Below are 142,049 nucleotides of genomic sequence, written 5' to 3'. Positions count from 1 at the left end.
CTTAAAACTAGGTGATTTTCCCGTGCTCATGCACGGATATAAATATTTATAAAATAAATATAAAATAATAATTAATTTATATATAATTTAATTTTAAATTAACTTATAATAGTATGCATAATTTTTATTAATAATATTAAATTATTTTAATTAGACATATGATTTTAGATATATTATATCTAGTCTATTTTTAAGAGTCGATTTAGTTATCATTTAAGTATATTGGATTGCATTTATTTCTCTGAATTCAACTATAATATTTTTGTTCTAAATATATTAAAATTTTGATTAATTTTCTTATTTTCATTTATGTTGGTTGTCGTCTTCCTTAATTTTAATATAACTTATTATTTTAGATATAAGGTTGATCAGTCTGTAAGTATATTGAGTTAAATATATTCTTTTCAAATTCAAAATTAAATATAATTATTTTATTTTTATGGTTTACGTGGTCGGACTAATAAAATTAAGTATCCAGGCTCCGTTTATTAAAAATTCAGTTGATAATTAATATATAATATGTTATATATAATTAAGTTAAATCAAATTAATTTTATTTATCGTTTAAAATGCATGTATGATCATAATATTTATCAAATTATATGTTCATTTAAAAAAAATATATATTAAAAAATAAAAGATGATCAATAGGAAGTTACAAATATAAGTAACTAATATATTTTGGGAATCTCATGAACACATATCAATATTTACAATATATTAAAATATTTAATAAATTCTAAATAATTTTATGTCTTAGATTTATTGAAAGGTAAACTAAAATTTATTTTAACTAATCTAAAAATAAGAGTTCATATTTAATTTGATATTTTGATTATAGTTATATTAAACTCAGCAAACATAAAAACATTAAAAAATAAAGTTTAATATTAGGAAAACATAATTGTAACAATGAAAATATAATATATCTACCTCGTTAAAGTATATAGTGTTATGTTATTTAAAATGTTTTGTAATTATTTGATTAAAAATAGTCTATTGTTAAAATGATAATTTTTAATATCTCTTAAAAATAAGCAGTAAAAATTTGTGATTGTATTTGAGAAATCATATTATATAAGTAAAATATAATTTATAGATATTATTTCTGTAGATATTATAGTCAACTAAATATATGAAAGATAAATAAAACATTTCAATAATACTAATTATAAACTATGTTTAGTCAATTAAACATATATCATTTTATGCTACTTAATTATTTTATGTAATCATCTATGAAATTAGATATATTATCAAAATATTTCTATTGCTTTGAATATATATATATATATATATTGTATTGTTTAAAACTATGTTTTAAAATAAATAATATTTCTTTTTCTAATATCAAGATTATCTTTCTGAAATTTGTTTTTATGAAATCACATGATATACATATATATTTTTTTCATCTAAGAAACAATAAATATAAAGCAAGTATTTTAGTACTTCAAAAGTATACTTTATGTTATTTGAAAATAATTTTAAAATAGAATATTACTATCTTTTGAAATTTCCTTTTTTAACTAAATCATATTATATATACATATATTTTCGTTTTTAAATTCAATTTTTAAAGTTTATAATTGTTTCCTTTTTTAATATATATGTTATGTGGAAAATTTTAAAAAGGAAATTAAATAAAAAATAACAGTATTTAAATGTAATATTTTTAATTCATTAATGGTATCAATGTAATCAACTATCGTGAGAGTTAACGTGAGCGCGACATCGATTTTTAAGGTTTATAAATATTTCCTTTTTAATATATATGTTATATGGAAATTTTTAAAAAGGAAATTAAATTATAAATAATAGTATTTAAATGTAATATTTTTAATTTATTAAGGGTATCAATGTAATCAACCATCATGAGAGCTAACGTGAACGCGACACATAAAAAACTGACTTTTCAAATAATATTATAGAGATCAAACCAACTCAAAATCAAATAGAAAGAATCTAAAATTGTACCAATATATATCAATACTCTTTGAACATAGATATCTATATTGGTCCAAAACTCACATTTATGAAAAAAAGTCATATCCAATAATTCCCAAACCTGACCTAAAACTTTTTAGCAAAAAAGAAAAGAAAAGAAACCTGACGTAAAATTCGAATGTCCATACCAACGCATGGGATACTAAGTCAACACGACATGTCCCAATTGGTCGAACATTTAATTTTGAAGAAATGCATGATCTCGATGTTGCAGTCCTTGTCAGCTGTATAGAGAATGTATTTTTTTTTTTGAATAAACAGATATTATTCCTTCGGGTTCATATTAAATATCAATGTAGAAATTTTTTTTCGTTGCAAAATAAATATTGTTTTAACATTTCAATGTATAATTTATTAACTTTATTCTCTAGTTTTATTTTTTTATTGGTTGAAGTGTATGGATAATGATATTTTTATATAGAAAATATTCAAAATTAAAAGGTTTTTTAATCTGTATGCAGAAGTCTAAAATGACATTTAAAATGAAATCGATAAAATACTTATTAAAGATAGAAAAAAGTTTATCTAAAATACGGAAACAAAAATATAGTTCATTTTATTATTTTGCTACATACTGTAGCACTTTATTTATACAATTTAGGGATTTTTATTTACAAATAAAAATAATCAACGTACATAAATATTGTTATAGCATTTAGGAAAAAACATATTTAGGTTCTGGTAGTCCATTTAAGCGCATGTCCCAGTGGTTCATTAGAATTTCTTCTGAAATAAATCCCATCACGTCTGGCACTCCATTCACGGTACTGACCACATTTATTCGACTCCGTGCCTGCTCGGAATGCTTCGAGTTCATGAAACTGTCTTATTCGAGGACGAGTATTACCTGGAACGGGCGGAAGCTGGTAAAAGATTGTACAATAATACGTTGTTCTTTCTTTAGCCGAGACGAATCGGAAAATATGAATCTTGCCGGGTTCTATATCTATTTGTGGATGATTAATGGATGGGTTGTAAGATTGACACTTGACATGAAAAATAGTACTATTACCGAGTTCGTTCCTGAATACTACACGACTTTCTGCGCAAGCTTCACTCAATCCAAAACATATAGCAATAACAAACAGAAACACTATGAAATTATTCATTTTTTTGTGAGATATAATTTTTTTTTTTTTTGTAACAGGCTTACAAGAGATATAATTTTTGAAGTAATGAAATCATCTATCTGTTGTATTTATAACTTTTTGTGTGGAAAATGTTTGCCTTTATTTTTAGATAGTCTATTAATGGCGGTAGCTAAATTTGAAAACAACATATGAACCAAGTAAAATAATTGGTCACTATAGATTTTACTCAGGTTAATGTCGAATTATGGTTACCCAAAAACAATAAAACTACATAAATTAACTGTTATAAATTATATTTTACTCATATTTTTGATATATTTTGGTACATATTGTAGCATATTATTAATCTATTTATATATCAATCAATCAATCTAACAATATTAAAATGGCTTAATACTTAGACATGCCACATCAGATTAAAAAAATCAAGGAATAAGAATGATTCATATCACCATATCAACACCGTTTTCGAGGGAAATTGGACCTTTTCTGTAGAACTAAAATTTGTGTATAGCTGAGATAAAATCCAACACCACGACTAAAGCAGAGCATCTTCGAACTCCGCCTCTTGCACTTCTTCTTCACCGATCTGTTACGGCCACACTCACTTCAACCCCTGTTGATTCTTCTCCTGTATAACTCTAACCAGAAAAACAAGTAAGCATATCAAGCATGGCAACCAAAGCGGCTTAATTAATCCACTAGAAAAGTTCCAATGGACCAGTTCTTCAACGACGTCTCCCTTGGCTTGGTGGATAAACTTCAGCGTGCTTTTACTTTCACTTGCTTAGTCTTTTCACATAAGTCTACAGCAGTTGGAGAGATTCAAGGCGATGCTTCTGTGGAAAGATTACAATAGATGTAGTGATCTATTGTCAGCTTAACGTATGCATTCTTTAAACTCTACTTTGATTCCATTTCACTTTCCATATTTTGTTTGACAAGGGAAAAATATTGACGGTCAGTTCCGCGAGAGTTTGATTTAACGAGACTGGGATAATTTAGCTTATCAATGTGTTGAAAATCTTTTACTTTTTGATTGGTTATTGTTGCTAGATGTTAAGGAGGGTCTAGATAGTTCTAGACCGACTTAGGTTGTTAGAGAGAATATACGGTAGAGATAAGTATAGAGAAGATTGAGTTAGATTACGATAAGCTCTAAGTATGTTTGGAGTTATCTTCTCTAGTCTGTTGTATATGTACATGATGTAAAGGTTCAACGTAAATGATAAGTTATCTTTCTAGTTTCTCTCGGTTTGTCACTAGATCATGTCAGAACTGGTTTAGATTTAAATTTTTTGATGTGTGCTGCTAGCTCTGCTATGTTCCTTTTCAGGTTATTTTTACCAAATTCTGAAGTTTTCCTCCATTGTTTGAGAATATACTCAGGAGCTGACCCTTGCAAGTGATTTTCTTTAATTTATTGGCTCTATTTATATATTATGTGTTGTCAAGTTAATATATATATTTTTGATTTGCTTATCAATTACATGTAATTTTTCTCTTGCTCTATTTATATATTACTCTCTCCGTTTCATATTAAGTGTCGTTGTAGAGATTTTTTTTCGTTACAAAATAAGTGTCGTTTTAGCATTTCAATGCAAAATATATTATTTTATTCTGCATTTTATTTTTCTATTGGTTAAGATATATGGGTAATGATGTTTTTGTATGGAAAACATGCAAAATTTAATAATTTCTTAATCCGTGTGCATAACTCTAAAATGACACTTATTCAGAAACAGAGGGAGTATGTGTTATTAAATTCAACGTAGTGGGAGAACTTCAAGTTAATTCTGAAACTTAATGAGATGGTCCCAGTGATGAAGAAGGCGTTAAATATCATTATGGTTTCTGTAGTGAAAAAGAAAGGAATATATTAGAGACGATGAAGACGGTCAAAGAAGAAGGAAGTCCAATGGGATGATAAAAACCTTAGTTTACTATAATAATATATTTGATCTGCCAGACCCAATTGAACAAATAACTGAATTTTAGTACAACTTATGACACATGTCCAAAAAATCCCAAAAAGCAAAGAAATAAATAAGTATACTTTATATATAAAGATAATCATTTAACAACCTCACATTTTGTTACATTTTGCTACATATTTGAGCACACATTATTAATACATCTTAGGGATTAGTTATTTACAAATACAAATAATCAACTTACATAAATATTCTTTTTTTAAGTTATAAAAAAAAAAACTTATAAACTCTTGAAGATGAGGATGGAACAGTATCATGGTCACAGTTGCTCTTAAAGATGAGGATGGGACAGTATCTATGATCACTGTTATATACTCTTGGCTCCCATCCAAGTGTCCAAAGTGTGGACAATTAGGACACAAAGCTACAAGATGTCTTGGACTTCCTCCGGTTCCAGTATCCAAGGACCTTAACACTAAGATGTCTTGGACTTCCTCCGGTTCACTCTGACCCATATCCATTAACTGAAGCATTAAAATCTTCGGTTGATATCTCAATTGACTCGCAAGGCTGCATTTTTTTCGCTACAAGAAAAATAAGTTTTGATAGCAGACCAGAATAACATTTTTTTATTTTCTGCTATGATTGATATATCCGTTAGTTTTAGATAGCGTCTGTATATTTGGAAACGCTATGATATAATAGTATATTTAAAAACGCTATGATAACGTATTTTTAATAGCACATTATTAAAAACGCTATCTTTGACTTTTTAAATCTCTAAACCCTAAACAAAGTTTTAAACCTTAAACTCTAAACATAACTTCAAAATCTAACTATTTTAATATCAAATCTTTAATTTAACCTCAAATATTAAATATAAACTCAAAACTATTTCATTTTCAATAATTAATTTTTAATCTCAATACCCTAAACCTTCAACCCTCAAACCCACTTTAATATATTTTAAACTCTAATAAAATAATACACTGATAAACTTTATAATATTTTAATTTTAAACTACAAATCTTATATATCAAATCTTAAATCAATACCTCAAACTTTTATTCTAATATCCAAACTTAGAAACTAATCTCAAACTAATCATATACTCTAAACTCTAACTAAAAATCTTAAAGTTCTAAAACATAAATCTATAAATTTAATATTCTGAATTATACAATTTTGATGTTATCTCAAAATAATTATTTGTTTACGAAAATATATTATAAGTATTTTATATATTAAAACACAAAATAGAATAGAAAACAATAGTATCAGAAAAAGAATAGCTTTAAAAATCTGATTGGTGAACATAAAGGGTCAATCACATACAAAGAAGCAGATAGCTAATATTGACCACTGGTTAACTTTTTCAAGGGTCAAGATTCATCCTGCTTTTTCTTCTATCTCTCTCGTCTCTTTTTTTTTCAGAATTACAAGTCTCATCTTCTCTGTGATTCATCCTGCTTCTTCCTCTCTATCTCTCTCAAGCCATCAGCTCATATGCCCTTATATGAGAAAAATAAATCCACTATATCCTTCACTAGTCTTCATACCCTTCATCATTTAATGAAAACATAGAAACCCGATTTTATCCCTAGCTATTTTCGAATTACTTTTTCGAATTATTTTCAAATTTTCAAATTTTAATTATCGACGTACAACTGGTCCAACTATGTTATACTGAATCTTACTAGTTATACTGAGTTTTACTAGTAATACCTATGTTGTTGTACTGAGTTATACTAGTAATAACTATGTAGTTATACTGATTTCTAGTAGTAATATTCACCCGGTTGTTATACTAGTAATACTTCTGTAGTTTTACTAGTCATACTTACGTAGTTATACTGAGTAATGCAAGTATTACTTATACTAGTATTAGTTGTACTCATTTATACTAGTATTACTTATACAATTTTACTGAGTTATACTAGTATTACCTATGTAGTTGTACTCACTTATACTAGTATTAGTATTGCTTATGCAATTGTACTTAGTTATACTAGTATTACTTACGAAACAGAAAACACACAACCAAATACAAAATTATAGATCCATAACTTAAATCCAGAATAACCAGAAAATGAAGAAAAACGAGAAGAACCCCAAAATAAAAAAAAACCCAGATATCTTCATTCAACATTATTTCTGTTTATTAAAAACCCTAGATAAAAAAACCCAGAAAAAATAAAGTCCTAACTCAAAAATCGAGAACAAGCAAAAATTGTAAACTCAAAATCATAGATCTGATTTCAGGTAGAACAATCTCAAGCAGAGCCGCCATCTTCGTTTCTGTTATCTTCTCACCATTGTTTTAGGTTAACTTGCGGTTGTTTGGTTACATTAGTATACGCCACCACAGATTTCTCTGCAAAAAGAAAGAAGAAGAAGAATCGCAGAGAACAAAGAAAAATTCTGGTTAAAAAAGAAGAGATAGATGGTTTTGCAGAGAAGGAAGAAAAGTAACGGGAGAAGAAGAATAAAAAAATGAAATTTGAGAAAATGAAAACCATCGATAGTAGTTATCTATTAGACCATCTCCAATGTATTTTGCTATTTTTTCTTCTATAATACAGGAACTCCATAATAGAGATGTAATTTGCTCCAATGTATTTCCCTAAAATAGAGATCTCCAAAATATAGAGCAATGATATTTTTTCCTCTATATAGCAACATCTATTTTAGAGGAAGAAATAAAGTAGGGTTGGAGTAGTTTTGGTTCTAAATGCTATTATAGAGGCAAATATAGAGAAGAGTTGGAGATGCTCTTAGAATTAAGGATAATTACGTAACTTGAGTATTTTATAAAATAAAAATATATTAAAAAAAAAACATAACAGAGAGATTAGCTTTAAAAAATTGATCCAAGGGCACTGGAGACGTTTTCTCCTCTCTATCTCTCTCTTCTTTCTCTCTCTTCTCTCTCTCGTCTCCTTTTCTCTACCTGGAGCCATCACGCTCATCAGTCATCACCATCACCACCTTCTTTGTGACTCTTTCGACGAGTCTGAACATAGTCGCCGTCGTCACCGATTTCCAGCTTGCAGCGTCTCGCCCCGCCGTCACCGTCTCGAGCCGTCGACACCGTCATGGAAAAGAAACGATTGGATCTCTCAAGTTCTGTGGAGAAGACGACCCGGAACACGATGAGCAAGGTGAAGACGACGAACACAGATGATGACGACGAAGACTAGGGTGGCTCTGGATGCGACGACAAGTGCGCCTCCTCTCTGCACCCCTCTCAGATCCCATGGACAAAGGAGAAGAAGAACCATGGCTGGATGGTCAGAAGATGAAGAAGACAAGAAGACGTAGAAGGTGGATGTGCGGCTGCTGGGGATAGATTTAGATAGTAATTAGGTTTAATCTTTGTTTAGGTTTTTGGTTTATTTGGTTTAATACTTTTAATTTGTAAATCATATTTTTAATTGTAAACCAGTTTAATTATAAATCATTTTATTTAATAAAAAATTAAATATATAAATGAGTTTAAATTTTAATTATGTTTTTTTAATAAAAATAATAACGAAAATTATATGCTATTAAAGAATATATAATTGCAGATTGAAAAGCGTTATTGTAGCGGAACAAAAGATAGTAACGCAAAAAACCGCTATCTAAAGTACTTGACCTATTATCATGGACGATGATTCAGCACTTCATAAACCGCTATCGTATTGATAGATAGCGTTTTTCGCCCGTTAATAAAAGTCATTTTTCTTGTTGTGTTTAGACCAAGAAATCAATGACCTGATGCCATCAAACATGTCAACCAAAGCTCTTGTAAACAACGTTGGGGTCAATGTAGAGAGCCCCATGAGACATTCTGCTTTAGTGGAAACTGAGACTATCCCACTTGTAACTTCACATAACTCCACATGTACTAGCGCTCCTATATCTGAAGCACTACATCTTCCGGAAACTGCTCGTTTGAGCCCCATTGCTGGTTTAAACGAAACCTTCACTACGTCAACAATTGTTTCATCAACTCCTTCTACTCCTTTACACTTCACTGCTGCTGCTGGTACACCCTCTATCCCTGCCTCTGTAGTGGATTTGAGTTGTGAACCTATTCTAGGTGGTCTTCGGAACAATAGCAAGCAGTAAAGTGATGTAAAGGGTTCAAACAGGTTTGCAAAACTAGCATTGATGGAAGAGGAATTAGCATCAGATGATGTTTCCTCCCCTTCTCATACTCTGCTCCCAATAAATGACATCACCACACCTTTTGTTTTTAACTCATCAGTACCCTCATCACCATATTCATTATCAGATGCTCTTGTTTCTCAAGTGGCAAAGGATGAATTTGGTTCTAGTTTTGTGGCTTCGACCTCCAATAGTTCTGACATGGCGCAAAGATCTCGTGTAGGTCGTTGCTTAAAACCATCTCAGAAACTAAAGGATATGGAGTGTTTCACAATTGATAAGAAGGGAAGGCGTGGCCGAGGTAGTGCTGCCGCTGGTCGTCTAACTCACTAGGATTTAAATTCCATCAAGTTCTTCACTTCACTTATGTTCTGTTTTTAAACTTTGTGCTCATTTGTCTACCATCTTGGTTATCTTCTCATTTTGAATTCTATACATGTGCCATTTTCTTGTAAAATTTCTAGTATTTAATAGTAAGCCCTTTTTCAAAAAAAAAAAAAAAAACTTTTTAAAAATTTTAGTGTATTCCATGCATAGTCTTTTCTACGTTCATATGGGTCTTTAATATTTCTTCTGAAGTAAATACCATCACGCCTGGCAACCCATTCACGGTATGGACCACATTCAGTATTCGCGCCCGCGGCAAATGCTTCAAGCTTATCAACACTATGTATTCCACCTCGAGGATGTTTCGGACTTTTCGGAATCGCGTACCATAGATCATAAGTGTATATAGTTCTGTATCTTCGGTCATGATTTACATTCGATTTCGAGCATCACACCTTTGCCGAGTTCGTTCTTGATGTCTATACGACTTTTTGCGCAAGCTTCACTCAATACGAAACATATTGTAATAGCAAACAGAAACACTATGAACTTATTCATATTTTTTTGTGAGATATAATTTTTGAAGTAATAAAATTATCTTTTGCCTGTATTTATAATCGTTTTGTGTGGAAAACGTTTGCTCTATTTTTAAATAGTACTAGAGTTTGACCCGCGCGTGGACGCGCGGGTGTTTGTTTTCAGTAATTATATATATATTTTAAAAACAAAAAAATTTATTGATTTCAATTATACAATGTTAGTGTATTGTTTAAAATATATATTTCGTTATGTAGTCTTTATAGTCTGGAAATAGATTTTTTTTTATGTGGTTGGATCAGTTATATAGTTATACGGTATCAATATTTTATATATGAGAATATGTAATAAAAATACTTCAACTAAATTTCGTTAAACTTTTTAAAATCCAAAACTTTTTTATATCCAGTTTAATATCCAACCTAATTTTTTTGCTCATTTTAATATACAAATTGATAAAAACTATACCTATTTTAATATCCAAACTTTGTTTCTTTTAATCAAAAATAAAAATAAGTTTCAAACGAATTTTGAAAATCTCTAAAATTTACAAAATAAAAAAAAAAAATATTACTTTATTTTATGTTTGAGAAAATGAATAATATTAAGGTCACATATTTTATTTGTACTTCATTATTAAAAGCAGTGGCATTGACCGTAACATTAAGGATGAAATGATTTAATATCATCCAACTAATTACTGTTAATCATTATATAGATAAATATAAGATATGATCTAACATCATTCAATTAATTACTGTTAATCATTATATAGGAAATGAGCTTTAATGCTTTGTAGATAAGGAAGGCCACGAGATTTTGTTTCCTAGTTGAGATTTTTTTTAGTTAAGATTTAATGACAAATTAGGTTGATTTAGGGCAGTGGCATAGACTTGTAATATTTATGAAAACTTAAGGGTTAATTCTAATTTGTACTTCAATTTTAATAGATTAGATTAATGGCTTTAGCTGAATTTGGAAACATACATGAAATTTAACAAAGTGTTAGATATTCAACTACGAGATTTGAGGTTAGTTGTATAAATATTTTAGTTATGTTAGTATTTTAGTTACACAAAGTTGTTCTTAATTTAGTGTTACTAAAACTTTGGTTGCATATTAATTCAGTGCTGCTTTTAATTATAGTGAAACAATCATTGAATGTACTTTATGGGAAAAACATGCTGGGTGTAACTGGTGGATGAAATATGGAATAGAGAGGAATATAATAAGATGAATGGAATGCAGTAGAAAAATAGAATAGATTTATTCCATATATTTCTTAACAAAATTGTTATGGAATTGTTTGCTTTATATATATTTTTTCTTTTTGAATTGATGGAATGAGCATTTCATTATATTCATTGTAACTGGTAATTTTTTTATGAAACTAATGGAATTGATCATTCCAAAGAATTCTATTCTAAAAATATGTAATCGAGTTGCACGCGCTGAGGATGTGCACTTTTATGTGAAGAACAATAAAACTGGTCTGATAATCTTGCTTTCTATGAGGACCAAAATATACACAACAGTAACCAATTTAAATTCAAAAAAGTACATAGTTTTCTTAAAAGATTTAGTAATAGTATAAAACCAACTTTTTATTAAATAATTAAAAACATAAGAACTTTGACCCTTGCGTAGCACGGAAGTAACACTAGTATATATTTTTTCCATTTCAAAATAATGTATATTTTAGAGTTTTTACACATATTAAGAAAACACATAAACTATTGATTATAAATGTATTATTTTCCGTGATTACCTATTTTCCATAATTTTTAACCAATCAAATTCAGTAAGAACAATTAATATCTTTGAAATTTACAATTTATCATTATTTCATACAATGAAAACTAAAATATGTATCTTTTATAAACAATTTTTTTTCTAAAATATATATCATTTTGAAACGGATGGAGTATCTATAATCATTTAATAATCTCACATTTTATTACATTTTTTGCTACATATTTGTAGCACATTATTAATACAACTTAGGGATTAGTTATTTACAAATAGAAATAATCAACTTACATAAATATTCCTTTTTAAGTTATAAGAGAAAAAACTTATTTAAAATCTTAGTGTAAACCATGCATAGTCGTTTCTACGTTCATATGGGCTATTAGCATTTCTTCTGAAGTAAATCCCATCAGGTCTGGCAACCCATTCACGGTATTGACCACATCTACTATTCGAGCCCCCGGCAAATGCTTCAAGCTTATTAACACTATTCATTCCGCCGCGAGGATGTGTCGGACTTTTCGGAATCGCATACCATAGATCACATCTATATATAGTTCTGCGTCTTCGTTCAACAAGAGGCCAGAATCCATAACCCATTTTGTCATTGAATTTTATAGAGACTCTCCCCAAGTCTCTGGTTGGATCGTCAGATTTACAATGGATTTCGAGCATCACACCTGCGCCGAGTTCGTTCTTGAGGTCTATACGACTTTCTGCGCAAGCTTCACTCAATACAAAACATATTTTAATAGCAAATAGAAACACTATGAATTTATTCATATTTTTTGGGATATTTTTTTGTGAGATATAATTTTTGAAGTAATAAAATTATCTGTATCCTGTATTTATAATCATTTTGTGTGGAAAACGTTTGCCTCTATTTTTAAATAGTATATTAATGGCTTTAGCTAAATTTGGAAACAGACATGAACCAAGTAAAACACAAACATGGTTTTTGTGTGGAGAATGTTCAAAAAAAAAAAAAAAAAAACGTTTGCCTCTATTTTTACTCACGTTAATGCCGAAAGAATAGTTATCTAAAACAATTAAACCAAATAAATTAACTGTTATAAATTATAATCACCACAAAATTAAAGAAACTAAAACATCTAAAATATGTGGAATTCTATTATTTTAACAAGAACGTAAAATTAACAAGAATGTATAGTCTACAGCTTACAAATGAGTCAAAAACTAATCATCCTTTTCTACACAAGACAAATCATGGGAGTCGTGTACACTTTTTTTTCTGTAACACTGGGAGTCGTGAACAGAAGAACAAGTTTATTTATAACAAGTGTATTCCTGTGCTACGCGTCGGGTTCGTATGTTTTATTCGTACATAAATTTACAATAAAGTTTTATTAAAGAAAATATGTTCAAAATATGAAAATAAAAATATATTGAAAGATAATGATATTTTCTGATCTATTTGATAGTAGTTATAGACTGTAATGTATAACTTAAAAAAAATAGTTTAAAGTGGAATAACATAAGTGGTTTGCTAATCAATTCAATAAAAATAGAAAAAGTCGATAATCGTAACAAAGTTAATTTAGTTGAAATTTAAAAATGAAGTAAAATTGATATTTTATTTAAAGAACATATTTATACTGTTAAGTACCATGTGGACAATATATAGAAGGAACGGCTTTTGAAAATTTATTTAAGAGACTATCTGAATTTGAATGCGTGTTAGTGAAGCGTTGTTCTCTTGAATAAGTAGGGTTGAATCGGAGTATTCTATTTTTATGGTATGTTAGCATGAATCATATATATCCTCAATTGTTAAAGCATTAAAATTATCTTGATGGTCGGTGATAGATGGTAGCTGAAGATCAATGATAGATTATTGTGTGTTGGGCTATAAAGTAGATTTGGAGTGTGCGCTAAAAATTTAATTGTGAAAGTCTTGTTTAGTGTGAGAACTCACAAGAGAGAAGTGGTTCATTATTAATTCTTTGGTTGTTTGTGTGGGTTCAGAATTAAAAGTTATACCTATGTCTTATAGATGGTGAGTTTAAGTTATCAATTTTCTTGATTTCTTGTAACATTTTGTTTAAAGGACCATTTATTGGATTTGTTTTTTTGAATCAATAGTTTGTGATGAAATGAATGTTTGTTTACGTTAGATTGTTAATTTTTATCAAGATTATCTATAATAATTTTTATTTAGTGTGGATTTGGATCATCATAATATATGTCTTTATATTGACGTTTCATTTATTAATAATATGACTATTTTTTTTTCAGGATTCTTATGTTTTAATTAAGTAGCGATATTTGTACTATTTATTTTAAAGTTTTCCTAGTGTGCTTAGTTTTCAAACCAATTGAATCATATAGTGAGGTTTCTGCTAATTTAACTTATATTTGTTTAATCATTTTTATTTTAATATTTTCTGTAGAAGTTGGATATATATATATATAGACTTTATTTTTATACATGTAATGGTAGGAGCTTTATAAGATAGTTGGAGATTAGGGACACATGAAAATTGTTTGTAATATATGAATTTTTAAAATATTACTTTCTGGTGCATTTGATATTCTTGTATAGAATTCAGAGACCTGACATAGAAAGAGATTTTATGAGTGCATGTTAGACAGAAAACCTCTGGTTTATGCTATTCGGTTAGGAAACTCCAGACTTGTACGTCAAGTAAAAGCATTTCTGACTAATGCAAGCTTTTTTTTTCTGTAAATTGTTTGTGTTTGTATGTATGGATGACTGAGAAGTTAATGCCTATTATGGTGGAAGCTTAAACTGAAAGTTTATAGTAGAATTTAATACATTAGGGAGAAATAATCATTCTTGAAAAAGGTTAAAGTACTGGAAATGTTTTTTCTTCTTACCTATGAGAAATGTAAAGGACAAATTGTTAAAGTAGTAACAATTCTTGCGTAGATGGTCAATGTTGAGGATGTCACAACTTGGTGGGGGTTGGAACCTGCCATGTTGGTTAGATATCGGATCTTCAGTCACATGACATAAACTCACACACACTAAGACAAAAGATGTGTTATTCAAACCTCATCGATGGGGAGTTAGTTATCACCAATCCGTTTATACTCTCAAGATTCTTCTGAGTCTGCCATCGAGGATTATAGGAGGTTGCAGGACTTGCAGATGGATGACTTGGTGTGGTAGGAGCTGTTATGCTCTCCATATTTCCCCCAAGAAGAAGCGGATGAGCTCTCCATTATACTACATTTTATAAGACTTTCAAGTGCTGGCTTGTTCGAATGTACTATTGAAGGATGCATGACTACGGAACTTATAAATCCAAGACATGTGGATGCTTATTGTTAGAAAGATTTGTATTGATAAAAGAAATAACAACCACCACGTCACTGAGTTTTTCTTAAAAAATGGAAATAGATGAAAGCAAAGTTGAAAGATGCTAAAACATTAATCGATAAGGACAAGAAGTGGTTGTTTAGGTTCTCACAGGGGACTCATTCCTCACGTGCTTTCTTCTGGGCATTCTCTTCCAGATAAACATTGTTCTTTAGCTGCTGCTAAACTCCCGGGAAGTGAAACATCAGATGTAGTTGCTGCTTTCTCTGCAACTTCAAAGGTGTTAGCAAGTCTGGCATCTGATCCTGGTGTCACAGCTTCAGGGACTTGTACACCTTCCTGTTATCAACATAACAAAGACACTCACTATTTATTTTTATAACCAGCAAATTCACATTAGGAGAAGTGACTAATACTCACAGCAAAAGGCAAACTCTCGTGCAGGATATATGCGGGAAGTGGTAAAGGTTTGGTGGTGGTTTGCAGTAAAATTGAAGTCTTTTAGTCAGATCTGGAAGGTATAGGTACTCCAAACGATATCAGGAGTGATCGAGGCAGGTCAGTGTCGACCTGAGAATTAACACCTATCCCCTGCAAACCGGTCAAAACCATTATCACTTTTGCACAAGTATAATAGACGCTGATATTTAGATGTTTATTATAGCTCTTTCCCACAATCTGTGCAGCCTCAGAAGCCTCGATTCCAGTCAGTTTAGCCACCTCCGTACCAAGCCACGGAAATCCAGAAAGTATCGCCCAGTACGGTTAGAACCTTTTTCTATCCGTTTCTCTAGATAATAGAGATTTTATAATAGTAACTATACTAATCTAGACAGTATATATAATTTTACTAAACTAAATGTTAAAAAATTAAAATGATGCACATATACCATGAAAGAGAGTTTCGAATACATTAATTCAAATGTAGAATGTGGTGTGAATTTTTTTTTAAAAGAGTAAAGAGTACAAACTTTAGTATATAGAACATTTATCGAAAAATTCAATATTTTAGAGGGTTTAACCCATGGGTTTTGAAACAATTCAAAAATATGAAAATCTGGTTTTAATTTATTGTTTCATGGAGCACTCACATAAAATGATGGTCAAGAGGTTTAGAAGATTTGTTGTCTTTGTTTCTCTAAATAAAAAAGATTTCATAATAGTTAGTGAACTAATCAAAATAGTATATGAAGTTTTACTAAACTAAATGTTTAAAAAATTAGAATGATGTCCATATACCACGGAGGAGAGTTTAGAATACATTAATTTAAATGTAGAATGTGGTTTGAAAATTTTAAACAAAATTAAACAGTATAAACTTTAGTATATAGAGCATTTACTGAAAAACTAATATTTTAGAAGGGGTTTACCCGCAGATTTTGAAAAGATCCAAAAATATGAAAACCTGGTTTTAATGTATAGTTCTTTCGAACACTGATATAAGATGATTTTCAAAGAGGTTTAGAACTTTTCTTCTCTCCGTGTCTCTAGAGAGTAGAGATTTCATAATGGTAATTATATTAATCTATACAGTATATAAAATTTTACTAAACTAAATGTTAAAATTTAGAATGATGCCCATATACTATGGAAGAGAGTTCAGAATACATTAGTCCAAATGTAGAATTTGGTTTGGAAATTTTTAACAAAAGTAAAGAGTATAAACTTTAATGTATAGATCATTTACCGAAAAATCAATATTTTAGAAGGGGCTTACCCACGGAATTTGAAAAAAAAATCCAAAAATATGAAAATCTGGTTTTAACGTATAGTTTTATCGAGTACTGATATTAGATGATTTTCAAAGAGGTTTAGAACTTTTGTTCTCTCCGTGTCTCTAGAGATTAGATATTTTATAATGATAATTCTATTAATCTAGACAGTATATGATATTTTACTAAACCAAATGTTAAAAAATTAGAATGATGTCCATATACCATGAAAGAGAGTTACAATACATTAATTCAAATATAGAATTTGGTTTGAAAAATTTAAACAAAAGTAAAGAGTATAAACTTTAGTATATAAAGCATTTAGCGAAAAACTGAATATTTTAGAAGGGGTTAATCAACGGATTTAAAAAAATCCAAAATATGAAAATCTACTTTTAATGTATAGTTTCATCGAGCACTAATATAAGATGATTTTCAAAGAGGGTTAGAACCTTTGTTCTCACCGTGTCTCTAGAGAGTAGAGATTTTATAATTGTAATTATATTAATCTAGGTAGTATATAAAATTTTACTAAAGTAAATGTTAAAAATTAGAATGATGCCCATATACTATGGAAGAGAGTTCAGAATACATTAATCTAAATGTAGAATGTGGTTTGAAAATTTTAAACAAAAGTAAAGAGTATAAACTTTAGTATAAAGAACATTTACCGAAAAATAATATTTTAGAATGGAACCCACGGAATTTGAAAAAATCCAAAAATTTGAAAATCTGATTTTAATGTATAGTTTTATCGAGCACTGATATTAGATGATTTTCAATGAGGTTTAGAACCTTTGTTCTCTCCGTGTCTCTAGAGATTAGAGATACTAGGTGATTTTCCCGTGCTCATGCACGGGTATAAATATTTATAAAATAAATATACTATACTAATTGATTGCTATATACCTTAGTTTTAAATTAATTTATAAATTTTATGCATAATTTATATTAATAATATTACAATACTTCAATTAGACATATGATTTTAGATATGTTATATCTAGTCGATTTTTATAGTCGATTTAGTTATCATTTAGGTATATTTGATTACATTTATTTCTCTAAATTCAACTGTAGTACTTTTTATTCTAAATATATTAAAATTTGATTAATTTTATTATATGTATTTAGGTTGGTTGTTGTATTTCTTTATTTTAATTTAATATATTATTTTAGATTTAAGATTGATTAGTCGAGTCACTCATATTTTGAGTATACTGAGTCACATATATTCTTTCAAATTCAAACAGAAATATAATTATTTTTAATGTTTATGTGGTCAGACTAATAAAATTAAGTATTCAGACTCCGTTTAGCAAAAATCCAATTGATATTAATATATAATATACAATAATTAAAATATTTTATATATTGAGTTACATACATAAGTAACTGATACATTTTTGGAAGCTCATTAACACGTATCAATATTTACAATAATTAAAATATCTTATAAATTCTAAATAATTCTATGTCTTAGATTTATTGAAAGATAAACTAAAATTTATTTTATATAATCTAAAAATGACAATTCATATTTACTTTGGTATTTGGATTATGTATATATTAAACTCCAAAAACATAAAACATAAAATTTAAAAAAAAATAATATTAGGAAAACATATAATTGTAATAATAAAAATATAATATATCTACATCGTTAAATTATATATTGTAGTGTTATTTAAAATATTTTATAATTATTTGATCAAAAGATGTTTATTGTTAAAATGATAGTTTTTATTATCTCTTAAAAATAAACAGTAAAAAATTGTGATTGTATTTGATAAATCATATTAAATAAGTAAAATATAATTTATAGATATTTTTTCTGGAATTGAAAGATATTATAATAAACTAAATATATTAAAAGTTAACAAAAAATTTCAATAATACTAATTATAAGCTATTTTTAGTCAATTAAAAATCTACCAGTTTAGGTTACTTAATTATTTTATGTAATCATTTAAGAAATTAAATAGATATATCAAAATATTTTTATTATTTTGTATTGTTCAAAATTATGTTTTAAAATAAATAATATTTCTTTTTCTAATATCAAGATTATCTTTCTGAAATTTGCTTTTATAAAATCACATTATATACAAATAATTTTTTTTCATATAAGAAACAATAGATACAAAATAAGTATTTTATTACTTCAAAAGTATATTTTATGTTACTTAAAATAGTTTTTAAATAAAATATTACTATGTTGTGAAATTTCCTTTTTAATGAACTCATATTATATATACATATATATTTTCGTTTTTAAATTTGATTTTTAAAATTTATGTATGTTTCTTTTTTTAATATATGTTTTATGGAAATTTATAAAAAGGAAACTAAATAAAAAATAATAGTATTTAAATGTAATATTGTTAATTCATTAAAGGTATCAATGTAATCAACCATCGTGAGAGTTAACGTGAGCGCGACACATAGGAAACTGACTTCTCAAATAATATTATAGAGATAATGGTAATTCCACTAATCTAAGCAGTATATGATATTTTACTAAATTAAATGTTAAAAAATTAGAATGATTCTCATATACCATGGAAGACAGTTTAGAATACATTAATTCAAATATAGAATATGCTTTGATAATTTTTTAACAAAAGTAAAGAGTATAAACTTTAGTATATAGAGCATTTTTCCAAAAACCCAATATTTTAGAATGGGTTAACCCACGGATTTTGAAAATTACCCAAAATATGAAAATCTGGTTTTAATGTATAGTTTTCGAGCTTTAATTTAATATGATTTTAAAAAAGATTTAGAACCTTTGTTCTCTCCGTGTCTCTAGAGAATAAAGATTTTATATTGGTAATTCTACTAATATAGGCAATATATGAAATTTTACTAAACTAAATGTTAAAACATTAGAATGATCCACCATATATCTTGAATGAGAGTTTAGAATACATTAATTCAAATGTAGAATGTGGTATGAAAATTTTAAACAAAAGTAAAGATTATTAACGTTAGTATATAGAGCATTTACCGAAAAACTCAATATTTTAAAAGGGGTTAACGCATGGATTTTGAAAAAAAAAATCAAATATTTGAAAATCTGGTTTTAGTGTATAGTTTCATCGAGCACTGATATAAGATGGTTTTCATAGAGGATTAGAACCTTGGTTCTTTCGGTGTCTCTAGAGAATGGAGATTTTATAATGGTAATTCCGCTAATCTAGGCATTATATTAAATTTTACTAAACTAAGTGTGAAAAAAATTAGAATGATGTCCATATACCATGAAAGAGAGTTTATAATATATTAAATCAAATGTAAAATGTGATTTGAAAATTTTAAACAAAATTTAAGAGTATAAACTTTAGTATATAAAACATTTAGCTAAAACTGAATATTTTAGAAAGGGTTAACCAACGGATTTTAAAAAAAAATCCCAAAATAAGAAAATCTAGTTTTAATGTATATTTTCATCGAGCACTCATATAAGATGATTTTCAAAGAGGGTTAGAACCTTTGTTCTCACCTTGTCTCTAGAGAATAGAGATTTTATAATTGTAATTGTATTAATCTAGGCAGTATATAAAATTTTACTAAACTAAATGTTAAAAATTAAAATGATGCCCATATACTATGGAAGAGAGTTCAGCATACATTAATCCAAATGTAGAATGTGGTTTGAAAATTTTATAACAAAAGTAAAGAGTATAAACTTTAGTATATAAAGCATTTACCGAAAAATCAATATTTTAGAAGGGACTAACCCACGAAATTTGAAAAAATCGAAAATATGAAAATCCGATTTTAATATATAGTTTTATCGAGCACAGATATTAATTGATTTTCAAAGAGGTTTAAAACCTTTGTTCTCTCCGTGTCTTTGGAGATTAAAGATTTTATAATGGTAATTCCATTAATCTAAGCAGTATATGATATTTTACTAAACACAATTAATGTCTTTGAGTTTTTATAGTTTATCATTATTACATACACTGAAAAGGTAAAATATAGATCTTTTAGAAACAATTTTTTTTTAAATCATGGATCATTCTTAAACGGATTACGAAACGGAGGGAGTATAGTATTGCACATTTTTTTTTAATTTTGGGCATCAATATCCTCACTAATAGCTTAAGCGACTACAACAATAAAAACAACATTGTACAAATCACAATGTGCGATCCGATAAGCTAAACCCCAATATACAAAGACAGAGACAGAAACTTAAGATATTTGATAAATTATTATGCAAAATGTCGAAGTTGTCACTTACTATCCGATTTCTTAACAAAACGAGAAAACAGCCATTAAAACCAAGAATTTTCAAATTAAAACAAAAAACTCCATTTGAACTAAAAAAATCTTCAACTTTTAAATATTAGCTATTTTAACTTTCATATTTTATTGACTAGACCATTTAGAAAACCTGAATAGTCAACTTTTAAACTCGATTGGATAGAAAAATGTATGTTAACTATTTAAACAGCATTGTTTTAAAAGGTTATTAAACATTTATCAAATAACATAGTTTTGCTTTTGTAAACACTCAAAACATTTTTTGTGAAATTAGAACCATAAATCGACTTCATCTTCCTCATTTTTGTGTGAGGAATATGAAGTCGATTTAGAATTTTAGTTTCGTGAAAGAAATGCTTTAAGTATTTAAAGAATCAAAACAATCTCGTTTGACTAATTTTTTAAAATAACATCATTTAGAGAGTTAACGACATTTTTATTTATTTATCGAGTATAACAGTTGACTATTCAGATTTTAAATGGCCGAGTCAACAAAATATAATAGTTAAAATGACCAATATTTGAAAGTTGGAATTTTTTTAGCTCAAACATAAATTGGAAATTTTTTGCTTTAATTTAAAAATTCTTAATAGTTGTTTTCTAGAAAAAAATACTCAAAACAGTAGAATTCTAAATCTTCAAAGAGCTAAATATAAAGCTTATTTTGCATCTTATATATTAAATCTTATATATTAAAACATAAGTTAAAACCTCAATTCATGTATGATATTTTTAAAAATTGATCATCAATAGAAATCAATTATCATTAATTTATTATTATTAATAATATGGTTTAATAATATATCACTCCTAATATAACCATTTATTCTTACAAAACTGAATTAGTCGACAAACCAATATTTAATTCTTTATTATTATTTAATTCCTTATTAAATGGAACCTATTATTCTAATTCTAAACATTTGATTTTCTTTACTTTACCATCAAATCTAAATATTTCCTAAAACCCTAAAAATACAAAACTCCGGTCTTTATCGTCGCGACGGAGAAAGGTTGGACCTGCTCTTTCACCGGTCGAGTCGGGTCGGGTCAAACAGTGTTCAATTAAAGTTCTCGCGGTTTTCGTGGAAATTGATCGGATCCAATGGAGAACTCCGTCGACGAGGAGGGACGAGAAGCCCTCTTCGCGCAGCTCAAAGCTCTCTCCTTGGAGCTTCTAAGCCTATCGCAAACCCCTCAAAAGGATCCCGCCGTGATCCCCGAGCTGCTCAGCCTCCTCCGCCGTGCTCCTCCGTCGTCTCTCCAATCCTTCTTCCAGTAAGACTATTTCGTAAAGTCTCCCTCCACCTTTGGGTCTCTTTCGATATGTTTCATAAAGTGTGTTTTTTTTTGTTATTATTTGTTCAGCTACACTTTGTTCCCTTTGCTTCTTCTGCTAGACGCAGCAGTAGCTTGCAGAAGAAGAAGAAGTCAGGGAGATGCTTTTGTTGTCGTCGTGAGTGATAAAGTAGCAGAAGGTGTTGTCTCTTGTCTCCAGGAGCTTCTTAAGAAATGCCACGTCGGATCCGTTGATCAGGTGAAGTTTGATTTTGAATTAGTAGTTATTTGTTATGCTTTGTAATGTTGAAATGTTTAATTTTTTTATATTTTTTTTATACTTTTTAGATGGTTGTGGTAATGAAGAAGTTAACTAGTGGTGCTGTTTTGACGCCGTCCGAGGCTTCTGAGGAGTTTCGTGAAGGGATCATCAGATGTTTCAGGGCGATGATCTCTGGTTTGGTTCCATGTTCTGATGATTCTTGCGGATGTAAGCGTGCTCTTGGCAGGCCTCAGCTGTCAGAAGAAGATAGAAGAGATTATTGTTATCAGAGTCATGATGATTTAGAAACCGGAGAATGCTTGATTGCGTTTCTTCAGTCTCACTCTGCTTTGGCTGCTGTGGGTCATTGGCTTTCTATTCTTCTCAAAGTAACACTCTTTCCTTTTTTTTTTATATGGAGTCATGTTGTTGATATGTAATGTTTTTGAAAAGTAAATCGATTTTGGGTTCATTGCACAAAGGTGGCTGATGCTGAGGCTTCTCGAGGACATAGAGGAAGTGCACAACTTAGAGTTGAAGCCTTTATGACCTTACGGATACTTGTGGCTAAGGTATCTATTAAGTTATATGCATACAGGTTTTGAAAACATTGCTAGAGTGGTTTAAGAAAAAAACATATTAAACTATCCAATCATTTAAAATCATTTAAAAACTCGTTACAATCAAATCAACTCAAAACTCTAGATTGAATGCACTATGATTCTTTTTGTAGATTGGTACTGCTGATGTGTTGGCGTTTTTTCTACCTGGTGTTGTTAGCCAAATCGCCAAAGTGTTGCATGTTTCAAGAGCAATGATAAGCGGAGCGGCAGGAAGCGTTGATGCATTGGACCAAGCAGTTAGATGTTTAGCCGAGTTTCTCATGATAGTCCTTGATGATGAGGCCAATTCATCGGCTCTCTGTATCTCTGATGATGATTCAAAGTTGCAGAAGCATGGATCTGCACACTCAGTTTTGGACGAACTTCGTTCTCTGACAATGAAAACTCAAGGGCAGCAGAGCGACGAGCTCCTGATAGAGACTACAAGCCAAGAGATTGTTAAAACCATCAATGTACATGAGAAACTGACTGGTGACTCCTTTCATGTTGAACGTACAAAGGAATGGTTAGAGAAGACAACATCTCATGTGAATAAGCTGTTGTGTGAGACGTTTCCTCATGTATGCTATTTTTTTCCTTGCTTAGTTCATCATTTCTATATCATATCCTTCTGAGTGGTGAAATCTTAATTGGTTTCAGATTCTTATTCATCCAGCTGGCAAAATTAGATGGGGATTTCTAGCAGCAATACGTGGACTGCTATCTAAGAGCCCTCGTTCATTGAAGGGAGCCAGGCTAGTGATGCTGGTAAGTTCATAACTAAACAACAACAACACATGATTGTTAGATACTTGCTACTGGATGAATTTCTTAATTTATGATTGCAGGAATGCGTATGTACTCTGGTTGTTGATGACTCGGATGAAGTCTCTGTAGCAGCTCAGGAAACTCTCGATCACTTATTCTCTGAACGCTCAAAGTATCAGGTAGAGAGCGACATAAGCAAGATCTTTAGCAGGTATTGTTCTGTCTGCTGTTATGTTGTTCCTTTCCTGTTCAAGCTCAGTGAACTATATGTGTTTGTTAATGACAGACTACTGGAGAGGCTACCAAAAGTGGTATTGGGGAATGAAGAATTGCCTGCACTTTCGGTTGTGAAACAGTTACTTGTAGTCACTTATTACTCTGGTCCTCAGTTTCTGGCGGATCATCTTCAGTCTCCAGTATGTATTCTTTCTTATCACACTCATACGTAGGCCTGAGCATTTCTGGTATCGTGTAGTTTGGGTAAGGGGCTAGAAGATCCATTTACTACTTCATCTATTTTCGGTTCACGTAGTTTTGGGTTCGGTTTGATAGTAAACCTAGGAACTGGTAAAAACCCAGAAAAATTCAGAATCCGTTGTTCCGGTCTGGTTATTTCGAATAATTCGTGTTAATTATCAGATGTTTTAGGTAAATTATCGAATAATTAAGATGATTCGGATAAAATGTCAGGATAATTATCGAATAATATGTTTGGTGCTTCTTGGCCTTGTTTTATGTAGATAACAGCTAGCAGATTCTTGGATACATTTGCTCTCTGTCTGAGCCACAATTCAGCATTCACTGGCTCTCTTGAAAAGCTCATCGCAGAAAGGCCTACTTCATCTACAGGTTACCTCCCTTCCATCACAGAACTGAAAGTGGGGTTCAGGGAGACCAGACGCAACAACGCTGAACCAGATCAAGGAAAGTTGGAGATATCACAGAGCACCACTAGCTTTGTGTTACCTCGAATGCCGCCTTGGTTCTCTTATGTTGGTAGTCAGAAGCTCTACGAGATGCTCGCTGGAATCCTTAGACTTGTCGGTTTATCCTTAATGGCAGGTGAGTTTGAAACCATCTCGCTAATTGTTCTGCATTTTTAGTTACTGATAGTTGTTTGTGTTTTTGCTAGGACTTGATAACAATGGCAGTTTAGCAGTCATCTTGGACATTCCTTTAGGGTTTTTCCGTAGATTGGTTTCAGAAGTTCGTGTAAAGGAGTACAACGGAGAAGACTGGCAGACATGGTGTAACCGAACCGGTTCAGGACAGTTAATACGCCAGGCGGCAACTGCTGCTTGTATCTTGAACGAGATGATCTTTGGTCTATCAGAACAAGCAAGTGAAGCTCTCTCGAGACTGCTTCGTAAGGGAAGAGACAACAAACTACTCTCCTGGGAAGTCTCATGGAACCAACGCGCAAAGACTCATCTGATCGATTGCGTTGGTAAAATCTTGCACGAGTACCAATCTCCTGAAGTGTGGGATCTCCCCCTGGACCAAACCGATGTTAGTCTGCATTTCTTGAGAGACACTGCAATGCTGCACCAAGTTATAATAGAAGGAGTTGGTGTGTTTTCATTGTGCCTTGGGGAAGAGTTTGCTTCGAGTGGGTTTCTTCACTCTTCGCTTTACCTTCTCCTTGAGAGTCTTACGTGTTCGAGCTTCCAAGTTAGAAACGCTTCTGACTCTGTCTTACGTCTTCTTGCTACCACCTCTGGCCATCCAACAGTGAGAGTTTATAATATTAACGTATTTTTGGATTCATCCCACCTTTTATTTAATTTAAAAACTTTTCCTTTTTCTTTTGTTTGTTTACAGGTAGGGCATCTGGTTGTAGCAAATGCAGACTATGTTGTTGACTCTATTTGTCGTCAGCTGCGCCACCTGGATCTTAACCCTCATGTTCCAAGTGTTCTTGCTGCTATGCTTTCTTATATAGGAGTTGCTCATGAAATATTGCCTTTGTTGGAGGAACCGGTAAAGCCATTTTTGCAGTGAACTGTTTATATCTTAATCCTTATGTTAAAGAACTTTTGTTTTCTCTTGATCTGCAGATGCGGTTGGTTTCTCAAGAGCTAGAGATTGTTGGTAGACAGCAGCATCCAAATCTAACTCTACCCTTCTTGAAGGTTAGATTCAGTCTTTTTAAAATCAATAGTTTTCTTGGTCTGTAATAAATTTTGTTTTGTGCTTCTGATAGGCTGTTGCTGAGATTGTAAAAGCATCAAAGAACGAGGCTAGTCTATTACCAGACCGAGCCAAGTCATATAGTGATCAGGTTAAGACCAAAGCAACTGATGCAATAACATCGGCGCAAGAGAGAGGTTCAGATTTTAACGAGGAAGAATGGGAAAGCATACTGCTTGAACTGAATCGTTCTAAAAGATACAGACGCACAGTTGGATCGATAGCCTCTTCATGTTTAGTTGCAGCCACACCTCTCCTTGCATCATCAGATCAAGTTTCATGCTTGGTTGCTCTCGATATAATCGAGGTACAAGTACATTCTCTCTTTGGATTTGTTTTCTTGAACTCAAATTAGTAACAACGTTCATATTATCTTACAGGAAGGAGTAGTGGCGCTGGCTAAAGTGGAGGAAGCTTATAGAGCAGAGACGGAAACTAAGGAAACAATGGAAGAAGTCATTGAGTTTGCTTCACTCTATCAGCTCAAAGACTACATGAACGCTACAGACGATGGAGCAGACGAGAACAGGCTTTTACCTGCTATCAACAAAATCTGGCCATTCTTTGTTGCCTGCATACGAATCAGAAATCCTGTGGTACATTCTCTCTCTCTCTCTCTCTCTCTCTCTCTCTCTCTCTCTCTCTCTCTCTCTCTCTCTCTCTCTCTATCTCTATCTAGACTTGTCCATCTCCAATGTTCAAGAAATTAGGCGTTTTATAGAGTATTATTGTTTTGACAGCCGTCTAGAACGATTGTCTGAAGGTCTAGACCGATTTTCTAAATAAGTCGTTTTTAAAAAAATGGTTTTGTGGCGGACAAGCTTGCACTTCTCATGTGTGTTCCCCTTCTGCTATGTTTTCTGTCGATTCTATGCTTCTGATTTGGTTCTCTGAATGGGAAGCGCATAGTTTATAGTTTAGTCTTTTGTTGTCAAAAAAAAAAATCGTTTTGGAGTTAGACTAGACTGATTTCTAGAACCTGGTGCATTTTTTTTTCACAGGCTGTACGGAAATGCTTGAATGTGATAACCAGAGTCATTCAAACATCTGGAGGAGACTTCTTCACACGTCGTTTCCGCAACGATGGCCATGACTTCTGGAAGCTTTTAACAACATCTCCCTTCCACGTAATGACACCAAAGAGCCTCCGAGAAGAGAACAAGCCAGTTCTCAGGCTCCCTTACAGAACTATTTCCGAGTCTTCTTCTTCTTCTTCTTCCGTTGCTGAAGTATCCAGCTTGAAAGTGCAAGCTGCACTTCTCAACATGATCGCCGAGCTTTCCAGAGACAAACGCTGCGCTTCAGCTTTTGATGCGGTCTTGAAGAGAGTTGCGGGCTTGGTCGTTGGGATAGCGTGCAGCAGCGTGACAGGGTTGAGAGAAGCGGCTTTGAGCGCGTTGAGAGGTTTGGCTTGCGTTGATGCTGATCTCATTTGGATTCTCTTGGCGGATGTGTATTATTCTCTCAAGAAGAGTAGAGATTTGCCTCTTCCACCTTCTCCGGAGTTTCCAGAGGTATCAACGGTTTTGCCTTCACTGTCGGAAGATTCTCCTCCGGGGAGGTTTCTGTATGTTGAGTACGGTGGTCGGAGCTATGGTTTTGAGTTGGAGTTTAGTTCTGTTGAGACCGTTTTCAAGAAAATGCAGTCTCGTCTTTGTAGATCAAATGAGTTGTTAATATAATAAAATGCTTGTAAAATACCTTTTTATTTAGTTTCTTGTGTCAATTGATTTGTTTTTTCATAATTTTTCATAGAAGACATACTGTTAGTTACCAAAATCACTTCATTGTTCAAGTTAAGAGAGTGTTAATATTGATTTTACATAGAAATAACTTCTACTGTTTTTTCCCTTAAACTAAAACTTCTACAGTTTGTTTTAGTTTTACTTAGAGCTCTTGTTGCCAAAGTTGTTGTTGAGAGACCTGTTTGTAGTCGGTCTCATAGATCCTCATGGAAACCAAACATGGTCCCGCAGTTGGCACAGTTTTGATTCAAAGTAGTGTTTTATTGTGTGCATGACTTCTGATTGTGGATTTGAACATTGTCTAAACGAATGAAAACTAAACAAGGTCTCGAGTGTTAACAAGTTGGAATAGTTTTACAAACGCAAGAACCATCAGTCTTTTTACCAACTAGGCAGAAAAGTAAAAGATAGTAATGAGATTCAACTCGAGGTTCGTTGGGCGGCCAAAGTGAAAGTTTTTACTCGACCTCAGCCAAGTAATCGTCGATCTCTGCCGGTGTTAGTACCCTGCAACATAACAACCTATTTTCAGACATTGATTGGTAATAACAAAGATTACTTTGATTCTATTCAAGTTTTGGAGTATTGAACGTTACCTAAAGACTTTGTCAGCACCAATCTTGCCAATCTCGATGTTCTTGCTCGAGATTTCTCCCTCAAAACTGTTATCCCAGTAAGAAAAGACACAGTAAAATCTCAAAGTTCTGAAGTAAAGAAATACGTAAACAGAGTTTAGTAAAAATACTAACCCTTCCTTCAGTGTCAATATAGCCGTATGAATCGCATCATCAAGCTCCATATCTTCTGTGTACCTGATAAGAAGAGACTAAGATGACATGACTTGCTTCCAAGATTTCATAAACTTATATCACAAACAGTAAAATCTTATCACCTCTTCTCGAGAAATGTCTTGGCATTCGAAACATTCTTTCCCATCGCCGAAGCTTTCCATGAGAAATAAGAACCAGACGGATCCACCTAGCGAAAAAAAAAAATGAAATTCTGAATCATATGTTTTTAACATAAGCACTAACCGTTATATATCTTTAGTGCTCTACATACCTGGTACAGCTGTGGGCCCTTGTCATCATACCCAGCCACTAGAAGAGAAACTCCAAACGGCCTCACACCACTATTAAGAGGAGAAAAAAACCAAAAAATTCAGTAGTCTAGTTTATGGATACTTTGCTTTTACAACATTTTTCTCATGCCAAGTCAAAATCTTCAATCTATGAGAGCTAGACAGTAAGTAGCTATTCTTAAGTAACCATATAGATTGTGAATAGTACTTACCCTGATTGAGTGAACTCTTGCATGACCGTAGCAGTTTCCCTCACAAGTTGAGTGACAGGGATAGGTTCCTGCAACAATAAATCCCCTTAGAAGTTGAATTACGAATAAGCAAGCGACAAACAACTAATATTAACAAGAACCATCAAGCGGACCAGCCAGCAAGAACTGAAGTTGTATCATATACATGGATTACAATACTCCAAGAGAAGTAGAAAAGAATAGAGGATTACTTTGTACAAGCGGAGGTATTGCTCAGCCTGCTTCCTACTCTTTCGCACAAGAACTCGGAAATCAGGACCCATACCACTTCATCAAAGGAAACAACAAAGTTAGTATTGAAATGATGAGGAAAATGCAGCTTATGAGAGAAACAAACATACTAAGTACCCAAATCCAAATTTCCAAGCTATAAAAACCAAATCTGTTATCAAACAAGAAGTAGTGATAGCTGAGGAGAAGAAACCTGTATACAACTCCAATGTTGGGAGTCAAATGCTGAATCTTTTGAACCTGAAATAGACATTCAGACTTACCATTACTTTCAACATAGTTACTAACAAGTACACAACGTAAGAAAGCTTCATCAACGTAACAAGGAAGAGAGATATAAATCAAAACTTACAGAGGCTTCATCAACAAGAATAGATGGAAGCTTCTTTTCAGTGGCAATAACAACTCCGTTTGAAGCTGCGTGAAAGAAACCAAGAATCATGTTTATAGAACAAAACAAAAACATGCTTATGAATCTCTTATTTAGAAAATTCCATTATTGACAAACAAACCTTTAATCCCCAAAGATGTCTGGCCTGATCCAACAGCAGTTAGAGCATGCTCTATCTGAACCAGCTTCCCTGAAGGGCTAATTTTTTCATAACCACAACACACAAATCAACCTCTGATCTAACTCTCAAAGGAGATGCCTTTTGAATGAAAAAAAAAAAAGAAGGTCATACCTGAAGGTAGTGAGTGAAAACGAGTACTGACTGTCTCCCATTGCAACTTAATCAATCTACCTACCAAAAAAAGTAATATTCCGGGAAAAAATAAAATAAATAATAAATAATAAAATTGGAATCATGGCAAGTGCGGAATCTGCTTAAACTTAATACCACAGCACATCTAATGATCTACACAGTGATGAACCCAACTAGTGATTACAACTTAGTCAAAACGAGGTTTACGGCTCAGAAAGAAACTACACTGAAGCGATTACAAATCTAACGAATCTTAAAAAGAACGGAAGAGATCTCAAAGAAGATGTGTAACTTAAAGGATCAAAGCATATATACCCCTTTGATGTTACGGATCGAGGCTACGACGATAATGGAGAGACGAGGAAGGGAGGAGCGAAGTGGAGAAATAAAAAGGTTTCTTGAAGAAAGGGTTGCATTAAGCGTCGCCGTTTTACTAAGTGAAGCTGGTTTAGTTAAACCGGATTGGTTTGTTTCAAAATTAATTTTAAAACGCCAAGAGAATAACCTTTCTGGGTTCTGCTCTGTTTTAACTCTTTCTTATGTGCTTGTGATGAGGTGGGAGTCAAATAGATACTCTTTGTTTTGACTCTTTCTTGTGTGGTTGGTGATTATAATTGCAGAAGAAAGGATTCTACTCTCACTTACTCTATAGGCTTTAAATCAACTCGAGCTATGGCTCTACTGGACTTCATGAAGTGAGCCTGTTGATTGGCTCTGTTCTAATCTTAGAGAGCCTGATCTGCCCTTTTCTGCCATTTTTAATTTGTCTGCCATACTTAAGCGTATCTGTTTCTGTTCAGCTCTGCTCAGGTTTTGGATGCGTCATGGTACACGCCTTATGAGCAAAGGAATGCGATCCAAGAATATCAGGAGTAAGAGCATTAGAGTACACTAGTTGATCCTAATGGACTTTGTTCTCTCCTACAGTACAGGTTGCTGCTCTCTCTTCTTTGATTCAGATCGATCAACAACTGTATGAATCACTATCTTCTCAATAAGTGGAATCTTATCAATGTGAGTATCTATCTTATGCTGCCATTTTCCAACATAAAGACATTCAGCAAACTAATTTCAGTGAGAATATAGCTGTGTTCATTATGTGAGACCTATTGAAAAATATCATAATGTACTCTTTGCTGTTAACTTCATTTTGTGTTTCCTATTACACTTCTAAAAGATGGCCCATCTATACATCAATGTCTTTTCACATATGTTACCGTCTGAGGAAGCTTTTGCTGCTGGTTATTCTGCTCTTGGAATTGATAATGGATTGAGTGCTTGTTTATGATGCAAAGAGGATCTTTAGTGCAGCCCGTGTGTGGTGGTGACTCCTGGCTCTGGTAACCAAACTTCATTTTTACTATTTTTGTTTGACGCTGGAGATGAGACTTGACTTTGGTGGCTTGCATTGTTAGGGGCTTCACCGGCTGGGGAAAACTGAGGTGCCAGTGTATGATGGGTCGTGGACAGAATGGGCAACAGAACCGGACTTACCCATGGAAATGAAAGTCCCCTAGTAGCAAGATTACAAGCCATTTACATGGATACAGTTATGATGTGTTAGCTTTGAGGAATTGGCCTTGAAGTAATCAAAATAATACCATTGTTCTGTGTTCTCCTTCGGATAATCCATGAACTTGAAGTTGTTTATCATCCTTAAACAGAGATCTCGAAACTATTATGTTCAAAGTTGTATATAAAGTTTGATAGACAAGACATTGACGGTTTCAATAAAAGTCAGTATTTGCATCGAAGAGTTACTAAACAGGATGGCCGCGTGGCCTAATGGATAAGGCGCTCGCCTCCGGAGCGGGAGATTGTGGGTTCGAGTCCCACCGTGGTCGAATTTTTATTTTCCCTTTTTTAGCCTTTCATGTCTAGATGACACTTGTAAGATTGTTACCTTTGAAACCAAAAGTAAAAATATTGAAAATACTTCATTTTATTGATTTTTTTTTAATACTGGAAACAATGCGTAGCATTACATAACTCTTCTAGGCTACAGACACCGAAGAGATTTTAGAGTTGATGTTGTTTGGGATGCTCCTTGGTTTCACGTAGTTGCTAAGCTTTAGGTGGACGAGTTTGCTGAGTTGTATGAGAGAGAGAGAGAGAGAGGGAATCTCGACCAAGTTGTCACATTGGAGAGTTTCAGAGTCAGGATCAGGCTCCCTAACTTCCAAAGGTCCTGCTGTGTACCATAATAGCGTTGAGAAGAGGAAGGCTATCAGAAAGATTCATTCAACAGGAGAAACATGAAAGCTCCTTGAGATAGAACTGCATCGAAATTGTACCTTGACTTTCTTCCTTTCCAAACTGTATTATATTGAGCTTCGAGAGAAGTTGGCCTCAACTAGAAAGCTAGTACAAAACCAATCCGGATGATAACAATGCCAGCGAAGATGTCGGGGAGCTAGTCAAGACCATCTAACATCATGTGCTGTCTCCCCTATTGGTTGTATAGAAGTTGCATTTTAAATGTTGAACTGCAAAACATGAGATGCAAGACTGGGGCTCAAGAAAGATTCTCTGCTTACCATCTTGTAGGAGAGAACGTGTTTTGATATCTTGGAGCAAGTCATGAACCCATTCCACACACTTCTCCATCAAAGCTGGATGACACGGAAAAAGGCCTAGTACTTATCCAACTCTGTCCATATACATACAGCCCGTTGAAACAAAGCGTAGCGGTAAAGAATTGGAATGAAATATACACAAGTACACACCGTACATCCCTCACAGTAGATTCCAACTAGATTCTGACAGATGCCCTGCTACCATCTTTTTTTGGGCAGAACATACTTGGTTAAACTGGTTCAATGCTCATCCACAAGCCGGAGAGGTAGCAAAGAGAGAGGAACCCTGCTACCATCAACCAGAGAAAACGAGTGAAAGAGAAAAGAACATCATGGCCAGAGTGAAAATCTTCCACAACCAAATAGAAACCAGACGTATTAGGATGATACTGACTATATGATGTAACTGCAAACCTAAGAGGAAGACAAAAGGCACCCATCTTGCTAAAAACACCTTCAGAGAAGTCAACATACAGAATCAAAAGCCACCGAACTTGAGCTTCAACCATCCCAGCCATCAAATCACCGCAAGACTCTACAGTAGACCAACCCAAAATCCATAGCAAATACATATTAGCCTACACCGTATTAATGTCACGGCAACATTAACAACCTTGGGAATTAATAAAATCAGAGACAGTTGAAAGAGAGGAAGGGGGAATGAGTTACTTCCAGTGAAGGCCAGCCAACATAATTAACTAACCAGAGAGGACTGAGGAAGCCACAGCTTACTTCCCTCAAAACCAACAAACCACCAGACTACTTCACTGTAGAAGAACGACCAAAGTAAACCGTTTCCATAGCAAAAAGGAAGAGCAAAACTCAGAAGAACTTCGAGGTTACCTTGACTCACTAGAGACAGAGAGATGTCAACTACTACCACCACCTTCTAGAAGCCAGTGCCGAACCCACAGCTTACTTCCCTTCAAAGCCAATCAATCACCAGACCGAACTGTAGAAGAGTATCCAAAGCAAAACATTTCCGTAACAGAAAGGAGCAAAACTCAGAAGAACTTCAACGTTACCTTGACTCGTTGAAGAAACACTGACCCCATTGTCAAATATCAATGAATGACCCCCAAAAACGAGGAACAAGGATCCCCTTCAATGCCAAGCAAACACAAGTAAACACAAACCAACAGAGAGGTAACAATCATCAAGCTAAATATACCGACGACGACAAACCCCCACAGCAATAGTAGTGTCTGGCACTTGAATTCTCCAACCACGAAACTCCAGATTCCATCCATAACGAGTTCCACCAACAACAAGCCGAAATATAGAACTTCCCCTCGAACCATCTAAATTCATATACAAAAAAAACGACTTCATAGGAAAGAGGAACCATCATCTCAAACAGATGATGAGAACCAAAACAGGGAAGAGAGGAGAAACCACCGAAGAGTTAAACATAGACGACTGTAGAAGAAGACCATCTGAAAAACTTTCTTGAGCCTTCTTGATAGAAGTCTTGGAAAGTTTCCTGACACAGACACACCATAACAGAACTCCTATCCAGAAGAAAGACTACAGAATTACAAACTTGTGGTCTACAAAGTCCAGAGCTTACACTTCAATAAGGCGACAGATCCGTAAGATGCTATACGTCTGCTACTCTAAAAATCCGGTAGAATAGTTGATAACCAACACTACAGTATTAGAAAAAAAAAATATGCATGCAATATGATGTATAGGTACGAAATAACCAGAAACCTGATTATAAGAGAACCATCCTTCCTAGACAAGTGCTGCTTTCTCTTCAAAGCTCTACAATCTAAAACACAGATCGATGCTGGAAACGATGTATGGAATAGTTGAAGACCATTCAATGCAATAGCGTCTCTAGGACAAATCAACTGAATGGGTGTACAACGAAGAGGAACAGGTGGAGTGATTGATGAATTAAAAATCTTAAAAACACAAGACACAAGCACGGTAACCACATTTAGAAAAGAAAACATACAGGATCAAGATCTAAGATATCTGAGCTTCTTCCCACCCGGCCGACTTATCACCATAAATGATAACTGTCCACAACAAAACGTTTCAGCAAAACTCAGAAGAAACCTCAAACGTTACCTTATGCTGCTGTAGAAAGTAGACCCATCACAGAACATGCTAACAAATATCAAAAGCAAAAAAAACCCGGAGAGAGAAGTAGTCATGCATGAAATTAAAAAAAGAAGAAAATACAGAAAGAACGCATAACCCTTAACTGACAACCGATCCTTGAGGCAACCACCTGAATCCATTGAAGACTGCAAGCCGTGTAAAACCTTGAACCAGCCAAACAGGCCTGGATGTAAACTGTTAAAAATAAACTGAATTCAAAGCGGAAGAGAGGCTACCATCTCGGGGAGAAGTGATCTTCATTCAAGCCATAGAATAGGTGCAGACTGAAAAATAAAAAAATAAAAAAGCGAAAAGAGAGCGAAGAAGATTGTAGATAAAGAGCCATCCATCTAAGCAAATATACTGACTATATGTAGCCTGAGAAATGAATCAAAACAGATAAACCATGAAGAGTCCAAAGTAGTAGCCTGCTGATTCTCTTTTGTAACCTCAACCATCTATAACAAACAGAACTTACAACTAGATTTTTGACAAAGTGAATAGTGAAGTTATCCAAGTTGAAAACAGCAAAGATAGGAACAAGCTCATCTGTTATGGATCATCTTCCATCTGAAGGTGTGTGCACCGCCGAGGAACAGAGTGAATAGATTGGTTAAGCAGATCTGGAAACACACACAGAAGACACATCATACCTCCCCGAGCATAACAAATAATAATACCGTAAGCAGAAAGGGTATAACCGAAGACTGCAAATCAAGCGCAAACCATCATTCCCTTCCACAAATGGAATGTTCCACGGTCTAATATAGAAACCAAAGTCGAGTAACACAGGAAAGAAAACAGATCATCCTTTCTTTCATATTATACTGAGAAATATAAAGAGTAGTTCATGGGAGGAAAATATAGCACCAGAGAACAGAGAAACCTAAAACGATGAAAGAAGATTGATCATGATCAGAGACATCCCAATTTTCCTCCATGTTCTATATCAAAACGAAAAAAAAAAACATGTTTCGCTTAAGATAAGAAAGAAAAACCGACTTGTGTAGTAAGGAAATAAAAATAGTAAAAGAAAGGAACGAGACGGAAGCCCTGATAAACCGTCAACAGAGAAACAGCTATCACGGATTAATATCCACAATCTATGACAACAAACCAAGAGCAGATCACATGAAACGTAAAAGAAGGCCACGGATGCAATCTAGAAGAAACCAAACCTACGAGACGGAAAGAGGTAAGGAAGGAAACAGATCAGAGAAAGAACACACGCGAGGACCACTGAAGACGAACCGATCACTTAGAGCATTCTCCACAACCTAAAATTCCAAAAATAAACCAAAAAACAGCCAACCAGGGAAAGAGGTTCATGAAAGCTAGAATAAACCAAAAAAAAAAAATCCGGGAGAAGTGAGCAAACTGGTGCAGAAACACGATGATCGGTCCTAGAAATGTCTTTTAAACAGACGATGGTCAAAGATACCTGTCCAAAACAAAACGTTTCCATATAGAAAAAGGAGGAGAAAGAACTCAGAAGAACCTTTCACTTTACCTTAGGTCTCCGGGAGAGTAGACCAGCCCAAGACATGCTAACAAAACCAACAAGAACAGAACCGGAGAGAATAACAGTCATGCATGAAAATCAAAAACAAGGATAGAAAGAATCCATAACCGTTAATTGACAACGGCAACAAGGAGAAGAGTCTCATGACTTGATAACAATGTTGGAGCCTGAATTATCCCTGAATGTTCTGATACAGGAAACTAGGCACAAATATGTGGAAATAGATCATCCAGAATAAACTGATTCAAAAGAGAAAGAGAGGCTACCATCTTGAGCAGAAGTGATTCGCATTCAAGCCATAGAATAGATGCAGACTGTAAATAAAAAAAGGCCAAAGAGATAAGGGCGAAGGAAACTTGGTCCTATCTTTACTTAATATAGTAATCAAAAACAGGGAGAAGGTAACAGAAGAGAAGAAGATAGAAGATCAAGAGCCATCCCCCGCCCCATGTTCTATATCAAAACGAAAAACATGTTTGGCTTACGAAAGAGAACAAAAAAACGCCTTCGGGTAATAAAGAAATTAAAACTAGGAAAAGGATTAGAAGCCCTGATACAACGCTAACAGACAAAACGCGTGAACCCAAAACAACCATCGATCGAAGGAGCATCCCCCACAGGCTAAACAAACCCTACACAAAAGGTGAAAACTCAAAAGCAGCAACGATGACAGGAAGGGAAGGGATTGGAGAAAACCATGACGTAGAGAAATCTAGTGGCCGAGATCAATCAAATGTGAAAACCATGACGTAGAGGAACAACGATCGGTCCTTTGAAACATCCTGCGAGACGACAGAGATAAGGAGGAACAAAGAGCTGAATAACCCTCATGCCGAACGTGAAGTAAAAAGAAGAACAAACTCATCTGAATGTGTGAGTGAATTGATTGACACAACAGATCTGTGAACACAGAGGACACAGTCATACCTTACCAGTTACCCACAAAATAGCCAATACTCAACCCCTAAAAAAAACAAATCAGTTTGCAAAAGGATTTAACCAAGGACATGAAACCATAGGCAAGCCACCATTCCCGTCGATGCTCCACGGTCTAAGATAGAAACTAAAGTCAAGTGACATAGCAACCAAAAAATAAAAGTGTACTAAGAATCTGGTGGACCATGAAACAGATCATCCTTCCATATATAAAACTTAACGAACGAGACAACAGAGGAACCTAAAACGGGAAAGTAGGTAGATCAGAGCCATCCCTCCCCCATTGATTTTCTCTCTTGGAGCCCTCCATGTTCTATATCAAAACGAAAAACATGTTTCGCTTAAGACATGAGAAAAGACCGGCGGCTTGTGTTGTAAGGAAATTAAAGGTAGGGAAGAAAAAAAGGCAAATAACATGAGCCCTGATTAACCAACAAACGAAGAAACAGGGGAAAAAAGAAACGCCTAAAAAAAGCCATCATCGATCATCAAAGCAAAGCATCCTCCACAATCTAAAACAACAAAACGAGAAGTAGATTACAACAGAAGGTCACTGATGAACCAATGTAACAAGTGAGAACTCAGGAATGAAATCAAAACACAAACGAGAACCCCCTGAACATATCCATGCGGAAGAGATCAATCAGAGCATCCTCCACAATCTAAACACAACAAGTAGACTGAACCAACGGAAAAGCCTCCGATGTGAAAATTAACTGTGAGGTTAACAAGTATGAACAAACTAAACCGAGCCGTTGTGTAGCGTGGATATAAACCAAAACAGATAAAACCATGAATAAGAGCCTCCTGCTTCTCTCTTTTCAACAATCTGCAACATAAATGACGAAAAGCTGCATCTTTCCTGCATAATCATATCATCTTTCATCTGAATATGTGTACACCACCAGAGAATGAATTGATCTACACAACAGATCTGGAAACACACAGAGGACGCCTCATACCTCAATTCAAACCACACGTGAAGAATGATCAAACCCTAAACGACATCACCGATCATCGAATCAAGCATCCTCCACGATCTAAAACAACAAGTCGATCACCTAAAACAAAAATCCACGTGAAACACAAGCGGCAACGAAACGATGATCGGGAATCTAAATTCGCTTCGGTAACACCTACGAGATATACGTAACGTAAGCAAGGAAAGAGAAACCCCCTGAAGACTTAGCGTAGAGAAAACGCGTGTGACTTTCTCTCCGGCGTCCGGCGGCGCGTGCCGGCGCCGGAGGAGCTCTCTCTCTCCATATCTTGTTTTCTCCTTTGCTGCTCTGCGTCCTCTCTCTTCTCCACCAATATATTCGAAATCCTGGACTGTCTAAATTTTCCGGCGAGTGTTTCGCGCGCGAGGAGCGTCTCTCCGACAAGGTTTAGGCTTCTTCTGGTTTTTCAATGAGGTGGTAGCAGGTCGGGTCCGTGGAGTAGTCGGCTTTTGGGTTGGAAGGGGATCAATTTTTCCAGATCTAGATCTCGTTCGTCCGTTCTTCGTCGTTGCTTGAGGTCTCCGGCTTGGTTTTACTCTCAGTCTGGTGGTGGATCTTCGGTCTCTACCGGTTCGTGGGTCGTGTTCCATTCTTCTACGGGGACTTGGCTGTTCGGTCCTCTTCGGCGTCGAAGTGGTCCTGCCCCTTTTTCTCAGTGGTTAGGTGAACTCTGTTTGTGTCACTTGACATTGGAGACGAGTCTTGAGCTTAAGCACGCAGGTTGGATGGTGCTGAGCTTTCACAGGGTCGTGTGTGTCTGATTAGATGTTATATCCGCTTGTTTTATGGTGGATCCCGACGGTCGTCTATGGCCTTCGGAGACTTCTTGTCTGGCGGCTTCATCTCGGAGTTCCTCTTCACGGTTACCATCCAGTTTCACTCGTGGGTTAAGGCGACGGCTTTCAAGACGGGTTGTGTCTCTTGTTTTAATTTGGTCTATGGTCTGGTTGGCACAGACTTAGAAATTCGACAGCAAAGTAATAGGCTTCCGGTTCTCGGCGGTCACAGATGTGAAGGCGGTTCTCGTGGGGGTCATTGACCGTTTTCTTGCCAAACGTCTGGTCATGTTCACTTCCCGATCCCGCTCGGCTCACTTGGTCCTTGCGGTTGTGTGCTTGACTTTCTTTGCAGGTTCTTAGAGACATTCTGGTTCGGTAGTGGCGGTGGAATCAACCCGCGTTTTGCACGGTCCGTGACGGAGTAGGGGTGCGTACAGTTGGTTCGGGCCTCTTATGGTAAGGGTCTTATGGTAAGGGTCTCGTAATCTACACTTCTATTATCCGCCTAGTACTTCAGCGCCAGTAACGAATATAAGTTTCGATGAGTTCGTTGGAAGCTAGCTACTCCTGAGATGACTTGGGAAATCCCGGCATCCAAGGTAACAAGGAGAACCTCACTTTTCCGAGGCTATCATCAAAGGTAGAGAACGGTAACCGACTCCTGAAAATTTCGAAAAGCTGATCAGTGGAATGTGCCGGGTTTAGTGGGTGGGCGAAGCTGTGATTGTAATAGAATGATTCGGGAACTTTTGTACAAATCGGGCTTGTATTCTGATCTGAATCCCCTTTTTCGGGTTGAATAAAATTTCAATTTAAAAAAAAAAAAAAAAAAAAAAAAAAAAAAAAAAAAACGCGTGGGTGATCTGTGTAAAAAAGTGAAAACCCTAACGAATGATCTATCCACGGAACCGCGTTGGAACAAATCAATAACAAAAAAGGAAGAAACGTAAAGGTAGAAAACAAATAAAAACAAGAAGAGACGTGTTCAGAAGGGAATATCACCCGCGAAAAACGCGTCTCTAGAGGAGGGAGCGTGGTAGATAAGATGAGAGTTTCTCAAAAGAGGAGGTCTTCTATTTATAGATGACAGGCATAAAAAACAATTGACGGTGGAGATATGATTGATCTAATCCAACGGTTAATATTAAAAGCCTAAAGTCGGTAGCCAAACATCTTTGACCTGAATGGATCCAGCTGTCCTTCGATGACTTTATTAGCTACTAGATTTTAACCCCCTTTACTTTTTCTTTTTCTTTTTCTCGAACAAAGTATTAGATTTCAAATCCGGCCCCCCAACTATATAAATCAACAGTGTTTGGGCCTTGGCATAATAATTAGCCCATAATCTTTAGAGAAACACAATTTTTATCTATCATTAAATCTATTTCATAAATCACATTTATTTAATTATTTATATCAATATTTATAAAGATATTAATAATAATCAATAGTTACTGTAAATTTAATTTTTTCTTTTAGGAATAGCAAAATCTATTAAAAATTAATTTAGTAATATAACATTATTATAAAATTAATTTTAATAAACTTTTATTATAACAAACTAAATTTATATATATATTATCTATTTATTTTATTTGTAAAAAAATATACTATATGAAATAGTTATTTAAAAAATATAGTAGTATGTAAATCAAATTTAGTTTAAGTTTTATTTTAAAATATTCTATTTGAAAACTATAAATTCTTAAGAATTATTTAAATATACTAATAAGAAATCAGTTTGATTATAAATTTAATGTCTATTTTAATTATAGAAAAATAAGTGAGAAAAAAACAAAAAAAATATTAACAAAAATTTCAGCTTTTTAATAAAATAATGCATTAGTTTAGTAATAAAAAAAATCAAAAATCGTATAATTTTCTAAACTCAAATAGTTGTGTAATTTTCAAATTACTATTTACCAAATATACAATTTTGAAAATAAATATTTCAAACTCAAATGATAATATCTCAAGTTTTACAAGAGAAACAATCAAAATGCCAAAGTTTTTTTTTTTTTTTGAAATGCAACACGAGAAAAATATGATGTAAAAATCAAAAAGGTATAATATTTTGAAAATTTAAGCTAACAAAAAAAATCCAAAAACTTATATCATAACATCCAAACATATCACATATCAAGAAAAATATACTAAAATAATATGGTAGATGCTTTATGCATAAAATCTATTAAGATAATAAGGTTAAGTTACTTGAACTGAGAAATGTATTTAATTATAAAATTCTGCAATATTAAAATAATAGATGCTAAAATGTGTACTTTTTCTAAAAAAGAGTTTATATTTTATTAGTATGATGTATAAGTTTTTTGGTAAAACTATGAGTTATTACTTATAGTATATTCCAAAATTGCCAAAATAACTATTTATAGAGAAATTTTATTTTTTAGTGATGGTAAGAGTGCTATTAGTCGTTACACATTTAGAAAATCTTGCTGAGATATATAAACTTTTATATGAAAAATTACAAGCCATGATTAAGTTGATGTCATGTCGTTTTTTTTAAAACTATGTTTTTTTGGTGAAAATGAATGTGATGATGATACACATCAGTTTTTAAATAATGGTAAAAGAATTAATAGTCGTAGATGTTCTATATATGTGTGTGTTATGAATTGGTTAGCGAAAAGACTTTCAATTCTGTATTCACTGTTTTCTCTTTAAACATCTGGTGCCAATTTGTCTCTTTAAACATTTAATTTAATAGTTTGTATATACCTTTTAGTGTCTTTTGTGGGAAAATAGTACGTAAGATTAAAATCGTATTTATTTTTCATTATGTAACTATCATTTATTGTCAACTAATATAATTAACTAGATAGTTATCCGTGAATTCGCGGATATAAATATTATATAAAAATATATATTATGCACATAATGTCATAATACTTCCATAAATTTGATATAAAAATAATTGATGAATATTTAGTAAAACTAAATTCTTTTCACATTAACTTTCCCAATAAATATTGTGCATTACCTAGTAATTTGAAACATTTTTCAAAAAAAAAATTAAAATAAAATTTCTCACATACTATGTTAAATCTGATATGTCTAATCTTCAAAGTCTAATTATTTATAAAACATAAATGAACATCACAAGAGATTAATATTATTATAAATATGAATATATTTTTCTATGAATATGAAATAATTATATTCACTTCTATAAGTTGTTTTTTGTTCATTATTTTATGTAGTATATAAATATAAAAGAACTGATCAAACATTATTACATTTTTTATAATTTTGAAAATTAACTACCATAAATTATTATATGTAATATCATTTAGGTTATTTGGCAAGTGGTAATAATTAGTTATAAATTTATCTTATTTTAGATCTAGTTGAAATAATTGAAAACTCTTCAACCAATAGAATTATAATATTTTTTAAAAAAAATTTTAAAACAAAATCCAATTAAATGACTTCTCATTTAGTATTCAGGAAACGTTATGTCTTTCTTCCTTTAGTTTTTGGTACATGCCCCTAGAGTCGGGATAACAGACGCACCAACTCTAGAGGTGGAGCTTCAGCCTTAGGAAAGTAATAAGATTAATGTATTTATACATATCATTTTGTAATAAATATATAATTATTTATAAATGTAGTTATTTCTAAATGTTGCAGTTATTTATTTTATACTAGAACACGTGAGTGAATTGACCATGCATCAATTATCAAAACATTGGTTAATGTTAATCAGTTATATTAATAATAATTCATACTAATCATCTTATTTTTTGTTAGTATTTATATATTTCTCCTTATTATTTGCTCATATTTTTCTTAGAATTTGGTTATATTTCACTTAACTTAGTAATTTTTTATTCTTTTCTACTATCATTTAAATATTTTTAATAGCTATTATATACAATTGTTTTAGTTATTGGAAACATCAAAATATTAAAACAACTTAAGAACATCTTATATATTTTTATATATTAAATATAAATTAATTAATATCTTAAAGTATATAAATCCAGTTTGAATATATTCATATACCTGAAATATCTCGGTTCGGATCAGATTCGGTGCTGGTTCTCTTGATACCAAAATTTTAAACCCGTTTGGATATCTAACCAATTTTAATTAAAGTTTAGTACTATTTTTTGGATTGGATTTGTTTTTTTTATTTTTGGTTTTTCTCTCAACCATATATATTTTTACTGTAACAAAAAATAACAGTGGATTTATCCATCTCAATATAAATTACTTTAAACTTTCAGTTAAATACACTTTTAAGCAGATTAACACAATTTTTTAAAATAAAAATTTAATATAGAGTCTTTTTCAGTGGAGTTGTGTATTTTTGATATATAAACAAATCAAAAATAGTAGAATTAAGTAGATGTTTTTTATAATTAAAAATATGCCTCAAATACTATAGTTATAATGATTTTGGTTTTATATATATACAAAAATTACAAATAGTTGAATTAAATTCACGTTTTATACACTTGGTATTGATCTCTAATTAAATAAAGACAACAAAAAGTATTAATTAAATGTTTGAAAAGAGGTGTATAATGAATTGTATAGTCATTATAAAATTGCTAAAAGTATTCAAAATCATTATGATTAGTGTTACTCTTCTTCCCGCCATCTCCCTTGCTCGCGAACGCAGTGAAATCCACCGGTTCCGGCACGTGCGGCGGCGTCGCGCTCCGTATCAATGCCCAGTTCACGCCTTCGAAGAACGGATGCTGCTTGATCTCTGTGGCGCCTCGTTTATAAGCGATCCGCTTCTGCGGCTCCTTGACCAGCAGCCCCTTGATGAGATCCCTCGCGGCCGAGCTCACGTGAGGGAGATCGGGGAACCTCAGCGCCTGTTTGATCACGTTGTGGAGCGTCGCGCGGTTCTCCTGTCCTTTAAACGGCGTCGAACCGTAGAGGAGCTCGTAGATGAAGATCCCTAGTGTCCACCAGTCAACGGCGCTTCCGTGACCCTCTCCCCGGATGATCTCCGGTGCTAAGTACTCGTGCGTCCCCACGAACGACATCGATTTCACGTTTGTCGGCTCCGCCATGAGCTCAGGCATGGATCCGTTTACGAATAGTCCGAAGTCTGATTTGGCCTTACGGTTTTTTCTTGTGGATTGGAGGATGCGCGGGAAGAATGTGGACGCTTGGGGTTCCTCTTCGATGAATCCGACCGGACGACCGCTTCCGCCGCCGGAGGAGGAGGAGGAGTTGACGAGGGTTGGATTTACGGAACATCGGAGGGAGAGATCGAAGTCGGAGAGCATGATGTGTCCGTCGTCTCTGACCAGAACATTCTCTGGCTTCAAATCACGGTATACTATTCCGAGCATGTGTAAATACTCCAATGCCAATAGCACTTCAGAAGCAAACAATCTGTAAAAACCAGAATTTTTTTACATAATATTTTTGTAAGATCTGTCTTCCCGCCAAAGCTGGAAAAATATACGGATCCAAAAAAAAACCGAATCTATTCTGAAAATATAGTACCAAACTCGAATCGAGATTGATTAAATATCTAGATATAAACTAAATCCGCTAATCCAAACTAAAATTTATAAATATCCGCATTGATCCAAACCAAATCCGGAATAGAGCTTAAATTTCTAGTCCCGAATGGATACACGAACACCCACGCCGCCCACACACAGCAATCAATTTGATTTACATACTAACCTCGCGGCGTCTTCAGTGAACCATTTGTTGGGTTGCTTCTGTCTCAAGGAATAGAGATTGCCGCCACCGCAGAACTCCATGACCAAGCAGTAGACTTTATCAGTCTCGAAATGAGAGTATAATGTGGGCAAGAACGGGTGATCAAGCTGAGACAAGATCTCTCTCTCTGTTTGAGCTCGCAACAGCTTGTTCCTGCTAACCAAGGACGCCTTGTCCATCACTTTCATGGCGAAAAAGGTGTTGGTCCCTCTGAGCTCAACTAGGTAAACACTCCCAATGTCTCCATAACCGAGTCGTTTCAGGAGCCGGAAATCGCTGATCCCGAGCTGGACTCCTTTAGAGGTCAACGTATTCACAGCGTCCCACCTGATGTCACCACCTGTGTGTGGCTTCGAGGGGTTAGAGGAAGTGCTCTCGATGCTGTTGTTTCTTGAACTCATATTGCTACTGCCGTTGCTATTGTTGTTGCTGCTGTTGTTGTTTGGTTTGGTGTTGGTGTTGGTATTGGTATTGACCAGTTGTGACTCGGTCATGTTGGAACCGGGTGAGGATGGGATTTTCGGACTTGGGACAGGACGGTGGTGATTATTACTGAACCCAGCGGGGTCTGGTTTTGTGAGATTTTCAATCTTCTTGGGATCGAACGATGGCTTATGCATCTCTTTGTGTGGCTGTGGAGATTGATGAACAATGGTTGTTGATGCATCTCTTTGCGTGGTACTTGATGGTATTTTTGGGCTGGGGGTGGGGCGGTTGTGATTACTGAACCCAACCGGCTCTGGTTTTATAAGATTTTCCATCTTCTTGGGGTCGAACAATGGCTTCTGCATCTCTTTGCGTGGTTGTGGAGGAGATTGATGAACAATGGTTGTTGCTGCATCTCTTTGCGTGGTGGTTGCGGAAGATGGGATTTTCGGACTGGGGACAAGATTGTAGTGACTGTTGGACCCAGCGGGTTCTGGTTGTATAAGATTTTCCATCTTCCTCTGATCGAACAATGGCTTCTGCATCTCTCTGCATGGTTGTGGAGTTGGATGAATGATATTTAACGGTGGATAATCAGTAAGATTAGCTGATTGATGACTTGACTGCACAAGAAAATAGAAAGAAAAAAAAGATCTCAGTTGCAATATATATGAAAACTTATGATCATTGTGCTTTAAGGCAGCCTCGCATGTACCTACCTCAGAGGAGTCAAGCTTCTTTCCGCGCTTCGATAACATTACTAGAGAGAAGGCAAGGCGAGTCTTCCAGGTCAGAGAAACCTGTTTCAATAATGTAAAAAGATTAAAAGCTTTCTCATCCATGTATGGACAAATAATAAAAAGCCTCGCTCATGTCTTGTTGAATAGAACCTAGCTAGAAGATTGGTCTGCACGTCAAGGCAGGTTACACACATGTATTGGCAGGGAGATTGCAACAGCTTACCTTCCATGTCTGAAGATTGGGGAAACCATGGACATAGATCAAATTTTACAGGGAAAGGTAAACTTCTGATGAATTATCCTAGTTTTTTTTTTTAGGAACATGAGAATTGTTGTCCTGGAACGAAGAGATAAGGTGGATATTATGAAAAAAGAGACATTGATTAATTAAGAAAATAGAGGGAGACAGATGGATGGAGAGAAAGTATTTTCTGTGTTCCCAAAGAAAGTGGAGAAGTGGAGGGAGGAAAAGGTCCCTTCAATACATTTGAAGGCAAAGGAAAATTGTGTTCTCCCCTTGATTATCTCTTTTCTTTCTGTGTAGATTTTTCTTCAACCATGACCTTTTATTAAATTTTTCTGTCAATATTTAATTCCAAATGTTTATTAACTTTTGTATATATATTCATTCAATCAGGTTCATTTTACCCAAAAAAATAAATTAATGTCTTAAACTTCAGAAAAATAATTAAGGGTTTGACCTTTTTTCATTGATGGAATGCATGAGAAATAGAGAAATCAAAATATTTTTGTAACCATCTTCTCTATGTATCATGATCTTTTAACAATGAAAATATATTCTTTTTGCTAAAAATATAAATTTCATTATTTTGAATGATGGTTCTGTTAAAAGAAGACTTGAAACCAATGTTTGCTTTCCAGCCATTCAGTTTAGAGAAGCCGCAAATTTTTTTTTAAAAAACTCCTAAGAACTAAGGTATTAAAAAATCCAATCTAATCAAGAGTGGTCAATTTGAAGTTAAATTGACAAACAAAACAATAGACAATAATTTTGTTACTCTAGCCTAAGCACCAAAATGAAAATATTTAAGATCTTATTATTTTATTTTATCTCTAAGTTTAAGATATCAAAAATACTGTTTTTGTTTTACTTATGATACAAACAATCTATATTCAATCTAACACTTTAAAAGTTCGATATAATTTATATGTATACCATTTTTAGTGTATATAGTGTTTTAGATCAAACCTTTGAAGTTTTAAATGGGATATATATATATAAGTTAATTGGATCATATTTTGTATTTTTCAAAATAATTTTATGGCCCATGTCAAACTACTATGTAATTGGGCCTGGTTTAGCAGATTAAGATCCACCTTCTACTAAACACCACACGTGCTTACGCGAGTAAGATTCACACTCCATAGAAAATTGGCGATCAGAGATTCAGCAAAAAGAAGCCGAAAATCGACGACCAAAATGGCGACGGAAACGCCGCCGGTACACCCCTTCGTCGCACCGTTATCGTATCTATTGGGAACATGGAGAGGACAAGGCGAAGGTGAATATCCAACGATACCTTCCTTCCGCTACGGCGAAGAGATCCGTTTCTCACATTCCGGCAAGGTAACAGTAACGATGATCAGTTCTGATCTAACTCGAAGCTAATTGCATTTGACTTTGCTTCTTAAATCAAACTATTTATTGTTAATGTCTAGCCGGTGATAGCTTACACGCAGAAGACATGGAAGTTAGAAACAGGAGACCCGATGCACGCAGAGAGCGGTTTCTTTCGTCCGAAGCCAGACGGTTCAATCGAAGTCGTTATTGCTCAGAGCTCTGGTCTCGTTGAAGTCCAGGTAAAAGACCTAATTACCCTTACAATTCATGATTTTTTTTTCCTAATTATAATCGATTTTTTTTTCAGAAAGGAGCTTACAATGTCGATAAGCAAACGATCACACTCAAGAGTGAGCTTGTCGGAAACGCATCCAAGGTTATATAAGACATTATACTCTCTGCCGCCACAAGAACAGATTCATGTTTTTAAAATTGAGTTTGGTCTTTGTGTTTTTGATTTACAGGTGAAGGAGACAAGCAGAGGATTTGAATTGGTTGATGGAAAGCTATCGTACGTTGTTCATATGAGTACAACCACACAGCATCTTCAACCTCATCTCAAAGCCACTCTCGAAAAGCTTTGAAACACTTGCTTGCTGCTGATTCTGTTGATTTTCACCACCGTTTAAGAACATTTTGATTTGATACTCCTTTAGTATTGAGTCGGACAATTTGAGAGCTTAACGGGCCTTTCTAAAAACAGTGAAAATGACCTTTAAATTACTCTATAAGGTCAAAAGTGATTTGAGTCTGTTCTGTTAGGCCCGGCCCATATTCTTCAGTTCATTCAAAAAACAAAGCTTAATATAAATCTATATTGACGAAGTCAAGAAAATCAACTAAGATTAATTCATCACACCTATATAAATATATGTTAGTCAATTTCTTTATGGAATCTTCTAAACTTGTTATACATACGTAATCACATAAACAACAGAAACTCGATCAATACATACATACAAGTCATATTGGTGTGAATCATACACGTTTAGGCCACGGCAAATACAAAACGTGGCACCTTGTAACTCTCTTGCGGTCCATGGATTTGAATTATTGTATTTAAATAGTTTTCATATGATTTTTTGGGGGTTATTTGGCTTCTTATGCGATGTTTGACAAATATTTGCTTGATCATCAAACAATATCTGCTTCGGATATAGTACTAATGGATAAAAACACCTTAAAAAAAAAAAAAAAAAAAAAAAAAAAAAAAAAAAAAAAAAACACCTTTTATTTTCTTTAAAAAAGTAATGTAAGGTGACGCAAAATTTAATTATTAGTCGCAATCCACTGAAGAGAAGTTAGAGAGCATTCTTGTAGTTGTAGGATTGTTAAACTTTTGGAGTTGTGATATCCACCTATTTTGTGGACACAATTTTAAATGGTAATAATGAAATGGATCTGTATTTTGGTGGGAAGCGTATCAGTATTGAATGGGTATACAATTATATATACGAATGGGCCAGTTAACACCTAATGATACAAATTTTTAAAGAATTCCAGTAGTGCATTTTACCAACAACAAAAGAAAAACATTATAAGTTTCCAATAATGGAACCATATCAAGAGCAGGGGATCCCAATCTACAGTCTTAACAAAGATAACTATCTTTTGATGTCAAAGAGAAAAACAAAGATAACTATCTAGAGTGGTTTGGATAATAAAATCGATTATACATAATTAATGTAAATTATAGGTAAAGGAATAATCCGTATACTATACTACATACCATTTTGTCTATTTTATAGGTGGAATAAATGAATTATTAATTATATCAAAAGTATTACATGTCTAAAAAAATCTTCAAAATGCTATAATTGAATAATTGTTCATACATTTCATTGAAGATATATTAAACTTTGTTTCCATACAAACAATTAATAAATTAATAATGTACATAGTACCAAAAAATGCTTGAGGCTCATGTCATTTTGTGAATGAAAATAAAATGAAGCATTTTGTGTTTATTTTTCTTATTTGTAGTATCTTTTTTTTTTTTGCTAAATGGTAAATATCATTATGAAAATGAATGTTTAGGTTTACAAGATGTTTAAAACAAACTGTATGACCTTTAAACTTGATTACACGGCAAAAAAGTCTAAAAAACATGTAATCAAACACAATCGACACTGAAGCCGTTCTGCTTGGAAGCGAACAGGACAACAAGGAACGATATAATCTTGATAAGTCAGGTGGGAGATCAAACCGATATAGGCAAGGATGGAGAGACCCAGAAGACAAGAGATCGAGAGCACGACACGAACAGGAAGCTGTTTCATCCGGCTGCCTGAATAATTACCTTCCTTATAGAAACAGAGACAAGCCCGCTCAAGGACCCACCTCAAAATCCGAGCTGGGCAAGAACCGAAACCAAATTCCAGCAAAGTTAGGACAACACTAACCACGGGTGCTTAATAGCGCTCAACTAACCTAACCGCACTCGTCCTCTAAGCCGGTTAAGAGAAAGGAGCAGCATCACCACCTCCCGGGTCTTACTACCTCCTCCAGTCGCAAAGTACAGCCCAAAACTACAAGAAAACTAAGAATCTCCACTGCCATACTCGATTAAACCTGCACATCGAACCATGACTCACAAGCAACGCCTAATCAATCAACCAAGGAGGGAAGAGGAGCTAACTAAAGCATCACTCACTAGCAAAGAACGCCTAATCTTGACTCTATGGAAACAAATTCACATCAGAGTCTGAGGTCCCGAGACCTCTAGCTCAGGCGGAGCACACCCGGGTAACCTTGGAGCGATATGGCCAAAAGCGACGTTTGGTAACCAAGCCGGCAGGGTAACCTAGATGTCGGAAGAGGAGACATGCTCGCCGGCGGAGGAGAGATTCAGAGAGCCGGCCCAGTCGCTAAAGGAGCCAAGACTTAAATCAAACTCACCTTGCACACGAACTGTAAACGAATCTGCAGAAACGTGTACGACGACCAGCAACGAAACCTTTCACCAACGGAACCCACACCGGAGAACAATAATAATTTTATTTGTGGTATTTTTTTTTTAGAATGACCCAGCAGCATCTTATTTGTGGTATTGCTCGGATTGAAGGATACATCATACATGGAGAGAGACAGTGTCAAATCCATTATTTCTTTCTTCTTCTTTTTTCAACTATCTAATATCATATTCTTTTTTTTTCAAAACCATATTCTATGCATTTTATCATTTTCCCGACCATGAGAATTGGTCCTAACTTTTTTTTTTCATAGAATATTTATTCATATGGGAAATAGTTAAAATAATTGTGTTAGCTAATGCCATATTAAGATTCGTATTTCTTTCTTTATTTTTATAACCTTTTAAGAGCACTTTGAAATCTTTTTTTTTAAAAGAGCACTTTGAAGAGAGTTGTGTAAGAATAGGTTCCAGATGGAAAAGTTGGCGATAAAACATGTTCTAGTTTCGTCTGTAGCGTAATCAAACGGCCAGTGTTCTCGTGATTCCATGACGTGGACAATTCTTCACCATCACCTTTTCTCAACCATTTTTTAACTATATATATTTTCAACTAAAATAAATAAGAAGATAACAAACAGAAAAAAAATAGAGAAAAAGGACAAAAGAACTCTCTGTTCTTCTTTCTTCTTCAACAACCAGTAGTACCCTTCTCTCTATAACTTCATCATCTCTCTGTTTTTCTCTGTTCCGTATCTGTACTTTGTTTTCAGGTAAAAAAATGATTATCTCATCATCTCTCTTTAGCACGTACGCACACACACGTGTGAAGCTATGTTGTTCTTGTTCTTATGAGTCATTAACTTTTGCTTTGTTTCTTGTGATTCGACTCAGCAGTCTTATCTTCAAAAAGAAGAAAACAAAAAGTATATATATATATCGGTCACGTCTAGTGGTTAGTTTTTATCGGTACGACTAAGTCTTCAGACATCTGTTCACGTTTCAAACTTTTCTCGTCACTTCGATAAGAAACTAAGGATTACTAATGTTTGTGTCTGTTCTATACATGCATATACTCTGTATATTGATTGGTTCCTAAGAAGATATCTCAGAAAACGTTTGTTTCATATGTTTCAGTCACTGAAGATATGGTGAAGAGCCTTAAAGTGGATCCTCTAGCCAAGGTCACTGCCTCCACCACTTCCATGGTAAAACATTTCTATCTTCTTTTGTGTAATCTCTTGGGAACAGTATATCTTCTCTGTTAATTAACATTTTATGTCTTTGTGTACTTGTTTGTTTTGGTTTTGGGGGTCTAGAAGAGACAATCAGGGCCATATTATGAAACTCTTGAGACATATCAAGGCCTGCCTTGTCCTTATGGTGGCTACTATGGATTCTACTATCCAGGTCCTGATGGTTCAGTTGGAGAATCAAATGATCATGGATACTATGGTTATGAGTACCCGGTAACTCCTAAGTTTCTTGCGAATCAAGGATTAATTTACTCGATGAATCGAGCTTTTTAACTGATCATTTTCTTGGTCTTTATTTGAAGGTTATGCAAGGTGAAGATGGATCTTTAATTTACATGATGCCAGGGTTCCAATCTTATGATGTTAGTCCAACTTATATGCCTATAAGCCCGATCGGTGTAACAAGCCAGGCACTTCATTCACCCATGTATGCAGCTCAAGGGTATTATCAAAACCAATACAGTTATGGAAATGTTTCATTTCCTACCTATGTATGGGACCCTATTGGAGACAAGTATGTGTATGGTGTTGCTTCAAGTAACCAGCCTTTGAAACAAAACATATCTTCTTCAAGTCATAACCACAGCAGTTATTACTCAAAGAACAAGACTTCTTATGGCATGGGAGATAGGCCTAAAACACCGCAAAAAGTAACATGGTCCTTCCTTTATTCTTCTTCTTCTTCTATCTTTTCACATATACTGAGAAGACTTGACTGATATTTTTCTTTGTTGTTTTGTTGGTCTTATATGAATTACAGAACAACTATGCTCGACTCCCAAAGTCTGGAGCTTTAAACAAAGATAATGGTAATAGTAGGGAAGGAGAATGTGAGTCTTGTTTGTTGGATGTTGAAGGGAATGGAAGAAGCAAGGGTGTAGATTCTGTGATAAAAAGGGATCAGTATAACCTCCCTAGCTTTCAGACCAAGTATGAAGAAGCAATGTTCTTTGTGATAAAATCTTATAGCGAAGACGACATTCACAAGAGCATCAAGTACAATGTTTGGTCTAGCACTCTCAACGGGAACAAGAAGTTAGACAATGCATATCAAGAATTTCAAAAGAAGATTGCAGAGAAAGGTGGAACGTGCCCGGTCTTCCTCTTCTTCTCGGTAAAGCAGCATACTCTCTATGTTTCATATACATACCAAAATTAAGAAACCTACTTTTATCTAAAAACATCATTAAAATATATATTAAAAATTATAAAATGTAATTGGTATAACAGTTTTCAATAAAATTAAACATAGAAAACTCAAAAGATTTTATATTTAAAAACCCCAAAAATCTTCTAAAACATGATATATTATGAAACGGAATGAGCATCATTTATTCATTTTTGAGACATCTCTTGATGGTCTCTGATCGGTATTGTTGTACTTAGGTGAATGCGAGTGGTCAGTTTTGTGGTGTAGCTGAGATGACTGGGAGAGTGGATTATGAGAAGAGCATGGAGTTTTGGCAGCAAGATAAGTGGACTGGCTATTTTCCTGTCAAGTGGCACATAATCAAAGATGTTCCAAATCCACAGCTAAGGCATATAATACTAGAGAACAATGAGAACAAGCCTGTAACAAATAGCAGAGACACACAAGAGGTAAGCACACAATCTTTAGTGGATCAAGAACAACTCATCTCATAGTGTTTCCTTAATATATATAGGTGAGGTTGCCTCAAGGGAATGAAGTGTTGGATATCTTCAAGAACTATGCAGCAAAGACATCTATATTAGATGATTTCGATTTTTATGAAAACAGAGAGAAGGTAATGATACAGAAGAAGCTAAGGTTACATCCGGTTCAGATGAAGGTACTGATTCTCTCTCCTCTTTAGATCTCCCAATCATCCATTTTCTCGTACTATGTATGTTATTCTCATGAGGAACATGACCTCTCTCTTTAATGTATTTGATTACAGAAGAAAGAAGAAGAAGAAGACAACTTGGTTGCTGACTTCAAATCAATGGAGATATCAAATATAGTGAAAGAGGGAAACACAAACTTAACAGGAACTGTGAGCTAACTAGAAGAAGCTGTTGTGTGTTGGTTTGGTTTGGATTTTATTACAACTGAGTGGCTTCTTGTTCTATTGTTTTGTTGTTTTGTGTGTTTTCAAATTTGTAATCACTGGCAATGTAAGAATTTGATTTTTATAGTGAAACTTGAGGACAATAAAAATGTTAGAAAAAGGATTATACATGAAATGAGTTCTCTCTTCAATGTCACCTTCAACGTACTGGCTTAAATTTAGTTGTTATACCTTGTTATGATACTCTAATCGTTAAGCCGTCTTAGCTCAGTGGTAGAGCGCGTGACTTTTAATCCCGTGGCCGTGGGTTCGATCCCCACAGACGGCGACTTTATATTTTTTTTTTAAGTGATCTTCGTTTTTTCACTATTGTTACCACTTACTAATTACAACGTTACATGGTTCCCACGTGAATATTATTTTGTGTGTGTGTGGTGCTTTGCTGTGTGTGTGGTGTTTTGCTGTGTTACTGTAAGTGAATTTGAAAAATGTATAAAAGCTTCTGTTTTGTCTTTGTGCATTGGTTGTTGATTCACATGATTCTCATACATTCTTAAGCTGTAATTTGTTGGGTTATCCTATACTTTTCCGGATTTTTTCTGTTAAAACCTGACTTGTGTAACAAGAAACCAAACTTTTTTTTTTTGACAAGGAATTCGTAACGTGTTTAAACATGCGCGATAATAATAATTGATCTATGATATAACATGGGATTGCTTGTGCCTACAAGAGAGGGTGTACACAACAACAACAAGCCAAGTCAGTTCCTAATTATTTATTTCTAACAATTAAGCAGATGCGTAAAAGTCTTGACAAACTCTATTTCTCACAATCTATACAATGTTTGTACGTTTAAAGCTTTTTGTTTGGAAGAAAGAACAAAGCCATACACGTTTTCTTTTTTCTTCTCTAAACGGTTAGACCAATATTGGTGGCGTTTAGGACATTTGAACTAGAATTAGACCTAACTAGAATATAGTCAAATGTGGTATAATTAAGTGTATTACAATATGAATAATTTACGAAACAGAATATACATGGAAATGATATATAAATCTTTTATACCATAAATTTAGATTTCGTCAGGTGAAAAAACGAGTTTTTCATCATATATATACGTGAATTTTCATAGGAAGATTTAAAGTGGTGCAGGTAGACATAATTTTTGTTATACAAATAAAATTATTGGTTTAATATTTGTTTGTATAATATTTTTATAATTTTTAGTTTCTAATAGCGTAATAAGCTAGCATTAAGAGAAAACTATTCTATAAAAGGTATCTTCTTCAAATTTATTTTTTTGTCAAAAAGGTATCTTCTACTTAATTTTTGGCAACGTTATTAAAGGCTTCTTTAATTTAATAGCAATAAACATTATTTTGACCAGAAACAAAGTACTAAACGTTAGTATAAAAGGTGAAGAAGGACAAGGTGTAACAGCTCACGATCAAAATCAAAGACAATATTATTATTCTGTGAAAGCAAACCTTTTGAGGTATCATCAATAATGGCGAAGAAAGCAGTATTGATCGGAATCAACTACCCTGGAACCAAGGCGGAGCTACGAGGCTGCGTCAACGATGTTAAGCGGATGCACAAATGCCTAGTCGATCGGTTCGGTTTCTCCGAGAATAACATCACTGAGCTGATCGATACGGACAACTCTTCCACCAAACCTACCGGCAAGAACATCAGACGTGCGCTGTTGAATCTAGTTGAGTCGGCTAGATCGGGTGATGTTCTCGTCGTTCATTACAGTGGACATGGGACGAGGTTGCCGGCTGAGACAGGGGAAGATGATGATACTGGTTATGATGAATGTATTGTTCCTTGCGATATGAATCTTATTACCGGTAAGTGAGTTAAGTTGACTTTGACTTTATCCTGTCTTGATGATGATTTTATCCTGTCTTGATGAAAATATAGCCTTTTATTACCACTTCGATTGGTTATAGGTTGAGGAATAATAGTTAGATCCATAATAATTATCTTTGTTGGGATTAAAGTAAATCTCGAATTTATTTGAAGATGTTTAAAAGAATAGATTCTGTAGGATTTCAGATTCAATCCGAGGTTGGAATCTTGATGAATTGAAACATGCTTTGATGTTTTCATTTGGTTAAAATATTACATGGTTTGAGTCTTGGCCTAAGTGATGTACAGGTCTAATGACCTAGTCCTAATCGTTAAAAAATCAAATGCAATTTATCATCTCAAGATTTTTTCATATGATTATACTTATGTGGTGATTCTATTCTCAGATGATGAGTTCAGGGAGCTTGTAGAGAAGGTGCCAAAAGATGCACAAATTACAATTATATCAGACTCTTGTCACAGTGGTGGTCTTATAGATGAAGCTAAGGAGCAGATAGGAGAGAGCACAAAGAAGGATAAGAAGGATAAAAATGATAAGAAGGATAAAAAGGATAAGAAGGATAAGAAGAAGACAAAGAAAGACTCTGGAACCTCTTCCAGATTTGGAATCAAAGGTTTGGTGCTTGAGGCTGTAGAAGAAGCATTTGAATCTCAAGGGATCCACATTCCTCACCACAAAGAGGAGAAAGAAGAAGCCAAAGCTAAAGAGGTTGAACTAGACAATGGTGAAGAAGTCCATGTTGTGAACAAATCTCTGCCTCTACAAACCCTAATAGACATCCTCAAGCATGACACAGGGAACAATGACATCGAAGTTGGTAAAATCAGACCAACACTTTTCAACGTGTTTGGAGAAGATGCATCTCCAAAGGTAAAGAAGTTCATGAAAGTGCTTCTAACGAAGCTACAAGAAGGTAAAAGTGAAGGTGGGATATTGGGAATGGTTGGGAAGCTAGCTCAAGAGTTTCTTGAACACAAGCTGAACGATGATGAAGAGTACGTGAAACCTGCGATGAAGACACACGTGGAGAGAAAGCAAGAGGTCTATGCAGGTGCACGCAGTGGTTCTCTTGCTGATAATGGTATTCTGTTAAGTGGTTGTCAAACCGATCAAACATCTGCTGATGCAAGTCCTGTGGGTAAGCCTGAACTGGCTTATGGAGCATTTAGTAACGCTGTGCAGATCATACTTGGGGAGGCAAAGGGTGAGATTACATACAAGGAACTTGTTATGAAAGCAAGAAAGCTTCTTAAGAAACAGGGATACGATCAACGACCTGGGCTGTATTGCAGCGATAAGTATGTGAATGCTCCGTTTATTTGTTAAGGGTTGTAACTCAAAAAAAAGTATTTTGAGTTTCGTGTTGAATAAGTTATGTGATTTCTTTGTTGTTATGTTATTATAACTTTGATTTAGTGTCAAGTGTTCATTGTTATATTTATAAAATGTTCTTATTTCATTAAAATCCTCAAATATAATTTCTGGAAACTATGATTTCTGAAAATAATTTTTTTACTTCCTGATTTTGTACAAATAGGACAAGAAGTACTGCTTTTGGTCTAAACCTGCAAGAATACAAAGCGACACAAATCAGTCGCCAAAGAAATCATTCAAGAGCTACTCAAGATGGAAACTACATGAAAAAGGTTTTGTAATAATACCTTGTAATACAGTTTCGACAGCCATTAGGGAGGGATAGAGAGGCCTATACTATTCGCTGATTATCAGCAGTAGTTTCTGTGCGTATAACTCGAATTCTCTTGTGGCTTTGACGTGCCTGCACAGAAAATGAATACACTTTTAAGTTTTCTCCTCGCCAACACTAAAGAGAGAGTACTAGAGAAATTTTGCAAAGGGATTACTTGTTTGGAAAGAGCTTTCTCAATGGATCCCCAGATGGGAAGAATGAGGCCACCCATAACGTTTACTTCCTGTATTCTTCTTCCAACTTTGCAGCTTACACTTAGGTCCGTGCATACACTGTACCTCACATACAAACTCATATCATTAATTCACAATGCTACATCAACAGTTATGAGCGACAAGGCATAAAACTTGAAACACTCATCTATTTTTCTGCCTGAAGAAAAGGGGTTATTTGGTGGTGGTGTGCTCTGCCTTTTTTTGGGTCACGAAAGACATTTTAAACTAAATACTTTTTGGTCACGAAAGACATTTTAAACTAAATACCGAACGGATTTAAAACGATTACAACCGGAGGTACACTCAACTGCTAGTCAATAAACTAAGATTACAACAATAAGGGCGATAGAAATGTTAAAGGGACGAATAAACCTATAAAGATGCTTCACTTGAGATCCTGAAACTGATATTCCTAAGAATATACTAAAATCAGGATATGAACCAATGAAGGGGGACCCTAAACAGCAGGTTTGAAAACGGTTGGTGGACACAACACTGATGATGAGAGACTCTCCTTTACTTCAACTAATAAGTATGTAACTAATAAAACCATTAGAGGATGAGATTGTCTCGGGTTTTCGATGGAACTTTGTCGAAAGCTAGCTGTTGGCCGGCAAGAGCAGCTGAGTCACTCTAGAACCGTAGCTAAGCTAAGTGTGTACTCTGCTCTATTTTTTGTAATGACATTATATAGAGATTAATTTTATTACATATGAAAGCTACCCTGTTTATGAATACATATGCAACAAATATACGTAAAGAACACTCGAATTCATAATAATAACAAAACGTACAATTTCTTATATCTTGGGTATTTCTAAATTAAGTTGACATATGAAAATACATTTTTAATACAATAAATTTCGACATTTAAAACCAATGAAAGCATATCTACCACTACCAATAATCGTCCGACAATGTATGGTTTGTGTTCTTCGCATTCACTATTACTAACACAGCCAACTACCACCAACAAGGACTGGAAGCTGGAACGAATATTATAGAAAAGCATTTCGAATAGCTCGCAAATCTTCCATTAACATTAAAGTTAGATTATACATTAAACAACAGTGATGTGATAATAATTAAATCCACATTACATTCACTCAAAATTCTTCATCATATCATGCAATCACACTATCATTGTTTCCCCGCTGATCTTTGCACTCTTCTTCGTCCATAGTGTCGCATAGATCACTCCCCCTAGTCTCTGGCAATGTGACCGCAAACAAACCAAGCAAACCTATAGCTAAACCGAACAACCCGAACGACCAAAACCCGTTTTTTCCGACCAGCCGCAACCATAATCGGGCTGAAAACACCGCCAAGCACCAATGCCTGTCTAGTCATTGCGATTGCCGAGTTCCTCACGCATGTCGGAAACAACTCGATTGTGTATATCATCTCAATGTTAAAAGCCGAACACGCGCAAAAGTAAGATACCAGCTCTAATACCAGATGTAACGCCCCGCAGTTTCCCATTCTCATATTCTGTAACGCGAATATGAGAACGCTGGAAACACCGCCTAAGGCCGTAAACCCGATGAGTGCGTTTCTCCTGCTGAGTTTATCCACAAATAAAAGCGTTATGAGGTTCGCTGGCAAATCCATCAACGCGTTAAACGCTGTACTCATATAAACGTTGAAATCGAGATTCGATAACGCTAAAGGCATCCCGTAGTAGACCAAACCAATCCCAAACGCAACCGCCATAACCGCGGTTAATCTCCTTAGCGCCCATCTCTTCTCCACCAACACCTTCATGGCCGTGTAGATGTTAACGCTAGGCTTCTCCTCTTCCTCCTCCTCCTGAGATGGTAAGCTCGAGAAGCTCACGGTACCATCACTCGACGGAATCGAAGCGACTCTTTTGAGAATCGAAATGGCTTCTTCTCTACGGCCTCTAACGAACAGCCACCTCGGAGACTCACAGACGAAATACCGAACAAGAACACAGTAGATTATGGTCGGAACCGAAGTCCAGATGTAGAGAATCCTCCACGAGTTCCCTCTATTGAGATAAGCCATCGCAGGGAGAGACAAGAAGCCAAGCATGAATCCAAAGAAGCTCATGATCCCGACACGTCCTCTCCATCTCTTCCCGACAAGCTCCGTCGAGAGGACAAGCGCACACGTCCCGATCGTCGCTCGACCGAACCCGTTGACGAACCGGAGAAAAGCGTAAACCCAAATGTTCGGAGAGAAAACCGTTAGCATCGTTGATATCGACATCAAGAGACAGGAGAGAAACAACATGTTTTTCCGACCGAGCGAAGAATCTGCTAACGTGGAGAGAATCAAGCCTCCGAATAAACACCCGACGAAGAAGGAACTCTCCGGCAAGCCCTTGACGAACGAGCCCGAGCATTGGAGACCCCATTCGGAGATGACGGAGACGTAAGGAGGGGAGTCCCAGGACCATGAGGTTTTGGGGAGGATGCAGATGTTGGAGATGGAGTCGTGACAGAACGAGTCGGTGGTGGTGGTGCAGTGCCACTTGGGTTCGAAGTCTGTGAAGACGGAGATGAATGTCTGTTGAGCGTCGAAAACTCCGGAGAATGAGACTAAAGTGGCTTGGAGAAACTGGGCCCACCCGAAGCTTCCAATGTATCTCTCGATGGTGTCGTCCAGAGATCTAGGAGGAGGTGGCGAGTTTGAATCGTTCAGAAGCGGCTGAGTTGGTTCAGCCATGTTGGACGAGTTTTTTTATTTCTCTCTCTCTCTCTCTGTTTTTTTCTCTTTCTTTCTTCTTTTGTCTTGTGAAGCAGCTTCTCGAACGGCGAGTCTTTCGTCTGCTTTTATTACAGAACATTGTGTTGACTTTTCTACATGGTTATAAAATTATTAAATTAATTTGTTTATAAAATTTTCTACGAATACATGCTTACATTTGATTTTTTTTTTCAAAACTTGCTTATATTTGATTAAATTCAAATTTGCTGAAATAATCGGATATACACATTATTTATATGTGAATATACTAAGTATACATCATGCTTCATGTATAGATGTTCTAGACACTAAAGTTTAGTCTAGAACTATGTCAATCAATCAAGTTTTTATTTCTTTAAAAAATCTTACAGTAAAAACTTTTAGAAAAAAAAATATATGTGAAGAGCTTATTCTTAGAAAAAATAGTTTTTACAAAATTACAACAAAAAGAATCACAGCAGATAAGTTTAGAACTTAATTTTTCTACAATAAAGAAAAACATAATGATACAGTTCATTTATAATCAATAATTTTATATATTTTATGAGAATTAAGTTTAACACACTAATTGGAATTCTCGTACCAAGATTCACACCTAACTGATTTTAATTATACCATACTGATTTTTTTTTTGTAAGTTCATCGTTAGTGTTCAGCATAATTAATTAATAAATTGCTTGAAATATTAATAAACTTTCAGTCAAACTACTTGCCTAAGTAATTTATACGTCAAATAAGAAGTTTTTTTTTTATGTTCAATTTTTAGAGGTTTTAGATGATATATGCAAACGTTTTAAGTTTTCTATATATTTTAGCCGTTTAATCATTGGTTATGTTGGTGTGATTTTTCTGTGTATACTAAATCTGGAGCCTGGACATTACTATGAATCTATCTTATAAATCCATCAAAACAAGAGTGTATCTTATTCTGACTTACGCTTGTATTATTACTTAATAAAATACAATGCCACGCTGTAAAGTTAGTGCAAGTTAACCAGTTTGGAAGGAAAGTGTAGCCTGTTACTGTTAGACAATAGGCTGGGTTGGTTGAGATCACGAGACACATGTGCGAAACAAACTAATACCAACTTGTACTTAAAACAATGCAAAGAACAAGATAGTGTATCAATAAGGGTGGACACGGAGCGAATATCTGAAATTTTAAAGATATCCGTGAATCGATCCGTTCTATACGAATAATCGACTTTTTGATCCAATCTGATTTTTGATATTTTGGATATCTGGTGTTATGGATATCTGAAAAATCAGTGAATATCCGAAATGATCCGATAAAAAATAACAAAAACTCATTTTTCAAATAAATTAAAAGAAAAAAAATAATATGAAATAATAATATTTCATTACAAATTATTTTAAAACTAAGTACTTTTAAAAATTTAATGATCAAATAATTATTTTAGTGGATAAAATAAGTAAAAATCTATATAGAGATATTAAATTATATATGATTTTATATATACATATATATGCATATGTACATTACAGATCAGATTAGATATTCGTTTTTTAAATGAGTATTTGTGATTTGTTCCTTATTTAATAGATATTGAATTTTAGTATTTGCTTTGATTCGTAAAATTACGGATATTCGGATTTTTGGATCAGATCGATACAAATAACGGATCAAATCAAATTATATGGATAATTTTTCCGCCCCTATATCAAAACAGTTTTTTTCTGGTCAAACATAACAGTTTTTTCTTTGCTAGATTTTTCTAAAAACAAAAACTTTTGAATTACTGTCTATATTGCGTCGTATTCACTTACTATAGAAGAACATAAAAGGGATAGTCATTGACTATATTATTATTTGTATACAGTACAGTTTTCATCGTTTGTGACTAGAATATGTAAGCAAAGCAGGGTTTGCCACACACTTAGATAAGCATTTTATCCGTTAAATTTGATTCGATTTGTTATTTGTTGTTATTCAATCCGAAAATTTTGGATATCTATAGGCTTTCGAAGCAAAGTAAATAATAAAATCCAATATCCGTTAAAATTGAAATAAATCACAAATATTAAAATTTTGAGAAGCGAACATCCGATCCAATCCGTCAATATATAAATACATGTATATCTTGATTATATTTAAAATTCTAAATGTATAAAATTATATAATTATTATTCTAACATATGATTTGACATATTATATTCACATTATTACTTATATAAAATTATTACATAAAAGGAAGAGAAAACATTTATGAAAATTATAATTTTTTCTTAAGTTTTGTGTTATTATAATTTTTAGTTACATGAAAATTATTACATGTAGATTCGCTACTTTTTTTAATTTTTATCTTTTATATCATGCAAAAAAATATTTTACAAAACAAATTTGTATCAAATTGTTAAGATTATTTGTATTAATCAAAACAAATGAGATATTCGTAAGTGTTCGTAAATATTTATTTATTTTCCGAATATTCATTTTTCCGAATATTAATATTTTTTTGAAACAAAACAAATCGAAAATTGATATCCGTAATATTCGAAGCAAATCACAAGTACTTTCAAAAATCTGGATATCCGATCTGTGCTCAGGCCTAGCGAGACTCATCATATCCACAAGTTCATTTTTCAAGCTTTTTTTCTATTCAAAACTAAATCAAAACAATTTTTTGACTAAATCAAACCAAATAAATAAACAAAACTAAATCAAAACTTTTGACTACAATCCGTTTGATTGATGTGGAAGAAAAATCTGCTTCATTAGCCATAAAATATATAGACATTAAAGAGAAGTATACATCATGTTTCGTATGTGATTTTTTTAGGTTGGACTAGCCTTAAAATTCGAAAATTGATTCCATATTTTATTACAAGAAATTTAAAATATACACTAGCACCATTTCTATTAAACACATTAAATTAGTTTTATAAATGGGTTTTCGATTATGTTTGATCCCTTGATATAATGGACTGTTGGCCCGAAAATAAAATTAAAAAACTTCACTTCAAAAAATTGTAATTGACCTCGTTAGAATTTTTCAAATTCACCTGAGTAATTACAACATACAAAAAGAAACTTCAAACGAAATGTGAAATCAAATTATTATGCTGGAAAATGTAAAGTATGGATATATTTTGATATTTAAAATTTCTTTTTTTCACAACTAATTTATAGAATATCCTAATCTGAATTTATCTCATTCAAATATCTTAATAAGTGGATTAAAACAGTAATTACTGAATCTTATAAATATATTTCTAGAAATCACAGCTTTTTTATGTGTGATTTCTTTTAGGTTGGACCATCTTTACAAATTTTATTAAATGTATTTTTATACTTAACCAATGTTACATGCATATATATATATATATATATATATATATATATATATATTAAGATCAAGATATCTTTTTCTGTTTGGAACTAAATCCCAGAACATTATGCATTTATAAATAACATCTACATCCATGTAAAACAAAAGTATTTTTAATACTAGATAATTATGTTATTATAAATTATAAAAGATATTACAAACAATTGTACAGTTGATAATTCTATTTCCTTCTATGATTCTTATGAATATTTACATTTGATTGCACCACTTGAATTTTTTTAACAAATCCACAATTGACAGTATTATTTTATATTATGTTGCAGATTTTTGTAAAATTTTCTCTATTAATTTACATAATTATGTTTTTGTAGAATTTGAAACACAGACTTCATATAAAAATATTAATAAATCTTTAGTTAAACTGAACCAAAAAAACTTCCAAACACATCTACACTCTGATAAACGTCAATCTCTTGCAGTTATTTTAGCATCTTCGTTACGAAACTAAGACATTATCATGTTTCCGTTAAATAGATTCTTGCACTCAATGGTGTTGTTTTTGTTCCGTCTAATACTATGCTTGATCATTATCATTGATTACTGAAAAAGAAAGTTTAAAACACTATAACGACATATAAATTATAAAAAATGATATATCGGAGGGAAAAGTTCAAATATTATCGGAAACATAATTGTTTAGTCATATACTAGATGTAATATATACATGATCCAAAATTTTAACAAACTTTTAACAGTTTTGAAATATTCATTCCTAAACAGTTGTATTCTAAAATTCAAATATGAAAACATACACAAAACTTCTAATATCCTTTGATATTTATATTATTCATAAAAAAATATTTTCCAGTATATATGAACAAAATTACATTAGTTATTTCTATATCAAATAATTATAAAATAAAAAAAGCTCGCGGGGATGCGCAGATAATAATCATACTAAACCCATTTGGCACAATCGTAACGTGGCCAGACAAGTCATATCAGTATGATCGATGCGGAGACTCGACACGTAAATTCTTTTTAAACACACACAAAATACTTACAAAATTGAGGAAGTGAGACGAAGCAGCTAGAAGAAAACGATCTGGTTTGAGTTGACTTGCATGTTTCCACCGATCTCAATAGAGTTCGAAGATTTTTTTTTTTGTCACGAAGATAAATTAAACAGTGTTATAGCAAATGTAAAATATTTGATAAAACAGATAACGGAAAAACATTTACGATAATAGCCTTTTTTTTTTGACAAAGAACATTTGCGTAAAAGCTATTGTAGTTTTATGGTATTCTCTTTTCCTTAACGAAGTGACGAAATTTTGATAAATATGAAAGATGTATGGTTAAACTGGTTTGGTACCATCACTTGCACCTCAAACTCCATGTTTAAATCCTTAGTTTGTCAATAAAAAAGTATACATATATGATTATCTATTTTCAGGAAATTAGGACACCAGTTTTCCTGGTGTTTTATTTGATTTTTTTTTAGCAAACTTCAAATAAAACACCAGAAAAATACTGTGGCCATGAAGTTTTTCCTTATCTAAGTTATAAACATATTAAGTAATAAAAAAAGTTAACCACTTAAGCTAGAAAACTAGCTGACCGACAAAAAAAACAAGAAACTAGTTGCAATTAGGAAGTCACCACTACAAGAAAACAACATTTTGGCGAGAAAAATTAACGAGGAAATAAAATCCTCGTAAAATTACGTCGACTTTACGAAGAAATTACAAAGAAAGAACAAAACGTCGTTATTTCCTCGTAAAGTAACGAAGAAAACATTTCCTCATTAAAACAACGTAAAGTTACGTGGTTTTAACGAGGAAATTCTCTTTCCTCGTTAAAACCACGTAAAGCTTGCATCATCTTTACGAGGAAATGAAGAAATAGAGTTTCCTCGTAAACACAACGTAAATTCGCGTCTTCTTTACGAGGAAATGTTTTACGTGATTTTAACGAGGAATACTAAAGCACATTTGTTTTTGCTACCTACCTATTCCTCACAAATTCCTCACAAAAGTTCAATATAAATATGGAAGTTTCAACATCATTTTAAACACACCAATATTGAGGTTTGAGGTTTGGAATGAAGAGTAGAAGATAAGAAAGATGGTATTTGTGGTTTGGGGTTTTAGATTTTAAACACACCAACATCGTTTATTTCCTCGTAATTTCCTCGTGGGTTTACGAGGTTTTAACGAGATATTTTGTCTAAACCCCTAAACCCTAAACCCCAAATCCCATCTTTCTTCTATTTTGTCTAAATCCCAAACTCCAAACCCCATTAATAATTTTATAATTTTCAAAAGATTATATTTTCAAATCTTCAAAAGATTGTATTTTTTTTGCAAAATAAATAATTTGATTTTGTATAAGTTTATATTAGAAAGAAGAGATTGATATTAGAAGTTAAAGAATTGTGGTTTTAAATTTTGAGTTTTAAAATTTGGAATGAAGAGTAGAAGATAAGAAAGATGGTGTTTGTGGTTTGGGGTTTTAGATTTTAGGCGTTTAGAAAGCATACCTCGTTAATTCCTCGTAGTTAACGAGGAAATAACGACGAAAATAAAAAAAAAGCAAATGCGAGCCTCGTTAATTCCACGTAAGACGAAATCGTCGTAAAGGCCTCGTAAGCTTACGTGGAATTACCGAGGCCCGTCATTTATTTCCTCGTAATTTCCTCGTGGGTTTACGAGGTTTTAACGAGATATTTTGTCTAAACCCCTAAACCCTAAACCCCAAACCCCATCTTTCTTCTATTTTGTCTAAAGCCCAAACTCCAAACCCCATTAATAATTTTATAATTTTCAAAAGATTATATTTTATCATTTTCAAAAGATTATATTTTCAAATCTTCAAAAGATTATATTTTTGTTGCGAAATAAATAATTTGATTTTGTATAAGTTTATATTAGAAAGAAGAGATTTATATTAGAAGTTAAAGAATTGTGGTTTTAAATTTTGAGTTTTGAAATTTGGAATGAAGAGTAGAAGATAAGAAAGATGGTGTTTGTGGTTTGGGGTTTTAGATTTTAGGCGTTTAGAAATCATACCTCGTTGATTCCTCGTAGTTAACGAGGAAATAACGACGAAAAAAATGTGAGCCTCGTTAATTCCACGTAAGATGAAATCGTCGTAAAGGCCTCGTAAGCTTACGTGGAATTACCGAGACCCGTCTTTTATTTCCTCGTAATTTCCTCGTAGGTTTACGAGGTTTTAACGAGATATTTTGTCTAAACCCCTAAACCCTAAACCCCAAACCCCATCTTTCTTCTATTTTGTCTAAATCCCAAACTCCAAACCCCATTAATAATTTTATAATTCTCAAAAGATTATATTTTCAAATCTTCAAAAGATTATATTTTTTTTGCAAAATAAATAATTTGATTTTGTATAAGTTTATATTAGAAAGAAGAAATTGATATTAGAAGTTAAAGAATTGTGGTTTTAAATTTTGAGTTTTGAAATTTGGAATGAAGAGTAGAAGATAAGAAAGATGGTGTTTGTGGTTTGGGGTTTTAGATTTTAGGCGTTTAGAAAGCATACCTCGTTAATTCCTCGTAGTTAACGAGGAAATAACGACGAAAAAAAATGTGAGCCTCGTTAATTCCACGTAAGACTCTTACGAAATCGTCGTAAATGCCTCGTAAGCTTACGTGGAATTACCGAGGTCCGTCTTTTATTTCCTCGTAATTTCCTCGTGGGTTTACGAGGTTTTAACGAGATATTTTGTCTAAACCCCTAAACCATAAACCCCAAACCCCATCTTTCTTCTATTTTGTCTAAATCCCAAACTCCAAACCCCATTAATAATTTTATAATTTTGAAAAGATTATATTTTCAAATATTCAAAAGATTATATTTTTGTTGAAAAATAAATAATTTGATTTTGTATAAGTTTATATTAGAAAGAAGAGATTGATATTAGAAGTTAAAGAATTTTGGTTTTAAAATTTGAGTTTTGAAATGTTAAGAAGATTATATTTTCAAATCTTCAAAAGATTATATTTTTGTTGCAAAATAGAAAATTTAAATAAATAATTTGATTTTGTATAAAGTTATATTAGAAAGAAGAGATTGATATTAGAAGTTAAAGAATTGTGATTTTAAATTTTGAGTTTTGAAATGTTAAGAAGATATTGAGGTTAAAAGGAAGATATGTTTGTAATATATGAAGTAGAATATAAGAAAGATGGGGTTTAGGGTTTGGGGTTTGGGGTTTCTGATTTTAGAGGTTTAGAAATTTACCTCGTTAAAAACTCGTAATTTACGAGGCATTTACGAGGACCAGAAAGACGGGCCTCGCTTATTCGTCGTTGGATTTGGGACGGGCCTCGCAATTTCCTCGTAAGTTTACGAGGATTTTACGAGGAAATAAAAGACGGGCCTCATTAATTCCTCGTAAAGCTACAAGGAAATTGCGACGCCTTCGTAAGTTATATATACAACCCAAACCTCACACTCTCCATTCGTCCCAACTTCCTCTCCAATTCCTCCCCATTTTCTCTCCAACTCCTCTCCCATTTCTCTCTCCTTCGAAATGGTAATTTCCTCGCTCCCCATAATTAGTTTAGTATATTAGGTGGTTAGTTTAGGGAATTTAGATAGGTTTATGGAATTTATGTTCGTTAGATAGATTTTTAAATTATTGATGATAGATTTTTTATTATTGATGATTATAAACTCAAAAAATATATTTTTGCAGGTTCGCAAGAACATGCTTACTGCTCACTACTGAGACATGTTCGGTGAGCCTGGTAGTCAGTTAGACCCTCCAGGTTCTTCTTCAGGTGCCGGCGGTTCCGTGTGAGTGGATTCGAGGCCTTCATCGACGTTATAGCGGCCACAAATCCGGAATGAGAAACTTTGTTGAGGAACATGGAACAACAAAATCCCATTCCAGGCGAGTCATCGGGCACACATGACGAGGAGGATGTTACGAGGAGGAGCAAGGAATTCTACGAGGCGATGAACGGGCCTTAGTTTTTTTTCGGTTTATGTATTATAAAATCCAAAACTTATTTATATATAAAATATTTTGTTGCATTTGAATTTTATTTAAAATTTATTTATAAACCACAAATATATAAATATTTTTACTAAATTAAATTAATAATTATTAAATTTATCAATATTATTTATTAATTCGAAAATTCGCATTATACGAGTTATTTACGTTGAAAGCTAACCGAGGAATTTACGAGGAATATTTTACGAGGTATTTACGAGAAAAGCTTTTCAAGGAATCTACGTGGAGTTTACGAGGAATATATTTCAAGGAAGTTACATCAAATTTACGAGGATTTCTTTTCAAGGAAATTACGTGTAAGTAACGACGAATGCATCGTGTGGTTTCTACGAGGAAAGCCCGCGAGGATTTTACGAGGAAATGCGGCGAGGAACTTACGACGAAATCTTTACTTCGTTTTTACGAGGAAATGGTTGTCTCGCTACTTTACAAGGAAATGGCGATGAAATGTGTGTTACGACGGACGATAAACGACGAAACCCATTTCCTCGTTAATTCCTCGTAAACTTCCTTTTACGAGGAATTAACGAAAAAATTGGCCCTCGTTAAATATTTGTTTTCTTGTAGTGCACGTGATGTTAAATTGTATATTTCATCAATATAAGCATAATCTACAATTGAATGGCTTTTTGTTTGGTGTGTGCTAAAATAAATTCGAAAGTATATGATGATGTGTCTCCATTCCGAATGTTGCTGGCATATTCCATCCTGATCCTTAATACGTTTTGCCCCACCACGGAATTTGTGGACAAAAAATAAGTCTGTGTATACCAACATTTGAAACCAAATGATATAGGTATAGGGTATCACTGAATAACACAAATAGCGATAATATAATAGTTGAAAAATAGTTACTCTATTTTCGCTGAAAATTTTACTAATCAGGTGAAACAAAGTTTAATATTTTTTTATTAGTCTTCCACCGGTTGCTATTCAAAAAAAAAGGGAAAGTGGGTTAGTTTAATTTCTCTCATAGTTTTGGAAGGAGAAGTTAGAGCATCTGCATTAAAAAATCTAGGAAGAGGTTCACACGTTTTTCTAGAAAAATAATAATAAAAAAATTTAATACCAACGAACTCGTCTTTCTCCGCATCTTCCGTCTGAACCGCCACGTGGTGATCGACTATAGGTCAATTTTCTTTTTAGAAAAAAAATCAAACGTAAAAAAAAATAATAAAATATTAAAGTTGTGAACCCTAAATGGCGGTGCATTGATGGGCATGCTTAGGGGTGGGCATTTTACCCGGTACCCGAACCCGGTACCCGAATCCGACCGAAAAATTCGAACCGAAATCGAACCGAAGTAGCAAAATACCCGAACGGATATTAAATTAGGAGAGATTGGATATCCGAATCCGAACGGGTAATACCCGAACCCGAATGGATATCCGAAGATAACCAAACATATGTATACTTAGGTCTATATTCCTAGTTTACTTTATTAATTTTATTCAAAATATTTATTTTTATTATGCACATAGTTCAAAATTAGATAATTTACATATAACTGGAAAAAGGTGAAATTTTTACTCACTTAAAATGCATGTCAAGATTTTGTTTCATGCATTAACAAAAGTTACATCCAAAATTTAAAAATAATAATCAATTTATTATCTTTTATTTGTAAAATGTTATCTTCAAATTTATTAATCATTCGATTGTCAGAAAATAAAAAATCAGTTAAGTGAAATTTATATTTTTTAAATACAAAAAAACTTGAGAAATGAAAATTTTAATATTTTTTTTCCAAAATCTTAATATCCGAAAACCCGACCCGAAATACCTGAACCCGACCCGAAGTAAAGAAATACCCGAACGGGTATTACATTCCTATACCAAAATACCCGAAAATCCGAAATATCCGATCCGAATCCGAACGGATACCCGAACGCCCACCCCTAGGTATGCCCTTAGACCCAGTTTCCATTTTCATTATTTATTTATTTTATTCTACTATTTCTCACTTATTTACTCCACTTTAATTCTTCACCTTTACGCTGCTGGACGCTAGTTACCAATCAGACATACCCGGTGGTCACACAAAAGGTTAAACTATTCAAACATAAGATTTACCTTTCTAACTTGCTGCGCCACTAATATAATCTTAGGCAGAAACTAATCATAATAACCATCTTGGAAAATTATTTCACCACCTTTTTTCGGAACACCAATTGTTTCACCGCTCTATTTTAAAAATGTGTACAATTTCCTTACGTAAACATGGTTTGGGCTACAGGCATCTCTTGCACACAAGTAGGAGCTTAGATCTTATGGGCTATCTGGTCGGCGCGAAATCAAAAAAATTTCCAAGATCGGTTCTTCTATCAACACAAGAAACCCTCACCAAAGCGATAGCAGGAGGAAGAGAATGGCAAGGAGCACAGGAAATCCCTCAACCCAAAATCATCTCAGGAAGCCAACAACAGAGCAGGATCGATAGAATCACCTGCAGATCTGATGCAGCTTGGAGGCCGGGAACCCTAGCAGCTGGAGTGGCATGGAGCTTCTACAGCATCAATGGAGAGATGATCACATCTCAAAGTAAACTCCTCTTATATGTGAATTCGCCCCTCGTGACTGAGGGACTAGCTATGAGGGAAGCAATGGTTCATGCATTGTTTCTGGGATTCAATCGGGTGAATTTCGAATCGGACTCTATGAATTTGGTGGCAGCCATCGTCAACGGAGGCCCCGCATCGGAGCTTCACGGGATTGTCTCTGATATCTCTTTATGTTCAAGCGTGTTTTTTTTAGGCATTGTAATCATCGCGTTCTCTCTTTTGAGGACGGTTTAGTTAAGCAGTTGCTTGGTTCTCTTGTACCAGACCCTTGATTTAAGAATCTATTTATCGGGTTGACAAAAAAAAACATGGTTTGGGCTAGAAGCCTAGAAGATGCGTACAGATAAGTAACAAGTTATAATCAAGTACATTTTGCAAATGAAGATGCAATGAAACTATAAATTACTCAATGAGTGTTGGAAAGAAGTAAACAATAATTTTTTTGCAATGTCTAGTATTACACCAATTAGTAATCCAAAGTTTTGAATGGTTTTTCCGGAGTTAGATCGTCTTTATCAAGATTTAAGTTTCTTTCTCTATGGGGATGATCCCCTCGGTAAGGTAAGATCACTCAAGGGGATAATATAAATTGAAAAAAATTCCATAAATGAAAGTTTGAATATAGTTTCAGTGAGAAATATTTCTAACAAATTATACGAACAACTCCAATTGAGGTATACTCATAGGAGTTCTCGGAATAAAAAATAAATTGTATTCTGTATACCAAAAGTGGAGATATGAAATCTCAAACAGAAGTTATAATTTTTTTTAAAAGCCTTTCATATCCTCCTGTTTATTAATTGAGAAGTCATTTAACTGATTTTTGATTATGTGTTTCTCATAGATGAAGTTTCAAAAAATTGTTATAATTTGAATGGTTGATAATTTTTATTAATTATTTATTTTATTTGAATCTAAAAATAAAAGAAAATTCTGGAACTCATTAAAACAAGTTACCATATAATACATGTAATATTACAAATAATGGTTTATGGTAACTAATTGTAGAATTATAGAAAGAATAGATAATATGTCATCAATTTGTTTATTTTATCAATTTTTTTATTTGTAATTATATAAAATATTAATATCATTTTTATAAAAATATATATAATGGTTGTGTACTTTTATACAAAGAATTATATTTCTATGTAATGCATTATTATTATTATAACTTTTTATGTTTTTTTAATTCTGCACATGGTTTATAAATTGTTTATATATATATTTTAAAATTATTTAAGATCATTTTCATTCTAGCTTACAAAGTCATTTTATTAGAGTTCATATATCATTTATAAGACTTTTATCTAATCGTTATAAAGGTTTATAAATTCATTTATAATACATATAAAATGTTATAAAATCATTTGTAAATTCTTATAAATCTATTTATTATTGTATAAATGTGTTGTTATGATAATTATATATGTATTGTTAAAACTATTTTATTGTAAATTCAATTATTGTACTTTACATCGAAATGGTTTTCTAAATTCATTGGTTGTGTTATAGAACCACTTTACGTCGAAATGGTATAAATTATTGAATCACTTGAGTTATAGAACCACTTATTAGGATTTATGAAACTATTTATAAGGTTTTTTAAAATTTCTGAGAAATAATTCATAAAATATATAATTTATAAATATTTCATTAATTATTTATAATTGAATAGTAATTTTTTTTGAAAAAATCTATTACATTCTAATTTTTATTATTGTATCATAAAATATCTTTCATGGTACATGGTCATCGTTTTAATCTCTTTGACCATCATCTTATTGTAAACTTTTTTCCATGGTACATGGGCATATTTCTATTTTTTTAACAATTGTTTTAATAAAACTTTATATGAGGCTTAAATTAGTAGACTAACCACTATGAAATATCTATTAATTAGAGAAACGGAAATAACAAAGGTTCCAAACCTCATTTACCATTATCCTATGTTAGTTTATGATGCAAATATGCATTAAAACAATATTTTCATATTTTTGATTTTTTTCTCAAAATATGTGGGTTAACCCCTACGAAAATATTGAGTTTTAGGTTAAATGCTCTATATTTTTAGGCTTATACTCATTAGTGTTGTTTAAAATTTTCTAATCACTTTATACATTCTTATCATGTATGATAAACTCTCTTTCATGGTACATGGGCATCGTTCTAATTTTTAACAATTAAGTTAGTAAACTTCATATGCTACCTAAATCATTAGACCTACCACTATGAAATTTTTATTCTTGAGAGAAATGGAGACAACAAAGGTTCCAAACCTCTTTGACTATCATCGTATGTCAATAAGGGATGCAACTATGAATTTAAACAAGATTTTCTTATTTATTGATTTTTTTTTTCAAAAATCTGTGGGTTTAATCCCTATGAAAATATAAATATTTTTTTAATTTCTCTATATATTGAAGTTCATACTCATTTAAGTTGTTTAAAATTTTCTAACTGAATTATAAATTTGTACTAACCTCTATGAAATCTCTATTCTTTAGAGAAACGGAAATAAAAAAGGTTTCATACCTGCTTGACCATTATCCTATGTTAGTTTATGATGAAAATATGCATTATAAAAATATTGTCATATTTTTTTTTCTCAAAATATGTGGGTTAACCTACGAAAATATTGAGTTTTATGTTAAATGCTCTATATTTTAAGCTTATGCTCATTAGTGTTGTTTAAAATTTTCTTATCACTTTATACACTTTTATCAATGTAGTATAAAATCTCTTTTATGGTACAGGGGAATCGTTCTAATTTTTTAACAATTAAATAAGTAAAACTTCATATGCTGCCTAAATCATTGGACTTACCACTATAAAGTTTTTATTCTTGAGAGAAACAGAGACAACAAATGTTCCAAACCTCTTTGACCATCATCATATGTCAATACATGATGCAACTATGCATTTAAACAATATTTCCATATTTATTGAATTTTTTCAAAATTTATGGGTTAACCCTTACGAAAATATAAAATTTTTCGTTAATTTCTCTATATACTTAAGTTTATACTCATTAAAGTTGTTTACATTTTTTTAACCGCATTATAAATTTGTATTAATCTATTATAAACCATTTTCCATGGTACATGGGCATTGTTCTAATGGTTTTAACAATCGTTTTAATAAAACTTTATATGATGCTTAAATTAGTGGACTAACCACTATGAAATCTCTATTTTTTAGGACAAACAAAAACAATAAAGGTTCCTAACCTCTTTGAAAATTATCCTATGTCAGTGTATAAAGCATATATTTATTAAAAAATATTGTCATATTTTTGATTTTTTTTCTCAATTTTTGTAGGTTACACTATGAAAATATTGAGTTCTTAGGTAAATTCCCTATATACTGGGTTAATACTCTTTAATTTTAAACGAATTCCTAACTACATTCTAAATTTTTATTATTGTATCATAAATTATCTTTCATGGAACATGGTCATAGTTTTAATTTCTTAACAATTTTTTTAATAAAACTTAATATACTGCTTAAATTAGTGGATTAACCACTATGAAATCTCTATTTTTTAGAAAAAACAAAACAACAAAGGTTCCAAAGCTCTTTGACCATTATCATATGTTATTTTATGATGAAAATATGCATTTCAACAATATTTTCATACTTTTGATTTTTTCTCAAATTGTGTAGGTTATACTACGAAAATATTTATTTTTTAGGTAAATTCCCTATATACTGAGTTAATACTCTTAATTTTTTTTTAAAACTCTAACTACATTATACATTTTTATTATTGTATCATAAATTGCCTTTCATGGTACATGGTCATCGTTTAATTTCTTAACAATTTTGTTAATAAAACTTAATATATTGCTTAGATTAGTGGATTAACCACTATGAAATCTCTATTCCATAAAGATATGGAAGCAATAAAGGTTCCAAACCTCATTGACCATTACCCTATGTTAGTTTATGATGCAAATATGCATTAAAAAACATTTTCATGTTTTTAATTTTTTTCTACGAAAATATTTTTAAGATATGGATCAACGCCTACGAAAATATGCATTAAAAGATATGGATCAACGCCTACGAAAATATTGAGTTTTAAGTTAAATGCTCTACATTTTTAAGCTTATACTCATTAGTGTTGTTTTAAATTTTCTAATCACTTTATAGATTTTTATTAATGTATGATAAACTCTCTTTCATGGTACATGGGCATCATTCTATTTTTTTAACAATTAAGATAGTAAAAATTCATATGCTGCCTAAATCATTGGACTTACCACTATGAAATTTTTGTTTTTGAGAGAAACAGACACAACAAAGGTTTCAAACCTCTTTGACCATCATCTTATGTCAATACATGATGCTAACCACTATAAAATCTATATTATTTTGGATAAACGGAAACAATAAATGTTTTAAACCTCTTTGAACATTATCCTATGTCAGTGTAAAATGAATTTATTTATTAAAAAATATTGTCATATTTTTGATTTTTTTTCAAATTTTTTAGTTTACACTACAAAAATATTGAGTTTTAGGTAAATTCCCTATATACCGAGTTAATACTTTTTAATTTTAAAACAATTTCTAACTACATTCTAAATTTTTATTATTGTAACATAAATAAATCTTTCAAGGTACTTGGTCATTGTTTTAATTTCTAAACAATAATTTTAATAAAAATTAATATACTACTTAAATTAGTGGATTAACCAATATTAAATCTCTATTTTTAGAGAAACGAACAAAGGTTTTTAACCACTTTGAACATTATCATATGATAGTTTATGATGAAAATATGCATTTCTACAATATTGTCATATTTTAGAAATTTTCTCAAATTTTGTAGGTTATACTACGAAAATATTGCATTTTTAGGTAAATTTCCTATATACTCAGTTAATACTCTTTACTTTAAAAAAAATCTAACTACATTCAATTTTTTTTATTATTGTATCATAAATTATCTTTCATGGTACATGGTCATCGTTTAAATTTCTTAACAATCTTGTTAATAAAAATTAATATATTGCTTAAATAAGTGGATTAACCACTATGAAATCTCTATTCTTTAAAAATATGGAAACAAAAAAGGTTCCAAACCTCCTTGACCATTATCATATATTAGTTTATGATGAAAACATGCATTAAAAAATATTGTCATATTTTAAAAAATTTCTTAAAAATATGTGGGTTAACCGCTACGAAAATATTGAGTTTTAAGTTAAATGCTCTATATTTTTAAGCTTATACTCATTAATGTTGTTTAAAAATTTTCTAATCACTTTATATATTTTTATTAATGAGTGATAAACTCTCTTTCGTGTTATATTGGCATCATTCTAATGTTTTAACAATTATGATAGTAAAACTTCATATGCTGCCTAAATCATTGGACTAACCACTATAAAAAAATTATTTTTGAGAGAAACGAAGACAACAGAGGTTCTAAACTCTCTGACCAGCATCTTATGTTAGTGCTCGACGAAACTATACATTAAACCATATTTTCATATTTTTTAATTTTTTTCAAAATTCGTGGGTTAACCCCTTTTAAAATATAAGTTTTTGGTAAATCCTTTATATACTAAATTTATACTCTTCACTTTTGTTTGAAATTTTCAAACCACATTTGAATTAATGTATTCTAAACTATCTTTCATGGTATATATAAATTATTCTATTTTTTAATATTTAGTTTAGTAAAATTTTGTATACTGCCTAGATCAATGGAATTAACATTATAAAATATTCATTATCTAGAGAAACGGAAACTACAAATGTTCAAAACTCTTTGACCATCATCTTATGTCAATGCTCGATGAAACTATACACAAAAACCAGATTTTCATATTTTTGATTTTTTTTCAAAATCCGTGGATTAACCCCTTCAAAAATATTGAGTTTTCGGTAAATGCTCTATATACTGAAGTCTATGCTCTTCACTTTAATTTAGAATTTTCAAACCACATTCTACATTTGAATTAATGTATTCTAAACTATCTTTCATGGTATATAGGAATCATTCTAATTTTTTAATATGTAGTTTGGTAAAATTTCATAAACTGCCTAGAATGGTGGAATTACCATTATTAAATCTTTATTATCTAGAGAAACAGAGATAACAGAGGTTCTAAACCTCTTTGACCATCATTTTATGTCAGTGCTCGATGAAACTATACACTAAAACCAAATTTTCATATTTTTGAAATTTTTTCAAAATCTGTAGGTTAACTTTTTCAAAAATATTGAGTTTTGGGTAAATGCTCTATATACTGAAGTTTATGCTCTCCACTTTTATTTAAAAATTTCAAACCACATTCTACATTTGAATTAATGTATTTTAACTATATTTCATGGTATATAGGAATCATTCTAATTTTTTAATATTTAGTTTACTAAAATTTTATATATAGCCTAGATTAATGGAATTAGCATTATAAAATCTTCATTATCTAGGGAAACGGAGAAAACAGAGGTTCTAAAATCTTTGACTATTATCATATGTTAGTGCTCGATGAAACTATTCACAAAAACCAGATTTTCATATTTTTGAAATTTTTTTCAAAATCCGTGGGTTAACCCCTTCTAAAATAATGAGTTTTCGGTAAATGCTCTATATATTGAAATTTATACTTTTCAATTTTGTTTAAAAGTTTTAAACCACATTCGACATTTAAATTAATGTATTATAAAATATATTTCATGGTATATAAGAATCATTCTAATTTTTAATATTTAGTTTGGAAAAAATTCATATACTGTCTAAATAGTGGAATTACCATTATAAAATATTTATTATCTAGAGAAACGCAGACAACAGATGTTCTAAACTCTTTACCATCATCTTATGTTAGTGCTCGATGAAACTATACACTAAAACCATATTTTGTATTTTTTTCAAAATCCGTTGGTTATTCCCTTTTAAAATAAGGAGTTTTCGCTAAATTCTCTAATATACTGAAGTTTATATTCTTCACTTTTGTTTAAAAATTTAAAACCACATTCTACATTTGAATTGACGTATTCTAAACTATATTTCATGTTATATATGAATCATTCTAATTTTTTAATATTTAGTTCAGTAAAATTTTGTATACTGCCTAAATCAATAAAATTAACATTATAAAATATTCATTATCTTAAAAAATGGAGACTACAAAGGTTATAAACTCTTTGACCATCATCTTATGTTAGTGCTCGATGAAAATATACACTAAAACCATATTTTCATATTTTTGATTTTTTTTTCAAAATCTGTGGGTTAACCCCTTTTAAAATGAGTTTTTGATAAATCCTCTATATACTGAAGTTATACTCTTTACTTTTATTTAAAAATTTCAAACCACATTCTACATTTGAATTAATTTATTCTAAACTATCTTTCATGGTATATAGAAATCAATCTAATTTTTTAATAATTAGTTTACTAAAATTTCATATACTCCATAGATTAGTGGAAATAGCTTTATAAAATCTTCATTATCTAGAGAAACGGAGACAACAGAGGTTCTAAACTCTTTGACCATCATCTTATGTTAGTGCTCGATGAAACTATATATAAAACCAGATTTTCACATTTTTGAAAATTTTCCAAAATCCGTGGGTTAACTGCTTCTAAAATTTTGAATTTTCGGTAAATGCTTATAAACAGAAGTATATATTCTTTACTTTTGTTTTAAAAATTTCAAACCACATTCGACATTTGAATTAATGTATTATAAACTATCTTTCATGGTATATAGGAATCATTCTAATTTTTAATATTTAGTTTGGTAAATTTCATATATTGCTTGAATATTGGAATTGCCATTACAAAATCTTTATCATCTAGAGAAACAGAGACAACAGAGGTTCTAAACTCTTTGACCATCATCTTATGTTAGTGGTTGATGAAACTATACAGTAAAACAATATTTTTGAATTTTTTTTCAAAATCTATGGGTTAGCCCCTTTTTAAAAAATGGGTTTTCGGTAAATCTAGAATAGTGGAATTGTGATTATAAAATCTTTATTATCTAGAGAAATGGAGACAACAAATGTTCTACAGCTCTTTGACAATCATCTTATGTCAGTTCTCTAAGAAACTATACACTAAAACCACATTTTCATTTTTTTTTTTCAAAATCCGTGGGTTAACCCCTTTTAAAATAATGAGTTTTCTGTAAATCCTTTATATACTGAAGTTTATACTCTCCACTTTTGTTTAATAATTTCAAACCACATTCTACATTTGAATTAATGTAATCTAAACTATCTTTCATGGGGTATAGGAATCATTCTAATTTTTTAATATTTAGTTTAGTAAAATTTCATATACTGCATAGATTAGTGGAATTAGCATTGTAAAATCTTCATTATCTAGAGAAACGGAGACAACAAAGGTTCTAAACTCTTTGACCATCATCTTATATCAGTGATCGATGAAACTATACACTAAAACGAGATTTTCATATTTTTGATTTTTTTTTCAAAATTCGTAGGTTAACCCCTTCAAAAATATTGAGTTTTCGGTAAATGCTCTATATACTAAAGTTTATGCTATTCACTTTAATTTAAAAATTTCTAACCACATTCCATATTTGAATTTAATGTATTCTAAACTATCTTTCATGGTATATAAGAATCATTCTAATTTTTTAATATTTAGTTTACTAAAATTTCATATACTACCTAGATTAGTGGAATTAGCATTATAAAATCTTGATTATCTAGAGAAATGGAGACAGCATAGGTTCTAAACTCTTTGACAATCATTTTATGTTGGTTCTCGATGAAACTATATACTGAAACCATATTTTCATATTTTTGAATTTCATTTTCAAAAATAATGTGTTTTCGGTAAATCCTCTATATACTGAAGTTTATACTCTTCACTTTTGTTTAAAAATTTTAAACCACATTCTACATTTAAATTAATTTTTTCTAAACTATCTTTCACGGTATATAGGAATCAGTTTAATTTTTTAATATTTAATTTACTAAAATTTCATATATTGCCTAAATTAGTGAAATTAGCATGATAAAATCTTCATTATCTAAAGAAACAAAGATAACAGAGGTTCTAAACACTTAGACCATCATATTATGTTAGTGCTCGATGAAACTATACACTAAATCAGATTTTCATATTTTTGGTTTTTTTCAAAATATGTGGGTTAGCCCCTTCTAAAATAATGACTTTTCGTTAAACGCTCTATATACTGAAATTTATACTCTTCATTTTTGTTTAAAAGTTTCAAACCACATTCTACATTTGAATTAATATATTACAAACTATCTTTCATGGTATCTAAGAATCATTCTAATTTTTATTATTTAGTTTGGTAAAATATCATATACTGCCTAAAATAGTGGAATTGCCATTATAAAAATCTTTATTATCTAGAGAAACGCAGACAACAGAGGTTCTAAACTCTTTTACCATCATCTTATGTTAGTGCTAGATGAAACTATACACTAAAACCAGATTTTTGTATTTTTTTCAAAATCCGTTGGTTAACCCTTTTTAAAATAACGAGTTTTCGCTAAATCCTCTAATATACTGAAGTTTATACTCTTCACTTTTGTTTAAAAATTTCAAACCAAATTCTAAATTTACATTATAAAATCTTCATTATCTGGAGAAACGGAGACTACAAAAGTTCTAAACTCTTTAAACATCATATTATGTCTGTGCTCGATGAAACTATAAACTAAAAAAAGATTTTCATATTTTTGAATTTTTTTTTCAAAATCCGTGGGTTAACCACTTCAAAAATATTGAGTTTTCGGTAAATGCTCTATATACTGAAGTTTATTCTCTTCTCTTTAATTTAAAAATTTCAAATCACATTCTATATTTGAATTAATGTATTCTAAACTATTTTTCATGGTATATAGGAATCATTCTAATTTTTTAATATTTAGTTTACTAAAATTTCATTTACTGCCTAGATCAATAGAATTAACATTATAAATCTTCATTATCTTGAAAAACAGAGACTGCAAAGGTTATAAACTCTCTGACCATTATCTTATGTTAGTGCTCGATGAAACTATACACTAAAACCCTATTTTCATATTTTTTAATTTTTTTTCAAAATCTGTGGGTTAACCCTTTTTAAAATAATGAGTTTTCGGTAAACCTCTACATACTGAAGTTATACTCTTCACTTTTGTTTAAAATTTTCAAACCACATTCTACATTTAAATTAATGTATTCTAAACTATCTTTCATGGTATATAGGAATCATTCTAATTTTCTAATATTTAGTTTACTAAAATTTCATATACTGTCTATATATTAATGGAATTAGCATTATAAAATCTTCATTATCTAGAGAAACGGAGACAACAGAGGTTGTAAACTCTTTGACCATCTTTTGTTAGTTCTCGATGAAACTATATATAAAACCAGATTTTCATATTTTTGAATTTCTTTTTCTAAAATAATGAGTTTTCGGTAAATCCTCTATATAGTGAAGGTTATACTCTTCACTTTTGTTTAAAAATTTCAAACCACATTCTACATTTAAATTAATGTATTCTAAACTATCTTTCACGGTATATAGGAATCGTTCTAATTTTTTAATATTTAGTTTACTAAAATTTCATATATTACCTAGATTAGTGGAATTAGCATTATAATTTTTTTATTATCTAGAGAAACGAAGACAGCAGAGGTTCTAAACACTTTGACCATCATCTTATGTTAGTTCTCGATGAAACTATACACTAAAATTAGATTTTCATATTTTTGATTTTTTTTCAAAATCCGTGGGTTAACCCCTTCTAAAATAATGAGTTTTCGTTAAACGGTTTATATACTGAAGTTTATACTCTTCAATTTTGTTTAAAAGTTTCAAACCAAATTCTATATTTGAATTAATTTATTATAAACTATCTTTCATGGTATATAAATATCATTCTAATTTTTATTATTTAGTTTCGTAAAATTTCATACACTCCTTAAAATAGTGAAATTGCCATTACAAAATCTTTATTATCTAGAGAAACGCAAACAACAGAGGTTCTAAACTCTGTGACCATCATCTTATGTTAGTGTTCGATGAAACTATACACTAAAACCATATTTTTTTATTTTTTTTTTTCAAAATCCGTTGGTTAACCTCTTTTAAAATAATGAGTTTTCGCTAAATCCTCTAATATACTCAAGTCTATACTATTCATTTTTGTTTAAAAATTTCAAACCAAATTCTAAATTTAAACTAGTGTATTAAAAAACTATCTTTCGTGGTTTATAGGAATCATTCTAATTTTTTTAATATTTAGTTAAGTAAAATTTTGTATACTGTCTAGATCAATGGAATTAACATTATAAAATCTTCATTATCAAGAGAAACGGAGAATACAAAGATGTTAAACTCTTTGACCATCATCTTATGTTAGTGCTAGATGAAACTATACACTAAAACCAGATTTTCATATTTTGAACTTTTTTTTCAAAATCTTTGGGTTACCCACTTCAAAAATATTGAGTTTTCGGTAAATGCTCTATATAATGAAATTTATACTCTTCACTTTTGTTTTAAAAATTCCAAATCACATTCTACATTTGAATTAATGTATTCTAAACTAACTTTCATGGTATATAGGAATCATTCTAATTTTTTAATATTTAGTTTAGTAAAATTTTGTATACTGCCTAGATCATTGGAATTAGCATTGTAAAATCTTCATTATCTAGATAAACGGTGACTACAAAGGTTCTAAACTCTTTGACCATCATTTTATATCAGTGCTCGATGAAACTATACACTAAAACCAGATTTTCATACTTTTATTTTTTTTCAAAATTCGTGGGTTAATCCCTTCAAAAATATTGAGTTTTCGGTAAATGCTCTATATACTGAAGTTTATGCTATTCACTTTAATTTAAAAATTCTAAACCAAGTTCCACATTTGAATTAATATATTCTAAACTATCTTTCATGGTATATAGGAATCATTCTAATTTTGTAATATTTAGTTTACTATAATTTCAAATATTGTCTATATTAGTGGAATAAGCATTATAAAATCTTTATTATCTAGAGAAACGGAGACAACAAAGGTTCTAAACCTCTTTGACCATCATCTTATGTTAGTGATCGATGAAACTATATATAAAACCAGATTTTCATATTTTTGATTTTTTTCCAAAATCCGTGGGTTAACTCTTCTAAAATAATGAGTTTTCGGTAAATGATCTATATACTGAAGTTTATACTCTTCACTTTCTTTAAAAATTTGAAACTACATTCTACATTTGAATTAATGTATTCTAAATTATCTTTAATGGTATATAAGAATCATTTTAATTTTTTAATATTTAGTTTGGTAAAATTTCATATACTGCCTAAAATTTTGGAATTGTATTATAAAATCTTTATTGTCTAGGGAAACGGAGAAAACAAATGTTCTAAACCTCTTTGACCATCATCTTATGTCAATTCTATAAGAAACTATACACTTAAACCAGATTTTCATATTTTAAATTTTTTAAAAAAATCCGTGGGTTAACCCTTTTTAAAATAATGAGCTTTTGGTAGATCCTCAATATACTGAAGTTTATACTCTTCACTTTTGTTTTAAAATTTTCAAACCACATTCTACATTTGAATTAATGTATTCTAAACTATCTTTCATGGTATATAGGAATCATTCTAATTTTTTTAATATTTCGTTTACTAAAATTTCCTATACTGCATAGATTAATGGAATTAACAATATAAAATATTTATTATCTAGAGTAACGGAGACAGCAGGGATTCTAAACTTCCTTGACCATCATCTTATGTCAGTTCTCTAAAAAACTATACACTTATACCAGATTTTCATATTTTTGATTTTTTTTCAAAATCTGTGGGTTAACCCCTATAAAATAATGAGTTTTCGTTAAATGCTCTATATGCTGAAGTTTATACTCTTTACTTTTGTTTAAAATTTTCAAACCACATTCGAGATTTGAATAATATATTCTAAAGTATTTTTCATGGTATATAGGAATCATTCTAATTTTTTTAATATTTAGTTGGTAAAATTTCATATACTGCATAAAATAATAGAATTGCATTATAAAATCTTTATTATCTAGAGAAATGGAGACAACAGAGGTTATAAACCTCTTTGACCATCAACTTATGTTGGTGCTCTAAGAATCTCTACACTAAAACCAGATTTTCATATTTTTGAATTTTTTTAAAAATCTGTGGGTTAACCCCTTCAAAAATATTGAGTTTTCGGTAAATGCTCTATATACTGAAGTTTATACTCTTCCCTTTTGATTAAAAATTTCAAATCATATTCTACATTTGAATTAATTTATTCTAAACTATCTTTCATGGTATATAGGAATCATGCTAATTTTTTAATATTTAGTTTAGTAAAACTTCGTATACTGCATAGATCAATGGAATTAACATTATAAATTTTTCATTATCTAGAGAAATGGAGACTACAAAGGTTCTAAACTCTTTGACCATCATCTTATGTCAGTGCTCAATGAAACTATACACTAAAACTAGATTTTCATATTTTGAAATTTTTCAAACTCTGTGGGTTAACATTTTCAAAAATAATGAGTTTTCGGTAAATGATCTATATATAGAAGTTTATACTCTTCACTTTTCTTTAAAAATTTCAAACCACACTCGATATTTGAAATAATGTATTCTAAACTATATTTAATGGTATATAGGAATCATTCTAAGTTTTTTTAATATTTAGTTTTGTAAAATTTAATATACTGCCTAGAATAGTAGAATTGCCATTATAAAATCTTTATTATCTCGAGAAACGGAGACAACAATGGTTCTAAACTCTTTGACCATCAACTTATGTCAGTGCTCTAAGAAAATATACACTAAAACCAGAGATTCTAAACTCTTTGACCAACATCTTATGTTAGTTCTCGATGAAACTATGCACTAAAACCCTATTTTCATATTTTTGAATTTTTTTTTCTAAATCCGTGGGTTAACCCATTTTAAAATAATAAGTTTTTGGTAAATCCTCTATATATTGAAGTTTATACTCTTCACTTTTGTTTAAAAATATCAAACCACATTCTATATTTTAATTAATGTATTCTAAACTATCTTTCATGGTATATAGGAATCATTCTAATTTTTTAATATTTAATTTACTAAAATTTCATATACTGTCTAATTTAGTGGAATTAGCATTATAAAATCTTCATTATCTAGAGAAAGGGAGACAACAAAGGTTCTAAACTCTTTGACCATCATCATATGTTAGTGCTCGATGAAACTATGCACTAAAACCAAATTTTCATATTTTTGATTTTTTTCCAAAATCCATGGGCTAACCCTTCTAAATAATGAGTTTTCGGTAAATGATCTATATACCGAAGTTTATACTCTTCACTTTGGTTTTAATAATTTCAAACCACATTCTACATTTGAATTAATGTATTCTAAACTATCTTTCATGGTGTATAGGAATCATTCTAATTTTTTAATATTTAGTTTAGTAAAATTTTGCATACTGCCTAGATCAATGGAATTAGCATTGTAAAATCTTCATATCTAGAGAAACGGACACTACAAAGGTTCTAAACCTCTTTGACCATCATCTTATGTCAGTTCTCTAAGAAACTATACACTAAAACCAGATTTTCATATTTTTGATTTTTTTCAAAATATGTGGGTTAACCCCTTCAAAAATAATGAGTTTTCGGTAAATGCTCTATATACTTAAGTTTATACTCTTCACTTTAGTTTAAAATTTCAAAAAACATTTTACATTTGAATTAATGTATTCTAAACTATCTTTCATGGTATATAAGAATCATTCTAATTTTTTAATATTTAGTTTGGTAAAATTTCATATACTGCCTAGAATAGTGGAATTACCATTATAAAATCTTTATTATCTAGATAAACGGAGACAACAAAGGTTCTAAATTTCTTTGGCCATCATCTTATGCCAGTGCTCTAAGAAACTATACACAAAAACCATATTTTCATATTTTTGAATTCTTTTTTCAAAATCCGTGAGTGTCTCTTCTAAAATATTGAGTTTTCGGTAAGTGCTCTATATACTGAAGTTTATACTCATCTGAATTAATTTATTCTAAACTATCTTTCATGGTATATAGGAATCTAATTTTTTAATTTTTAGTTTAGTAAAATTTCGTATACTGCCTAGATCAATGGAATTAGCATTATAAAATCTTCATTATATAGAGAAACAGAGACAACAAAGATTATAAACCTCTTTGACCATCATCTTATGTCAGTGTTCGATGAAACTATACACTAAAACCAGATTTTCATATTTTTGAAGTTTTTTCAAAATCCGTGGGTATATACTTAAGTTTATACTCTTCATTTTTGGTTAAAAAATTCAAACCACATTCGACATTTAAATTAATATATTTCTAAACTATCTTTTATGGTATATAGGAATCATTCTAATTTTTTAATATTTAGTTTGGTAAAAGTTTATATATTGCCTAAAATAGTGGAATTGTCATTATAAAATCTTTATTATCTAGAGAAATGTAGACAACGGAGGTTCTAAACTCCTTGACCGTCATCTTATGTTAGTGTTCGATGAAACTAACACTAAAACCATATTTTCATATTTTTGAATTTTTTTTCAAAACTCGTGGGTTAACCTCTTTTAAAATAATGAATTTTCGGTAAATTCTATATATACTGAAGTTTATACTCTTCACTTTTGTTTAAAATTTTAACCACATTCTACATTTGAATTAATGTATTCTAAACTATCTTTCATATATAGGGCTAGCAAATGCTTTGGGGCTTGCAAATGCTTTGGACTAATGTGATTATTATTTTTCAGGCTGGTATTGTGTTGAGTCCTGTTCTGCTCTCAAGAATCCCTAAAGTTAAAGAGTTCTTCCTCCAGAAAGATGCAGCTGATTATTACTCTTTCTTCTCATTCGTTTTACGAACATCTTTCATGTTCTTGATCGATCTTGAGTTCGATATACAATTCATGAGAAGAAACTTCAAGAAAGTCTCTGTAATAACCTTGAGTTCCTTTGCGGCTTGTGGTCTCCTCAGCCTCGCCTTGGTCTACATACTCACCCCTTTGCTCCACATCAAAGAGGATTACTTAACGTTTTTCATGACTCTTTTCGTTACCTTGTCAAACACGTCATCTCCTGTTGCCCTCCGTTCAATTGCTGACTGGAAATTCAACACATCTGAGATTGGACGGCTTACACTCTCCTGTGCGTTGTTCATAGAATTATCAGACGTCATGATCTACACTTTAGTCATAGCCTCCATCTCTAAATCTATGGTAGGTAATATCTTCCTGTTTATTTTTGCCACCGGAGCCCTAATCTTGCTCAACAAGTTTCTAGCTGCATGGCTCCCAAAGAGGAACCCTAAAGAGAAGTACTTATCAAAGGCTGAGACTCTAGTTTTCATCATCTTCCTTCTCATCATAGCCATAACAATCGAATCCTACGATGTTAACTCCTCAGTCTCGGTTTTCACCATTGGTATAATGGTTCCACGACAAGGAAAGACTCATAGAACGTTGGTTCAGCGGCTTAGTTACCCTATCCACGAGTTTGTCCTTCCGGTTTACTTTGGTTACATGGGATTCAGATTCAGCACCACTGCGTTAACCAAACGTTATTACATCGGTCTCGTTATTATAGTGATTCTGGCCTTAGCTGGGAAACTTATTGGCGTGATATGCGCTTGTATATATGTACCTGAAGATCCCCAAGAAATATTGGCTCTTTTTACCAACCATTCTCTCTGTTAAAGGTCATGTGGGTCTTCTTCTTCTCGACGCAAACTACTCCAAAAAGGTATTTTCTTAACATAGTCTTGATTGATTACCGCTACTTTTCATAACTCTCGTCATATTCTATCACCCTTCGCATCAATTTTGATTTTAGAGTATGTTGTTTTACATTATCCACGCCAAAATAACAATAGCGATTAAGAACATTTATGATAGAAATAAAATTTTCGGTAGATGGTCACCAACTTAAAATCAGTTAACTGTAAATGGATAGTTCATATCTCTAAGCATATTATTTCAAATCTTTTTAATTTTTGATATTAAATGCTCTTACTAATATATGCATCCTTTTGAAATGAGATAATGTTTCTTTAACCATTAATCTTATAATACAACTTGTTTTTTTCACATTATTTGTTTGAATCTGTTTATGTAGAAATGGTAATTCATGATATGATGCTGGCATCTTTGGTGGTCATGACCCTAGCAAGCGGTGTCCTTGCGTCTCTGTTGCTTAAAGCAAGAGAGAAACACTTCGCTCACCAGAAAACTTCTCTTGAATCTCACGACACTCACAAGGAGCTACGCGTCTTATCTTGCGTCTACGGAGCCCGCCACGCTCGTGGCACAATCTCTCTTACCTCGGCCTTGAGCGGTTCTCGCGGAGCCTCTAAGCCCTTCGCGGCTCTGCTTATGCACCTCGTACCGCTCCCGAAGAAACGAAAATCATCAGAACTCTTGTATCATGAGCACGGTGATGACGTGCACGGAGATGATGAGTTCGGGACCAATGATAGTTTAGAGATCAACGATTGATTGATTCGTTTGCTAAAGATAGTAAACTCTTGATCCAACAGGTGAAGCTCGTGACCAAGATGCTTAACATGCACCTAGAGATCTGTAACGCGACAGAAGATCTACGCGTTTCGATTGTGTTTCTTCTGTTTCATAAACACCAGAGGATCGATGGGAAGACTACAAACGATGGGGAGGTTTTCAGACAGATGAACCGGAACGTTTTAAGACACGCTCCGTGTTCGGTTGGTATTTTCGTGGACCGGAACATAACCGGGTTTCAACAGCCTCACGGGTTTGATTCCGTACAACATGTTGCTGCACTGTTCTTTGGTGGTCCGGATGATCGTGAGGCTTTAGCTCTGTGCAGATGGCTGGCTAACAAACAACACTTTGATTCATCTCACGATCATACAGTTCGTTCCCGAGGGTTCTCAGACAGAGAGTCCTGTTGGGAATGCGACAACACAAGACAATAACGATGTTTTCAAACTGAACACAAATAATTCTCTATAAGACGTCTAACCATCGACTAGCGAATTTCTTGAACATTGGTTTCAGGCAGAATTCTCGGTAGGTTTATAAAGATATTACACTCAAATATGAAACACGCTGAACATCAAACGGTTCGGACCGGTTACAATATCATTCACTAAAGAAAAAAAAAAATTGATGAAGCTTAATGTTCAGCAACTAAGGCTAGTCTTTCAAAGCTTGGTCACTCTGCTCTTGTGCATCCATTGTATCACAAAGACTTGACCCTTTAGTCTCAGGAAGAAGCAAAGTGAATAACCCGAGACCCGACACTACAACCCCGAAAACCGCAAAGGAGATGGAGGGCACATTTCTTCCAACAGAAGCAATGATAGGACAACTAGCACCTCCAAGTACAAGGGATTGTCTAAGCATCGTTGTCGCGAAGTTCCTCACGCATGTAGGGAACATCTCAATCATATAAACTGCCATCAAGTTAAACCCGATCCTCGCGCAGAAGAAAGAACCTAGTTCTAGTGCAAAAGCAATGTTTGTTCTACCAAAAGAGGTCATGGCGAAACAGAGCACACCTAATGCTCCTCCGAGTAAGCAGTTCACAAGAACAGAGCTTCTTCTGTTGAATTTCTCTAGCAATATTGGTGTGATAACAAAGGTAGGTAACTCCACCAATGCGTTAAGTGCTTCGCTTAGATAGATGTTCACTTTTATGTCTCTAACCGCTAAGGGAACTCCATAATACATCATTCCTAACCCAAACATTATGATCATCACGACCACGATTCTTCGAAAAGCCCATTTTCTGATGAACAAGTCTTTGATGGAGCTGCTTGGTGGTTGTTCTTTTGAATGTAACCTAGAAGATACTGATTCCAAGTAACCTCTGTTTGTAGGTGAAAGTCTTTTGAGCACTTCAATGGCTTCTTCGTTCTTGCCTTGCACATGAAGCCAACGAGGAGACTCTAAGGCAAAGAAGTAGATGAAAACACTGTGGATAGTTGCTGGAACGGATGTGCATAGATAAAGAACTCTCCAAGAAGCGTGTCTAACAAGGTAGGCTATTCCAGACAGAGACATGAACCCTAGCACAAACAGGGTAAAAGGTATCATAGTAGCTCTAGGTCTCCATTTGGTGGAAACTCGTTCGCTTATCAGATTGATTGCGTAAGTCCCGGTCTGTGAACGCGCGAATCCGATAATGAATTTCAAGAAAGCGTAAGTCCATATGCTAGTGGAGAAGAAGATTGAGATTCCAGTGAGTGACATTGCAAGAGTGGAGAGGAAAAGAAGTTTCTTGCGTCCCAAGAAACTGTCTGGTATCAAAGCCATGAACACGCCACCAACGATAGAACCCATGTAGAAAGAAGACGTAGGTAGACCTCTCAGGAAGGAGCTCGAGCACTCGAGTTCGAACTCTGAAATGGCGGATTTACCCTTGAATCCACCGTCCCATTCCCAGGCTGACCGAGGAAGTTCGCAGATGTCCGTGGTCGAGGGATTGCAGATCGTGTGGTCGAGGCAGTGCCACGTCTGGTATGCATCTGTGAAGACCGTGATGAATATCTGTTGCGAGTCGAAGGATAAGGCAAGACCGACGATAATGATCTGTAAGAATTGTGGGAAGCTGAAACCAGACAAGCTCTGTTCGAAGATCTTGTCGAAACTCGAAGATGGAGAAGTACCTTCGTCTTCGATATGGGTTAATAGTGGTGCTGATGGATCCGCCATTGTTGCACACTTCAGGTGACTTCTCTCTCTCTCTCTCTCTCTCTCACAGGTTGTGAGAATTATTATGACAATGAGACTCGAAATCTCGAAGCTGGTTGCATAATGTATATTGTTTGTTTATCAATAAATATTCAAACCTTGCACAAAATGTGTGGTTGAGGACTCGAAAGATTGTGATCTTAAATCACACTGATTGGATTTGTATGTATGTTGTCTGACCAATAATTCAAGCATATGTACATATTTGCTTATGTAAGTCCATACGTAAACATATCACCAATGTGTGACAAAAGAAAAAAGCATATCACCAATGATGTATACGTGTGAATGAACTCATATATGGGCCGCTAAGTGAAAGCCCAGGAAAAAGCTAGCTCAAATTTCAATTGAAATCACTCCTTTGGTTCATAACATGTTCTGCTTCCACTTGTTGCTGGAGAATGGGCCAACTCTCTTAAGTCTTGACATCTCGCCAAGAAGTTATTATGGAAAAGAGAAATAGCAAATAAAGAAAATGACTATCAAAGTGAATGGTGAAGATAAATATGTTGGAAAGAATCAAGAGATTTGATTTGCCTACATATGTTATCACAGTGTATATTTTCCGGTATATCTCTTTCAAATTCCAGAGTTAAATGTGATTGAAATGGAGTAGTGGAAAGATAGATGATTTATCAGAAATTGATTTTTGATATCGTATGAGTGAGACCAAAGCATGAAAAATGTCATATGTGGTGATTATAGGGTCAATAAACAAATTTCTCGAGACTTAGAAAAATTAACGGATAGAACGTCAGACGGGATGGGCCCATGGACCGAGCAAGCAGGCGTGGAATGCTCATTAGCCGTGAGCGGTCAGAAACGTTACAAGTGGTGTCAGAGCTGGTTAGTCATCTCGGTTCCGATCCGAGAAGCGTCTTGAGACCTGTCATGGGTGCAGCGAAGACGTTGTGTTCTTTAAACGGGGGTGAATTGTACATCCCAAGTTATGAAAAGGTTTAAAAGAATTTATTTTACTATCTATGTCATCAAAGTGGACTTACCTTTTTCAATACACGTCCGTTTGGAACTCTACAGTAAATGTACTTTGAACTGGAGTAGTGAAATGATGCGTAACCTATCGGAATTTGCGATATCATATAATTGAGGCCAAAAAACAGAAAAAAATCATATAGTAATTGTAGAGTCACTAAACAAAACTCTTGAATCTTGGAAAAATTAACGGACTGGCTATCGGACGGGATGAGATCCACAACCGAGAGAGCGGTCGTGGAAGCCCATTAACCGTGGTCGGAGGCGTCATAAAATCTTTGGTCAACTCTCCTAAGTCTTGACTTATAAGGTTAGTTCATCTACCGTCCACCACCATTCTCACTAGTGACCAGACCACCTTGGTGTTGAAACACGACCGGATATACTAGGATGAACATTTGGTTTTTTTATTAAATTTTAAATAGTTAAATATACATAGGTTTGGTGGTCTGTAAATTAAGTGTTTATAGTTTGTGTTGAAATGAAATGCATATCCAAACACGAGTTATATTATATTACGTTATTTATTTAATATTTACTGGGGTTCTATTGTCTTTTTAATTTTTATAATACAACATATATCCTCCTTTAGAAAAAAGGGAGGAGAAAATGGAATCCAAGGTCGAGATTTTACGTAATGAGGTGCCTACAGATGATTGTTATTTAACTTGCATGGAAGAATGTGCATAGACCATCCATGAGACCGTTACCTTTATTACTTTTATTTATTTATTATGAGTACTTTAGTTTGCTTAACAACCATAATAATTACCATATGATATGCGTACAAACATTAACTTTTTTACTAATGGTATTATTTATTTAAAATTGTGATAGAGAAGTAAAGCTACGATCACATGCACGTTTAGGCATGTGAAACGCGAAAAAGAAGCTCAGTGAGATGGATAAATATTAAAAGCACTGAATACTTGTAATTTAACTTATGGTTGGAAAAAAAAATTATGTTGGAACTTGGAATTGTGCTGAATATTCATTGTACATGCTCATTTGTGATCCATGTTTTATACTCCCTCCGTTTCATATTATTTATCGTTCTAATCTTATACACACAGATTAAGAAAACATTTAATTTTATATATTTACAACATAAAAACACTATTACCAATACACCTAACCATATATCAATCAATAGAAAAATAGAGTAGAGAATATTGTCAATAAATTTTGCATTGAAAACCGAAAACGACACTTATTTTGAAACAAAAATTTTACTCTAAAGTGACAAATAATTTGAAACGGAGAGATTATCAGGCATAGGCATATTAGTCCGTAACTAGCTGAAGAAGTATTATGCGGTCTGAATTTTTAGTGATCAAATTAGTTGTAAGTATTGTTGCTTTTAGACAAAAAATGAAAAATTGAATAAAAGTTTTTAGTCAAAAAAAAAACTAGCTGAAGAACCGAATGAACCGAAAATGGTACAGGCTCAAATACTATGTAAATGATCTGAAGGATGATATATTTATAGAACCCAACCAAAAACAAACCGAAAAATGAATAAAATACTTATAAATATTATATTTAGTTTAAAACAATAAATATTTCAAAAACAATTATACTATTTATAAACTGAATTACCAAAAAATTAAACTAACCAAATATTTTAATAGAATATTAAAAAGATTATCTGAAATATCCAATTTAACTGAACCCCCCCCCCATTGATATTTTAACTTGAAAAACTTGAATTATTCTCATTTTAATTGAATTAACCGGAAAACTAAAACTGAACTGGAATCGAATTAAATGAATTATATCGAAATATTAATGACTTTCAATAGTGTTACCCGAAATGATGATAGAAATGACCAAATCAAATCTAAATTGAATTTCCTAAATAACATATTTTATAATTTTAGAGCCATGAAATAAAAAATAAAAATAAAAATATATTGTTTTGCAACAAACTTGCTATTCTATTAAAATACATTGATATCTGGAATACCCATGCCTATTTTATATACTGCATATATAGAACCATAACTACTAATTCAATGCTAAAAACACTATATACTACTTTAAGAAAAAAAATGTTTCATTTTAATTGATTTTTCAAATTTATATGTAAAAAGTAAATGTATTTTGATGTTTTGAGCATTTGTATTCTGCAATCTGAATTTTTAGTGGTCAAATTAGCTGTAATTATTGTTGCTTTTAGACAAAGAAAAAAATTGAATACAAATTTAAAATTATTTAATCGGCGGACAAAAACCTTAAACCCCAGTTATTTGATACCGAGGGAATATTATATTAGGTCTTCAGATATATACATACATAATCATTCGTTACAGTTAATTATAGCGTTGATATGGTACGATATTCAGAAACAATAATCAAACGAAATTATTTGATAGTTCATTTTATTTTTATTGAATTCACCATGGCATTTCCTGATCGTATAAATCCATATATTGAAAATTTCAAAAGGTCATGTTATCACTCGACTAAAAAAAATAAAATAGTTGTATTAATTTGTTGTACATACAAAAAAAAAATCTATCTGGAAGAAATGCATTGATAGAGTATAGTACAATATAAAATGTCTGGATTACCAACGTTGAATTGACCTAGTGGTAAAGAGATTACAGCTGTAACTTCTGCCACCCGGGTTTAACTCACGGTGGGAATGACTATTTACAATGCTTGTTTTCCCAGCAAAGAGGTGAAATCACCTTTTTAACTTAACATTTTATCAAAAAAAAAAGTCTGGATTAGTTAATGAGATCCAAAGTGATTTGCTTAATCTAATTAAATAGGTTTCACAAATAGTAGTAACAGAGGAACGTAATGAGATCCAAAGTGATTTGCTTAATCTAATTAAATAGGTTTCACAAATAGTAGTAACAGAGGAACGTAATTAGAGGGAGGTGTGGGGCTAGGTAAAAGGAGAAGAGAAGCTTCCTCGAGAAGTGCACACATGGGAGTGCGTTTATATCTCTATCTGTATATGCTTCTCCTTCAATCCTCCTCTTTTTGCCTTTTGTTTTCTCAGCTTTTAAAGAGAGAAGAGACTGAGAGAGCTTTCTCTTTTAGATGCCAGTGATGACCAGATCTTTATATTTTTCTATCTCTATCAAAGCTACTCAGTATATATAATAGTACATAATGAGGTAATTTGAATTTGTTGTGACTAATTAGATGCATATATCGAGTAGTTAAACAAAAGTCATTCGCTATCAAGGAAAAACTTTTGATTTACAAACACTTAAACTAATTAAAAGTTTAGAATTAAGACCGAATGTACTAATATTTGAACTAATTAGTGGTCATATGAAGCAAAAAAAAAAGAAGAAAGAAAAGAATAAAGAACAAAGATAACTACGGAAGGAAAGATAGATACTCAGTGTCGGTTAATCTCTTATGACAAGTTCTTTTATTATCTTTCTTTTGGAAAGTATGTTGTAGCTATCAATCTCTACACATACAAACTTACTTACTTACACGTATGAACAGAGCCGTGCTTATGGTGTTATCAAAAAGGCATTTGCCTTAGGCCTCCTCAAAAATAAATAAAATTTAGGGCCCCAAAATACAAAAATCGTTTATGGTATAGTGGTTACAATGTTCTTCTAGTTAGTTTCATGTACTTTAGTTCGATCCTCATCTTTGTTTTCATTAAAATTTTCATTTCTAGCAACCTTTCTATTTTGGTATATTATAGCTTCTTTCAATTTAAAGTTTATGTTTTTCCACAAATTTTTTTCTATGATTTAGATTTATTTTTAAATTTATAAAAAAAATTGTGAATACAGAAAAATAACATTTATATAAGAGATTTTATCTATGTTTTATTACAAAGTATGTGTTATAAAACTTTAAACTATTAATATTGTATTAAAATTTATAAACAAAATTATTCTTTAAACTTCGCCTTAGGCCTCCCAAAGTGCTCGCACGGCACTGCGTATGAATCAAGTGACTATATACATTTGAATCAAAGTTTACAGCTTTTCTTGCTGTTTGCATGTGGATTTCCCAAAACCCTAAAACCCTTTTGCTTTGATGGGGATCATCATCATTATAACTGGCTCTGTCCTTCCTTTTATTATTTACTCATTAGTCTTTTTTACCATAAACTTTAATTTTAAGTTTGTTTTGAATTTTAGTTTCCCGATGCAGATATTCCCATTTTAGTGTAATCATATATAAGCATCAAAGTACAAACTAACTTGAGATAGAAATAACTAACTCATGGAAAAGCAAAGGGCCCTTCAAAAGCTTTAAAATATCGTAGATGCCTTGAAACATGAGCGACCTTGTATTCTCTAGAACCCATAAATGTTCAATATTTGTCCTACAAATGTTACGTTCCTGCATGAGATATACATACCGGTTAAGGCATATTACATGTAATATACATATACACTGGTTAAAATAAATCTCTATATATGTTCTTCAAAAAAAAAGTCTCTATATATTCTAAAAACATAGAGCTCTATATATGTATATATCTTTAGCATACATATTTGAAAAATTGCAATGCCTCTGATTTAATGGCAAGCCTAAAAAAGATTGTCAGTTATGAAAAAATATACTCTCTCTCTCTTTCTAAAAGATCCATGTTATAGAATTTTCACACATTTTAATAAAACATATTAAAACTTAGCTATAAATGCATAATTTCTGTAATTTTATATTTCCTATATTTTTAAACCAATAAGACTTCACAAAATGTAATTAATGTTTTCAAACTTCCCAATTTTTCATTATTAGTTGACAAATATTACATTGAAAATATGAAAAATGTATTTTTTAAAACAATTTTTTTCTCTAAAACATGGATCTTTTAGAAACGGAGAAAATATATAATAAGAAATTGTTATTGAACTTAAAAACTTGAATTATTCGCCTTTAAAATTGAACTAAATGAAATACTGAAACTGAACCGGAATCGATTGTGACAAAAAAAACTGGAATCGAATTAGACCTGAAATTATATCGGATATTAATTAGTTCTCAATTTTGATATCCGGAATGGAAACAAAAATAACCAATTTTCTCGAAAAAAAAGACTGTTAGTAATGAAAATTATACAAAATTTAAAAATTAAATCGAATATTTATTTTTAAAATAGCAAAGAACTGCTATCAGACATCTATCTTATTAAAACAGAAACATTCTGTTGGACCTAACATTTATTTTGTAAATTTTTAAATTAAATACACCTTTATACTTTATAGTTAAACCTACATTAAATCACTAATGTTTCTTTCTTTATACTACTATCCATGTTTCCAAACAATATACTTATTTCTTTATACTACTATCAATGTTTCCAAACAATATATTTTTTATACTACTATTAATGTTTCCAAACAATACAATAATTAATCTTATTTATTTTATATCTATCATTTTCTCTTTAAAATTTTGTAGAAATGTCATAATTTCATAAATTGCAAAATAATGAACTTTAAAATTTGGATTATAAGATTACAAAATTATGAAACTATTACAATTTAAATCCAATTAGATTACATATCGGTCATCCATCAGTTCAATCGGTTAGTCTCAGTTTTTAATGATTTTTTTTATATGAATATTTTAGAAACCTAAATTGAATTGTCAGATCTCCAGATTAATCGGTATAGTCACAATCAGGTTGAATTTAAAAACACTGATTTAAATGCAAAAATATTTTAAATACACACTCTTTAAAAATTACCAAAATATTTGTTAAATTATTAGTGAAATTTTTCATCGTAAAATATTCCGTGCTTCCAAAGCGCGGGTCAAAGTCTAGTATAATATTAAAATAGTTACACCAACGACACACAGGATAAAAATTTGGATTACAAAAAAAAATCATATAATAATTTGACTACATTTTAACAATGTTGAGATCAATTTTCAAAAAGTTGACTGGGTAAAATAATGAATAAGTACATAATAGATCCTAAATATTATAACAATAACAATGATTTATATATAGTTTCGATACACTTACAACACCAGCAAAACTAATCCAGTAAACATAACAATCTTTGCATGTTTTTGTTTTTCTCACCTCTAAACCCTAAGTCCAGCTCATAAAGAACAAAATATATCTCGTTCTCACGTTCTCATGCATCACACAAATTAGAGTAAATTACTGTATCACTCAAATGGTGAGTTCCTTCCTTGTATTAACCCACCATTAGGGTTCATCATAGGGCTCAATGGTGATCTCCGAGGCGATGACCTTTCCAATAATTTCCCACAGTTATTTCCTTCATCACCTGATAAACCCGGTTTCCTATCGTAAATTTCTGACAGAGAATCCAAATCCGTGGAGACATGTGTAGCCATTTGTATCTGAATCCGATGCTCATCATCGATCGGTTCGTGATCTTGATTAGACCACATTAAGAGTTCTTTCCTTACATCGTTACCAAAACTAGGGTTTGGTCGCTTCTTCCCCAAGTAAATGTTGGTGTCTGCAGCATTGTTGGTCGTGTAATGATTCTGATCTATGTTCTGATGATGGAAGTTATGATGGTCAAGGACTTGATCGGTTGTGTTCCCGTAGATGTTTAGGTCCTGAAATGGAGGGAAACTAAGAGGGTGTGGACCCACAGCTGCGGAAAGACTGGAGCTTCCCAAGTTGCCCTTGAACGCTCCACCGGAGGCGGCTGCCATGTTCTCACCGGCTAGGGTTTGGCAAGCTCTCTCCAATATAGATTGCATGTACTTTCCTTGTGCTTCAATCCTCATCTGCAAATGTCTCTGCACCTAAAAACATTTAAACGCAATATATATTATATATACGCCAGGATTATTTTTGTGAGTTAAATACCATAAAATATAAATCAATTACCTCTAGCTGTTCGTGCAACCTTCTCTGAACTTCCATTTGCATCCTGATCAGATAAAAGAAGTGTAAGTTGCTGCTAATTTAAAATGAAATTAAAGTAGGTAAAATTAAATAGAGGAGAGGATATACTCATTCATGTTGCGACTCATCATGCCAGAAGAAGAAGCTACGTTGCGCTGAATATCCATGGCAGAAGCTACATGGTAACATTTTTTTTGTTGAGATAAGATGAACCAAAATATATATAAACATAAATATAAAACATATATATACACATTTACGTGTAATTTTTAGACCTTAATAAATCTAGAAAAGAAGAGCGGTCACCTCTTGAACCTTCCTTTGTCGAGTGATCTCCGTACTCCTTGTGCGGCTGCTTTCCAAGCCTAAATTTCTGCACCCATAGACCAGATGAATTTTTATATTATTAAGTGAAAAGAAATCAAAGACAAATTCAAAGATAAAATTCAAAGCAAGGAAGAAAAGAAAACCCTAAATTATATTTATATGTGTATACATACCTGAAGATGGCTCTTTAGGTGGTAAAGAGTAAGACCCTTCACACCCATAACTCTCATAATCGTTTTTGGAGTCGCTTCTGTAAATAAAAAAATGATCAACAACTTATTTATTCAATTCCTTTATTTGTTAAATCGATCAAGATAATATATAGGTGTGCATACTGTCGGGGCCGCCGAGCTGAGCGACGGCATCAACGAAACGCTCGTGGAGTTCGACGGTCCAACGCAAACGTGGTTTAGGGTCGGTGGTGAGGACGAGGCCTGAATCGCCTTGAACGCACATAGCTCTGTTCTCATATGAACCATTCATACTTGAAGGTTTCTTAGCATGGAACATTCTCTCTCTCTATGACTCTCTCTCTCTCTCTCTCTCTCTCTCTCTAACAGAGGGATTCAAGGAAACGAATGTGATGCAAAAATGTGAGAGAATACGATGCGTTTTTGAAGAGATCAGATGACGGCTTTTTTGCTCTCTCTCTCTCAGTCTTTTTATTTTTGTCTGTGGATTAAATAAATTAAATATTTGGTTATAAATATACTATAGTTAATATTGTTTCATCGTTAAGTGAGGAAGAGAACTAAAGTTTGAGACTAGTAATAGTTCAAAAAAAAAAGGTTTGAGACTAGTATACGCAGACGTTCCTTTGTGAAAAGATACAGGGGCTCTTTTTAATTGTTTTGTTTAGACCTCTCAGCTTGAATACCTTTGAATTACTTTTAATATAAAAATGTATGTGAGGGACTATACGTATACATGAAGTAATTCATGTCTGTCTCAAAACTACTTTGAAACAATTATCAAATAAATTAATATTATAGAAAACTGTACACCCAATATATATATTTACTGATTTTTTTTTTTGAAAAAGGTAATTTTTAACATGGGAGGATCCTATACGAGTTAGCTAAGTACACATACATAAAATAGGTTGGTGTATTAGCGTATATATAAACGATTTAATCTTTTGAAATACATATCTTAAAATTATATTGAATTTAAGGTATTAAATATCTACTAGTCTTTGTATTTTCTCTTTCACCATTAACTAACTAGATTTTGATCTGCGCGATCGCACAAGTATTTAATTTATATTTGTATTTAATAATATATTTGTAAATATAGTCAAATTTGTAAATGTAAATGTTATATTTGTACTTAATTTTGTATTTTAGTATTTTAGCGTAAAATATATCACTGATATTGGGTATTATATAAAAATCTAACATTTATATAACAAGATCTATGTCCAAGGTATATAGTGAACAAATTTTTTAAATGGAAAGTACGAAAATAGATAATTATGAATTAGCATGCTATTTATAAATGATACATCAGTTATAATATTTGTAAGAAAATAAAATGACTGTTAAACTTCTATCAAATTTGGAACATATAAAATTAAGATTTAAATTTGTAAGAAAATAAAAATAAAATATAAATTTGATGTAACTGATAATAGATTATAAATGGACTTAAGTTTGTGTGTATTTGAACCACGCCTTTGGGGATGTTTGTTTTTATTTTTGTCTAAGTAATAATCTATATTTTAAAATTAACATGTGTTAAGTAATTATTTAATAACATTATAGGTATAATAATTCTATAGTTTATTGTTTAATTTAATTTTATCTTGTAAACCGTCAATTGTATTACCACCATTTTTAGAATATGACCCGTGTATCCATACAAATTTGTTTTGATCAAAATTTTATGATAATGTCTAATAAATTATTTTATATACATGTTAAGTTGGTAAATAATTATAATGATGCATATAATATATTTGTATTGGTAAAGAAGAAGAATTTGTTCAAAAAAGAAGAGTAACATGAGTTGTAGGGAAGAATGAGACAAAATGTAACTTATATTGTTACATAAATATTTTCTGTATATTATTGATGTTCATTAATGTTTATAACATTAATATGAAATAGATAAGTTAAAAAATTTATATTGAATTTAATATAGAATTCTTTTATTAGTTTTGAAAAAAACATGGAAAGCATAGAATTATGAATTATTATTAATTTATTAATTTTAGAAAAGACAAAAATTATTTAAAATATGATCATTTAGTTACTTCAGTGGCATTAGGTTGTAAATATTTTGCAAATCTAAAGATTAATTTTAAAGTGTATTCTATTTAATAAGTTAAGTAGAATTATGACTAAGGTGTAAAACTATATTTGTTATTATACATTTATTTAACTGATTTTTTGGTCGATTTGAATTTATATAAAGTATTTAAGAATTTTAATAAAATTTAAAATAGTTTCGAAGATATTTAGATGAAACGAGAATATAAACCTTTTTCAAAGGTGAATATATTAAAGTTCTATATATTCTGTTCAATTAAGACCGCACGAGGATAGTCGTATCTTAGACTTATATAGTAGTCTACATCGTTATATATATTTGCCATCGGGACACATATATACAAATATCAAAAGAAAAAAAATCCACAAAACTGGTTTTATCGTTTATGGTAGGGTAAACCTTTTTGGCTAATTATGAGCTGAGTATATACAATTCTAAGCAATGATGACCAAATATTTTGTAAGAAAAATTATAATAACAGCTACAATCAAAGACCGGTATTTGTTTTTTTTGTTAACTAAAACAAAATGTTATTCGATTGATTAGTTAAAATGGTTTACATATGAAAAATTAACCAATAAGACACATAAGTGTTCTTTTGTCGACGACATATACGTGCTTACAAACGTAGAATATCGAATTTCTACCACGGACAGTACAACGTGGAGATCAGCCTTGTTTTTTTTTTTTTTTGTTTGTAAAAAGGGCATTCAGAGATCAGCCTTGTTATTATTGATTCCATTTAAAATCTAGAGAACTACCTTATTTACAAAATCATGCTGAATTGTTCTACGTAGAGGTTTTAGTAACTAAACTCTTCAACTAAAAATGAATCATTAGAAATCTGCTCAACTAAACAACTAAAAATGAATCATTAGAAATCTGCTCAACTAAAAATTTTACGAAATAAATTCTGAATTTTAGTTCTATTAACATATTGTTGCTATCCGTATAAAATACCATAACACATGGTGACATACATTCTTTCTATCCCCATTTTTAGTTATATTAAGTTTTAGATTTATTGATTTAAGACAATAGCAAATAAAACATAAATTTTCTTATATCATTATTGGCAAATATCAAATAATTTAATATTTCTAAGTTATATTAAGTTTTAAATAGTATTCAGAATTATTAATTTAATTAAGATTTACAAAGGTTATATTAATAAATAGTTTTACTAATTAAACCCTTCAACTAAATATGAATCATAAAAAAATCCTTTAACTAGTTTTTTTACAAAACAAACTCAATTTTGATTCTATTAACATCAGTGATCTTCCGTCACAATATTTTAGACGAAAAGTAACAAAAGTTAACAAAATTAAAGTTAAAAGTTTATTTTCTAGGATTTTAGTTGATGAGTTTTTTTTATGATTCATCTGAGGGATTTAATTACTAAAAATCATTCTATATACAATACAATTAATGTATATACCCATAAAACACACACACACACACACACACATATATATATATATATATATATATATATCTTTAGATAAAGTTCAATTGCATTAATCATATAATCAGCCCTTTATTCACATAATTTATATTCTTTTAGTTTTGAATGAATTGTCATTTTAGACACATGTGTATAAATTGATCAACTTATATATTGCAAATTCTCTGTAATATATGAGCGGGAGGTCCCAAGGCATGTTTACATAGAACAAGAATAAGTCAATGAATATGGCTGAGACTGATATGCACACAAAGAGAGCATATGATATAAGAATAAAAAATTGCACTAAATCAGAAATTTAAATATCGTATAGGTTTTGTATTAAATATGAAGGGAAAACATGGAAATGTTCAATGTAACTAATATTTAGTGTAGGAATATGGAGTTAAAAACAACATAAGAATATGGAACCAAAACTTTAACTTGTGCATATAATTTAGTGATATGTGGAGAATTATGCATCAGTGAGTAAAGATAGTGTTACTGTTGGGGACCTCTTCTTCTACTTATTAAAGCTATTTTATTCTTTATTTTATTTTTACCATATGTTTTATCTTATTTTCTCCATTTTATTTTTATTTTTGGGGGTTAAAGCTTGCTGGGGCTATAACCCTTTTTGGCTTTCGTAGGAATGACAATTGTGCAACTATATATGGTAATACATTTTCCATATATATATTACTTGACTTTAATTAATTAGAAACAATGTTTTTACGCAAAGAAGCAGTGTTTTTCTTTGCTAGAAATTTTAAATATTTTCTACACGAATTGTTTGTAAGGAGTTAATCGTCGTAGACAAATCTAGCTAGGATATATAATAGGAAAATGCTATTAACTTTTACAATTAAATAATAAATCAAAGTTCAAATTGCATGAGAATAGGAATCAATTCTTCGCCTCTTTGGTGAATAAAGATAGATTCGTATTGCGCCAACAATATTAAAAAAAAAAAAACGAAAATAGAATTCCCGCGTAGATGCCAACCGTATAAAATTGGCCAGCCACGTTTTTACATAGTTTTATGCAAAATATGTTTTATGTTTAACAGATTTTTCATAATTTTTTTCATGCAATAATGATCGTGTTTTATTTTTACAAAACTTATTTGTAGTGCAGTGATATGAGGTATATTAGCATTAACATTAGCAAATTAGACGGCGTTAGACCATCTCCAACCCAAATCTATTTTCATTATATTTTCTTTTAAAATAAAAATTTTTTATTATAAAAGTGGACTTGCTCCAATATATGCACGTATAATAAAATTTTTCTATTTGTAAAAGAAAATATAGAAATATATTATTTTCATCTCTAAATATAAAGATAAAAAGGTAAAATATAGAGACATACATTGAAGATGTTTTAATGTCATTTAAATTCTTAATTTTCATGATTACTAATTCTTTTGATAATGAGTTTAAGCAAAATTTTAGTTTGCATAAACAGTTTTAAACCATGTAAAGCTAGTGTCTAACTTGTAGCTAATTGTTGCTGAAGGAAACAAAGAACTTAAAAAGAAATAATTAAACTAGTCGACTAAAGAATAAATAAATTAATGACAATAAAGTAAGTTGGTTTAAAATAATAGAGGCCATGGTTGCTTGAACTTCAAGCATCTTTTTATGGTGCTTTGGAATTTCTTCATCGAAATGAATATATTCCTTCCACCCTTCCTATCTTTTCCCCAATTAAAAAAAAATTCCCAAGTTTGGCATCGAACCATTATTCCAACGCTAATTTGAAACATAACTGATCGCTATTTTTAATTTAATTAATCTCTAAAATTTGGTAAACTGATAGGATGGTCAGAAAAATGATTTAGGATCGATAATTCATACATTCATACATATCAACTTAAAGTTTGTTGACCACGGATATTATATTTTCTCAACTCTTCTTAATCACTGGCACATGGGGCGTATAAGTGTCTATAATAAGATACTGATGAGAAAAAAGATTACAAATACATCGACTCGTAGGAATTTCTAATAATTGTAAGCAAAGAACAAGACCACTCTCTTTTTAGTATATACAGAGCAGAGAAATTGTCCGAATATTATACAAAAATTCACTTGAAAACAAAGATCAAAACGCCAAAATATTATTCAAACACCATATGCTAAAACATTGATCAAATATTTATATTTATTAAAGGTCACCTCCAAATCTTACAAGTAACAAAATAAGCCATACGCTGACAGCTTTTATTCGAAGGATATATAAGTGGAAGAGGAACTTACAGCTTCCAAACCGTTTAACAAACCAAATCACTGTAATTGATTAGCATCAATAGAATTTACAGAAAACTTCTATAATGAATTTACAATACATATTCTCATGGATACTTACTTATTCATAACGTGTTCATATTCTAATATTATAATCAATTTAATCTCTAAACAAGTTGATTAAATAGATGAGTGTTATGAGTTACCTCAAGGTATTCGTCCAGACCATGATCCTTCCCTTCCAAGACCAGACTGCTTCAATCCCCCGAATGGAGCCACCTGCGATTAAAAATATGTAAGCAGATGAGATGTATGATGTATCGCTACAATTTAGAACATGTCTTCCATTTCTGGTCTTTCCTCTGTTGATACGAGTCCTTTCACACCTACAAGTCTGTATTCAAGTGCTTCAGACACATGCCACGACCGTTGCACACAGTTTGTGAATATATAAGTAGCAAGTCCTGCACACATTCATTCCCTCTATCATTTTAGCCCCTGAGACTTGATATATATAGAAAACAGTTTGCTAAGATTACTTGAGAGGACATACCTGCAATAGTGTCATTAGCGATTCCGATAGCATCCTCCTCGGTTTTGAACCGAATAAGGGGGAGCTACTGGTCCGAAAATCTCCTCCCTAAGAAACAAATGCGAAGAACACTTGATGCTTTAACTTAATTCTTTAAAGACGCAAAAAGCTAAAACACTGCAATCTTATTTGAAAACTATTTGCTAACAAAGTCTCAAAAACAGAGAATGAAGCCAATAAAGTCTTAAACATAAAATCAAACAACATAAACTTTGTGGTTTAAGCGTACCTTATTGATATTTGTGGCTTAGCACGGTTTTTCAAAACCCATTTGTGGCTTAAGCGTACCTTATTATTGACATTTGACAGTAGGTGCAGCAGCTGCCATCAACCTTCTTCCCAACTGCTGTTAATCCTGTGAACGTGATTTTCCTCACCTGAGTAGCACAAGAAACAAAAATAGTCAGCTGACAAGGTTACTTATCATGAATCACTCACTACTTATGGCAGAGGTGCAAGTAACAGAAAGTACACAAAGATGACTAGCGGAACCTGTGAACTCGTAAGCAAAGCATCGCCGATTTCAGGAGCATTTCCCATGACCACATTCAGTGTGCACCCTGTTAAAAAACCATGTAAATGAATCAAAGAAAACCATCAAAACAGCTGCAAAAAATGGTCTGCTCAGAGAGTTCATGATCACATAAGAAACATCGTTAAAAACTAGCCTTCCAGCCACAATAGTCATACATCAGATTAGTATTAGTAGCCACATTTATGACAATACAAGCATTTATTTTGGAGATGGGTTGATAAAACCAGATCACATATTATTAAGGAAACATTACGTGTTTGAAATTTACAAATTATCAGGTCATCTCCCTGACATGACGATATCAAAACTGATTAGACCAGAGATCCTGGTGGGATATATGGTTCATGCCTAAAATCATAACTTACCGGAGGAACGCCAGCTTGAAGTGCAAGTTTAAGGGCGTTAAGTTCAGATGCTTTAACAACGACTATGTATCCAGAAGTAAGAGCAGGGCCAACCTGCATTACCGTCAACCATCCACCTCAAACCTAACGAAAAAACATAATCTACTGGGATAGTATACTAGACAGGTTATATAAAAGAGAAGGTAAACTGAAAAGGTACAACAAAGCAAGAACTTCCGAGTTATCATGGCTAAGGGAAGTTCATTGGGGTTATTGCGCCAACAACACCAATAGGCTGCATAGCAAATCAAGAGAGTCAAGCAATGCCGGTGTAATTTAAACACCTGCTATTGTAAATACAGCCGGTCAGCACATGGGGCGAAAATATGGACACAAGATTACTGCCAACAAACATTATTGATGTGTATTAAAACAAAAAGAAACTGAAAATTTTGGACAAAAAAAATGAAAACAGTCAATTAAAATAACAGAAAAAATAGCAGAGTAACCTTAAATCAAGTCGCTTGAGATGCTAGTTAACAGAACTAGAGAGCTTGTAAACTTCTTTTATCTTTTTGTAATCTTCCCAACCATTTCCAGAGCTTTCTCAGCCAGTTGATCCCATCCGCGCTTCAATGCAATTTCATAGACAGCTTGTACAAGACGTCCAGCTCTCTGACCTATATAAACCATGTCTGATGTCAAAGAAAGACTCTCAAGCTTTAGCTGTGAAATGTATGCCTGTAGCAAAACATTAATCTTTGCACTGGGCTCCTCCAGAGTTTCCTTGATCGGAACCGAGACACGATCCAAAAGTTTCGCCAGTTCCGTCTTCTCATCTTGCCCAACAGTCACGTGCTTGAACTCCTCACTTAGTGAGAGCAGACTATAAAGATCTGCATCACTCATCGTTGGCTTCAAGTGCTCATTGTACGTAGCTATGGTCCCATGATTTACACAGTAGTTGCTAGCAATCCGTCCCAAATCAGTAACTTGGAAACATCCACTTTCCCTGTCATACTTAACCAAGTTGTTTTTGTCCAAGATAGTAGCAGCTGAGTGTATCAGGTCAGCTCTTCTTTCCTCCAACAATACGTCTTTTACAAGGTCATCGGGCGCTAAACCATAAAGCGTTGGATCACGAACCATACGGTAATATAGATACGTATAGCCAAGCCAATGGCAAGCGTCTCTAGCATTCTGAACAGTTCCAAGAACAATTTCAGCATTAAGCTGATCAGAAAGCTTGGAAATAAGCTGGCTTTCAATAGGTAGTTGCTCATTCGTTAAAGAAAGATAACACTGCAGCTCGCTGTAGCCAGTGATAATTATACCCTCCCCATATTGATCATACTGAGGTCTTCCAGCACGACCAAGCATCTGCATAACATCCATGGCACTGAGTTCCATCCACGCACCTTTCTCAGGATTATAAACCTTAGTTCCTTTGATTATGACAGTATGAGCATGCAAATTCACACTCCATGAGAGAGTTGCTGTGGAAACCAAGACTTGCACATGCCCTTCACCGAAAAGCGCCTCAACTATCTCACGGTCACCCCTTGTTAGCCCAGAATGATGAAAAGCAAAACCGTAAGGCAGAAGTTTTTTCAGATCACCATTCTTAATAAGTTCAGTCTGACTCTGAAGAACTTCACGACTTGCACTATCTTCTTTCAAGAATCTGTTGAGGGTATCATTCGCCATTGCTTTCTCCACCATTGCTTTTGCAGTTTTTGCTGTTTCCATCCTCGACTGAACAAAAATAAGAACCTGGTGCTTTCCAGCACAAGCCAGTGCTTTCTGATAACAAAGATCATTCATCATCTTGAACATCTGCAACGGTTTTCTCACACTGATTCCGACATACTGCTGATCAAGAGGCACCGGTCTGTAGCTGCGGTCAAATTTAAACAATCCTTTCTTAAGATCAACCCGCAAAAATAAGGCCACATCTTCATAATTTGGCAGTGTAGCTGACAAACCCACCAAACGAATATTCTCCTTCATGGTTTCAATCTGTCTGAGAGTCCTAGCAACAATGCTTTCAAGCACAGGCCCTCGATCACCATGAAGAAGATGGATTTCATCGATTATAACAAGTCTCACAAGCTGGAGATCAACAGACTTCCTGGTGATGATATCCCACTTCTCTGGTGTTGTAACAATTATCTGGCTCTCCTCAATTTCTTTCCCATTAAGAGACTGATCCCCACTGAGTTCCCTCACAGTAACTCCATAATCCTTCAGACGCTTAGACAGGTTACTGACGATCTTAGTAACAAGAGCCTTCATGGGTGTAACATAGACGATTTTGTAATTTCCATGGTTAAATGTTCCATCATCCTTCTTATTGAATCCAATTTGCTGAAGAATGGTGAGCACGGCAACATCGGTGCTCCCAGCACCGGTTGGAGCGCAAACAAGAATGTTATCATCCTTAAACAGCGCAGTCTCGTACACTTTGCTCTGAACTCTGTTCAACTGTTGCATTCCCTTGAAAGCCGGTTGAGCCCAAGCTGGCATCTCGGTGATCTTCACAAGCTTCTCGCTGACATCCACCTCTTTAAAAACCCGCGGCACATGAAACTCATCATATCCCTCGCGGCGACTTCTGTAGGAGCCATGTGGAAGTACAAACTTGTTATTCGCCATCAGGTGACCACCTTGGTCAAAAGCCAAGCTCTCCAGGTCCAGCATCTGACGCTGACCCTGACCCTTCAACCTACCACTCTCTAAATCTCTATCAGCAACAACAGTTCTGTAGTAATTCAGATCATTAATAGCTTTCAGCAGGTTCTCCTCCGCTGTTTCTCCCAGGAGCCAGTATGCTCCAGTTTTCTGAGGTTCTTCTTCATCGGGAACACTCTCTTCCTCGTCGTCGTCGCTCTCCTCAAACTCAAGAGCCTCCTCACCAAAGTCGGTGATCAGTTCACCAATGGAAACAAGCTGATCAAAAACAAGATTCATCTGCTCATCCTCATCCTCAGGTATAATAAGGTTAAGAATCTTCTGAAACTCCAACTTCTTCTTTTCAGTTTCAGGGATATCGTTGTAATTGAGAAGAGCCAAGATCTCATCCGCGGCATCAATAACAATACTCAAAGGCAAACCACCGAGGTGATGCTGGATAAGACTAAGCATAGCCTCGTACGCAGCCCTAGTCTCCTTACTCTTCGGCTGATAATAATCAGAATCTATGAGAAGACGACGCCTCTTGCTATCCTCCCGATCAGTAACCGTATCATCATCACGCCTTCCCTTAGCAACTCCATCTCCCAAGTTCGCCATCCACCAAATTCAAAAATCAAACAATGTTATTAACCTCCACGAATCTGATCTAATATCAAAGAAGACGAGACTAAACCCTAATAACCGCCGCGAAACGAAAGCAGAGAGAAGAAGGAAGCTTACGGTGAAGAGCCTTCGTGTTGATTTAGGATTCTCTGTTGGCAGCGTCCTCTATCTCCTTATGATCGAATCTATATTTTGAGAGAGCTTAAGGTAAGAGTTTGTTTGTTTATATAGTGCGAATCAGAGTGCACTTTTCCTTTTTCTTTTTTTTCCTTCTTCCAATTGTATTGTTTTTCTTTTCCTATTTCTGGCGGTATTTCACTATTTTGCCAAAATTTACCACTTTTTAATATTAGTTTCCTTTTTACCCAAATCCCAATACTGTTTTGATTAGGCAATAGGAAGTAAAAAATTTGTATTCTATTAGAAGAATTTTCGTTGGATATGTTCTTTTTTGGTAAAAATTGTTAATATTGTGTATGTTCTTTTTTGGTCAACCATCTATTTTAATAAAATTAAATTTTAGTCGATGGTAAAAAATTTGTAAAGTAATAAAAATTATTTTATCAAAATAACAACACCATCTATTAGTAGTGAAAAAAAAGCATAACTAAGGGAAATTTGCTCCTCTTTCAAAAAAAAAAATCTCAAAAACTCTAATTTTTTTTTTTTGGTCAACAAAAACTCTAATTAGTGATACAAATTAAGCAAACAAAGCATCGTTGTGACAGTTCACGTGTCGAAGTCGAAACATTATAACCTTCAACCAGACTAGAATTCTCTTATGAAAACAATGTCATTGTGTCATATGTGTATAAATAAAGGAATAGTTAGTGGTAATTAGTAGCTACAACGTTTATTTGCAAGTCTAGAAGACATAATCCTATTACCAAAAAAGCAATATACGAATTTAGCATAAGATTTATCAGAACTATGTTGTTATGCAGTGGCGGAGCCAGAAACTTTTTGGACCGGGTCAAATTTTTTAAACATAATTACCAAAGTATATAAAAATTATATTTACGATCTTTGAAACTTTTTTTTATTACAATTTCATTAATTACATCCTTTAAATTTTGTTTCGATAAAACAATAAAAAAATATTTATTCTAACCAAATACTATATTGATCAAACTAAGAATGATTAAACCGTTTTGATGTATTTTTAATGAGTCTTGTTTTAAAATTATGATCACGAGATTGACAAAGTTCTCAAGTTAAATATTTTTGATTTACCCTGTCTCTTTGATTATGGAGATATTACAATTTTTTTACCAAGATCATTTAGATAAGTTAGTCATTATTTATCTAAATAATAAAAAACTAGTTCTTTTTCTAAATATGAAACCATCTGTTTAAAATATTCAGAATATAAAAATAAATCCTATATTGAATTTGAATCAATCAATCATAATAATATTTAGTTTGATAAAAAAATAATTAAAAAGACCAAAGTATAAGATTAAAAAAAACAACTTGAAATTAATCGAATTTTTTTTTCTGGAACATGAACTCCCGCGTTTATTGAAGATGATGAATTTGTTTATTAATTTTTTTAATGTTACTATTTGGACATAATATAATTTGGACTTAAAACTAATATGTAACTATGTTTAAGATAAAAACCTATTATTGATTTCAATTTTTTTCAATAGTAAAAATTAAGATAAAAATTAATACAAATTCAAATTTTAACAAATAAATGGTATAAATGTATTAGTTATATAATTTTTTCTTTAAATTTTAATATTTTAATTATTTTTGTAGGGTTCTACTTTTTTAATGGGGTCAAATTTAATTTTAAATTGGTGTCAATACATATTATATAAGAGAAATACATATATTTTTTTAAAAAGTAGTGGGGTCAGCTGACCCCACCACTCCTGCACTGCCTCCGCCCCTGTTGTTATGCCAATGCCATTCCATAGGAATTTAGTATTTTATAAACCTTAAAGGGTTACAACTTACAAGTGAGAGACCAACCTAATGTACATATATCAAACGTAGTTGATATTATTCGTATCCACATGATATAAATTTTTAAAAAATGAGAGACGTCTTCATTGTTCTTCATGCATTAGAAGAAATCAAAATGGCACCCATTAAAGCCTGCATTCAGATAAAAGAAGAGTCAAAAGGTTAAATGAATATCCATATTTTAATAAGAAAAAGGAGCACTATGATAGAATAATTATTGATATATCTGTAAATATTCTACTTGGGTCGACGGTGACAAGCATGCCGGTGCCGCCGAACGAGCACGAGCCACCGGAACCTTTGGTTCGCTGCCAATAGCTATTGAAGGCGTATGAAGCATGTGCCCACAATGTATTGGGTTTAAAGCAAGACCCATTAGGCTGAATTGAATGGCAATCAGCTCCTGATCCACAAGCAAAATTCATGGCTTCTTGGATGATTGGGTCAGGCACTGAAGGCTTAGCAACGCACCAGTAACCTGATGCCGGACTCACGCTAGGTGGTGGTGGAACCATAGGCGGCGGATAGACGATCGGAGGTAAAAACTCTGATGATGGGGTTGGAATATTACCGGACGGTGTAGGAGTGTTAGTCGAGGTTGATGGGCCTGGTTCGGAGTAAGGTGGACCTGAAATGGGTCCTGATGGGCCTGGCGAATAACCGGGTACTGAAGGGCTAGGAACTGTTTCTGATGGGTTTGGACTGGAAATGTCAGGTGGGTTTGGGACTGTAACGGGTGGGCTGGGGTTTGATGATGATTCTGGTGGGTTCGGGTTAGAAGATGATTCTGGTGGGTTTGGATTAGAGGAGGATGTTTCAGGTGGGTTTGGAATTGAGTTTGGGTTTGAGGTGGAGTCAGGTGGATTTGGGTTTGAGTTTGGATTAGAAGATGATTCAGGTGGGTTAGGTACAATGATTGGGCCTGGAGGTGGGCTAAGTTCAGGATAGGAGGAGAAAGGAGGCAAGTTTAGAGGAATATTTGGAGGATTAACACAAAAAGGAGGGGCATTATCGGGAACTGAAAGTGGAGCAAGTGGAACGTAGGGAGATAGACTGAGAGTTGCACTAACACTATTAGGTTGAGTGTTGGAGGATGTTGTTGAGCAATCCAAAGGCTGAGCTAGATTGAGTTGTGTCATCATTTTCTCTAACACTGATGTGTGTTTTAATGCTTTGATGGTCAGCTTCTTTGGCCTCTTCTTTGAGTCTCTCTCAAGTCCAACAAGTTTTCTTGCATCTGCTACAAAATTAGAAAGAAAAAAATCAAATGCTCTTGGAGCTAGAACTGGAGAGAAGAAGAGAAAGAGACGCTTACCAGAATGAGTGAAGAAGCTTGCCGAGAGAAAGAGACAAAGGAGGATAAAAATGGTTATGAGTGCTCTATTTGATTCCATTGTTTATAAGATGAGACCAGAAGAGATGTTAAATCTTCAAAACTAGAACCAATGAGCTACACTGCCAAGAGGAAAGAAAAAAGTAATAGGACCAAAATAACTTGAATATTTGTCTTGTCTACTCCTCTTTCTTATGTGTATATGTTATATGCATGCTTAGAAAACAAAACACAAGACACTAGGAATCATTTAAAGCAACCTGTGGAAGAATATAAGGTTCTGCTGGGTTTCTCATAAAGATTGGCCCTTAGGAGTTCACTTTGTTGTCATCCAAGTCTCACTTTACTCCTGAAGTTAAATGTTTATATTCTTATAGCTAGTCCTTAACTATTTTGAAATAATTAATTGATTTTTAACCGTCAAAACTAACATTATAGTACAAGAATATACACATTTTTGTATGCCAATGGGCATATATGCTTGCTTGACATTGCAAAAATAATCAGAGAGGAAAGTTATTTTATAAATTACTTTTGCTTGCTTTGTACTCAAACAAAAAGCTCTTTAGATTTATCTTTTTCTTGACTACATCCATTTGCATAAGCCTCACATATTCTACAAGATGCGCTTCTTCCTGGACTGGACGCTTGAGAAAAAAAAAATTAGATTGTACCAAAAATCTTAAACAAAATACCGAAAACCGGAACAAGATAATAACATTGCATGATGCATCCTTACACTTTCTGAACAGTAACGGACTCATGGACCAATGTTATCTCCAAGTGGCGGCAAATCTAATCCCTCGTGAACCGGAAGCTCTATTGGACTTCCAAACCCATCAGAGCAAACACAGAAGAGAGTCATTGTCATCTAAATCGCACACTCGGATTAAAGTTTCAGTTTCCAAGTCTTCAAGTTGTAGCTTGGCTTTCCTTCTGCTTATTAATAACAGCTGAGATTTTCCCTCGCCCTTGGTTTCACACACAGAGCTTACCAAGTCTAGAGGCAATTTTGCGATATATGATTTGAAATATTTATTAACAAAGTATAAATGTCGTATACAATCTCTCTTATATTGGTAACGTTTTTATTTTTATTTTCACAACATACCAAGATCATGTTGGTGTTGAGGTTAGTTCAAGTGGAGGCAGGTATTATTGAGTCAATAGTTATGACTTGTGAGATAGTGAACCCATAGGTCATACATAATTTAAGAAACAAGATATATACTAATTTTGATCATGATATATATATACTAATCGTGTATTAATAACTTTTATTTGTTTTCTGTTTGAAAAATACACTATATATCTTTTAATTTTCCTGGTATAGAGGATTATTTCCGTAAAATAATTTATAGGTCCACCATTGCTACTTAATAATATTTTGCGGAGATCTAGATGCAGGACCGGAACAGAAGGGAAACTATCCAAGTTATCGATTAATACTTGTGAACATGTAGCATTAGATAAATATTTGTTATTGGAATTACTAGTTATAATAATGTTTGTCCGACTTTCCAAAAATTCGAAAATTTATTAAAGTTAAATATATGTTTATATGTTTAATAATTGATAGTTAATTTCTATTTTAAATCTATTCTATTAATTCTTCAACATGTCCAATTGATAGTAAGTTATGTCCAATTAATTATAACCACATTTTTAATAATTAACTGCCATTAACATAGATTATTCGATTGTAACTGCCAGTTTACTTACAAATTAACTGCCAGTTTACTTGCAAACTATGTGGGATCCATTTTTCTCTGTATACACGTTATACGATTATCACAAAAACAACTTTTCTTTTTGAACATTCTTTTAAAAACAAACATATTTGTAGGTTTCTTTTCTTCCGATCTATATACCCTGTATCATTACATATATAAACTTAGACCCAATCTCTTACTTCCTAAATGCAAAACACACGACTCTTTATTTTCTTTTGTAACCGTAAATTCATATGTTCAGATTTTAACTAATTACATCCAAAGCACATAACTTTATACTTTAAATCTGGGATTTTATTTAAACTATTAACCAATATTTGCGTAAATAATGAATATATATTTTCAACAAATCCTAATAAAAAGTCTTCAATTAAACGCAGTTTTAATTTCAAAATAAGTAATATATAGGTTGTTCCATTTTTATAAAAAAAACACAAATATAAAATTTAATTTATCGAAGGGCGGGTCAGAATCTAGTTATAGTTAAAATTTAAAGTCATAACTAAAAGTTAACCGCAAAACAGTTTTCCTTTTGTTCTAATTTATCTTTTTACGTCTTTGCATCACATTTTCCTTTATCCAAAAGTTTTATTTGTCCTCTTGTCTTTTAGTTATATAATTTATTTTCTATTGACCATTCTAGTATCAATCATTATAAGTGAAACTGATGAAAAATTACTTGTGGTTTACCATGTCACAAAATAAGTTAAATACTTTCGCTAAGTTATTAATTGAGACGGCTATAGTTAAAAGACTTTGACTATATGAATTTACAGATGAACTAGATTTTTACCCAGGCAACCGCCTGGGTATTTATTTCATTTGAATGCACATAAGAACTTGTTTTACATCATTAATGATATATATTGCTTATGTTCAATCCGCTAAAAACAAATCAATTAAAAGCGAACCGATAAAGCGAAGAAAGCAGTTTAGATTTGGTAATATTAAATATACCGAATGAATGTTATTTTTAAGAAACCGCGGTATGGAAACGGTTTGGTATATAAACCAATCAAACTGAATAAATCGATTAGTGGAAAATAGTAATACATTATATGTAAACTCTATAATTTAATTAGTAATATATACATATTTTATTTTATTAATATGATATTCTTACTGAAAATTTTAAGTTTAGTAGTTTAATATTTTGTTTTGAACTAAAATTTTATTTTTCATTTTTATTAAATTAAACAAAGTATTATTTAGTTATTTAATAATATTATGGATAAATATTTGTTTAATATTTTTATTCTATAAGACCTATTATTATTAACTTAATATCTTTTACTAAAATTAATAAATTTACTAATTATTTAAAACTGTAAAAGAAAAAAGAAAATAGTCTATTTAAAAAAAAAATATCTTCATATTTTATTAAAGCCAATATTTAATGATGTAAAGTAAAATACACAAAATTTTATAAAAGATAAATATTTTTATGATTTTTTGGTATAAAACCGAATATACCAAAAATCAACAATATATAAACTGAAGCAAACTAAAATAGATATACTTTTAGTATAATAGCTATTTTTTATAAACTGAAATACTGGAAACCCAAAAATAAAAGAACCAAAACTGAACCAAAATCAAACTGAAATCCGCATTGGACACCAATAATTTGGTAACGTTAATCAAATATTTTTATTACTATTTGAAATATGATAATTTTATAATTTATATTTTGTAATTTAAAATAAGTTAAATATTTTGGCTAAATTATTAATTGAGACGGCTATAGTTAAAAGACTTTGACTATATGAATTTAACGGATGAATTCTACAGGAAAATCTAAAAAATTGTATTTCAATAATAAGTGTGTTAAAAATTATTTTTTATAAATAATTTATGGAATTTGATTTTTACGAAGTTTTTTATATTCTTTTGTCATTTTGATAAAATATTATATTTTCAAATTTGGTTTGAGACTGTATAAAACGACGGGTACTGTCTAGATGCTGTCACTTTGCTTAATGAGAAAGCAGAAGAGACATGTTGAAAAGTACAGAAAGAAAAGATTGAGACAATAGAGAAAAAGATTTTGGGTAAAATTTAGGGTTTCTGAGAACCTGAAGAAAAGCAAAATCAACTTTTACTTCATAAAACACTGAAAATTAAAAAAAAAAGCATCAGGAAAAAAAACGAAGCCAGGCTTAGGAACGAGATAGCTATCATCTCTCAAATGTCACAGATTACAGTCTCAACAACTTTATATTGTTTTGATTCTTTAGGTAATTTTCAACCTTCATAATAGTCGAGTATATTTGAAAAAAAAAATCTACCAAATAAGATGCCCCATGTCGCTGCGTTAGGTGTGATGAGACCTGTTCTATGTCCTTGTTTTAGTCGTATAGTTACAGCTTGAAAATAATTCACTTTCTGCTAAGATTTGCTGAGTATACTCATAATGATGACATACTAATTGATATTACTGAATATACTAATTCATGTTTATAAAATAAAAAGAACGGATTAATTGAATCTAAAAGTCAAAATTAAAATGAAAATATATACATAAGATCATAACTATTAGAGTATTTGTAATGGTGACTGGAGATAGAGAAGGCGGTGACAGATAGAGAGTGAGCACACATAGCTTCAAGCATGAGATCTTCAATTAAATATGCAAGAAAGCCACCATGTGTGCTCACTCTCTTCTGTCACCATCAATTTCTCAGCACTCAAATCATCCGTTGATATATGTTTCATGAATCTGTGATCCAACCACTAACCCTAGTCATTCATGGCACTTCAATTAAACTCAATGACTATATACACAAATATATGTAAATGTCTATACATTTTAAAGATATGTATTTGTTTATCATCGACTCTGAAAAGAAATAGAGTCAGGTTGTGGATTGTAATTATAGCAAAAAGGGAGAGAGATTTTCACAAAAAAAAAAAAGAGTTTTTCATAAGAGAGATATTTTTTTTGAAACTTAAAGAGAGAGAGATTTTGATACTCTAACAATTGATAATTGAGAAAATCAACATGATGATATAATAATGATTTTAGAGAAATTACCTATAATGACTCAAATAATACATGTAATGACTATACTAACTCATAAACTATCTTAATTATTAGAATAGATCACATGGGTAACAAAAATACGAGAAAACCAATTTGCCTTTTATTATTAACAAAATTGCCATTGAGTTAATTTAATAGGAATTGTATAATATTTTCCCCAAAAAAAAACTCTTTTGTCGAGGCTCTGTCTTCTTCACAATCTCAATTCCCCTTCACACATCGAACCTCCATCTCTGACAACTTCATCTCAGTCGCAGCCGCCTTTCGTTTCGTCACATCCTCCCTAAATCGGCATCATCTCTGTACACGATGAAGCCTAACTCCGAACCCTAACTCCGATTTGGCTTCGTCACATCCGCCTCAAAATCGAAGAATATTGAAACGGTGAGTGATAAATATATTAATTTCAAGCCTTTTTCGATATGCAGAAACTGGTCCAGAGAGAAATGGAGAATGGTTGGTCTGTTCTGTCTACTGTCCATGGGATATTTGGTATTTCAAGCAATAGTCGGATCCCTTTGCATTGTGGTAAGAGGGTGTTTGATCCAGCAGCATTTAATCGCTATCCATAGGGTCGTATTGGTTTTAGCAGCCTTGTTGACTCCATCAAAGTTCTAATGTACGAAGGCAAGGATAGTTATACACTTCATGGGATTCCCCAATCTCTCTTTTGCAGGGTTTGAAGACACGCAAGACAACTCGGAGAAGATTAAAGTGCAAACTTATGCTTAGGTCAATAAAGAATAAAGATGATCGTCGTATTGCTAACGGATGAACTGTTTTTCACCATTTTCTTGGCAGTGGATCCTGAGATTATGGGTGTGTGTAGGAATGGAGAGTGATTCATGGGAATAAATTTGTATAGACATTTAGGAATAGGTTGGACTGGAACATGAATTCAAATTGGGAAGAGAAGCGACGATGCGTAGAACCACTAATATTGCTACTTTCCTGGCTGCTAACCCTTCTAGGGAAGAAAAGCAGGAGCACGAGTGTTCTTGAATAATGTGTGGATATGTGTTTATTGTTTTTGGAGTCTTGGATGTAGACAGTGGTCAAGAGTTTATTGCTAGGGCTGTTCTTGTCTAGTTTAGTAGTTATTGTAACAACTTTTTTTGTTGTTTCTCGTTTAGATTTTCAACATTTGATTGTATCATTTATCAATGTATATCAGTTTATCAATGAGCAATGACACAAAACTCGGCAAATATATTCATACCACAACAATTTTGCAATCATATGCCTTACTTTTTGTTCTTCAGATTGTGCCATATGGTTCAAGGATATCTTAGCCCTTTCAAATGCTAAGCTTGATTCTTAAAAGCGAGCAGGTATGTGTAATGTACAACTTAGATGTCTAGCTGTGTAATGTACAACTTAGATGTCCAAATCGTATTCTGCAAATTGGTTTAAATTAATTTAAACAGAAAATAACTCTAAACCAAATTTCAAAATTAATTAAAACCAAATTCAATCAATCCATACCGAGATCCAATTTAAATTAAATCAAAATTTAGATGAATTTAACCAGAAATTCGAATTGTGTCTCACTCTAGTAATTAAAATTTATTTAAAAATCTGCTGTCAAAGACTACAATTTAAAAAATCTGCCACCAAATGAATACAAAAGTCTGCCGTAAAATTAAATCGGGCAAACATATCTATCAGCAAAATATATGTCTATTTCCGATAAACATATCTGTCTCAAAACTCTGAGTACTTCAAAAAAAAACTTGTGACTTCAACAAATCGGTTACTACATATGACAGATTAAAATAGATAAATCTATCAACAATCTTAAATCAGCCACAAAAATCTGCTGGCTTAAAAAATATGTCGTACCAGAAAAATCTGTCACCAAATACTTGACAGATATATATTTTACAACAGTTTTTTATAACAGACTTATCTTACGATAGATTTATTTTTCGCTAAATAAGTCTGCCGTCGAATATTTTTTAATTAATTTAAATGGTACTTTTGTAATATTACTTTTTGATTATAACTAGAGTCAAGGGCATTTTCGACCAGAAAATAATGTTAGTAATTTTAAACTTTTAAGAGTTATTCTAGTAATTTCTCAACTAATTTGAGTCATTCTAGTACACTTCCCTATTTATAGATTTTTCACTGTTATATATAGGGGATTGTGTAATTTGCTGTCATAACTAGAGATAACAGGATACAATCGTTACATTCTCTAACTTATAAAAATTAACATGATTTATAAAGATGTAATAAAAATATAAGTCTCAGTTAAAAAAAAAATGTACTTAAATACACCTGGGAGTAGGGTACTACGAAAGTTTGTTTTTCTTGATTGAAAATTTGAAATTGGAAGTGCATTAAATTTGATAAAGAATTGTGGTTATGCCTAGTATCACAAACAACCTTAAATTTGAAGAATAAATAACCAGTAGAATTTAACATTTACACCCAAAAAAGTAACCGTTAGAAGTTAAAAATGAAAATTTGAGTCTCAGTTTTTAGGAAACCCGAAGTCTTATTATTAAAGTACCTCCAATAGTTAAAAACCATGAAGGTTTCTAAAACAAAAATAAAAATTAGTATTATAATTATTTATTTTTGTTTTATTTTTTAAACTAGTTGATCATTTATTTGAGTGACAAGTGTTTTTTGAGTAATCTATAGTTTCTTAAATGGTCGTAATTAAGAATTTTTGGTCTTTTTCTCACCTAATTTTTTTGTCCATAAATACTTAGAACAACATTACCAACAGAAATCCTATAGATTTCTTTAATTTCTTTTTCTTTAAAAAAAATTGCACCATTTCACGGATTCCACGACATATAGTAATCCGCGGAATAGCGACAGAAAAGAACAGAACCAGTTTTTTTATCTGCGTTTTTCTTCTCTATTTTTTCTCCTTTTCTTTTCATTTGGTGGACTCCTCCCCCCTTAAAATCTCTTGGAGAACCTGGAATATTGATGTTCTAAAACTCTCCCTAAACCTACCATCGGGGTGCTCTTAAGCACAAGATATATACCTCTTTTATCTTGCTTCATAAACATTTGTAAGATTTAGTATAAATATTTATTTTTCTAAAAACAAAATATCCTTTATCTAATATTATGGAAATTTATTGATTTTGGATTAAAAATTCAACAATTTCATACTTTTAAAAATGACAGAAACAAAAATTTAAATGGTTTTATGGATCCAGTTGAGTCATATATATATATATATATATTCGATCTCCTTATAGAGGAACACTAGAAATCACTGAGTTTTATCACAAATAACACATAAAAGTTAAAATGACTAAAATAGAAGCAATTTAAAAGATAAATGACAATTATGCTTATATCTTACAGATATATAAATTAAACAAATATTTAAAGAAATCTAGAATCTTTTTCTGAAAGTTTTTTGGATTTTTCCAGAAATTTAGTTTTTTCATGGAAATATTTTTTTTCAACTTTTTTGATTTTTCTATTTTATTAGTATAGGTGATATTTTCATGAATTTAAATTTCGAAAACCCTTATTTAATGTATATTATATCTTTTTGATTTTTTAAAAAAAAAATCTTCTCGAACAAATATTTTTTTTGTTAGTTTAGAAAGATATTGATAAATATAGATAATATTCTTTTGAAATTCAGGAATATTTATTTCAAATTTAAAAATACATTTTAAATATTTATTTAGGAAAAAAATCATAATTTATTTATGAATATTTTACTGTATATAAGTATATAAGACAAAATATACTTATCTTATACAGTATATAAGATAAAATATACATTTTAAATACTGTATAAAATTTTACTGTATATAAGTATATAAGATAAAACATTTTACTGTACACTGTGTTTCAAAAAAAGTATATAAGATATTCTTAAACATTTATCGTATCTTCCTAAATTTTCGGAAGACCTTAAACAATTTAACATATAAATATATAAATTTTATAAAGCTATTATACATATTTAAAAATATTTTTTGTTAATTTTTGAGACATGTTATATGTTGAGTAATATTTTCCTTATAGTATACATATTTAGGGAAAGCTTAGATATTTAGATATAAATACAAGTTACATTCAAAAAATCTATTTACGTATTTATGAAAAAATAATCATAATTCTGATTTTTAATAAATTCAGGAAGGTTTCATACACGTTCAAGAAGGTGTTATTTTCTAAATAAAAAAGTTCTTCAAAATAAAGTTTGAAAAATAGAAAAAAAATCTTTTGGAATAAATGATTTTTGAAAAATAAATCATAAAAATTTTCATTTTTATTATTTCAAATATTTAATTATCTAAAGTTATAGATAAAGATAAAATTATTATTTGACCTTTTATTAATAATTATTTTGAACACTTTAAACCTTAGATGATATTTTGGAAGAATTACCCTTTTCAAAGTGGCTTTAAATTTTTTTGTAACATAAGAAAAAATCAGAGTGCTGAAAACAATATTTAATCCAGTTAATTTTTAATACAATAATGCTATCATTGTTTCAAAATTTGTATGTTATATATATAAAATTTTGATTATAAATATGTTATTCTTTGTGTTTAGCTATTTCCTATATTTTTCAGCCAATGAAATATAATAAACACAATTATTTTTTACAATTACAATTTACTACTATTTCTCAAATAACAATTTATTATTATTATTTAATAAAAATATTAATATGTAATAAATGAAAATGATTTTTTCAAAAAAAATATAAATCATTTTAAAATGGAATAATATAATATTAGTATATTTTTTTACAAGGGTTTAGGTACCCAAAAATTATAATTGGAAATTTGTGATAAATTTTATCATACTAATTTATGATATCAATTCCTCAGCCAACATAGTTAAAGAAAAAAGGAGTTTAATGAACAGTTATCTCTTGTTATTAGTGTGTTACTGTAAATTATAACTTTGATATTTAACAATCATATAAGAGTATAGTACTTAAAAGGAAACACTGTATTAATAAACTTATGAAATGACATTTTAAATTAATTAATAGTATGATATATTACGTCTGTGTTTACAAAAGTTGATAGCAAAGAAAAAAATGAAATTACACAATTAACATAATAAACCGTTTATGTCGATTCTACATCACCGATCTGATTTTCTGGATATGACGTGCATAGATAATAATTTTTAATTTCATTGTTCTTAAAAATAAAAATAAAAACCGTTTCTGTCTCACAGAAAAGGCCGATAAACCCAAATAAACACTCTTTTCTCCTTCTAATAATAAAGACAAACTAGTCATCACATATCTTCTTGATTTCTGATCTCTACGAAGAAAACTGAATCTTTCATAGAGATAAAAAGTTTGTTTTAACTTTTACTTTGTTATATATACAAAAATATCCAGAAACGATACCCCAAAATACATTAAAATATAACATGTTTCCGAATATAGAATCACGCATATGTTTGTGCTTTCATGAGACCTTTCCCTTCTGAGCGAGCACCTATGCTTTATCATCTTTAAAATATATTTTTGGGAATGTGCAAGATTTCTTTTTTCATCTTGAATATTACTTTTGCAGGCGACTATCAAGATTTTATCCTATAACCTCCAAGGAGCTGTGTTCAAGAAAATAAACCTCCATGGAACTCCTACAAACATCTAGAGGGAAAACCTGTAAAGATATCATAATGTGGGGATCTCGTTTTCAATAACATCAATCTTCTTTTGTCACGCGATCCTTTAATATTCATGCGCACGTTTTGGCAAATAAACTACCTCGCACTATTTCGTTACTCTCATATTGTTTTCATCCGCCGTCTTGCTATCTCTTAAGTTTGTATCAAGATTCAAGAAACTGCAGCTTCACATTTTTATGTAATGAACGGTTACAGAAAAATATAAACAAAAGAGCGTTACGATATTATAAACAAATTCTTTTTATATAGATAATATATCATATATGTAACGTTGATTGATCAGTGGAGGAATATGGGTGACACATCCATATTAATCTTGTGATGGCCAGCCATCACGTTATCTTTCCACTTTCGGCAGGAAAGCATGTGGAAAATGCCCAGCCACTCACGTGTCGAATTGGGGTTTGTTAGCCGTCCAGCCCTACATTGATCCAATTATGAGGATATGCTGTTTGCTTTCCAGAACCTTATCTTCCACCGGGTTCGTGTTCATACTATTTTCTCACTTCCAATACATTTTCTTATTTTCTGCAACATGCATTTTATTTGGTCTATTCTTACTTTTCCATTCGTTTCACTAATTGTTACTAGAGGCGTAGCCCCGCGCAAGCGCGGGGTCGGAAACTTGAGTCTTGTTCGATATACATACGTGCAGGTGATGTCGTTCTTTGCTGTGGTGTATGATTTTCCAAGTTTTGTATTGTAATAATTCAGAGTTTGGGAGACGAAGAGAGTTTATTTATTTTTATTGTTTTTGTGTTGTTAATGATTTTCCTTGTTGTAGCATAGTATTACTTTTGGTGTTTTTTATTTAATGTTGTTTTGTTTTAAATAATGTTCGTCTATCAATTTTCTGTAATTTTATTGTGTTTGGAAAATTTCTGATTTGCGGTATGTTCTGTATAAGAAGGAACTAATATAATTTAATATTCTGTATGGAAAAAATTGTGAAGAAGATGAGAAAGGAATAGAATCATATCTTCTCATCCCAGCTTGGCTTTACTAACCTTTCCTATTGACACTTAAAACGCACACAAAAATTCCGTTATTATTTATAAATAATATGTTAAAGCTCCTCGTGGCTCCCTTCTTCTTCTTCGGTAGATTCAGAAGAATTGGTAGAGTCTAAAGACTTTGACTGTTCCCCCGCCTCCTTCGATGTGTTGTCATTCTTGGTTGTTTTCTCTATCTTTGGCTTTGGCTTTGGAATCCTAATAAGCTTAGTAAGCTACATTTTATATATATACACATATTAGCAGCAAATTAAATATAAATGCATTCTTGCGACTTCTATTATGAATTTATCAGGCCTCTTATCGTGATATATCTTGCAGGTAAATATTTTGGCGTACACTTCATCGGAAGTTAACACTGGTTTGCTCCACAGAGCACTCATGTGACCAAAGTTTCGTCATATGTTAACTCTCTATCTCTCAAATTTTAAAGACGTTGAAACAAAAGAGAAAATGAATCAACACTCACTTTTTCTGCTCAACGTCATTCTTCTCCAACCAGCTTTTCACCTTCTCCGCTTCCTTTGGCACCTTAATAAGAAACAGATAAATAAATGCAATTTCAGCAGTGCTCGCCAACATGTTTCAAAAGAGAGCTGTGTGTGTGTATTCTTTTACTTAAGGATGAGGTAAACAACCTCGTCGATTTTTACTCTCGGGAGCTAAGTTTTGTTCGTCTCCCACTCTTTTATGATCTGCAATGTGGTTGAAACTCAGCCAGATTGTTTCCTGTTTATCATGAGAAAAACTGTAAAATGTACCTCTTTCATTTTGGTTAGGTGTTTTTGAGCGTTGTCAACTGCTACTGGTCGTTCTGTAAGCTCCTCTGACCTGTACATAGATTTGGAAAATGGTTTGTGAGAACATTTTCAAGAAGCTCAGGTTCGATCTAAATAGGGGCAGAAAACAAACTGCAAAGATATGGGACTGCCAATGGCTTTTACTGAGTCAAGTCACCCCGGAAACTCTGTGGCATTAGCATCTTCTCCGTCCATGTAAAGACAATCTTGCACCTGAAAGTACACAAGACACTAATCACTGTCGAACGCTTGAACTCATCGTTGGAACCTATTGGTATACATAGAGTTCGGAAGAAAATTGTTACATGCCTCATCAAGCTTCTCAACAAACGTTTTGCGCTCTTCTTGGGTGGAAACCTTTTCAAATTCGGGTGTTTCTAGCTGTACAATGACCAAAATAAAACCAAAGATCTGAGTCTTCAGAAGAATGCTAACTAAAAACATCATAATAGGTAAAGTGAAAGCAAAGATTTTAGCAATAAAAGAACAATGAAGTAGCCGAGATAGTGATCTGTACCTTCTCTTTGGTAGCATAAACATAAGATTCAAGGTTGTTTTTCAAACCAGGCGTTCTTCTTCTTTCTTATCTTTCTTGTCCAAGGCTTCTAATTTTATCTAAGCTTCATCAAGAGACTCTTTCGTAAAAGGTGCTCCAGGGCCAACAGTTTTCTTGTTAAAGGTTTATAAACACATTCGGTTAGTTTAATGTTTGCTGGGCAGAAATAGTAACGTGTCTTGAGATGTTGTCAACCTTACCAGCTGCATGATCTAGAGGAAGAAAAAAAAGAAACAAATACAATACTGGTAAGAAAACACATGTATTTTGAAGATGCAATGATAAAGTCAACAAAATGCTAATTCTAATTCTTAAACCTTGTTAAAATCAGATCTGGAGTATGAATCTCGGTGGACAGGAAGACATTCAACAGAATCTTAACTATACAATACCACCGAAAACCACTTCCAACAATAGATGATTCATCGTTGGCTTTAGTTCAGTTATTACAGAAAATATAAGAACAAAAAAAAAGAACAAAATTTGTAACGATGGAAGTTTCAAATACAAAATTTCAGAAGAACATATAGTAATATTTTTTTCCTCACCTGCAGTATCTAGGAAGCGTGATTCAAGTCTACAACATTCTTCTCTTCACGATAGATACTGGCCTGAGCAATATTCGAACATGTTATAACGGAAAGAAAAAGAAAACCACTTATTATGTTTAATCTTCTCAGAACTCTGAAAAGGCCAGAAGAATCATATATGTTTCTCTGTAAGGTCTTTCAAAGACATGAACGTTAAATCGAACGTAGAAATTCATAATATACCTGGCTGAGAAGATTATCAGCGATGGTAATTACGGAGAGGCGTACGATTATTAATTGGAGTAACCATGACGATTGAAAACGATTGAGAACAGATGCGAATAAAGATCTGGATTGAAATCATATAATATAAGATCGAGCAATAAAAATGAACGCCAGAAGAGGAATCGTCTGAAACGAAGGATCACGACGACGACAGCGGTGAAAAAAAAAGAGGGTGGGACCCACAGATATGCTAAACCCTAGTCTTCGTTACTTTTGTTTCATCGAGAAGTCTGAAGAAGAAATATGGGCCTTACGAAGCCCAGATTTAAAAACATAAAAGCCCACCGCGGAAAAACGATGACGTGGCAAGCAGGGAGAGCCTCAAGTGCCTCGTTATATTATAGATTTTAAAATTATTCACGCAGATTAAAAATATATTTAGTTTATATATATTTAAAATAAAATACCATTACATATACATCTACCCATATTTCAACAACAAAAATAAATTAAAAATATTATTAATAAATTTTGCATTAAAATTCGAAAACCACATCTATTAGTTTGAAGAAAAAAAATTCTCTACAACGACAATTAAACTGAAACAGAAAATATATAACTTTAAATCTAGAGCCAAATGGTAATTTATTCTTCTTCTTTTTACATCTACTAAATGAGAAAAAAAAAACCGCAGACACAGGCAGTATATTAAATCACTAGTAAAAATCTACCGCATAGCCACTACAATTCCGTGGCTATAGAGAGATAAATCGTGGCTACTGATAAAAAAGCCACGCTTTTGGAAGGGAAAATTACCGTGGCTATAGCCTCGTGGCTGAAAAAAAACGTGGCTTATCGTGGCTGGCAGCCACGCAATTACCACGGTTCTTTTCGTGGCTACTCTAGCCACGATATAAACATATTTAGCGTAGCTATTCTTAGTGGCTATTATAGCCACGGTTTTACCACTACTTTTTTCGTAGCTCTTGAAAGCCACGGTTTTGTTTTTATCACGTTAGAGCCATTGTAACTCCATTTGTAATTGTTGTGGCTATTATGCACCCATTTTTGTAAATGGTTATTTGATTAGTTTAATTTCCCAATTTTAACAATTTGTATTTCCATTCAAATTTTAAAACATTGCACATATAATAAAAACAGAAATTGCATATATATAAAAGATTAGGTTCAACATTACAGAAACATAGATAATTATACAAGGTAGAAGAGTTTTAAAGAGTCTAAGAAGACTCTACAAAAGACATAGTTTAAGAGTCTAAGAAGACTCTACCAAAAGACATAGTTAAAAGAGTCTAAGAAGACTCTACCAAAAGATCAGCTAGAGTTTGATGAACCTTGTTACAAAAGAGAAGACATGAACCTACTTAAGGCTGAGTAGTTGGGGCTTGAGGCTGAGCAGAAGTCTGTTCAGTAGGTGCTTGTTGGGGACGAAGCGTTTGGAGGAGCTGATTGATTGCATCTCTTGTTGATGCAAAGTCCTGCTTCATCTCGGACACATCCTGCTTCACCTCAGCCACGTCCTGCCTCACACTTTGGAGGCTTGTCTCAAGACTTCCCACACGCATCTCTATCTCCAGGTTGCGGGCAAGACCATTAGGGACGCGTGAAGAAGGTGCTTGCTCCCTGTATTGGGCACTGCCGAGTCCATAAACATGCCCTCTCTTACCCTTGGCATTCTGTTGATCATAACATAAAAAAAATTAATAAACTGAGGTGGCTGTCAAGACTGTAAATTAACAGAACATAGCATAAGACATTGTAAACCACATTCTCAAGCAGCTCAAAGTCATATCTAATTCCACACACAAATCAGAACATAAAACAATTGAAATCAGAACATAAAACAATTGAAATCAGAACATGGTTCTCTACTATATTGTGTGTATGAAAGATACCTTTAGATAAGCTTTGTTTAACTTGAGGCGAGAAGGAGTAGATGATGCACTTGGACTCCCTGGTGATCCTTCAGTGTTAGAGAGCTGTGTGGCTTCCATCTCGGCTTGAGTAACCAGCTCTTCAGCACGATAGTCCACAAAAGTCCCATCTGGTCGGGTGTGTGTCGCCCTGACTAGGTCAGTGAATGATGGACGTTCATTAGTACCAGAAGCCACCATCTGCAAAAAAAATAAAAATAATTACAGCAGATTAGAAAAAAAGACCAGTATTTAAAAGTATAGACATGGAAGATACCATGTTATACTCAATTCTTGCAAAGGACCTAGGTCCTGCATTATGCTTGTGGCAGCCTTTACCCACAGGATCAGACTTGCGAGATTTTGCAGCCTTCTTGCTCTTCTTTTTAGCTGCATCGGTCGCCCAATCCTCCAACAGGAGTGTCCAGTGAGCTTCACTGATGTACTTCGGCTTCTTGTGTTGCCTCTTCTTCTTGCTTATCCTTTCACCAATGGTTGTCCATGTTTCTTTCTTCCAAAGACCGTAGACCAAGTCATTGAACTCAGACTCCCAGTAGAAATTTTGCTACAAAAGAAAACAAAACAGTATGAGATTTAAAATTATGTAAGCGGTATATACAATGAATACTAGTCACTTACCACAAAAGTTTGCCACCATGAGTCCTTCCTTTCTTCTGGAACCTTCCTCCAACTCTTCCAAGGCCCCATGTAGTATGCTTGCCAAGTTGCCCGAATGAAAGAGTTGACACATGGATCAATACCAAACCTAAAACGATAACAAACATCAGTAACAGAAACAATACATTCACAAAATCATAAAAAAATAAACAATCATAAGTAACAATCCTAAACATAAACTATCCTAAGCAATCACAGCCATAATTCAAATAACAGAAACTATCTTAGTCTAAGAAAGAGATGGAGACCAAATGTAATCTTACCATAGAGCTCCATTGATTTTATCTGGATGGAGATGAGGCTGTGCTAGCCTAGCAGGTGAATTGAGCATGGCATTGAGGGTCATCTGAGGGTAGCTATTGGAACGAGAAGAGGAAGCAGCATGGTTCGATGCCAGTCCAGTAGCACCAGGAGGCATAGGAGGAGGCGCAGCAGTTGTCCCAGGTCCTCTTTGTGAGTTCATCTGTTCGCAACAAATGAAGAAGAAACATTAGTATAAAAGCAAGAATAAACAGAGACAAAGCGAAATAAAAGAGACAGAGAGCAGAACATGAGAATTTAAAACACTTTTAGGTCCGAGTAAAAACTAAGAGAGAAAGACAAATCTAAAAACAAAAAGAGACAAACAGCTAATCAGTTCACAAGAACAATTATCAGACAAAGAACAAACCCCAAATCGAAACCCTATATTGAAAAAAAATCGAAACCCTAGATTGAAAACAAATCGAAACCCTAAATCGAAACACACACAGAAGCAAAGAAATCGAAACCGTAGAAGAAACCAAAAAAAATAAGAAATCGAAACCCTAGAACATCTAATCGATTAGGAATCGAAGGGTTTCTATTTAGCTAAGGAGAGAAAGGGTTAACCATGAGAGATGTGAGAAGGAGACGGGAGCCGGTGATGCTCGGAATCGGAGACGGCGACACTTGAAATCGGAGAAGACAGATAGCTTTCGTGGTTTCGCGACTCGAGAGAGAGTTACGGTTTTTTGTCTAAGTGTTGGAAGTAAGAGCAGAGCTGATATAAACTCTTCACAAAGCCACGACAAAAGCGTGGCTAACCGTGGTTAAATTTTAGCAATAACCGCGAGTAGAAAAATAATTGGAGCCAAGACAGAGTAAAATTGGAGGCCATACCGCGAAACCCAAAAAACAATGGAGCCAAAACCAATTACATTGGAGGCAAACCAATTGGTTTTCTCCAAATTTAACATAGCCACTACATAGCCACCAAAAAACCGTGGCTAGTTGCAAAACACGGAAACGCAAACATCTAACCCCTAAACTATAATCCCTAAACCCTCTTTCTTCAACCTTCTACTCACACAACAACTTACATACATATTCCAAAAATCTCACAATATATTTTATAACCTTACAATATTTTATAAAACCATATATTTTACAAACTTGCCATTTATTTTACAACCTTACAACTTATTTTCATCATACAATATATTTTTTTTAACACATTCAACCTTTTAACACATATTTTACAATCTTGGAATATATTTTTCTATTCCGAATCATCATCTGAATCATGGTGTGCTTCTACATCACCATCTGATACATATTCATCGTTCGGAGGATTCACCGGAGCAATATCATAATCGGACACATCATCAACAACATGTGTTTCAACCCGTAACAATGAACTTTCAGCAACTTGATCACGTCTATCATCTTGCCATGCCGTTAAAGCAATTTCTGATGTTTCTCGTATTCCTCGAGGAAAAATCTTTGCACATGCCCACCAGTCATCGACTGATTGTCGACGTACCCGTTGATAAGGAATAAAACATGCTTGATCACAGTTACCTGTTCGTGGTACATTAAAATCATAGTTTTAAATCATGGTTTTACATCAATAATCAAATCTCAAGCAAATAAATATATATTTTTTCACTTACCTGGTAATACAAAAGGATCATATTTTGCATATTGTCTCCGTGGTGAGACATCAACAAGACCAAATGGATGTATTCTCATACCGCGATTTTCCGTCGTGTCAAACCACGAACATTTAAAAACCATGACTTTCAAGCCAACATCACCATGATACTCCACCATCATGATCTCTTGAATGAGGCCATAGTAGTCTGTCTCATTGGTTCCAGGTACACACACACCATAATGTTGAGTTTTTTATTTTGACCGTGGTTATGAGTGTGGAAAGTGTATCCACGTGTGTGGTATATTGGCCAAGACCTATAACTACGCCTAGGACCTTGTACAAAATCCAACATCCACAGAGGAAATGTGTAAAACTGAGTTGCATCATTAATCTGCAATACAATAATATCGTTATAAATTACAAATTTAATTAAATGAATTGCGAAAATTAATAGTACAAAACAATAACTCACATAGTCTTTGCACCACTCAGCAAATTTGGTGTCTTTCGCTTTTTGCATTGCAGCCGGAGTAATATCAGGAACACTTAGAGTCATATATTCTTCAAACATCCTGCACGCATTTAAATCTTAATTATGTAACTAGAAATATGTATTTATATTTAAATTTTCATAATATTTTACTACCTTTCATATGGAGCAAATGTTTCAGAGTTGAGCATCATAAATGTCTGAAGAACGGTGTTATCTTCATCATTCAACCAACCAGTTGAGCATTGACCACTGATTCTCCCTTCATGGTAAAACAAGGGTGGTACATCCGGATAATTGTATGAGAAACGGATATCACTTGGACCTTCTGGAATGCTCATGATTTCAGGATGCCCAAAAAAAGTAGAGGAAGCATTTGAAATCTCCTCGTTTATCCATTGTGCAACTATCGAACCTGCAATGTGTGCTTTGTTTTTGACCATCTTCTTCAAATGGTACATGTATCTTTCAAATACATACATCCACCTAAAATGGACGGGACCACCTAAAGCTACCTCATCTGGAAGGTGCACAAGAAGATGTTGCATAACATCGAAGAATGATGGAGGAAATATCTTTTCCAAGTTACAAAGCTTCACAGCGATATTTGCCTTTAAAAGGCCAACATCTAACTCTTTCAAAATTTTCGAAGAGATATCTCGGAAAAAGAGAGCAATATCTGTAAACAAAACAACAAAATTAATTATACCATAAATTATAGTAAATTATAAAATGATACAAACAAATAAATACCTCTAATCGCTGTGTGAACATTTTTCGGAAGGAGTTCAGCGAACGCAAATGGATATAGTCGTTCCATTATGACATGACAATCATGACTTTTCAGTCCATGTAGCTTTAAATTGCTTTCGTCAATACATCGACTAAATTTGGAGGAGTATCCATCGGGAAATTTTATGTCATTTTTCAACCACAGAAGAAATGCTCGTTTTCCCGCATTTGACAGCCTGAATATTGGCACAGGCATCGTTCCATCCTCTTTCATCTCTAAATCCCGCCTTTTGCAAAGTCCTGGAAGATCCAATATGCTTTTGATGTTGTCTTTCGTCTTTCCAGGAGCATTTAACACTGTGTTCGTCAGGTTATCGAAGAAGTTTTTCTCAATATGCATGAAATCAAGGCTATGCCGAAGAAGATGATTTTCCCAGTACGGTAACTCCCAGAAGATACTCTTCTTCACCCAATTGTGACTAACTCCATATCAAGATATTGTCTTTGATGGATTATCATGTCCATTCCCTCCACAATCAACTGATTTTGATAAACCTTTTATATTGTTTATCCTTTCACGGAATATTTCTTCTCCGGTCAACCATGGAGGAGGAGGATCTAAAACTGTTTTTCCCCGTCTAAATGCTTGAGTGTTTTTTCTGTAAGGATGATCTGCCTCTAAAAACCTTCTGTGGCAATCAAACCAACTATGTTTCCTTCCGTTAGATAACCAGAATGCACCAGTCTCATCTTGACAATATGGGCAGGACAACCGACCATGAGTCGTCCAACCTGAAAGCATCCCATAAGCTGGATAATCGCTTATCGTCCACATCAAAACTGCTCGCATTTTGAATCTTTCTTTCATTGAGATATCATATGCCTCCACACCATCCCTCCATAACATATGTAGTTCTTCAATCAACGGCTGAAGGTAAATATCTAAGCTTTTTCTTGGATGTTTGGGCCCCGGAACTAGCACCGAAAGGTAAAGAAATTCTCTTTTCATACACATTCTTGGAGGCAAATTGTATGGAGTTACAATAACGGGCCAAAGGGAATGTGCTTCTCCATTCATACCAATCGGATTAAACCCATCTGTTGATAAGCATAGATAAATATTCCGGCTTTCAGCAGCAAATCCAGGATATACCTCATTAAAGTGTTTCCACGCTATGGCATCAGATGGGTGATGTATTTCGCCTTCCGGAGTCACATGTTCTTTATGCCACCGCATATTGGAAGCTGTCGCCTCGAGTTGGTATAGACGTTTCAGACGATCTGCAATAGGCAAGTAAAACATTCTCTGCTTTGGCTTGTTTTTTCCTTTTCCATTGTTCGGGTAGTAGCGATCTTCGTTACAAAACTTACAACTAACCAAATTTGCATCTTCCTTCCAAAATAGCATACAATTCTTCACGCAGATATCAATCTTCTGTAGGGGTAACCCAAGCCCTCGTGTCAGTTTCTTTGTCTCGTAATATGTTGCTGGAGCATTATTCGGCTGCGGAAGCATTTTTTTAAATACTTCAGATATCTCATCTACACAAGCTTCCGCCAAATTATAGTCTGTCTTCACTTTCATCATCCGCGAAGCAAGAGATAACTGAGTTATTCCGTCTGCACATCCTTCGTAGAGAGGTTGACTGGCTGCTTCAAATGCTTCAAAAACACTATCACGATATGGCTCTGCTACGTCCGTCTCTTCTATAGGTTCTGGTATGTATGTTGGCGCAATGTCCGCTGGTACTTCTGGATTACCCTGGTAGTGATCTTCATGAACATTCCAAGTAGGATTCTCCCACATTTCTTCTTCGCCCGTTGAATGATTCGCTCCAGAACTCTCGCCAACAGTGTAGAATTTCTCTCCATGACTCGTCCAAACATAGTAATTTCCCTTAAAACCGTATAAGAATAGATGTCTTGAGACAACTTTTGCATCTCGTTGCTTCACATTTTTGCATCGAGCACACGGACACAATAACGTTTGCCGCTCCTTGTAATCATCTTGATTACACGCAAATTGAAGAAATGCGTTAATCCCTCCAAGAAACATTTCTGAAACAGAATTACTCTGAGGATCAATCCTTTGATCCATCCATTCTCTTGAATCAAAGTAGAAAGACATAGTTTTTTGTTTAGAAAATTTGGTTGAAGAACAAAAGTTGTTAATGTCTTACGGAAGGTGAATATATTTTAGAAATAGCCACGCTAAAGCCACGGTTTTGTCATGGCCATTTAAAAATATCCCTGCCACACGAATCTTTTTCTGTTTCGGACTGAAAAAGTTAAACATTGCCACGGTAAAGCCATGAAAATCTTCGTGGCTAGTACATTTATTCACTTTTTCATGTCGGCATAAAAAAACAAAAGTTAGCCACGATCAGTTTAGTGGCAAAATCGTGGCTATATATTTGCCACGACAGTTTCGTTGCTAGTTCGTGGCTATTATAGCCACTGTAAATTTTCTGTGGCCAATTCGTGGCCTGTTTCGCGTTTACCGTGGCTTATTTCTTTTCGTGGCTGTTACGTGGCTATATCGTGGCTTTTTTTAGACAGCCACGGTTTTACAGTGGCAATTCCGTGGCTATGCGGTAGATTTCTACTAGTGAATACCTTGTTCCCGAGAAAAAATAATTGTCTAAAAACAACTTAGATATGATTAATGATGTATCTTGAAAATATATGAGATGAATTTGATAGAAAGATTATCCACAAAATTAGGGATTGTTAGATCTTATTAACTATAGCGATATCATCTAATGTGATTTGAAAGATCGGAACAGAAACAATTTGCAAGAAAAATACTAATGCACCTGGAATTGTTATCTCTACTGATAAAATCTTATGTTCATAGAGACGGTGTGTTAGGTTTGAGTATTTGTTAGGTTTGAGTATTAGCAGCTGCAAAGAGATGATTTAGCAATCAGCTTTTGTTTCTGGCCCCCAAAAAATCATAATCTTAGATCCATAATCTTCTGCAATTAAAAAGAACTACATGTATTAAAAATATTTTATTTTTTGAAATGAGATGAAGTTGTAAATAGCTTGATTGCTATAGGTTTTGGTGCATGTGAAAAATTAAAAGAATGGGTTTGACTGAATGATACAGTTAAAATGCATTTGGGTTTTGGTAACCTATTTGGGAAAGACTTTCACAATTAAGCTTGTGGTCATGCTCAAATTTTATAGTTTGTAAAACCTACTATCATTTTTTTTGCAAAACCTATAACATTTTTTGCAAGTGAAGTTATTGATTTAATTGTATATAGGAATCTCAACTGGATTGTTTATGTCCATACGGGTTTGTCCAATATGAAAATCTCATTTTCTATTCATGAATGGTCTGATTCCCTAAAGAACAACGTCCAACTAAGATCAACCCCAAATAAAATTATAATTAAATGATTTATATAGGAAATTCATTTTTTTGAAATTTATAGTTTTTGTATTAAAATAAATTTTTTATGATCATATTAAAAATATAATTTGTGGTTTAGGTGAAAATATAATTTTAATATATTTTAATGTTTTAACAGAAATATAAGATTTTGTGGTTTAACAAAAAAAAAAGATAATTTTATGATCTAGTGAGAAAACATTATTAACATTGGCGGATCACAAGGACGTTATAACATTATAATTTAGATTACATTAATAAAATTGATTGATGCCATAACGCCTCGTATTGTTCATGCTATTATGTCTGTTGCGCTTTCCTCATTTTCACTAGATTCTTAGTGGTTGATCGGAGTTTTTCACTGAGAAAACGTCTATTTTTTAGTTTCACCTCTTATTTTTAATTTTTAGTCATGAGTAGTGACTGTTGGCTTTGGTTGATGCACAGGTTGGTTCGATATGGATTCTATGAGTGATTTGAAAGATCGGAACAGAAAACATTTGCAAGAAAAATACTAATGCACCCTGAATTATTATATCTACCGATAAAATCTTATGTTCATAGAGACAATGTGTTAGATTTGACTATTTAGCAGCTGCAAAGAGATGATTTAGCAATCATCATTTGTTTTCGGCCAAAAAAAATTAATCTTCGATCCATAATTTTTTGTGATTAAAAAAGAACTACATGTATTAAGAAGATTTTTTAGAAATGAGATGAAATTGTAAATAGCTTGATTGCTAGAGAGTTTGGTGCATGTGAAAAATTAAAAGAATGGGTTTGACTGAATGATACAGTTAAAATGCATTTGGCATTTTGGTTAATTGTTTGTGAAGAATTTCACAATTAAGCTTGTGATCATGCTCAAATTTTATGTAGTTTGTAAACCCTACTATCATTTTCTTTTGCAAAACCTATAAACGTTTTTTGCAAGTGAAGTTATTGGTTTAGTTGTATATAGGATGGTCAGCTGAAATGTTTATGTCCAAATGGGTTTACCACTATGACAGTCCATTTTCTGTTCATGAATGGTCTAATTCCCTAAAGAACAACATCCAAGTAAGATCAAACCCAAATAGAATTATAATTAAATGATTTACATAGGAAACCCAAAGAAATTAAAATTTATAGGTTTGATAGAAAATTAAAATTTTATGATTTTATCGAAAAATAATTTTACAGTCATAATAAAAACATATAATTATGTGGTTTTGGTGAAAATATAATTTTAATATATTTTACAGCTTGACAGAAAAACGTAATTCCATGGTTTAAAAAAGGATAAATTTGTGGTCTAGCGAGAAAACATAATTAACATTTGACAGATCACAAAGACTTTATAACATCATAATTAATGGTTGTATAGTTTTGTGGCTGATCATGGATACTTCTTTTGGGATTAATTTAATGTTTTCTTGGTTGCATATTTTACCACTGAGGAGGATAACTAATTAAGCTATCTCTAATTAAGGTGAAACTTAGATTAACTACATGAGGATTTGTCAAGGTAACTTGGAAAAGGATCAAATCCAAAGCTAATCCACTTTTACTGCACGATGTAAATGGTAATCCAAAGCTAATCCACTTTTCGTTGCTGGAGTGACTGCCACAGGTGACATTGTTTTGTGTATGGAGGACGTATTTAAGCCACTTTATGCTTTCTATTTCAATATCGAAAGGAACACTCTCCAACGAGTTGAATTCCGAACTGTGCCTAACCACAAAGAAGCTTTTGAGAAATGTAGTAGCAAATTTATACTCTCTGTGGACCATCTTAACTTTTATTAATATGGAGACTAGATATGATGCAACACCTATATATAAGTTGATGGCGTAAACCCATGAGAGCAGGACATCCAATAGCATCTTAGAGTTAGCTCACATGCAATAAGATCGCCAAAGGTTTTGAGAGCAATAACAATTAATTTTGGTTCTCAGCTTAGATGATGATGAGTTTTTATATACAATGCATGTATACAAGTTGTATTATCCCGGTATACTATCAAGTTGGCAAATAAATTCTTAGATAATAAAAGTTCTAATTCAAGTCTCAGGGCCATAGCTGAAGTTTGTTTTCATAATATTTAAAACATTGACTTGGCCTATTTTTGACGGCATTGATGAAGTCTTTTTCAGTTCATACATATAATTAGATTAGATTTTTGATTGGTTAAACTTGAATTTTATTGCAAAATCTTGAATTCTTGAATTCATCGCTGAGGTTCACACCTAACCGTGGTTAGGATTTGAAGTTGCAAGTAATCTCATATATGCCTCTTACTCATCATGAAACTGTTAATAATCTTGGAGAGCATGACAATGCATCATCTGTTTCTTAGACATAACATCTACTTGAGCAAATAGCTTTATTTGTTTTTGATCAACAGAAATTGTTATATAAACATATAATAACCATGATGGTTTCTGTTTACATTCGATGTACAAGCTACACAGAGGTTTCAATTAACAACACACTGATTTGCTCACTACATTATTTAAAACACACAAGACCTGTTTTATCACAAATTTACAGAATCTGGAAGGGGCACTCGTTAAAATCCAGTCATATACCGGTTAACCTATCAATACAATTCAGTAACCTTCCAAATCAAAAGACGTGGATAACATATTGGGACATTGATCGTATTGGCCAAAACACATTTGGAAGCCAATAAAAAAAATCTTTTGAACCAAGGTCAATATCGGCAACGTACAGCGCTTTATTCACTATCAAGAAGTGAATCAGAGACTCTAAATTGTTGCCTTCACTGAGCTAACAAAACACAACACAACCTTGTTTGAAACTAATTTTGTTAAGAGTAATATATACATATGTTAGGCCTTTTGAATGCACATGAACTATTTAAACTAGAACACGTACCAGAATATCAACCAAATTGACTTTTGGCAACGTATAGCGCTTAATACACTATTGATATAAAAAGTGTACCAGAGACTCTAATTTATTGCCTTTCGGTTCAAAACCGAAAAAGGGAAACATTTCAGAAACAATGACAAAAGAAGTGCATATCTTCAAAACAGAACTAAACTAGGCTCAGGTTAAAAAAAAAGAAGTATGCATCAACGAGCTGTGAATCTCTCAAAGTTTGATGGTAATCTTGTTTCATCATCACCGCCTATAATTCATATAATAAAAAGTAGAGAAATGGATACGAAAGCCTCAGAACCTAGAGGATACAACTCATCAAAGATATCTCAGATGGTACGGACAATCTCAAACATCACAGGCTTTATGTAACTCGGACACTATAAACAATATCGTCGCTTAATACTAAGAAGGGGAGACATAGGTGAAATAAAAAGAAGAAACGCTCTTGATTGTTGTTGTCTGAGAATCAATGCAAAAGGCGGCTTATATAACGACTATACTAGGTTACGACAAGTCAGTGTCTCGCAAATCAAAGATACCGACATGGGCCTCTTAGAGCATGCCCATTGGGGGTTTTTAAAGGGTTCATGGGCTCGGGTTCATAGGGCCGGGCAGGGAAAAAAAAATCGAAAATGGGCTAATTTCGGTGACCCGAGTCTTACGCATGATCTGTTCTTAGCCGGGTTCAAGACACGTGTTGGTTTCCCATTGGCCCCGCGTTTTCGAGTTTACGCGAAGCATTGACCGAGACCTTTCATTTTTCATTTCTTCTTCGATACCTAGGGTTTGGTTCTCTGAAAGGCGATTGCGAGGCGATTCTGGTGCGACGGCGATTTCCGAAGCTTTTGACCATCAAATCGACGACGAACGGTCCCCTCCACGAGCTCAGGTCAGTATCGAGTAGATTCTCCACAATTTTGAAGCGTTTTGGGTCTCGGGGAATCTCAATCGATTTAGGGTTTTCATATTAGGGTTCAAAATCGAGTTGGGGCTTTCGATTAAGCGTCATGCGGGGTTGTATTGGGGGAGTTATGGTTGGTTTATCGGGGATTATAAATTGAATTGGGGATTTAGGGTTAGGGTTCGAAATTGATTTGGGGGTTTTACAGGTTACGGTTCTTAATCGATAGTGTGGGTTTCGTTTTATGGTTTTAAATTGTGTAGACGGGTTTATTGTTTCGTTTCATCATATTGAGCTAATGAGTTTTGTGAATGATTTGTTTGTGCTAGAGATGGATCCCGCAGCAGAGAGAAGAGACATGAAGAGGAACATTGAGTACAACAACAGCTTGATGTATGTTGCTGATTCAGAGTACGGGATACCAACAAGGTGTTACTGTGGTGGGAGAATGATTGACGAGGTTCAGGCGAAGGAGGAGAAAGACACTCTTCCTGAGAAGCGGTTCTTCACATGCATAAACTACGAGGTAAACAACTCCTTCTATCTTTGTTTATATTTTTTTGTGTTCTTTTCTTTATTGATTTTGATGAGTTTTCTTTTTTTTATGGGTTAACCAAGCCTGATGGCCTCCATTATCGTCAGCCTTGGGTTCATGGTGTCCAGGAGGAGATCGAGAAGCTGACTAACCGCCTGGAGAAAGCTGAGAAGGTGATCAAGGAGGTGCCCATCCTCAATCAACAGATTGAGTCACTAGAGGTTAGTGATGCTGTTTTGATGTTGTTTCATTAGTTTAGTTAAAGAAAACGTTTTGATGCTGTTTTGATGTTGTTGTTTACATGTACAGGAACAGGTTAAAAGCCTCTCGGGCGAGGTGGATGCTCTCAGAGTGAAGGTCGCTGACCTGAAGATGGTCTGCTTCGATTGAAAAGCAAAGGTAAATGTTTCTGTTTCTGTTTCTCTGGTTCGAATCATGTTTGTGTTTTTTTTTTTAATATGTTAACCGTATATAAACTGAACTACAAGTAGTTCAGTTTATAAATTAACTAAAACTACAACTTTAAAATACAACTAAAACTTTAAACTACAAGTACAAGTAGAACTAGTTCTCTTAAAAACGATAATAAATTGTATCTGTTTTGTGGTTGGTTGCTGTGATTTGATTGTTAGAGTTTAATGCATTTGCGATAGAGAGTTGTTGTCTAATGAATGTTTGGTTGTTAGAGTTTAATGTACTAGCCAAAAATAGTTTAAAAAGATAGCAAATCCACATCTAAAACACACACACATATCAAACCAAAAACCGAAACCAAAATGGAATATGTACCCCAAACCTCCCAAACCTCTCTTCAGAGAAGAAAGTGGTCAACCAAAGAAGACGTTGTGCTCATCAGCGCTTGGTTGAACACCAGCAAGGATGCCATCGTGAGTACTGACCAGAAGGCCGGAGCGTTTTGGAAGCGAATTGTTGACTACGTCAACGCAAGCCCTCAGCTCAGTGGCCAGGTTCCTAGAGAGTGGAGTCAGTGTAAGCAGAGGTGGGGAAGAATCAACGAGCAGGTGTGCAAGTTTGTGGGCTGCTATGAAGCGGCTGTCAGGGAGCAAGCTAGTGGCCAAAACGAGAATGATGTCATGAAGGCTGCCCATGACATCTTCTTGAATGATCTTGGCATCAAGTTCACGCTTGAACATTGTTGGAGGGAACTTCGGTTCGATCAGAAATGGAAATCACTCGCTGTGCCCAAAGAAGGTCCCAAGGAGAAAAGGAAGGAAGCTGCGGAGGTGGTGGCTGAGGAGGAAGGTGCGGATGTTCGGCCTCCTGGTGTCAAGGCTTGCAAAGCAGCCAAACGCAAGAGGCATGGTTATGATGAGATACATAGCATGCTTGCTGTGAAAAAGGAGATACAGCAACAGAAACTCCTAGAGTGTCTCCTTGCCAAAGACCCTACCCATCTAACTGCAAGCGAAATCACCCTCATGGACAAACTCATTTCTCAAATGATTTGAGATGGGTTTGTACTTCTATCGATTGTTTGATTGCTGTTGTGGTAATATGATAGCTTAAGTTTTTCATTTGTACTTCATGTTGATAGGTTGATAGATATACATTGTACTTCTTTTGTTTGGTTGCTTTGTGTATTTTATTATGTTTGGTTGCTTTGTACTTCTTTTGTTTGGTTGCTTTGTACTAAATCATTGTTTATTTTGTCTTGCAGGTCACGGGCTGTAGTGCAACTTGTATGGCAGGAAGGAAGGAAGGAAGGAAGGTGTTGAACTTGTAGCTTTATGTTTGTAGTGTATCACGGGAAGTGTAGTATTTTGTTTCTTTCTACACTTGTTTTCAATTCACGGGTGTACCCACTTTGTACTTGTTTGGTTGCTC

The 142,049-nt window shown here is 32.7% G+C and overlaps 15 protein-coding genes, 7 long non-coding RNA genes, 4 other non-coding genes and 1 pseudogene across 53 annotated transcripts; 12 read left to right on the top strand and 15 right to left on the bottom strand.

Moving 5' to 3' along the window:
* Positions 1–15,238: 15,238 nt before the first annotated feature.
* LOC130508449 (uncharacterized) lies at positions 15,239–15,869 on the bottom strand. The gene is made up of 3 exons (XR_008942890.1): positions 15,777–15,869; positions 15,522–15,692; positions 15,239–15,440 (listed from the first exon to the last, which is right to left on the bottom strand). It is a non-coding gene; the product is annotated as an uncharacterized LOC130508449 (long non-coding RNA).
* Positions 15,870–22,021: 6,152 nt separating this feature from the next.
* Positions 22,022–28,021, top strand: LOC108843417 (uncharacterized). The gene is given in 16 exon segments (XM_056993839.1): positions 22,022–22,366; positions 22,457–22,625; positions 22,715–23,017; positions 23,111–23,200; positions 23,362–23,811; positions 23,891–23,998; positions 24,079–24,209; positions 24,285–24,414; positions 24,739–25,060; positions 25,131–25,729; positions 25,820–25,978; positions 26,056–26,130; positions 26,202–26,495; positions 26,569–26,784; positions 27,190–27,833; positions 27,835–28,021. Coding segments are annotated over 16 exon segments (3,894 nt in total). The 5' UTR covers positions 22,022–22,193; the 3' UTR covers positions 27,866–28,021.
* Positions 28,022–28,230: 209 nt separating this feature from the next.
* LOC108839797 (proteasome subunit alpha type-2-A) lies at positions 28,231–30,610 on the bottom strand. Of its 2 annotated transcripts, none has more exons than XM_018612572.2 (12): positions 30,516–30,610; positions 30,180–30,235; positions 30,009–30,085; positions 29,849–29,913; positions 29,690–29,736; positions 29,457–29,532; positions 29,227–29,294; positions 28,996–29,065; positions 28,826–28,911; positions 28,683–28,745; positions 28,530–28,595; positions 28,231–28,440 (listed from the first exon to the last, which is right to left on the bottom strand). In XM_018612572.2, the coding sequence occupies exons 2-12, from the start codon at positions 30,218–30,220 to the stop codon at positions 28,392–28,394; spliced, it is 708 nt and encodes a 235-aa protein (XP_018468074.1). In that variant the 5' UTR covers positions 30,221–30,235; positions 30,516–30,610; the 3' UTR covers positions 28,231–28,391. The 2 variants fall into 2 exon arrangements, with proteins under 2 accessions (XP_018468074.1, XP_018468073.1); XM_018612571.2 differs by having other exon boundaries at positions 30,180–30,239; positions 30,516–30,609.
* A 61-nt stretch (positions 30,611–30,671) lies between these two features.
* Positions 30,672–31,954, top strand: LOC108839799 (uncharacterized). Of its 2 annotated transcripts, XR_001947775.2 has the most exons (3): positions 30,672–30,895; positions 31,001–31,540; positions 31,616–31,954. It is a non-coding gene; the product is annotated as an uncharacterized LOC108839799 (long non-coding RNA). The 2 variants fall into 2 exon arrangements; XR_001947774.2 differs by having other exon boundaries at positions 30,672–31,540.
* Positions 31,955–31,971: 17 nt separating this feature from the next.
* On the top strand, positions 31,972–32,044 carry TRNAR-CCG (transfer RNA arginine (anticodon CCG)). Its single transcript has one exon. It is a non-coding gene; the product is annotated as a tRNA-Arg (tRNA).
* Positions 32,045–43,557: 11,513 nt separating this feature from the next.
* Positions 43,558–46,361, bottom strand: LOC108830681 (serine/threonine-protein kinase AGC1-7). 2 transcript variants are annotated; one of them, XM_018604279.2, is made up of 4 exons: positions 46,234–46,361; positions 45,990–46,070; positions 44,806–45,893; positions 43,558–44,505 (listed from the first exon to the last, which is right to left on the bottom strand). In XM_018604279.2, the coding sequence occupies exons 2-4, from the start codon at positions 46,026–46,028 to the stop codon at positions 43,704–43,706; spliced, it is 1,929 nt and encodes a 642-aa protein (XP_018459781.1). In that variant the 5' UTR covers positions 46,029–46,070; positions 46,234–46,361; the 3' UTR covers positions 43,558–43,703. The 2 variants fall into 2 exon arrangements, with proteins under 2 accessions (XP_018459781.1, XP_056849823.1); XM_056993843.1 differs by having other exon boundaries at positions 44,806–46,070.
* Positions 46,362–47,375: 1,014 nt separating this feature from the next.
* Positions 47,376–48,315, top strand: LOC108839886 (peroxynitrite isomerase Rv2717c). Its single transcript, XM_018612667.2, has 4 exons — positions 47,376–47,598; positions 47,691–47,831; positions 47,900–47,968; positions 48,057–48,315. The coding sequence occupies exons 1-4, from the start codon at positions 47,452–47,454 to the stop codon at positions 48,174–48,176; spliced, it is 477 nt and encodes a 158-aa protein (XP_018468169.1). The 5' UTR covers positions 47,376–47,451; the 3' UTR covers positions 48,177–48,315.
* Positions 48,316–51,126: 2,811 nt separating this feature from the next.
* LOC108825697 (YTH domain-containing protein ECT2) lies at positions 51,127–53,938 on the top strand. 4 transcript variants are annotated; one of them, XM_018599055.2, is made up of 9 exons: positions 51,137–51,276; positions 51,401–51,472; positions 51,641–51,711; positions 51,823–51,972; positions 52,062–52,409; positions 52,520–52,873; positions 53,146–53,358; positions 53,424–53,570; positions 53,679–53,938. In XM_018599055.2, the coding sequence occupies exons 3-9, from the start codon at positions 51,652–51,654 to the stop codon at positions 53,781–53,783; spliced, it is 1,377 nt and encodes a 458-aa protein (XP_018454557.1). In that variant the 5' UTR covers positions 51,137–51,276; positions 51,401–51,472; positions 51,641–51,651; the 3' UTR covers positions 53,784–53,938. The 4 variants fall into 4 exon arrangements, with proteins under 4 accessions (XP_018454564.1, XP_018454542.1, XP_018454557.1 ...); XM_018599062.2 differs by lacking the exon at positions 51,401–51,472 and having other exon boundaries at positions 51,127–51,276; positions 53,682–53,938; XM_018599040.2 differs by lacking the exon at positions 51,401–51,472 and having other exon boundaries at positions 51,127–51,276.
* A 107-nt stretch (positions 53,939–54,045) lies between these two features.
* TRNAK-UUU (transfer RNA lysine (anticodon UUU)) lies at positions 54,046–54,117 on the top strand. The gene has a single exon. It is a non-coding gene; the product is annotated as a tRNA-Lys (tRNA).
* A 1,087-nt stretch (positions 54,118–55,204) lies between these two features.
* On the top strand, positions 55,205–57,130 carry LOC108822404 (metacaspase-5). The gene is made up of 2 exons (XM_018595476.2): positions 55,205–55,642; positions 56,051–57,130. Exons 1-2 carry the CDS (start codon positions 55,297–55,299, stop codon positions 56,989–56,991), a joined length of 1,287 nt encoding a protein of 428 aa, XP_018450978.1. The 5' UTR covers positions 55,205–55,296; the 3' UTR covers positions 56,992–57,130.
* Positions 57,124–58,247, bottom strand: LOC130499594 (uncharacterized). The gene is made up of 3 exons (XR_008938491.1): positions 57,528–58,247; positions 57,327–57,442; positions 57,124–57,230 (listed from the first exon to the last, which is right to left on the bottom strand). It is a non-coding gene; the product is annotated as an uncharacterized LOC130499594 (long non-coding RNA).
* Positions 58,248–58,606: 359 nt separating this feature from the next.
* On the bottom strand, positions 58,607–60,483 carry LOC108823710 (organic cation/carnitine transporter 2). The gene is given in 2 exon segments (XM_018596981.2): positions 58,607–58,874; positions 58,876–60,483. Coding segments are annotated over 2 exon segments (1,566 nt in total). The 5' UTR covers positions 60,280–60,483; the 3' UTR covers positions 58,607–58,712.
* A 7,363-nt stretch (positions 60,484–67,846) lies between these two features.
* Positions 67,847–68,775, top strand: LOC130499155 (uncharacterized). The gene is made up of 2 exons (XR_008938016.1): positions 67,847–68,172; positions 68,335–68,775. It is a non-coding gene; the product is annotated as an uncharacterized LOC130499155 (long non-coding RNA).
* Positions 68,776–70,928: 2,153 nt separating this feature from the next.
* LOC108830666 (cation/H(+) antiporter 2-like) lies at positions 70,929–89,255 on the top strand (annotated as a pseudogene).
* A 51-nt stretch (positions 89,256–89,306) lies between these two features.
* On the bottom strand, positions 89,307–91,097 carry LOC108829631 (organic cation/carnitine transporter 5). Its single transcript, XM_018603250.2, has one exon. It carries the CDS (start codon positions 90,957–90,959, stop codon positions 89,439–89,441), a length of 1,521 nt encoding a protein of 506 aa, XP_018458752.1. The 5' UTR covers positions 90,960–91,097; the 3' UTR covers positions 89,307–89,438.
* A 6,818-nt stretch (positions 91,098–97,915) lies between these two features.
* Positions 97,916–99,743, bottom strand: LOC108826268 (myb family transcription factor APL). The gene is made up of 6 exons (XM_018599657.2): positions 99,489–99,743; positions 99,327–99,403; positions 99,133–99,199; positions 98,935–99,001; positions 98,809–98,851; positions 97,916–98,723 (listed from the first exon to the last, which is right to left on the bottom strand). The coding sequence occupies exons 1-6, from the start codon at positions 99,661–99,663 to the stop codon at positions 98,109–98,111; spliced, it is 1,044 nt and encodes a 347-aa protein (XP_018455159.2). The 5' UTR covers positions 99,664–99,743; the 3' UTR covers positions 97,916–98,108.
* A 5,156-nt stretch (positions 99,744–104,899) lies between these two features.
* Positions 104,900–110,089, bottom strand: LOC108820465 (DExH-box ATP-dependent RNA helicase DExH12-like). 13 transcript variants are annotated; one of them, XM_056993788.1, is made up of 6 exons: positions 107,101–110,089; positions 106,936–106,992; positions 106,613–106,705; positions 106,205–106,272; positions 105,674–106,089; positions 104,900–105,584 (listed from the first exon to the last, which is right to left on the bottom strand). In XM_056993788.1, exon 1 carries the CDS (start codon positions 109,880–109,882, stop codon positions 107,159–107,161), a length of 2,724 nt encoding a protein of 907 aa, XP_056849768.1. In that variant the 5' UTR covers positions 109,883–110,089; the 3' UTR covers positions 104,900–105,584; positions 105,674–106,089; positions 106,205–106,272; positions 106,613–106,705; positions 106,936–106,992; positions 107,101–107,158. The 13 variants fall into 13 exon arrangements, with proteins under 13 accessions (XP_056849768.1, XP_056849762.1, XP_056849747.1 ...); XM_056993782.1 differs by lacking the exon at positions 106,936–106,992 and adding an exon at positions 106,812–106,886; XM_056993767.1 differs by having other exon boundaries at positions 106,613–106,992.
* Positions 110,090–111,783: 1,694 nt separating this feature from the next.
* Positions 111,784–113,363, bottom strand: LOC108840364 (pollen-specific leucine-rich repeat extensin-like protein 3). Of its 3 annotated transcripts, none has more exons than XM_018613198.2 (3): positions 113,178–113,363; positions 112,104–113,102; positions 111,785–111,994 (listed from the first exon to the last, which is right to left on the bottom strand). In XM_018613198.2, exons 1-3 carry the CDS (start codon positions 113,254–113,256, stop codon positions 111,963–111,965), a joined length of 1,110 nt encoding a protein of 369 aa, XP_018468700.2. In that variant the 5' UTR covers positions 113,257–113,363; the 3' UTR covers positions 111,785–111,962. The 3 variants fall into 3 exon arrangements, with proteins under 3 accessions (XP_056848692.1, XP_018468700.2, XP_018468701.2); XM_018613199.2 differs by having other exon boundaries at positions 112,104–113,099; XM_056992712.1 differs by having other exon boundaries at positions 111,784–111,994; positions 112,104–113,363.
* Positions 113,364–118,106: 4,743 nt separating this feature from the next.
* LOC108826812 (uncharacterized) lies at positions 118,107–119,153 on the top strand. Its single transcript, XR_001945552.2, has 2 exons — positions 118,107–118,499; positions 118,648–119,153. It is a non-coding gene; the product is annotated as an uncharacterized LOC108826812 (long non-coding RNA).
* Positions 119,154–124,517: 5,364 nt separating this feature from the next.
* On the bottom strand, positions 124,518–127,022 carry LOC108830026 (uncharacterized). Of its 8 annotated transcripts, none has more exons than XR_001946124.2 (10): positions 126,766–127,022; positions 126,541–126,603; positions 126,310–126,424; positions 126,188–126,204; positions 125,954–126,105; positions 125,549–125,817; positions 125,398–125,467; positions 125,275–125,331; positions 125,106–125,167; positions 124,518–124,851 (listed from the first exon to the last, which is right to left on the bottom strand). It is a non-coding gene; the product is annotated as an uncharacterized LOC108830026 (long non-coding RNA). The 8 variants fall into 8 exon arrangements; XR_001946121.2 differs by having other exon boundaries at positions 126,193–126,204; XR_001946119.2 differs by having other exon boundaries at positions 125,954–126,204.
* LOC108830051 (uncharacterized) lies at positions 124,845–126,534 on the top strand. The gene is made up of 3 exons (XR_008938445.1): positions 124,845–125,265; positions 125,416–126,240; positions 126,324–126,534. It is a non-coding gene; the product is annotated as an uncharacterized LOC108830051 (long non-coding RNA).
* Positions 127,023–128,132: 1,110 nt separating the features above from the next.
* On the bottom strand, positions 128,133–129,822 carry LOC130502229 (uncharacterized). The gene is made up of 5 exons (XM_056996982.1): positions 129,623–129,822; positions 129,321–129,447; positions 128,959–129,246; positions 128,664–128,882; positions 128,133–128,444 (listed from the first exon to the last, which is right to left on the bottom strand). The coding sequence occupies exons 1-5, from the start codon at positions 129,820–129,822 to the stop codon at positions 128,133–128,135; spliced, it is 1,146 nt and encodes a 381-aa protein (XP_056852962.1).
* Positions 129,823–130,715: 893 nt separating this feature from the next.
* Positions 130,716–132,878, bottom strand: LOC130502199 (uncharacterized). The gene is made up of 5 exons (XM_056996945.1): positions 132,500–132,878; positions 131,903–132,425; positions 131,729–131,828; positions 131,273–131,647; positions 130,716–131,180 (listed from the first exon to the last, which is right to left on the bottom strand). Exons 1-4 carry the CDS (start codon positions 132,876–132,878, stop codon positions 131,432–131,434), a joined length of 1,218 nt encoding a protein of 405 aa, XP_056852925.1. The 3' UTR covers positions 130,716–131,180; positions 131,273–131,431.
* A 90-nt stretch (positions 132,879–132,968) lies between these two features.
* On the bottom strand, positions 132,969–134,606 carry LOC108830651 (uncharacterized). Its single transcript, XM_018604247.1, has one exon. The coding sequence runs from the start codon at positions 134,604–134,606 to the stop codon at positions 132,969–132,971; it is 1,638 nt and encodes a 545-aa protein (XP_018459749.1).
* Positions 134,607–138,929: 4,323 nt separating this feature from the next.
* LOC130508902 (small nucleolar RNA snoR116) lies at positions 138,930–139,017 on the bottom strand. The gene has a single exon (XR_008943086.1). It is a non-coding gene; the product is annotated as a small nucleolar RNA snoR116 (small nucleolar RNA).
* A 37-nt stretch (positions 139,018–139,054) lies between these two features.
* LOC130508903 (small nucleolar RNA snoR117) lies at positions 139,055–139,129 on the bottom strand. Its single transcript, XR_008943087.1, has one exon. It is a non-coding gene; the product is annotated as a small nucleolar RNA snoR117 (small nucleolar RNA).
* Positions 139,130–140,980: 1,851 nt separating this feature from the next.
* Positions 140,981–141,673, top strand: LOC108830642 (glutathione S-transferase T3-like). The gene has a single exon (XM_018604238.1). The coding sequence runs from the start codon at positions 140,981–140,983 to the stop codon at positions 141,671–141,673; it is 693 nt and encodes a 230-aa protein (XP_018459740.1).
* The last annotated feature ends 376 nt before the right edge of the window (positions 141,674–142,049 follow it).

This window comes from Raphanus sativus, chromosome 2 (assembly GCF_000801105.2).
Source record: "Raphanus sativus cultivar WK10039 chromosome 2, ASM80110v3, whole genome shotgun sequence".
NCBI lineage: Eukaryota > Viridiplantae > Streptophyta > Magnoliopsida > Brassicales > Brassicaceae > Raphanus > Raphanus sativus.
Note: the sequence above shows the minus strand (reverse complement) of the source record. Positions and strands in the feature narration are given on the sequence as shown.

Excerpts from the sequence above, each read along its gene's own strand:
- LOC108839797 (XM_018612572.2), bottom strand. The coding sequence starts at position 30,220 with ATGGGAGACAGTCAGTACTCGTTTTCACTCACTACCTTCAG. Across the intron at positions 29,737-29,848 it reads TTCTTGTTGATGAAGCCTCT|GTTCAAAAGATTCAGCATTT; the intron begins GTAAGTTTTGAT and ends TGTCTATTTCAG. Across the intron at positions 29,533-29,689 it reads AACATTGGAGTTGTATACAG|TGGTATGGGTCCTGATTTCC; the intron begins GTTTCTTCTCCT and ends CCTTTGATGAAG.
- LOC108830681 (XM_056993843.1), bottom strand. The coding sequence starts at position 46,028 with ATGTTATCGAAGCGCGGAAAGAAGCTTGACTCCTCTGAGGTAGGTACA. Across the intron at positions 44,506-44,805 it reads TTCACTGAAGACGCCGCGAG|ATTGTTTGCTTCTGAAGTGC; the intron begins GTTAGTATGTAA and ends TGGTTTTTACAG.
- LOC108839886 (XM_018612667.2), top strand. The coding sequence starts at position 47,452 with ATGGCGACGGAAACGCCGCCGGTACACCCCTTCGTCGCACCGTTATCG. Across the intron at positions 47,832-47,899 it reads CTGGTCTCGTTGAAGTCCAG|AAAGGAGCTTACAATGTCGA; the intron begins GTAAAAGACCTA and ends TTTTTTTTTCAG. Across the intron at positions 47,969-48,056 it reads TTGTCGGAAACGCATCCAAG|GTGAAGGAGACAAGCAGAGG; the intron begins GTTATATAAGAC and ends TTTGATTTACAG.
- LOC108825697 (XM_018599040.2), top strand. The coding sequence starts at position 51,652 with ATGGTGAAGAGCCTTAAAGTGGATCCTCTAGCCAAGGTCACTGCCTCC. Across the intron at positions 51,712-51,822 it reads CTGCCTCCACCACTTCCATG|AAGAGACAATCAGGGCCATA; the intron begins GTAAAACATTTC and ends TTGGGGGTCTAG. Across the intron at positions 51,973-52,061 it reads ACTATGGTTATGAGTACCCG|GTTATGCAAGGTGAAGATGG; the intron begins GTAACTCCTAAG and ends CTTTATTTGAAG.
- LOC108822404 (XM_018595476.2), top strand. The coding sequence starts at position 55,297 with ATGGCGAAGAAAGCAGTATTGATCGGAATCAACTACCCTGGAACCAAG. Across the intron at positions 55,643-56,050 it reads CGATATGAATCTTATTACCG|ATGATGAGTTCAGGGAGCTT; the intron begins GTAAGTGAGTTA and ends TTCTATTCTCAG.
- LOC108829631 (XM_018603250.2), bottom strand. The coding sequence starts at position 90,959 with ATGGCGGATCCATCAGCACCACTATTAACCCATATCGAAGACGAAGGT.
- LOC108826268 (XM_018599657.2), bottom strand. The coding sequence starts at position 99,663 with ATGTTCCATGCTAAGAAACCTTCAAGTATGAATGGTTCATATGAGAAC. Across the intron at positions 99,404-99,488 it reads TCAGCTCGGCGGCCCCGACA|AAGCGACTCCAAAAACGATT; the intron begins GTATGCACACCT and ends TTTTATTTACAG. Across the intron at positions 98,724-98,808 it reads GGTTGCACGAACAGCTAGAG|GTGCAGAGACATTTGCAGAT; the intron begins GTAATTGATTTA and ends AAATGTTTTTAG.
- LOC108820465 (XM_056993767.1), bottom strand. The coding sequence starts at position 109,882 with ATGGCGAACTTGGGAGATGGAGTTGCTAAGGGAAGGCGTGATGATGAT.
- LOC108840364 (XM_056992712.1), bottom strand. The coding sequence starts at position 113,256 with ATGGAATCAAATAGAGCACTCATAACCATTTTTATCCTCCTTTGTCTC. Across the intron at positions 111,995-112,103 it reads GCTTGTCACCGTCGACCCAA|GCTTTAATGGGTGCCATTTT; the intron begins GTAGAATATTTA and ends ATCTGAATGCAG.
- LOC130502229 (XM_056996982.1), bottom strand. The coding sequence starts at position 129,822 with ATGAACTCACAAAGAGGACCTGGGACAACTGCTGCGCCTCCTCCTATG. Across the intron at positions 128,883-128,958 it reads CAAGAATTGAGTATAACATG|ATGGTGGCTTCTGGTACTAA; the intron begins GTATCTTCCATG and ends TTTTTTTTGCAG. Across the intron at positions 128,445-128,663 it reads TAAACAAAGCTTATCTAAAG|AATGCCAAGGGTAAGAGAGG; the intron begins GTATCTTTCATA and ends TATGATCAACAG.
- LOC130502199 (XM_056996945.1), bottom strand. The coding sequence starts at position 132,878 with ATGCATATTGAGAAAAACTTCTTCGATAACCTGACGAACACAGTGTTA. Across the intron at positions 132,426-132,499 it reads TGTTCACACAGCGATTAGAG|ATATTGCTCTCTTTTTCCGA; the intron begins GTATTTATTTGT and ends TTTTGTTTACAG. Across the intron at positions 131,648-131,728 it reads CTGAGTGGTGCAAAGACTAT|ATTAATGATGCAACTCAGTT; the intron begins GTGAGTTATTGT and ends ATTGTATTGCAG.
- LOC108830651 (XM_018604247.1), bottom strand. The coding sequence starts at position 134,606 with ATGTCTTTCTACTTTGATTCAAGAGAATGGATGGATCAAAGGATTGAT.
- LOC108830642 (XM_018604238.1), top strand. The coding sequence starts at position 140,981 with ATGGAATATGTACCCCAAACCTCCCAAACCTCTCTTCAGAGAAGAAAG.